Source organism: Carcharodon carcharias, chromosome 19 (assembly GCF_017639515.1).
Source record: "Carcharodon carcharias isolate sCarCar2 chromosome 19, sCarCar2.pri, whole genome shotgun sequence".
Classification (NCBI taxonomy): Eukaryota; Metazoa; Chordata; class Chondrichthyes; order Lamniformes; family Lamnidae; genus Carcharodon; species Carcharodon carcharias.
In genome coordinates, this window is record NC_054485.1 from 89,057,961 (window position 1) to 89,191,682 (window position 133,722).

At 46.3% G+C, this 133,722-nt stretch overlaps 1 protein-coding gene across 4 annotated transcripts; it reads right to left on the reverse strand.

Moving 5' to 3' along the window:
- Nucleotides 1-17,017: 17,017 nt before the first annotated feature.
- On the reverse strand, nucleotides 17,018-119,873 carry LOC121291562 (torsin-4A-B-like). Of its 4 annotated transcripts, none has more exons than XM_041212923.1 (3): nucleotides 119,575-119,873; nucleotides 27,431-27,646; nucleotides 17,018-18,884 (listed from the first exon to the last, which is right to left on the reverse strand). In XM_041212923.1, the coding sequence occupies exon 3, from the start codon at nucleotides 18,818-18,820 to the stop codon at nucleotides 17,591-17,593; it is 1,230 nt and encodes a 409-aa protein (XP_041068857.1). In that variant the 5' UTR covers nucleotides 18,821-18,884; nucleotides 27,431-27,646; nucleotides 119,575-119,873; the 3' UTR covers nucleotides 17,018-17,590. The 4 variants fall into 4 exon arrangements, with proteins under 4 accessions (XP_041068857.1, XP_041068859.1, XP_041068858.1 ...); XM_041212925.1 differs by lacking the exon at nucleotides 119,575-119,873 and adding an exon at nucleotides 89,737-89,754; XM_041212924.1 differs by lacking the exon at nucleotides 119,575-119,873 and adding an exon at nucleotides 39,829-39,847.
- Between the last annotated feature and the right edge of the window lie 13,849 nt (nucleotides 119,874-133,722).

The window sequence follows — 133,722 nt, forward strand, 5'->3', positions numbered from 1 at the left end:
GAGGCTCCTTATCTGGAGTGGAGGAGGAAGAGATGAGAAGGAGGGAGAAGAGGCCAGCTGGGCCGGAGGGAGCATCAATGTGTCTGCCCACAAGCGCAAGCAGCGCACTAAAGGGACTGTGTTTTGGTCTCTTTATTTGAAAAAAAGATATAATTGTTTCAGAAGCTGCTCAGAGAAAGTTCACTCAACTCACTCCTGGAATAAAGGGCTTTCCTTATGAATAAAAGTTGAACATGTTGGGCCTATACCAATTGGAGTTTCAAAGAATGAGAGGTGATCTTAGTGAAACATAGAAGATCCCAAGGGGACTTGATTGGATAGATAGTGGGAGGATGGTCCCACTTGTAGGGAAGGCTAGAACCAGGGTGCACAGGATAAGAGTCTTCCTTTTAAGACGGAGACATGGAGAATTTTTTTCTCTCATCGGGTCGTTACTCTGTGGAGTTCTCTTCCCCAGAAAGCAGTGGAGGCTGAGTCATTGAATATATTCAAGGCTGAGTTAGAAAGATTTTGATCTACAAGGGAGTCAAGGGTTATGCAGGCAGGCAGCCAGGAAAGTGGGGTTGAGACCATAACCAAATCATCCATGATCTTATTGAATGGCGGAACCGGCTCGAAGAGCCAAATGGCCTACTCCTGCTCCTAAGTTCTATGTTCCTATGAAGGTCAGCAAGTCTTGAGAGGCAGAAGGGACCCACTGGAGATGCCACTATCCTGCTGGCAGAATCCACTGAGCAAGATCCAATGGCCTGGACATGACAGAGTTGGAGCGAAGTAGAGAGCTCAGCCTTTTCAGGGATGTGGTCACTTCCGTCTGCAGAATAAGAGGTACTGAAATGGCACCCAACTGTGTTAAGTTGCGGGGTCGGGGGCAGGGGGAGTGGGGATGAGCGAGTGGCCACCCCCCACCTATTGTGTTGAAAGTGACTGTCACGCTAAATTGTTATGCCTCAGTGTCATTCCTGGGTCCTGCAGGGGATCTCTACGGTGTGTCATAGTCTGCTCTACACACCTCCACATAAAGCTCATCACAGACATACTCTTCAGGAGGATGAACACCTTTTTAAAGTTCAGAGCAGAGGAGAGCCAGGTGGAGCATTCAAGAGGATTTGGGGCAATCGCTGGCTTCTCGAAGACTCAAGGCGCCATTGATTGTGCCCATTGATGATCAGAGCACCTCCTCAGTGGGACCCAGGGGCCTTTGTGAATCATTGTCCAGCTAGTTACGATCTTTGGCAGCTGACCCTCAAGGTTTGTATCTTAGGAGGTATCTTGGGAGTTACCATTCTCTAGCACTCCCAGGTGCCAAGGCTTATCAGCCCCTCTTCATGATTGGATGGCTGGCTGGTGGGTCATAAAGGCTGCCCTCTGAAGCAGTGGCTTCTGACTCCAATGAGACATCCTCGAAGAGAGGTACAACGCAAGTCACACCTCTACAAAGGCCACAATCAAGAAGACGACTGGACTGCTCCAGCAGAGGTTTCGGTGCCTTGTCCAGTCTGTAGGCTTGCTTCCAGATCCACTGGACCGGGTGTCCCACATTGTTGCCGTGAGTTGTGCCCTCATAATCTTGCTCTTTTGCATGGAGGGCAGAGAGAGGAGGTAAACTTGGATGGATAGACATAGACCTGGGACAAGGAATCAAACACAGACCCTGAGGGTGAACCTGAACAGCCACATAGCCCTGGTGAGGAGCCAGCAGGGTCACTTTGGGGAGCCAGAGGGACCAGGGAAGCACTCATCCAGAGACACTTCCAATCAGTTGCCATTTAAACCCTCATGCGCTGTCATAATAAAGCAACAGTTGTGTCATTGCCAAGAGCAGAAGAGCCCCTCCTGACACCCTCTAGGGCCTCCACCTCCCAAAACTAACATCTTTAATGCTGAGATTGTGAGATTGAGTTGCAGTCCTCCACTCTTCATGGCCATAAACAACCTGTAGTTTGAAAGATCAATTTAATAAAAGTGTATTGGAACAGCAGAACACTTGAGTTGCATAGCTATATATATCATCCACGACTACCCTGTGCAAACTGTGTTTAGTGTGACTTCTTAAATCATATCCGAGTTCTGCATCTTATTGTTTGTCAATGGCTGGTAGCAGTGCTGAAGGCATGTTGCTGATTCTGATGCCTCGTTGGCCTGGATGACTTCTGATTGCTGGAGGCCCTGTGAGGGCCCCAACAGTAAGGGAGCCTCTTCAGGGACACATTTTCTGCTGGCTGGCTCTTAATTGGAGCCCAGCACATCAGTGCAAAAGATAAGGCAGAAGCATTTGCAACAATCTTCAGCTAGAAGTGCCGAGTGGATGATCCATCTTGGCTTCCTCTGGAGGTCCCCAGCATCACGGATGCCAGTCTTCAGCCAATTTGATTCACTCCACATGATATCAAGAAATGGCTCAAGGCACTGGATACTGCAAAGACTATGGGCCCCGACAATATTCCAGTAATAGTACTGAAGACTTGTGCTTCAGAACTTGCCACGTCCCTAGCCAACCATTGCAACAACAACACTGGCATCTACCCAGCAATGTGGAAAATTGCATAGGTATGTCCTGCCCACAAAAAGCAGGGCAAATCCAACCTGGCCAATTACCGCCCCATCAATCTACTCTCGATTATCAGTAAAATGATGGAAGGGGTCATTAACACTGCTTTCAAGTGGCACTTGCTTAGCAATAACCTGCTCATTGATGCTCATTTAGGGTACCACCAGGGCCACTCAGCTCCTGACCTCATTACAGCCTTGGTTCAAGCATGGACAAAAGAGCTGAACTCCACAGGTGAGGTGGGAGTGACTGCCCTTGACATCAAGGCCGCATTTGAGTGTGGCATTAAGGAGCCCTTACAAAACTGGAGTTAATGGGAATCAGGGGCAAAAGTCTCTGCTGATTGGAGTCATACATAGCATAAAGGAAGATGGTTGTGGTTGTTGGAGGTCAGTCATCTCAGTTCCAGGACATCAATGCAGAGTTCCTCAGGGTAGTGTCCTTGACCCAACCATCTTCAGCTGCTTCATCAATGACTTTCCTTCCATCATGAGATCAGAAGTGGGGATATTCACTGATGATTGCACAATGTTCAGCATCATTCGTGGCTCCTCAGATACTGAAGCAGTCCATGTCAAAAATGCAGCAAGTTCTGGACAATATCCAGGCTTGGGCTGACAAGTGGCAAGTAACATTCAAGAGAACATAACTTGATCTCTTCTCTGGCTGTGAACCCATTAGAGTTAAAGCGTGTAGACATGGGCTGTTGGGGTGGGGAGTTGTAGGGGGAGGAGTGTGTGGGCAGGGGTGGTTGCAACAAATTTCTGCATGACAAACACTCCGAGTCTGAACCTGGCCTGCAGTGTTTACACTGATGTGCTTGCTGATAGTGCTGATTTGATGGGCTGAGGAGCTGGCCCGCACCTTCCTACCCCAGAGAAAAAAGCCAGTTTGACATCCTAGGTAACGTCAATTCACTCAGCACAGTGCGGGGACAAAAAGCTGGGGTTCATTCCCACACTGGTTAAACGCTTGCTGATCCATGGATTTTCCATGCACCTAGCTCCCTGCTGGAGTTTATCGATCAAGGCTGCGAATCAGGGCGGCCCACCAACCCAACCACCTGGGCCCTACTGAACCTTTCTCAATTTCCCTCATCTGCATTCAAGGTGCAAGCACTCCTGATCCCTGCAAGTGGGACCGGTTCAAGAGTGCGAGTGATCGGAGTCCATCGTCTTCATCTGTCATGTGTACATCAGTGGGCCTGGGTCGAAGGAGATTCAGGGCCAGAATACGTTGCGTAAAAGACTTGTGCAATGGTACAACTGACCACCACACTATTCCACCAACAAGACGACATGCATGTTAAATGGCAGAAGCAGAATGACAGAGCGAATCAGTCCCATTCATAACCAATGAGTTGGATTAAAGTTCTGCAATCCCGCCAGCTCCAGTCGTGAAAGGTGGTGGACAATTAAACTACTAACCAAAGGAGGACGCTCCATAAACAAACCCATCCCTTTTAATGGGGGAGCCCAGCAGTGCAAAAGGCAAGGCTGAATATTAGCAACAACCTTCAGCCAGAATTGCCGAGTGGGTGACACAGCTTGGCCTCCTCCTTGGGTGCCCAGAATAGCATTTTCAAGTTTTTAACCAGTTCAGCACACTCCACGTGATATTAAAAAACAGCCTAAAGCACTAGATTAGCAAAGGCCAAGACAACTTTCTGATAATAGTACTGAAGACTTGTGTTCCAGAACTAGCTGCTCCCCTGGCCAAGCTGTTCCAGTACAGCTACAACACTGGCATCTAAACAGCTATATGGAAAATTACCCAGGAATGTCCTGTCCACAAAAAACATGGCAAATCCAACCTGGCCAATTACCATTCCATCAGTCCACTCTCGATCATCAGCAAAGTGATGGAAGCAGTCATTGACAGTGCTATCAGATGGCATTTACAGAGCAATGTTCACTGATGCTCAGTTTGGATTCCACCAGGGAATCCTGGCTCCATTACAGCCTTGGTCCAAACATTGACTAAAGAGCTGAACTCGAGAAGTGAAGTGCGAGTGACTGCCCTTGATGTCAAGACCACACTTGGCCCAGCATGGCATCAAGGAGCCCCAGCAAAACTGAAGTCAACAGGAATCAGAGGGGAAACTCTCTGCTGGCTGGGAAGGTTATGGTTGTTGTAGGCCATTCTTAAATATCCTAATATAGATTGGGATAGTAATAGTGTGAAGAGCAAAGAGGGGCAAGAGGTTTTCAAGAGTATTCAGGGTAATTTTCCAGATCAGTACCCTATTTCAGCCCAACAAGGAAGGAGGCATTCTGGGGAATTGGGTAGGTTAAATGGATCAAGAGCCAATAGGGGAATTTTTGAGAGAACAGTGATCATAACATCATAAGATTTATGTTAGCTAAGGAAAAGGATAAATACAAATCCATGGTAAAATCAGTTAATTGGAGGAGAGCCAACTTCAATGGGGTGAGAATGGATCTGTTCTATGCAGGTATCTTGGAATTCAAGATTGGCAGGCAAAACTGTAATGGAACAATGGGCTGTCTTGAAAGAGGAAATAGTTTTGTTACTGTCAAGGTGCATTCCCATGAGGAGGAAAGGTAAGACAAATAAAACCACAGCCCCTGGATGATGAAAGAAGTTGGGAGTAAGATAAAAGAGAATAAGGGTGCGAAGTACAGATGTCTGGTACATAATACAAATTGAGAATCAGGCTGAATATAAAAAGTTTGGAAAGGAAGAAAGAAATGGAAGAAATGAAGATAAAGTATAGGAGACTGCAACTAACATGAAAAGGTATCCAATTTAGGATTGCACATTGTAAAAGGATCCAGAATTTAGCTTTCAAGCAGTCTCGGCCAGTGCCCTTGTCCAATAGGTACGAGATTCTTGCTCCTGGTGTGGACGAGGGCACAGACTGCAGGGAGGATGAGCAAACTAACCACAGCACCGTGGTACAGAGCGCCATTCAAGTGGGGGACAAAAGAGAAATGTAGTAGTAATAGGGGGTGGCATAGTTAGGGGAATAGATACTGTTGTCTGCGGCAAAGACAGAGTTCTGAAGGCTGTGCTGCCTACCTGGTGCCAAGGTTAAGGACATCTCCTGGGCTGGAGGTGAACTTGGAATGGGAGGGGAAGGATCCAGTTGTCGTGGACCAAGTAGGTACCAACGATATAGGTAGGACTAGGAAAGAGGTTCTGCTGAGGGACTACGAGCAGCTCCAGGCTAAATTAAAAAGCAGAACCACAAAAGTAATAATTTCTGGATTACTACCTGAGCCACATGCAAATTGGCATAGGGTAAATAAAATTTGAGAGGTAAATGTGTGGCTCAAAGACTAGTGTGGGAGAAATGGGTTCTGATTCATGGGGCAATGGCACCACTACTGGGGAAGGTGAGACTTGTTCCTTTGGGACGGACTTCATTTGAACCATGCTGGGACCAGTGTCCTGGTGAATCATATAACTAGGGTTGTAGACAGGGCTTTAAACTATTTCGTCGGGGGGGAGGGTTCAATTGATGGGAAGTTTAGAAAATCAAAAATAAATGAGGGAGCAGAGGTGCATGGTAGTGAAGAGGCGAACGATAATCAAATTGTGACAGGAAGGGGCAGAAAATATAAACAGAAAAGTGCAGTGGAAATTGGAACCAGAATGAGTAATAATGTTAAAAAGTTAAAGCTTAAGGCTCTTTATCTGAATGCATGCAGCATTTGTAACAAGATAGATGAGTTGACGGCACAATTAGAAATAAATGAATATGACTTGATAGCTATTGCAGATAAGTGGTTGCAGGGTGACCAAGGCTGGGAACTTAATATTCAAGGGTATTCGACGTTCCGGAAAAATAGGTAAAAAGGAAAAGGGGGTGGAGTAGCTTTGTTAATGAAGAAAGGTATCGGTGTGGTGGTGAGTAGTGATATAGGTGCAATAGATCATGAGGTGGAATCAGTTTGGGTGGAAATAAGGAATAGCAAAGGGAAGAAGTCATGGGTGGGAGTGGCCTATAGTCCCCTGAAGAGTGGCCTCGCTGTAGGAAAAAGTATAAATCGGGAAATAATTGAAGCATGTAAGAAGGACTCTACAATTGTCATGGGTGATTTTAATCTGTATTGACAGGACAAATCAGATTGGCAGGGGTAACATGGAAGACAAATTTGTAGGGTGCATCAGAGATTGTCCCTTAGAGCAATACATTGCAACGCCTACCTGGGAACAGGCTATTTTAGATCTAGTAATGTGTAATGAGCTAGGATTAATGAGATCTCATAGTTAAGGATCCTCTAGGGAGTAGTGAACACAACATGGTAGAATTTGAAATTCAGTTTGAGGGCGAGCAACACATATCTCAAACCAGTGTCCTCAACTTAAATAAGGACAATTACAGAGGTATGAAGAAAGAGTTGTCTAAAGCGGGCTGGGGAAATAGACTAAGGGGAAGATCAGTGGATGAGCAGTGGCAAACATTAAAGCAGATATTTCATAACGCTCAGCAAAAATTTGCTCCGGTCAAAATGGAGGACTCGGTGAGAAGGATGAACCAACTGTGGTTAACAAAGTGGTCAAGGAGAACATCCAATCAAAAACTAAGGCATACAAAGTGGCAAAAACTACTGGTAGGCCAGAGGATTGGGAATATTTTAGGAACCAACAGTGGATGACTAAAAAGTTAATAAAGAGGGAGAAAATTGATTATGAAAGTAAATTGGCAAGAAATATAAAAACAAATAGCAAGACCCTCTACGAGTATATAAAAAGAAAGAGAGTAGATAAAGTGAGCATGGGACCCTTGGAGGGTGCGACTGGAGAATTGATAACGGGGAACAGGGAAATGGCAGATAATTTAAATCAATATTTTGAATCGGTCTTCATGGTGAAGGACACTATAAACATTCCAAAGATATCAGATGAGCAAGGAGCTAATGGGAAGAAAGATCTTGTCACAGTCTTTATCACGAGGAACAAAGTAATTGGCAAACTAATGGAACTAAAGGCCGACAAGTTGCCAGGACCTGATGGACTGCATCTAAGAGTTTTAAAGGAAGCGGCTGCAGATATACTGGAGGCATTGGTCGAAATATTCCAGAACTCACTGGATTCCGTGAGGGTCCCAGCAGATTGGAAAACCGCTAATGTGATGCCCCTGTTCAAGAAGGGAGGGAAACAAAAAGCAGGAAACCATAGGCCAGTCAGCCTAACACCTGTCGTTGGGAAAATGCGAGAACCCATTATTAAGGAAGAAATAGCAGGGCATTTAGAAAAGCTTAATGCAATCAAACAGAGTCAACATGGTTTTGTGAAAGGGAAATCATGTTTGACAAATTTGCTAGAGTTCCTTGAGGACATAACAAGCAGAGTTGATAAAGGGGAACCAGTAGATGTAGTGTATTTGGATTTACAGAAGGCATTCGATAGGGTGCCACATAAAAGATTATTGCACAAGATAAGAGCTCACACTATTGCGAGTAATGTATTAGCATCGATTGAGGATTGGTTAAAAAACAGAAGACAGAGAGTCAGGATTAATGGGTCTTTTCCAGGTTCGAAAGACATAGCTAGTGGAATGCCACAAGGATCAATACTAGGGCCTCAATTATTTACTCTCTGTATTAATGACTTGGAGGAGGGGCCAGAGTGTAATGATTCCAAATTTGCTGGCGATATAAAAATAGGTGGGTAGCATGTTGTGATGAGGACATAAGGATTTTGCAAGGGGATATAGACAGGTTGAGTGAGTGTGCAAAAAATTTGGCAGATGGAATTTAATGTAGGAAAGTGTGAGGTTGTGCACTTTGGTAGGAAGAATGAAAAGGCAGACTATTATTTAAATGGAGAGACACTCAAAAAAAGTGCAGCAAAGAGGGATCTGGGTGTTCTTGTGCATGAAACACCAAAGGTTAGCATGCAGCTAGTAATTAGGAAGGCAACTGGAATTTTGGCCTGTATTGCTAGGGGGTTGGAGTTTAAAAATAGGGAAGTCTTGTTACAGCTATGCAGGGTGTTGTTGAGGCCACACCTGGAGTACTATGTGCAGTTTTGGTCCCCCTTTTTAAGAAAGGATATACTGGTATTGGAGGCAGTTCAAAAGGGGCTGTCTAGGCTGATTCCTGGAATGAAAGGGTTGACTTATCAAGAACAGCTAAACAGGTTAGGCCTTTATTCATTAGAGTTTAGAAGAATGAGGGGTCATCTTATAGAAACATACAAGATTCTGTCGGAGCTTGACAGGGTAGATGTTGAGAAGATGTTTCCACTAGTGGGGGAATCTCAAACTAGGGGACATAGTTACAGAATAAGGGGACACTCATTTGAAACTGAGATGCGAAGAAATTTCTTCTCTCAGAGGGTAGTGAATGTTTGGAATTCTCTACCTCAGTGAGTTGTGGAAGCTAGATCACTGAAAGTATTTAAAGAGGAGGTCAACAGATTTTTAAAATATTGAGGAGTTGAGGGTTATGAGAATCTGGCATGAAAGAGGAGTTGAGGCCTGGGACAGATCAGTCATCATTTTATTGAATGGCAGGGCAGCTTGAGGGGCCGAATGGCCTACTCCTGCTCCTAGTTGTTATGTTCTTGTGTTCTTACATGGAGGAGTAGGGCCAATTGGTGCCCCAAAAATGGGGATTTACACAAAGGGGCAGGAGTCATTGTTGAAATACTAAATGAGTACTTTGCATCTGTCTTTACCAAGGAAGATGCTGCCACCAAGTCATGGTCATAGAGAAGGTAGTTGAGACAATGAGCTAAGTTTTATGTGCCCCTGGCAGGCATGTTTCCCACGGGATGGACCTCCGGGTTCACCCCCATAGTATGGGAAGCAGATAGGTGCTGGAATCAGCAGCCCACCAGCCATATTTAAATGAATAATTAAGGGTCCATTAGGCTTGTTATGAAGCCTGTTGACCCTGATAATATGCTGCCCATGCCATAAAATGTTTGGCATGGGCAGCAGAGGAGGAGAGAGAAGCCTGATTTTTAAACTGAAATGTTTAAAGGGCGGGAAGGAAGGGTGGGGGGGTCTCTCTTCGGGGGCTGCTCTATGCTGATCATGGGTGCTCCCCTCATAGACTGCAACCCCTCCTTCCTACCTACTCCCTCCCTTAAACCCTCCCACTGCCCCTCTCCCTAACCTTCCCAAACCCTCCCAGCCCAAGACCCCGGGGATCCAAGGCCTTGGGGTCCTGTCTTCAATAGCAGTTCTGTTGGAAGGTATTGGAGTGGCCAGGACTAATGGATCTGCTGGCCAAACAGAATCACCATTATCAACATCCTGGGAGTTACAATTGACCCGAAACTGAACTAGACCAGCCATATAAATGCTATGGCCACAAGAGCAGATCAGAGGCTGGAAATTCTGAAGAAAGTAACTCACCTCGTCACTCCCCAAAATTTGTCGCCCACCTGCAAGGCACAAGTCAGGAATGTGATGGAATACTCTCCACTTCTTTGGATGAGTGCAGCTCCAACAAAACTCAAGAAGCTTGACACCATCCAGGATAAAGCAGCCCGTTTGAATGGCACCCCGTTGGACTTTTGGATGGATTCCAATTGGAATCAACCCAATTCACCGGTAATTCATTTTAACTCTTGGGTTCTGATTGGAAAATGGCAAAACTCCTTTATGCAAAATTAGAGGGAGACAGAAAGCAAGAAACTATAGACCAGTTAGCCTAACATCTGTCATAGGGAAAATGTTAGAAGCTATTATTAAAGATGTTATAATGGGGCACTTAGAAAAATTCAAGGCAATCAGACAGAGTCAACATGGTTTTATAAAAGGGAAATCCTGTTTAACCAATTTATTGGGGTTCTTTGAAAGAGTCACTGTAGATAAAGGGGAACCAGTGAATGTACAGTACTTGGATTTCCAGAAGGCATTTGATAAACTGCCACATCAAAGGTTTTTGCAGAAAGTAAAAGCTCATGGTGTCGGGGATAACATATTGGCAAGGATAGAAGATTGGCTAGCTAACAAGAAGCAGAGAGTTGGTATAAATGGGTCTTCTTCTGGTTGGCAGGATGTGATGAGTGGTGTTTCACAGGGATCAGTGCTAGGACCTCAACTTTTTACAATTTATTTAATTAATGACTTAGATGAAGGGACCAAAGGAATGGTGGCTAAATTTGCTGATGGTACAAAGATAGGTAGGAAAGTAAATTGTGAAGAGGACGAAAGAAGGCCACAAAGTGAAGTAGATGGGTTAAGTGAGTGGGAAAAGATCTGGCAGATGGAGTATAAAATGGGCAAATGTGAAATCATTCATTTTGGCAGGAAGAATAAAAAGGAAGCTTATTATTTAAATGGTGAGAAAATTGCAGAGCTCTGAGATTCAGAGGGATCTGGGTGTCCTAGTGCATGAACCACAAAAGTTTAGTATGCAGATACAACAGGTAATTAGGAAAGCTAATTGAATGTTATCATTTATTGTGAGGGGGATTGATTACAAAAGTAGGAAGGTTAGGCTTCAGCTGTACAGGGCATTGATGAAACCACATCTGGACTATTGTGCACAGTACTGGTCTCCCTATTTAAAGAAACACATAAATCCATTAGAAGCAGTTCAGAGAAGGGTTACTAGACTAATACTAGGAATGGGCAGGTTGTCTAATGAGGAAAGGCTGAACAGGCTAGGCTCACATCTGCTGGAGTTTAGAAGAGTAAAAGTTGACCTAATTGAAATGTTTAAGATCCTGAGGGTCTTGACAGGGTGGATGTGGAGATGATGTTTCCTCTTGTGGGAAAATCTAGAACTAGGGGTCACTGTTTAAAAATAGGGGGCTGATCATTTAAGACAGAGAGGAGGGGAATTTTTTCTCTCAGAGGGTCGTGAGTCTTTGGAATCCCCTTCCTCAAAAGGCAGTGGAAGCAGAGCCTTTGAATATTTTTAAGGCAGAGCTAGACAGCTCTTGATTAGCAAGGGGGTGAAAGGTTATCAGCGGTAGGCAGGAATGTGGGGTTGAGGTTACATTCGGATCAGCCATGATCTTAAAAAATGGTGGAGCAGGCTCGAGGGGCCGAATGGCCTACTTCTGCTCCAAATTCGTATGTTCGTATGTTCTTTCCCTGGCAATTGCCCCACACTGGGAACCATGTGAAAATGTGATTTAAATGGCAAACTTTGGATGGTTCCAACTGGGTTACGCTAATAGTTTCCCAAGAAAAAAGAGAAGGCTTAAAAGGGTAACTATTGTACATACCCAAAGCAGCCCCTCAATGGGAACTTACCCAACAGCCCAACTACCCCAGCACCCCCCCCACAGGACTCTCCCAAGCTCCTGACACCCATGGGTTTCCCCCACCCCTCTGGGTCTCCCCCACCCCTCTGAACCTTCCCAGAGGTCTCTCACTGCAGTCTCCCCACCTCCACTGGTGGGCCCAATTCTTACCCCCACCCCCTTCCCACCCAGCCCGACCAGACCTGACCCAAGGCTTGCCCCCACAATGCGCTGAGGCTCAACAATCCCCCCAAGGCCTGACCCCTCTCCCTCCCCATGGACTGACCACTTCCCCCAGCCCTGACACCCTTCTCCCTTGAGGCGTGACACTCTCCTCTCCCCACATCCCCCCCACAGGCCTGACCCAATGCCTGACACCACTCCCGACCTCCGACCCATAACCTCTGAACCCATGAACCCCCTGACCTCCAAACCCTTGATGTCCCAGATGTCCAAACACCCCCAACTTCTAACACCCCCATCCTTAAGTCCTATCCACTTGCCTTAGACACTTACCTTCTCCCTGATCTGTCAAGGACCTTGAAATTTCACTGGGCATTTAAAATTACCTGGTTTACACCAGCTCGTGCCAAGGCTGAGCAGCCTCCTTCACTTTGACTCTCCTGTACGCTGGGCCCCAGGGGCATGCTGCACAGCCTGGATCTCACAGGCCTGGAGTTGGAAGGTCAGGAAAGGTAGGATCGAAGAGAAATTGAGGTGAGTAATTAGGAATGGAGTGGCAATCCAATGCTGATTGCCACTGCTAGGAAGTTTAGGCCCAAAATCTCTTAGGAACTTACCTAGTGTAAGTTTAAAGACCAACCCTGTGATAAAACTTAGTTATTTAATTATAACTAAAGCTCAATCTTTGTTTCCGGGCTGGCATCTAACTATTCATAAGTTGATGGATCAAGGTCTCAGCTGTCCTTATCTGTTGTTTCCATCATTACATACATTCTAATAGTGCAGATTTGTCTTCTTTGCTTTTTAAACTACAAAAGTAATTCTAGTGAGTTAACCTTAATTTAAATCTAAAGACTAAAAAAAAACACACAGCTAAGTGTAGATGCCTATAAAAGGTGAACTAATAATGCCGTTCTCTTAATGACTAAGGGTTAGCTCTTTAATTGCTATTAAAAGACATACTGCTTGAAATGTTGATGTTACCAGCACACACTTCATTATATTGTTGCACATTGTATCACTGTAAGGTATATGCAGTAATTATGTGGAACCTAACAGAAGTTTTCAATATTGTAGTGTCATGTATTTTGTTAGAATACTTCTTTTCAAAGGGTATTAATCTTAGTCAAGCCTTTTAAGATAACTATTGATTCACCTAATGTCTTCAAAAATTAATTGAGGTTCACTTTTGTTATGATCCTAGCTGATGTTACTACTGGACAAGTCAGGTCCCTGGGTGGAACCTGGCTTGATAGGTCCTAATTATTTATTTTGTGGAATGCAGCTACTGAACAGAGTCACAGGAATCTGCTGATGAATTTCTTTCAAAAGAATAAAACATTTATTAAACAAGAAAAGATTAACTATATTACACAACTTGTTCACTCCAGCTATTCCTTAACAGATATATGCAGATTCGTAAGGATACAAGGTCAAGTTACAAAATTTATCTCATACTCTAATGGTCACAATAAGTATACAGTCCATGTAAATCAATAGGCGACCTGTGGTTGGACACTCCATACTGTGAAACCAAGTGACAGATGCCATCCAAAACAGATGCTATGGATTGCTCGTCAACTCCCCCCAGACACTTGTCACACTGTGAACCAACCGGTCTCACTGAACTCCAACTTTCAGACGAGAGTTTCCAATCTCCACTCTTGAAGAACTCGTTTTGGATTTCTCTCCCAAAAAGCATTTTCACTTGGATGTTTCCAACAGGGATCCACCTCCAAGGATATGAACTCTCCTTCCAATGTTCTCCTCCCCTGGATCTTATTGAAGCTTCATCTTCCCCTCTCTCAAATACTCAGCCACCGGAACACTTACTTCACAGGCCCATAGTAAGGATTCACCAACCTTTGGCTATCTCCTCAAATCTTATGGCTTTTTGCAAGTCTACTTTGCTTTAAGTCTGCTCCCTGCAGCTCTGTCTCTTTAACTTGGAGCCATTTCCTCTGCTCCTTACTTTCAATTCCACTGAACAGGACCTTTTCCAGATTCCTGTTTTTTCCTCTTGAATTCGCTGTCTTCCTGAGACTATCTTCTGCCCAAATCCTTGGTATTTGTGACTTTCTTTTTTCCCTTGGGGGCCTGCTCTCTGCAGTTCCCTTCCTGCCTAACTGGCAGTTTCTGTAGAATTCCCTACCAATTGAAATCAAACTGTTTTTCTGTTTCTCTCTGTCTCTGTGGGGCCCCCTGTTGCTAGGCAACAGCAGTTTCTCCATTTTGTTTTAACTTCTGTAAACCATTTCAAAAGTTGTAAAACTTCATTAAAATGCTGGTACAGAAACAAACCCACAGACTTGCAGGCAACATTTCCCAGAGAAAAACTCTAAATAAAGCTGGACCCAGGTTTCACCCTTTTAACCCACAAATCAAAAACAAATTACACTTAAACTTAAAGCTACAGCTTATTTCTAACACACACAAATATATGTATAACTTACTTAAAACTATCTCTAGTTCCTAACATGATCTTAAAATCATCTGTTGCTGGCTTGTCTAATTCATTGTCAGTATAACTATATATACGGTGATTACTGTTAAAGAATCACGTTACTGCTAAGATGGCTTCCTTTGGTCCTGTTAGCTTATTTAGTACACTTAATCCGAGAATGACTGATTTTTATTAAAAATCACCTTCTAAACTTACCTACACCCCATCTACCATCTTAAACATTCACTTCCTCCACTACTGATGCACAGTGGCAGCAGTGTGTACCATCTAAAAGATGCACTGCAGCAACTCACCAAGGCTCCTTCGACAGTACATTCTAAACCCAGGAGATTACCTGCTTTTGAATAATTTGAATGACCGAAGGAAAAGGTCCAAGGTAAGTCAATAAGCAGTGGCCGGAGGTGGGCTTCTTGCGACTTGGGAACAGCAGCAGCTGCCATGTGAGGAAGCACTGAGAGCAGGACTAAGAGTTACAATATGAGTAACCCTTGCATTGTCTCCAGGTTTCTACTTACTTGATGTTAAACACTGGACCACATTTAACTGAAGTGGTTTAAAGTGTCAGTATGCACTGAATTCAATTTAAATTTTAGGCTCCTTAGACAGCACCTTCCAAACCCACAGCCATTACCATCTAGAAGGACAAGGGCTGCAGATAGGTGGGAACACCACCGCCTGGTTCCCCTCCAAGTTATTCACCATCCTGACTTGGAAATATATCGCCGTTCCTTCACGGGTCGCTGGATCAAAATCATTGAACTCCCCTCCTAACAGCACTCTGGGTGTACCTACACCACATGGACTGCAGTGATTCAAGAAGACAGATCACCACCACCTTCTCAAGGGCAATTAGGCCTGGGCAACAAATGTTGGCCCAGCCAGCGAAGCCCACATCCCCTGAATGAATTTTTTAAAAATTTGGAAATTCATCATGGGCCCATTGTTTGTTCAATAAAAATCAAATAGAATGAAAATTACATCATCATCAGACAAACCAAAAACAACAGTCACAAGTTTCGCGATCATATTCATAAATGCACAGATATCACTAACTCACAAAAGAAATGCTAAAACTGATGAAAAGCTTAAAGAAAGTAAACTGAAGTGATGAGTAATACAAAATCCTGCTTTGCCGCAGTGCAGCACCACCTTAATCACACAATGTTAGACAGGAGGCACACCTTTAAATGTACAGCAAGTGTCCACATTTTAAACATACACTGGGTCCACATCTTAAGCAAACAACAGGTCCACACTGTCAAGCATACAGCAGCTTCACGATATTAAACATTACATCACAACATTAAACATACTCCAGGGCCCCATTTTGAATGTAGAGCAGGCTCACACTGCTCGTCACTGAAGCTCCAAGTTGACTCAGTGGACAGGTTCTCCCCATGAGGCCCATACCATCAAGTTATAAAATTTACCAATAACTGTTCCTAACAAATATTTTTATTAATCTAGCGAATGTTTATGCTATTTGGATTTTACTGATTTATGATTAATAATTATTTCATCCTAATCCATAACACCGAAACAATATTGGGGGTAATATATATATATGTAGCTGAAAAAGATGTTTTGTTAAAGCTTTTCATCTTGTGCTCATCAGGACAATCGCAAGAATACCAATGTCAAGGGAAGCAACAACTTTATAATGTATGAGAAGAGAGTGCTAATTGGTTGGTAATTGGACTCTGATTGGTAGAGGCGTTGCCTTGGAGAATGCACCAGCTAATGGTGACTGACAGTTAACTACTAAGCATTGTTTGAAATTTAATCCAGAGTCCAGGTTAATGCTTTGGGGACGTGGGTTCAAATCCCACCATGAAAGCTACTGGAATTTAAATTCAATTAAGAAACCTGAAATATAAAGCTAGTTTCAGAAATGGTGACCATGACATCTCTCATTATATTTTTGCATCCTGTTCACGAATCTCCTTTAGGAAAGAAATCTGCCATCCTTACCTGATCTAGCTGGCCTACATGTGACTTCAGATCCACATCACTGCAGTTGCCTCTTAACTGCCCTTTGCAATGGGCCAGCAAGCCAGGCAATTAGGGCGGGGCAACAAATGGTGGCCTTGCCCACATCTCATATGAAAGAATTTTTTAAAGGGTGCATTGATGTTGATGTTAGTGTTGCTAAGTCTAACCCACATTGCAGAGAAGAAGAGAAAGGTAAGTGTTGAATGCTAAATGTTCAATATAGAATGGCCTTCTGAACATTTAATACTTCATACCTAAATAGCTGTTGTTAGCACAATTCATTTTATGTGTGTAGCTCTCAGCAGCTCACCAAAGCTTGATAAGTGCTCCTCCAGCCCAATGATTATCCATACCTGAACTAGAAGAACAAGTGCTTGGGAACATCACCACCAGAAAAGTTCCACTCCAAGTCACACACCATCCTGACTTCAAAACATATAGACCATTCCTTCACTGTCACTGGGTCAAAATCCTGGAACTTCCTTCCTAACAGCAATGTGGATGTACTTACACCACATGGACTGCAGCAGTTCAAGAAGATGGCACATTGCCATCTTCTCAAGAGCAATTAAGTGTTGGCATGAATGCTGGACTTGCCCGAGATGCTCATATGAATGAATTAAAAAAGCTACAGTGCACGAAAGACAGAGAATTTGGAAACATCCATTTTATTAAGATATTATTATTAATGCAGTGGATCAGGATGTCCTTTCCCCCACTGGGACTGGATGAGACAGTGGGTCAGACACTGTCCTTTGCTCCACTGGGACTGGGTGGGACAGTGGGTCAGACACTGTCCTTTCCCCCTCTGGAACTGGGTGAGACAGTGGGTCAGACACTGTCCTTTCCCCCTCTGGGACTGGGTGAGGCAGTGGGTCAGACACTGTCCTTTCCCCCCCTGGGGCTGGGTGGGACACTGGGTCAGACACTGTCCTTTCCCCACTCTGGGATCGGGTGGGGCAGAGATTTAGACAACGCCCTTGTAGCAATTTGCAAAATCATAGAGTTGCCCAATAGTTTTCTATTTGATAATAATTCTGGAGTGTATGTGCATGTGTTTTGGGCTGGAACTTCCAAGGCAGTGGTCATCTGAACCATAGAATGTCTCGCAATGTCCAAATGGAGGAAGAAATGAAGGGATGAGGAAGATTGCAAAAGACAATATGATGTCAGCCCTTAGGTGGTTTGTCCTCGAACTGCACTTTGTTGCCAGCCAGAATTCAGTAATGCATTAAGGGGTGGTTGAATATGGAGAGTATCTCCTCTGAATAAACTCCATGATGCTTGTGGCGTTGAAGGACCTTTTCATTTTTTAAGTCCTCCAGTCGCTTTTGCTCTGTAAGCTGCTTCACCATGGAGAGGACCCGTTTGCAGCCCTGCTGAGCGTACAGTTTTTGCTTGGCTCTGTAGTAGTTCATTCTGTTGGCCATCGTCTCCACCTGCCGCTCACGGGGGAAGAGGCCCTCCTGGTCCATCAGCTGGTGGAAGCACTGCACCACATGGGCCCTCTCCAGCGGGCAGAGCGGGATGATTTCCGGCACCTGCCACACGGGGTGCCGCCAGGCAAACAGCTGCGCCAGCTCCCTGCTGAGCTTCGCCACGCGGCGCGTGGCCTTGTGTACTAGGCTGTGACGGAGCGACTGCATGATCCACTCCTGGCCGAGCTTGCTGACGAAGATGTAGACGGCGCTGGTGTGCTCTGAGTGCAGGAGGTCTCTGACGTAGCTCAGGAGCTCTGCCGGCGCCAGCTCCATCTCGTCGAAGAGGAGGACTGGGATCCGCTGGGTCCGAAGGGCTTCGGAAAAGATGGCCGAGATCCTGGCGGCCAGCTCAGAGCGATGATCAGAATGGCCCACCAGCTGCTGGTACCGCACGGAGTGCTGGAGGACAAGCTGAGGCCCGAGTTGGAACTTGAAGTGCTTGGCAATCAGTCTCCCCAAATGGCTCTTGCCAACTCCAGCCGGGCCATTGATGGACAAGAACAAGGGCTTCTCGTGAACAAATGTGGCAAAGTAGTTCCTCAGCAGCTTGGTAAGCTTATTCAGTGCCAGAGTCTGACCTAGAAGCTCCCGGTGCAGAGTCTTCTCGAGCTGGTCAATGTCGTAGATCAGGAGGTTGTCGTCCAGATTCTCATAGGCATTGTAGACTTGGAAACCCACAATCAAGCACAGCAGAAACAGGAGGTATTTGGCTTTCGTCTCCGTGTCAGTCGACCACCACGACTTGCTTCGGAGTGGCAGGGGCTTCTTCTTGCCATGAAGCTTCCTGATGGTGCCCTTTCTCTTCAAGGGAGGGTGGCAATTGGCGGCCGCAAAATAACCTATCGTTGAGCGAGTGGGTGCTGCCTTCCGGTTGCACTTGCCTCGCAGCATCCGGTTGGCCATCCGTATCTTTGCCGTTAAATGAAGCAGCCGATTGTTGGGGGTCGTCTTCATCTTGGGCACCTCCATTTTGGATGCTCCCCTGACGGTGAGGATAAGGCCGAAGTGTCTTCCGCTGAGTCCAGATCTGCGTCTGGGGTTGGCAGGGGAGGTTGGGGGAAGGGAATGGGAAAGAGGAAGGGGGCCGAAGTTGGGGGAAATAAAGAGGAGGAATTAAGGTAAGGTTAACAAGGATGGATTATTTAACTGGACATATAAAGGTGAGGTACGTAGCTGTTACGGCTCTTCAAAAGTTCCCGCCCTGCCCACAATGATGCCCGCCATTGTCGGGGCTGGAAAATCCCACCGTTAGGAGCAGGAGCCAGACATTCAGCCCATGGAGCCTGCTCTCCCAGTCAATAAAACCATTACTGATCTTATACATCAACTCCACTTTCCACCTTCTCCCGGGTCCCTTGGTTCCCCTGGTGCACAAAAATTGTATATATACTTAACGATGGAGCATCCACAACCCTCTGGATTCACAACCCTTTGAATGAAGAAATTTCTCCTCATCTCAGTCCCAAATGGACAACCTCCTGTACTGAGTTTATACCCCCTTGTCCTAGACTCTCCAGCCAGGGGGAAAACAGCCTCTCAGGATCTATCCTGTCAAACCCTGTAAGAATTTTATACATTTCAGTGAGGTCAGCTCTCATTCTTCTAAACTCCAGAGTGGCTAGGCCTTCTACAGAACCTCTCCTCTTAGGATAGCTATGTCATCCCAGGAATCATTCTAGTGAACCTTTGTTGCACCCCGTCTAAATCGAGTATATCATTCCTCAGCAGAGGAGGCACAGTACACCAGGCATGATCTCACCTGTATAACTGCAGCAAGACTTCCTTACTCTTGTACTTCTATTCCCTTGACTACCATACCATTTGCCTTCCTAATTGCTTGCTTGCCTGGACCAGAATTCCCTGAGGCTCCCGTTCTGCCTCCAGAAGTGCAGGGGGGCTTGGGGGTTGGGGGTGGAACATCAGGTTGCCATTCTTAGCCCCATTTAAACACCATTCCCACCATAAGTCCCATGATGGGACATTTGCATAAATGGTACATGTACCCCACTCCTGTAGGACAATCCTTGGGCATCAGTCCCGGGATCAAGGGCTATAATTTGGGGAGAGCACGGAGTAGTTGGAGTGAAGTGAGTGCTGACTGCTTCAACCACGTTTTCCTTTTGGAATGGCAGGAATTTCTATGCTACCCTAATGATTGTTTGCCATCAGCAACCTGGCATCTGGCCTTCATAAGCACATTAGGGATGAGCACTAAATGCTGGCCTAGCCAGTGACACCCACAACCCATGAACAAATAAAAAATAAAACTCACGGTAATGCTATTTGCTTTGTGATTCTTGGCCCTGGTAAAGGTGAAGCTGGTGTGGTTTTTGGCAAGGGGACAACATTCCACTTGTCCCTCCTTTATTATCGGAGCATTATTAAGAACGGTAAGAAGCCATTCAGCCCTTAGATCATTCGATCTGATCATGCCTAAACTGCACCTCGACCTGCTCTAGCTCCGTATTTCTTGATACTCTTCCTGCACACAAGTCTGCTGCTCTTGATTCTGAAAGCTCCAGTAGTCCCCCAGCATCCCCAGCCTGTTTGGTGGGGAGGGTTCCTGATTCCCACTACCCTTTGTGTGAAATTCTGCTTCCTAACATCACCCCCCGAATGACCATTGAAATGGCCTTGCTCTAATTTTAAGATCATGTCCCCTCATTCCTGACTCCCCAATCCACCCCACCCTACCCACCACAGGAATCGAATCCTTGTTATACACTTCAATCAGACCACCCCTCAATCTTCAAAACTCAAGTGGAACTCGTCCTCAAAATTTAACACTTTAAGCCCCGGTATCATTCTGATACAGCAAATTTCCCCAGAAAAGAACAAGGCATGGAGAGTTGGAGGAAGAAAATCCTGCTTCTCATTCCATCCCACCTCCCCGATCTGATTGTGTTCCATATTCTGAATTCCCAAGTCTCGGAATTTTAAAAAGCCAGCTGGCTCCAAACTCGAGAGCCAGGCGGACATGTTGATAATGACAACAGCCAGTGTACACCTGACAATCTAGCTGTCCACTGAGGGTCAGTTGGTCAGCACTTTGGCCCCTGAGTCATTATGTTTGTAGGTTCATATCCCACACCAGAGTTTTGAAAATAAAATTCGGCCTGTGCAGAGAGAGTGTTGCACTATCAGAAGTGTCGTGAGTGAGATGTTAAATCCCCAGGGCCTAATAATCAACATCTCAGTGTACTAAAGGGGGTGGCCATGGAAATACTGGATGCGTTGGATGTCATCTTCCAAAATTCTGCAGATTCTGGAACAATCCCTGAAGGTTGGAGGATGGCAAATGTAACCCCACTATTTGAATAAAGGAGGGAGAAAACAGCTCGCCTGACATCAGTAATAGGGAAAATGCTAGAGTCTATTATATACGATGGTGATAACACAACACGTAGAGAATATCAACAGGATTAGAAATCATGTTTGACAAGCCTACTGGAGGTTTTTAAGGACGTAACTAGCAGAATAGATAAGGGAGAACCAGTGGATGTGGTGTATTTGGATTTTCAGAAAGCTTTTGATAAATTCCCACATAAGAGGTTAGTGTGTAAAATTAAATATATTGGCATGAATTGAGAATTGGTTAGCAGACAGGAAACAGAGTAGAAATAAATGGGTCTTTTTCAGAGTGGCAGGCGGTAAGTAATAGATACTACAGGGATCAGTGCTCGGGCCCCAGCTGTTCACAATATAAATCAATGATTTGGATGAAGAAACCAAATGTAATATTTCTAAGTTTACTGATGACACAAAACTTGGTGGGAATGTGAGCAGTGAGGAGGGTGTTAAGAGGCTTTAAAGCGATTTAGACAGGTTGAGTGAGTGGGCAAATACATATCAGATGCAGTACAACGTGGATAAGTGCAAAGTTATCCACCTCAGTAGGAGAAACAGAATGACAGAGTATAGTTTAAATGGTGATAGATTGGGAAATTTTGATATACAAAAGGACCTGGATGTCCTTGTGCACCAATCACTGGAAGCAAACATGCAAGTGCAGCAAGAAGTTAAGAAGGCAAATGGTATGTTGGCCTTCTTTGTGAGAGGACTTGAGTACAGAAGCAAGGATGCTTACTGCAGCTGTACAGGGCCTTGGTGAGACCTGGAGTATTGTGTGCACTTTTGGTCTCCTTACCGAAGGAAAAACATACTTGCCACAGAGGGAGTACAGTGAAAGTTCACCAGATTGATTCCTAGGATGGCAGGATTGTCATATGAGGGGAGATTGGGCCAACTAGGCCTGTATTCACTGGAGTTTAAAAGGGTGAGAGGAGATCTCATTAAAACATAAAAAATTCTGACAGGGATGGACAGACTGGATGCAGGGATGATGTTTCCTCTGGCTGGGGGGGTCTAGAACAAGGGGTCACAGTCTCAGGATATTTAGGACCGAGATGAGGAGAAACTTCTTCCCTCAGTGGGTGGTGAGCCTGTGTAATTCTCTACTACAGAAGGCTGTGGAGGCCAAGTCACTGAATATATTTAAGAAGGAAATAGATAGGCTTCTGGACTCTAAAAGCATCGAGGGGTATGGAGAGAGTGCAGGAGTGTGGCATTGAGATAGAGGATCAGCCGTTTCTAATTTCTATCTAAAGTCCAGTCTTTCTTTAATTTAGTAATTAACTAAAAGTTGCTGTTTGGGTTGGAAGAAGGTGAGTTTTAGGCCAGCTTTAAAACAGGGTTTATACAGGCTCTGCTTGCAGCTATAACTAGTTAATTAGCTAACTGGCTTAAACAGGTTTTCAGAGGCTAGATTCAGAGAGTATAAAAACGGACCATCTTACACTGCTGCACTGGAGTGCTGCTTTGGGCAGCAGTAGAATGCTTAAGTTGGAGTTCTATGACTGAGTGAGTTCAGTGAGGAGGGAACAAAGTGACCCTTTGAGTGCCATGAGTACAGTCAGGTAAGTTTACTACTACTACTAGTACTTTTATCGCTTATAGTTTTTAAGGTCTCATTTTGTGGTTCATCGTTTGTAAGGGCTATATTCTGTAACAACGAGGAGCAGGGAAGAAGAGCCATAGAGTAATTGATATTATTTGATATTAAGTATCTTCCAAAAGGTTTAATTTAATTTAAAGGGATAAGTCATGGCAGGAGAGCTCAAAGCCGTGGTGCGGGAAGCCAGGAACATTTCCAGTGCCCAGGGCCAGCATGTGTGCAGGGAGTGTCTCCAGCTGCAGCTCCTGGAAGCCCTGGTTTCAGAGCTGGAGCGGCGGCTGGGGACACTGTGGAGCATCCACGAGGCGGAGATTATCGTGGATAGCATGTATGGAGAGGTGGTCATACTGCAGGCTAAGAGTCCACAGGAAGGAAAGGAATGGGTGACCATCAGGCAGAGCAAGAGGACTAGGCAGGCAGTGCAGGAATCTCCTGTGACTATTCCCCAGCAAAATAGATATACCACTTATACTGTTGAGGGGAGTGGCCTCTCAGGGGAAAGCAGCAACAGCCAAATTAGTGGCACCATGGTTGCTCTGCTGCACAGGGGAGGTAGTAAAAAGTGTCAGAATTCAATAGTTATAGGGGATTCAATTGTAAGGGGAATAGATAGGCATTTCTGTGGCCGCAAACGAAACTCCAGAATGGTAAGTTGCCTCCCTGGTGCCAGGGTCAAGGATGTCTCCGATCGGCTACAGGACATTCTGAAGGGGGAGGGTGAGCAGCCAGTGGTTGTGGTACACATTGGTACAAATGACATTGGTAAAAAAAGGGATGAGGTCCTAAAAGCAGAATATAAGGAGTTAGGAAGTAAGTTGAAAAGTAGGACCTCAAAGGTAGTGATCTCAGGATTACTACCACTGCCATGTGCTAGTCAGAGTAGAAATAAAAGGATATATCGGATGAATATATGGCTGAGATGGTGTGAGGGGGAGGGTTTCAGATTCCTGGGGCACTGGGATCGGTTCTGGGAGAGATGGGACCAGTACAAACTGGATGGGTTACATCTGGGCGGGACTAGGACTGATGTCCTAGGGGGAACATTTGCAAGAGTAGTTGGGGAGGATTTAAACCAAAATGGCAGGGGGATGGGAACCTATGCAAGGAATCAGAAGATGGGGGATCAAGGACAAGAACAAAAGACAGAAAGGGGAATAAGATAAGTGATAGTCAGAGAAATCAAAGGCAAGAATCAAACAGAGTCTCAGTGAAAAATAGTGGGAACGGGACAAGTAATGTTAAAAAGACAAGCCTTAAGGCTTTGTGCCTTAATGCCAGGAGCATTCGCAATAAAGTGGATGAATTAAATATGCAAATAGATGTAAACAGGTATGATATAGTCAGGATTATGGAAACATGGCTGCAGGGTGACCAGGGAAGGGAACTGAACATCCAGGGTATTCAGTATTTAGGAAGGACAGACAAAAAGAAAAAGGCAATGGAGTTGAATTGCTGGTTAAAGAGAAAATTAATGCAAGAGTGAGGAAAGATATTAGCTCCGACAATGTGGAATCTGTATGGGTAGAGAAACACTAAGGCAAAAAATGTTGGTCAGGATTGTATATAGACCCGGAAACTGTAGTAGTGATTTTGGGAATGGCATTAAGCAAGAAATTAGAGACGCATACAATAAAGGAACATCTGTAATTATGGGTGACTTTAATCTGCATATAGATTGGGCAAATCAAATTAGTAACAATAGCGTAGAGGAGGAATTCCTGGAGTGTATACGGGATGGTTTTCTGGATCAAGACGTTGAGGAACCAACTAGAGAACAGTCCATCCTAGACTGGTTATTGTGTAATGAGAAAGGAATAATTGGCAACTTAGTTGTGCAGGGCCCCTTGGGAATGAGCGACCATAATATGATAGAATTCTTCATCAAGATGGAGAGTGACATGGTTGATTCTGAGACTTGGGTCCTGAATCTTAATAAAGGAAACTACGATGGTATGAGGTGTGAATTGGTTCTAATGGGAAATGTCACTTAAACGGATGATGGTGGATAGGCAATGGCAAACGTTCAAAGAGCACAAGGGTCAACTGCAACAATTGTTTATTCTTGTCTGGCGCAAAAGTAAAACAGGAAAGGTGGCCAAACTATGGCTTACAAGGGAAATTAGAGGTAGTATTAGGTCCAAGGAAGAGGCATACAAATTGGCCAGAAAAAAACAACAGACCTGAGGATTGGGAGCAGTTTAGAATTCAGCAAAGGAAGACCAAGGGATTGATTAAGAAGGGGAAAATAGAGTACAAGAGTAAGCTTGTGGAGAACATAAAAACTGACTGTAAAAGTTTCTATAGGCACATGAAGAAGAAAAGATTGGTGAAGACAAATGTAGGTCCCTTACAGTCAAAAACAGGGGAATTTATAATGGTGAACAAAGAACTAGCTGATCAACTAAATGCACACTTTGGTTCTGTCTCCACAAAGGAGGACACAAATAACATACCAGATATGTTGGGGAACACAGGGTTTAGTGAGAGGGTTTTAGTAGGGGAATGGTGTTGGGGAAATTGATGGTATTGAAGGCCGATAAATCCGCAGGGCCTGATAATCTACATCCCAGAGTACTTAAGGAAGTGGCCCTAGAAATAGTGGATGCATTGGTGGTCATCTTCTGAGATTCTATAGACTCGAGAACAGTTCCTACAGATTGGAGGGTAGCTAATGTAACCCCACTATTTAAAAAGGGAGGTAGAGAGGAAATAGGGAATTATAGACCAGTCAGCTTGATGTCGGTAGTGGGGAAAATCTTAGAGTCCATTATAAAAGACTTAATAGCTGAGCACTTGGAAAACAGAGACAGAATCGGACAGAGTCAGCATGGATTTACGAAAGGGAAATCATGTTTGACAAATCTACTGGAATCTTTCGAGGATGTAACTCACAGAGTTGATGAGGGGGAGCCAGTGGATGTGGTTTACTTGGACTTTCAGATGGCTTTCGACAAAGTCCCACATAAGAGATTAGCGTGTAAAATTAAAGCGCATGGGATTGGGGGTAGTGTATTGAGATGGATAGGAAACTGGTAGGCAGACAGGAAACAAAGAGTAGGAATAAACAGGTCTTTTTCCGAATGGCAGGCAGTGACTAGTGGGATACCGTAGGGATTGGTGCTGGGACCCCAGCTATTCACGATATATATTAATGATTTTGATGATATCTCCAAATTTGCAGATGACATAAAGCTGGGTGGGAGGGTGAGCTATGAGGAAGATGCAGAGATGCTTCTGTGTGATTTGGACAAGCTGAGTGAGTGGGCAAACGCATGGCAGAAGCAGTATAATGTGGATAAATGTGAGGTTATCCACTTTGGAAGCAAAAACAGGGAGGCAGATTATTATCTGAATGGCTATAAATTGAGAGAGGGGAATGTGCACCGAGACCTGGGTGTCCTCATACATCAGTCACTGAAGGTAAGCATGCAGGTGCAGCAGGCGGTAAAGAAGGCAAATGGTATGTTGGCCTTCATAGCCCAGAGGATTCGAGTACAGGTACAGGGATGTCTTGCTGCAGTTTTACAGGGCTTTGGTGAGACCACACCTGGAATATTGTGTGCAGTTTTGATCTCCTTATCTGAGGAAGGATGTTCTTGCTATAGAGGGAGTGCAGCGAAGGTTTATCTGACTGATTCCTGGGATGACAGGACTGACAAATGAGGAGAGATTGAGTTGGTTAAGATTATATTCGCTGGAGTTCAGAAGAATGAGGGGGGATCTCATAGAAACCTATAAAATTCTTACAGGACTAGAGAGGATAGATGCAGGAAGGATGTTCCTGATGGTGGGGGAGTCCAGAACCAGGGGTCACAGTCTGAGGATATGGGGTAGACCATTTAGGACTGAGATAAGGAGAAATTTCTTCACCCAGAGAGTGGTGAGCCTGAGGAATTAGCAACCACAGAAAGTAGGTGAGGCCAAAACATTGTATGTTTTCACGAAGGAGTTAGATACAGTTCTTGCGGCGAAAGGGATCAAAGGATATGGAGAGAAAACAGGAGCAGGCTATTGAGTTGGACGATCAGCCATGATCATGATGAATGGCAGAGCAAGCTCAAAGGGCCGAATGGCCTATTCCTGCTCCTATTTTCTATGTTTCTGTTTCTACGATCATATTGAATGGCGGAGCAGGTTCGAAGGGCTGAATGACCTACTCCTGCTCCAATTTTCTCTGTTTTTATGTTTCTAAACTGAGGCTCCCGTCTGCCCTTTCTGCTGGATGGAGATGATCCAATGGCCACTATTTCGAAAGAGAGCAGGGGAGTTCACCCCGGTGGCCTGCAGCCAATATTCATTCCTCAGCAAACCTCGCCCTAAAACCAACGATCTGATCACTTTTTCTTTATTCATTCAGGGGACATGGGCTTCGCCAGCTGGGCCAAAATTTATTGCCCATCCCTAGTTGCCCTTGGGGAGGTGTTGGTGAGCCGCCTTCTTGAGCCACCGCTGCACAGCAAGCTCCCCCATTGCTGTCTGAGGGAGCTTGCTGTGTACAAATTGGCTGCTGTGTTTCTTACATTACAATGGCGAATACATTTCAAAAATACTTCATGGCTGTGAAGTGCTTTGAGATATCCTGAGCCCCTGAAAGGGGAAGCATAAACACGAGTTCCAGCTCTCACCTTGACACTTTATGCCGGAGGCCTGTACAGAGCCCCTTCTCACTGCAGCCCGAGCAATAGCTTGTACTCCCAAATGGTGCCTCGTTGTTCCTGCGCTGTCGTGTCTTTCTGGGGTGTCGTTACTCTTCTGTGCTCTTGCTGCTGTCTGGCCCCAACTCTCTGGGGTTTTGTCTTGTATCTGATGCTGTGCCAACTTGTCTAGAGTGCTTCCTTGCCCTAGGAGCGGTGAGATATCATGTCACTGTAAAACTCACTTTTTAAGAGATTTGGCTGTGCTCCTGGTTGCGATCTGTGGTTTCTCAGTTACTGTCTGGAGGAGAAAACAGCTTGCGGATCCAAGCAGAAACTCGGAGTTAAGGTCTAAAGTACAGTCTTGTTCACAGCAGCAAAGCTTCCCTCACTCAGTGATCACCAAGTCGCTAGCTGCTTTTTCAGGAAGTTTATAAGAACAGGGTTTATCTCTTCCCCTTAACAATTAATGCAATTTCCCTTTTTCTCAATCGTGTTTTTTATTCATTCATGGGATGTGGGCGTCGCTAGTTAGGCCAGCATTTATTGCCCATCTCTAATTGCTATTGTTCAAAGTGCATTTAAGAGTCAACCACATTGCTATGGACCTGGAGTCACATGTAGGCCAGAGCAATGGACAGCAGATTTCCTTCCCTAAAGGACATTAGTGAGCCAGGTGGGTTTTTACAACTCACAATCGGCAATCGTTTCATGGTCATCATTAGACTTTTTAAAATTCCGGATGTTCATTAAATGCAAATTTCACCATTTGTGGTGGTGGGATTCAAACCTGGGTCCCCAGAGCATTACCCTGATTCTTTGGATTAACTAGTCCAGTGACAATACCACTAAGCCACCACCTTCACCACCTTGACTAACATGCATGCCCTCAGTTCCCCTGCTAGCCTCTTTTCTCCCAGTTCACTGCCCTTGTAGTTTTTGCTACCTGGTAGGGGGGCACAGCCTTCACTTGGCACCCCAAGTGGTACAGTCTCCGTGTCTGAGTGGAGAAGATAAGGGTCAGCTCCTATTTTTCACTGGGGAGAAGAGATGGGGGAAATGAGACACTGACTACAACAACATGGATCTATATAGCAAATTCAGTGTAGCAAAATGTCCCAAGGCTCTTCACAGGAATGGTCAACACTGAACCACATGGGAAGATATTAGCTGACCAAATGCTTGGTCAAAGGGATAGATTTTAAGGAGGGTCTTAAAGGAAGAAAGTGAGGTTGAGAGGGGGAGATTGTACAGGGAGGGAATTCCAGAGCTTGGGGCCCAGGCAGCTGAAGGCCCAGCCGTTAATGGTGAAGCAATTAAAATTAGGGATGCTCAAGGGGTCAGAATTGAATCTACACAAAGATTGCAGAGGGGCTGAAGGCGGTTACAGAGATAGGGAAGGGTGTAGGGGTTGGAGGAGGTTACAGAGATAGGGAGAGGTGTAGGGGCTGGAGGAGGCTACAGAGATAGGGAGGATTGTCGGGCTGGAGGAGGTTACAGAGATAGGGAAGAGTTTAAGGGCTGGAGGAGGTAAGAGAGATAGGGAGTGTGTAAGGGCTAGAGGAAGTTACAGAGATAGGGTGGAGTGTAGGGATTGGAGGAGGTAACAGAGATAGGGAGGGGTATAGGGGCTAAAGGATGTGAGAGAGATAAGGAGGGGTTTAGGGGCTGGAGGATGTTACAGAGATTGGGAGGAGTATAGGGGCAGGAGGATGTTAGAGAGATAGGGAGTGGTGTATGGGTTGGAGGAGGTCACAGAGATAAAGTGAGTATAGGGGTTGGAGGAGATGATGGGGTAGGGAGAGATGTAGGTCCTGGAGGAAGTAACAGAGATAGGGAGGAGTGTCGAGGCTGGAGGAGGTTACAGAGATAGGGAAGAGTTTAGGGACTGGAGGAGGTTACAGAGATAGGGAGGTGTGTAGTGGCTGGAGGATGCTGCAGAGATAGGGAGGGGTCTAGGGGACTGGAGGAGGTTACAGAGAAAGGGAGGGGTGTAGAGACTGTAGGAGGTTACGGAGATAGGGAGGAGTGTAGGGGCTGGAGGAGGTTACAGAGATAGGGAGGGGTGTAGGGGCTGGTGGAGGTTATGGATACAATGAGGGTAGCTGGGGGCAGTAAAGGAGGCCTTGTGGGGAAGTGGGTACTGTCCCTGCCTCAAAGCTCGAAGCTCCGGGTTGAAGTTCCACTCCAGGATTTGATGGACAAGGAAGCTACTTTCATAACACTACCAAACAAGTGGGGTATCAACTAGTAAATCCTTCCAACACATGTCATTGGCAGATGGTAAGAGCAGGGCAATTCCTGGTCAGCCGTGTGACGGAAAGGAAATTGGAGCCTCTACCATCACTATCCATAGCTCCAGGCTTCAACATGCATGTAAAAGTGTATTTGTTACAGCAACACAGTCTTCTTTGGATGCTGGTTGGCTGCTGTGGATCATATTGGTGTCAACAGCACAGGGTTCAATGCCTGTTCTGGCTGGGATGGACTTGGGACCTGCCTCACTAGAATATCTGTGGTGAATGTCGCAGTAGATTAGATCTATATTTAGGCAGGGAAGTGAAGAAGGAAAAGTAGGCGTAGCATTCTGTAGTGACAATATTCTAATTATGGCTCTTAGCCTAATTAGTTTTTTGGCAAGGGAGTTACGGTGATCACCAACTATGTAAAAAATCTGTGAGAACATCCAGGGAAAATCCAAAATATGTAAGACTCTGACCCAACACACCACCGTGTTCCAGATGAGGAAAGGACAGTGTCTAACCCACTGTCCAACACAGTCCCAGAGTGGGGAAAGTACAGTGTCTGACCCACTGTCCCACTCAGACCCAGAGGAGGAAAGGACAGTGTCCAACCCACTGTCCCACCCAATCCCAGAGGGGGAAAGGATAGTGTCTGACCCACTGTCCCACCCAATCCCAGAGGGGGAAAGACAGTGTCTGACCCACTGTCACACCCAGTCCCAGAAGGGGAAAGGACAGTGTCTGATCCACTGTCCCACACAATCCTAGAGGGGGAAAGGATAGTGTCTGACCCACTGTCCCACCCAATCCCAGAGGGGGGAAAGGACAGTGTCTGACCCACTGTCCCACCCAGTCCCAGAGGGGGAAAGGACAGTGTCTGACCCACTGTCCCACCCAGTCCCAGAGGGGGAAAGGACAGTGTCTGACCCACTGTCCCACCCAGTCCCAGAGGGGGAAAGGACAGTGTCTGACCCACTGTCCCACCCAATCCCAGAGGGGGAAAGACAGTGTCTGACCCACTGTCCCACCCAGTCCCAGAGGGGGAAAGGACAGTGTCTGGCCCACTGTCCCACCCAGCCCCAGGGGGGAAAAGACAGTGTCTGACCCACTGTCCCACACAATCCTAGAGGGGGAAAGGACAGTGTCCGACCCACTGTCCCACTCAATCCCAGAGAGGGAAAGGACAGTGTCTGACCCACTGTCCCACACAATCCCAGAGGGGGAAAGGACAGTGTCTGACCCACTGTCCCACACAATCCCAGAGAGGGAAAGAACAGTGTCCGACCCACTGTCCCACACAATCCCAATGGGGGAAAGGACAGTGTCTGACCCACTGTCCCACCCAGTCCCAGAGGGGGAAAAGACAGTGTCTGATCCACTGTCCCACACAATCCCAGAGGGGGAAAGGACAGTGTCTGACCCACTGTCCCACACAATCCCAGAGGGGGAAAGGACAGTGTCCGACCCACTGTCCCGCCCAATCCCAGAGGGGGAAAGGACAGTGTCTGACCCACTCACTAGAACAAGGGAGGAAGGAAGTTTAGGCAAAAAGTGGAAGGATTCAAAATTTGTTCAGATGCTATTCCCAGGAACTAAACCTTACCTCTACCTGTTGACAAATTCAGCGTATCGGCCTGAGTTATGTTCCTTCTGTCGGGTCGCTTTGCTCAGTGAACACGGTTACACATCCATCTACTAGTGAGTGAGTTGGTAAGCAAGATGTTGCAGATGCAGAGACCAATGTAAGCTGAAGCACAAAACAAAAATACCTGGAAAATCTCAGCAGGTCTGGCAGCATCTGCAGAGAGGAGCACAGTCAACAGAAGGGTCATTCGGACTCGAAACATTAACTGTGCTCTTCTCCGCAGATGCTGCCAGATCTGCTGAGTTTTTCCAGGTATTTTTGTTTTTGTTTTGGATTTCCAGCATCTGCAGCTTTTTGCTTTTATCTAAGTTGAAGCACATGCTGTTTATTAACACAAGTAACAGAGCACTGACACGTGTGCTTCTCCAACCAGACCCTATTCTAAACTACTGATTAATATTGTTTCCCACACTACATAGCAATTGGGTAATACAGTCATGTGGTCAATCTGCTCACATTCTCTTAAAAGTGTATTGCACCTCAGATTACCATCCCTCCCTTTACTTGAAAGTACAACTTACAATCTTTACAAAATATCAACTATTTACATAAATAATCTATTTACAAATTCAGTCTCTCTGGAGGCTTCTTTAAACATCACAGTTCTATGACTGGATGGTTTGTCTGAGCCTTCTCTCTCAGGGGTCACCTGTCCACTAGGCTCTCACGTAGAAACCTGTAGGTTTATCTTTTCGACTCTCTAAGGCTCAACGGATCCTACATGCATTTCCAAACCAAGTGGAGTTACTTCCACAGTTGGTGTTGGCTCCAATGAGAATGTTTGGCACATCCTTTCCTGTAGATCTGTTTCCCTTTTCCTGAGGTGATCTACATATCTCCTAATTATCCAACCTTTGACCGATATGTAATAGGAAAGGGGTCCTGTCACAACACTGAATTCATTTGATAGCCATTTGGGTCCATCTTTCCAAAAACTGTGTCTCCAACAGTGAAGTTTCTTTCATGACTGTGGTAATTGTGTCCCTTTTCCCGGGTCTCCTGACTTCTCTCAACTCACCCCCCCTAAATTTGGCCTTATGAGACACAAGCGTGTCCTGAGGCGTCTCTTCATCAATAAGTCTGCGGGGGAAATACCGGTCGTTTGTGGCATAATTCTATAGCTGAGTAAGAAACGTGATAAGCTAGTTGCAATAGAGTCTCCATCCAGTTTTTTCATTCCGGGCTTGAAAGTCTGGACTGCCCTCTCGGCCAAACTATTGGACGCAGGGTGGTACAGTGAGGTTCTCAACATATGTTATGCCATTTAGGCTTGTAAATCTTTGGAATTCCCCATTGGTGAATGCCATTCCATTAACAGACACTATTATCTCTGGTAGCCTGTGTATCGCAAAATTCTGACGCATGTTTCTACGGTGGCAGCAGATGTGGGCGATCTCACCTTGTATGCATCCATCCACTTCGAGTGAGCATCTATAATCAAGAGGAACATTGTGCCCAAAAAAGGCCCTGCGTAGTCAACATGGAGGTGGACCCATGGCCATTCCCAAGGACACAATGGAGCAGAAGGGGGCAATTTCTGTACATGTCGGCACTGTAGGCAGCTCTTGACTAAGTTTTCAATTTCTTGTCCATCCCTGCCACTATAAGTAGCTGCGCACCAACATTTTCATTCCAGAGATGCCAGGGTGAGCACTATGCAATTCAGTCAATATTGGCTGTCGTCTGCTCAAAGGCACAATGACTTTTGCTCCCCACAGCGAGATGCCATCCTGGCAGGTGAGCTTGTATCTCCTATTAAAATAAGGCTTAATTTCATTGGACTTTGGCTTGTTAGACCACCCTTATAAGACTTGCTGGTGAGTGTGTCTAGTTTCATATATGATGCTCCCCCTGCCAGCTTGCAGGACAATTCATCAATTATCAAGTCTGGCCACTTTGTTAACGGTCAACTTGTAGCCCCCGCATATTCGCGCACTCTGGTCAGGCTTTTGTACTGGAACTACGGGTGCCACCCATTCAAAAAATCGTACAGGTTGTAAGACTCCCAACCTTTCCAGCCTATCTAATTTGACATCAACTTTTTCTCATAATGCATAGAGGGCTGGCCTCGCCTTCAAGAATCTAGGACCCACGTGGATTTTAGTTTGCAGCCCCTAAATCTTCCCAAGCTCTTCCCTGAAAATGACTGCATATTTCTGTAATAACTCTTGTAGATCTTTCATCCTGAGTTGAAAAATCTCGGTCCACTCCAATTTTATTTCCTTAAGACAGTTCCCACCAAGTCGAGCTGGACCCTCCCTTACTACCACAATCAGGAGTAAATTAACAGACTGATTTCCATACTGCACTGGAACCTTGTATATTTCTCTTACTCGTATGTATTCAGCCATATACGTCCTTAATTTAGCATCTGAATTTTCCATATTTAATGAGTGGTCTCCTCCATTCAGATATTTGAACATATGTTACCCTATAACTGTCGTGGATTCCACCTCCATTTGGATGGGTTTCTCGTTGACTTTTACTGTCACATAGTTTGGATCTGTTTTACCCATTTTTAAGTTGTGTAGTGAGTAAATATCTGACTCTGTTTGTTTCTTCTGGTTCCTCTATTATGTGGATTTCACAATTTCTACCTTTTCGCTTAAAGTTTTGTCTTTATCTGTCTTTACAACATCGCATAATGTGCCCATTATGATGGCAATAGAAGCACTCGATTCTTTTAAGTTGTCGTTCGCTTGCAGGCTGCCTGGTTGCATTTCTGTTGTTCTTATTGTGGGTTTTCCCTGCTAAACCATTGCTTTTTGCTGGTCTGTTAATGATGGCTGTTTCCCGCCTTTCCGCGGAGCCCTACGCTACTGCAGCATTCCTAACTGGTGCTTCACTCCCGATGCAAAAGGCAGCACCATTTTGTGCTCCCTTGATTGCTTCTGAATCCCTGGCTGCGCTCTCCATTGCGCCAACTCCAGCACCTTCCTGAAGTCTAAATTCGTTTCTGACAACAACCTTTTTTGAATGACATCTTCATTAATCCCACATCCTAATCGGTCTCTTAACATGTCATTAATCGATGTCCTGAGCTCACAGTGCTCTGTTTTAAGGCTGCTATATAGCAAGCGACTCTCTCTCCAGGGGCGCGACACCGCGAATTAAATTTAAACTGCTGCGTTGTTACTGAGGGTTTCAGCTGAAAGTGGCTTCTCATGAGATTTACCAACTCATCAAAACTCTTGGAATCCGGGGCATTGGGTGCCGTTAGGCTACGAATTAGGCCGTATGTTTTACTGCCGCACATTGACAAGAGGATCGCCCGCTTCTTCTCCTCCCCCGATATGTCATTAGCCAAAATGAAGAACGCAAGGCATTCAATATAATGTGACCAGTCATCGGTGGTCTGATCAAACAGCTCGATATGGCCAAACTGTGGCATACTGGAGGGAGGTAACTTCAACGACTATGATGAAGGCTGTACCTACAATCGCCTTGCAAGGTACAGCTGATTTACTTCTCTTTAATTTCCATGGCTTTCCTTGGTGCTGTCGACTGGTCAAATTTTACTTCGCCGCCAGTTGTAATGTTCCTTCTGTTGCGTTTCTTTGCTCAGTGAACACGGTTGCAGGTCTATCTACTGGTGAGCGAGTTGGTAAACAAGATACTGCAGACACAGAGATCAATGTAAGATGAAGCACATGCTGTTTATTAACACAAGTAACAGAGCACTAACACATGTGTGCTTCTCCAACCAGACCCTGTTCTAAGTTACTGATTAACATTAAAGCCCGCACGACACAGCAATTGGGTCATACAGTCATGCGGTCAATCTGCTCATATTCCCTTAAAGATGTATTGCACCTCAGATTACCTCAGCCTGGGTCAAGTCCAAAGGAGCAGCTGTGCATGCAATGGAAAGCTGCTTCATGGCCTTGGTTTCAGGTTCATTGCTCATTTGATGCAGCAAATGGCCTGTGTGTGAACAGTACTTGGCCCGAGTTAAGATCAACCCTGAGGGAACAGGCCCAATATAAGCTGTACATCCCAATCTTGCTTTGCTCTGATGAAGGGTCATACGGACTCGAAACGTTAACTGTGTTCCTCTCCGCAGATGCTGTCAGACCTGCTGAGTTTTTCCTGGTATTTTTGATTTTGTTTTGCTTTCCTATTCTGTTAGGTTATGACCAGTGTTTGTTGGAACTAGGCCTTTAAGCACAAAGGCTCTCAAGGGCTCTTATGCATAAGGAACCAGTTTGATCAGTTAAAAGCAAAATACTGCGGATGCTGGAAATCTGAAACAAAAACAAAAATAGCTGGGGGAAAAAACAAAAATAGCTAAGTTTCTCCAGCTATTTCAGTTTGATCAGTTGCCTGCACGACACTAGAGGAATAGGTGGTGAATGGAGGTAGGGCAGTAGTTGGGGACTGTTAATATGTTACAGGGATGTTCATGGCATCTGTTTGGTTCTGTGGGGAGGGGGGCACTTAATGGGCTGGGATGGTGGTGGGTAGGGCACCCTACCACCTTCCTGCCTCTGCGCCAGTTAAGTCCCTGGCAGGAAGGTTCATAGACGGCCTTCATGCCCCACTGTCAATTGAGGCCCTTAAGTGGGTAATTAATCTAAGGGCCTCGCGCTGCTCTTGCTGGTATTTAAGCAATAGCAATTGGGAGCTCTCCAACGCTGATTGCCCGAAAAGCAGGCCCTGTCATTCAAAGATACTCAGTGGATGATCAAGGGTCCCGGCATGGGGAAGGGGGAGATTGCCGCTGAGATTCACCTCCTTGCCTTTCTGCTGACACCCCACCAAGCAACCCTCATCCCGTCATCACTGACCTGCGGCCTGGATCCCTGCCAATCCTGGACCTTGGGTGGGGGCATTGCCTACAGCACTCAGGGGGAGCGAGATTTCTGCACCCTCCATGCCACCAGGGGCCCTTGATCTTAAGGAAGGCCCGCCGCTGCCCATTTAGATGCCCGATTGGCATATAACTTGTCGGATCTTCCCAAAAGGAGGCGACACGGTGTGCTTGATGGCTCTGCAGCCTGCGGGCGAGATCCCTTTGACCGCCATTAAATATGCCCATAAAGTACCATACAGATCAGTTTCTTTCAATACAGTATGAGGTGTCTCACTACACTTGCCTTTACAGGTTATATATACAATGTACATTTTCATTTCATGCCAAACATTCTCTGGTGTATACAGCCCAACTATTCCAATCCACTCCTGGCTGGTCTCCCATATTTTACCCTCTGTAAACTTGAGGTCATTCAAAACTATGCTGGCCATGTCTTAACTCACAGCAGTTCCTGTTCCCCAGCCATGCCACGCTCGTTAACCTCCATGAGCTCCCGGCCAAACAACGTTTTGATTTTAAAATACCTGCCCTTGTTTTTAAATCTCCCCATGGCCCTGGACCTTCCCTACCTCTGCAATTTCCTCCAGGTTTCAGAATCAGATGTCACATGGATGGGAATCTGTTGAATCTGAGATGACTCTAGGCAAAGGCCAAAGCCTTTGAGCTCAAAATTTGCCATTTCCTGTTTACTGATGACAGCGCACTTATTGCCGTTCAGAGCTGGGCTTGCAACGTAGCATGGGCTTGTTCTCCAATTTCAGCCTTACAACCAGCTTGAAGAAAACAGAAGTAACGTATCAGCTTGCTTCAGGAAAGCCCTATCTCGAGCCCAAGGTTTCAGCCCAAGGCCAGAACCTGCCAGCAGTGGATAAGTTCATTTATCTCGGCAGCACACACTCTCGGGCTGTCTGCATCGATGACAAGATGCAAGAATTGCCAAAGCAAGCCTTCGAGCATTTGTGTTGGAACAAGGAGGAGTTAGTCTGCCTACCAAACTGAAAGTCTATACAGCAATAGTCCTACCCACTCTACTCTACGCATGCGAGACTTAGAATGTGTACCAGCATCATGCCAAGGAACTCAACCACTTTCATTTGAGCTGCCTTCGGAAGATCCTGAAGATCGGATGGCTGGTCAAAATACCAGACACTGAGGTTCTCACCTGAGCGGGCATGCCAAGCATCTGCATCATATCGAGACAGTCACAACTGAGTTGGGCTTGTCATGGAGCCAGAATGTCTGACAATCACGTGTCCAAGCAAATTTTCTATGGAGAGTTTAAGTCAAGGGTGCGCTCTCATGGGGGTTAAAGGAAGTGTCAATTAATAAAAAAATTTGGAAAGCTGGTCTCACCAAACCATCATTGTGTCACATGTAGGCCAGACCAGGTAAGCATAGCAGATTTCCTTCCCTAAAGGACATTAGTGAACCAGATGGGTTTTTACAAAAACAAATGGCCATTATCATGATCACCATTATTGAGAGTAGCTTTCAAAGGGCAGGTTTATTAACTGAATTTAAATTCCACCAGCTGCTATGGTGGGATTTGAACCCATATCCCCAAAGTATTGGCCTGTACTAGTCCGGCGATATTACCACTATCTCCTCCTCAATTGACACACATCAGGTGGCGGCCTCTGGAGTGTTTGGAATGTGTGGTACAAGGTGAATATTACAGCACCTTCAAACAGCGGCAGCAGGAGATGGAGGCAGCAGTCACTGTGGACAGCCTACAGCGGAGGATAGAGGGCAGCTTCAGCCATGCTTACCCAACCAGGAATGCAGAGCCTGGGGAGCGGACGTATTCAGAGTGGGTGCTAGTGGAGTAACAAAGAGAGACAGCTAGCGGAATTTCTTGATCTTGAAGCAGTGGTGACCCTTGTGATGAAAATGGAGGAGTCCATCCATGACATGAGCACCGCCATGTCTCAGGTATATGAGCACATGAGCTTCTCCACTAAAAGACTGGTCGACCTCATAGGGAGGCAGTCCACAGAGAGAGTGCAGGAGCAGTGAACTGGCATTCTGTAACATTGGCCGCTCTGTCCCAGTGATGGCACATGGATGCGCGTACTCCCAATCGGGTGCTCTCCCTCTTATTCTGATGAAAGTGGATGTGCTTCTGGGCCATTGGGGGGCGGAGGGATGAAGGGATGATGTGGATGGGGCCCCCACCCAAGGGACCCCACCTTCTGAAGCTGTCCCTCCAACTACAACACACGTTAAGCCTCACGCCCCCCCATGGCTGCCGCTGTCCCTGCACGAGGACAGCTGGCACAGCCTGTCATGGTACCAGTGCGTGTGCCTCGACCTGAGGGAGAACATCATGAGCATCTCAGCCTTCCCTCCACAGGCCCTCTAGCTACAGGGGAGGGGCTCTCACAGGAATTGGGAGGAGGAGGGGGATGTGCGGAGGGCAGAGAAACAGTGTTAACATCACAACCGTTTCCCCGTCTCCTCTTACTGAAAACTCAGGCCTGATACAACGGGGCCCTGATAGCCACATGGGAGCAGTCAATCATTGCCCTCTCCCTGAGGGGACCCTGTCATGGAAGCAAAGCCCGCCCCACCCCCACCCCCACCCCCCACCACTGACTGGCTACATCTGTTGCAAGGAGACAAAATTCGATGCCCTCAGGAAAGTGCATCCATTACCTGAGATATGCAGCTGTGGGCTCCCCATTGCGAGATCACACGTAAAGAGCCTAGAAAGAGGGGAGAACTTTCAGAGTCACAGTCAGCTTGACAGCTACTGGCGCTGGCTGTGCCCCAGAGCCTTGAGCCATGAGGTCATCCTCCAGGAGTGTGCCCGACTCAAACACCAGCTGCCTTGATAGGTGACGCCATCAGTGGCATTGCTACTCTGCCCTCCATTGTGCTCAGGAAGCTGAATCTCTTGCAGTAAATTAAATTCTCCTGCCCCTCAACCAGCACCTCTGCATCCACACATGCCATGTGACTGAGTTTGTTGGTGGGGTTGGTACCCCTCCCCACTTCTGAGTAGGTGACCACCCCCCCTGCCAATATCAGAGTCAGGCACTGGGACTTCAGCTGACAACCTTTCCTTGTACCTTTGGAATGAATAATTTCTCAAAGGCCCTCTCTCCATCACCAATCGCAATGGTTCAGCTTTGCTTTTAAGAATGGCAGTGTTGTATATTTTAGATCTCAGATCCATGCAGAGATGGCATTAGTTTCTAAGTGTGTTCCAGATGTAAATTACAGTGCTTTAAAATGTCTTTGCGGTCACAAAATGCCTGCACTCATGCTTATAGCTCAGTTTCCAGTAGCTTCTGTGGTGTCAGTTTATTTTGGTCTGAGTCAACATCCAGGCTTAATCAATCAAACAGAGTGAGCATAGATCAGTTATCAAACTCACACAGTCAAACACAGAACAATTGAACAGGTTAATGGACATGCAAGAATCTCTGATCACTTCCAATATTTTTACACAATGCTACATATGCCTGTCACTTCAAGCAAGGGCTTCCGGTGACACAACATGGAGCCATGCACCTCTGGTAAATATTTGCTGCTGTACTTAATTGACTGTCCACTGTGTCCTCAATGACTTTAATTGCCCCAATGATTAAACACCTTAATTAATGAAAGCGGCAGCTTCACATTGCGCAACTGGCATGCCACGCCTGCAGCGCAAATTTGCTGACTCGCCAGACTCCTAACTCACCTTCACCTCCATGGCAAAATCCAGCCTTACGTTTCAGGTCGGTAATCTTCCATCAGAACTGGAAAAGGTCAGAGATGTTCCAGACCTTAAGCTAATACAGAGATAGGGAAAGGGGTGTGGGGAGGCAGGGGAGTAAAGGACAAAAGGGAATGTCTGTGATATGGTTAAAAGGGATGATGTTAGAAAGCAAAAAGTGATAGTCAAGGGACAACTAATGAAATGAAAGACAGATCTAGAGGAAGTGTAAACGGCGATTGCGGAATCATCACCAATAACTGTCATCCGAAAAATGGGGGATGGGGGAAAGAGATTATGATCTGAAATAAGTGAACTCAATGTTGAGTCTGGCAGGCTGTAAAGTGCATAATTGAAAGAGGAGGTACTGTTCCTCGAGCTTTCTGTGGAGCGTCACTGAAACGATGCAGCAGACTGAGGACAGAGAGGTCAGTGTGGGAGCAGGACAGAGATTTAAAACTGTGGGCAAACAGAAGCTCCGGGTCAGGCTAGTGGACTGAGTGGAGGTGTTCCGCAAAGCAGTCACCCAGTCTGCATTTGGTTTCCCCAGTTTGAGGAGACCGCACTGTGAGCAGCGAATATAAAAACAGCGAATCAAAAAAACAGTACAAGCAAATTGCTGTTTCACTTGGAAGGAGTGTTTGGGGTTTTAAACAGGGAGAAGGACAGGTTTTGCATCTCTTGAGGTTGCAGGGAAAGATGCCATACAAAAGGGAGGGAGTGTTGGGGGTGATTAAGGAATGGGCCAGGGTGTTGCAATGAGAACGGTTCCTTCAGAATGCTGAAAGGTGAGGGGAAGGTAAGATGTGTTTGGTGGTGGTGTCACACTGGTGGTGGCAGAGATGGTGGAGGTTGGTCTGTTGGCTGGTGGGTTGGAAAGTGAGGAAAAAGGGAAACTCATGGTTCTGGGAGGGAAGGGAAGAGGTGAGACCACGGAAATTGGATGGCCATGGTTGAGGGTCCTGCCAACCAAGGTGGAGGGGAATCTTCAGTTGAGGAAATGGAGACATATTGGGAGCACAGTTGTGACAGAGCTGGAGAAAATGAGAGACAAGAAAGAATCTAACTATCTCACCATGATACTTAACAGCATTACCATCACTGAATCTCCCACCATCAACATCCTGGAGGTTACCATTGACTGAAAGCCAAACATGTTTTTAATTCATTCATGGGATGTGGGCTTCGCTGGCTGGGCCAGCATTTATTGCCCATCCCTAACTGCCCTTGAGAAGGTGTTGGTGAGCTGCCTTCTTGAACCGCTGCAGTCCATGTGATGTAGGTTCACCCACAGTGCTGTTAGGGAGGGAGTTCCAGGATTTTGACTCATCGACAGTGAAGGAACGACGATATATTTCCAAGTCAGGATGGTGAGTGACTTTGGAGGGGAACTTCTAGGTGGTGGTGTTCCCATGTGTCTACTCCCCTTGTCCTTCTATATGGTAGTGGTTCTAAATTTGGGAGGTCCTGTCGAAGGAGGCTTGATGAATTCTTGCAGTGCATCCTGTAGATGGCACACACTGCTGCCACTGTGTGTCGATGGTGGAGGGAGGGAATGTTTGTGGATGGGGTGCCAATCAAGCGGGATGCTTTATCCTGGATGGTGTTGCACTTCTTGAGTTTGCTGGAGCTGCACTCATCCAGGCAAGTGGAGAGTATTCCAGCATACTGCTGACTTGTGCTTTGTAGGTGGTGGACAGGCTTTGGAGAGTTAGGAGGTAAGTGACTTGCTGCAGGATTCCTAGCCTCTGACCTGCTCTTGCAGCCACAGTATTTATATGGCTAGCCCAGTTCAGTTTCTGGTCAATGGTAACCCCCAGGATGTTGATAATGGGGGATTCAGTGATAGTACTGCCATTGAACATCACGTGATGGTTAGATTCTCTCTTGCTGGAGATGGTCATTGCCTAGCACTTGTGTGGCGTGATTGTTACTTGCCGCTTGTCAGCTCAAGCTTGGATATTGTCCAAGTCTTGCTATATTTGGACATGGACTGCTTCGGTATCTGAGGAGTCGCGAATGGTGTTGAACATTGTGCAATCATCAGCGAACATCCCCACTTCTGACCTTATGATGGAAGGAAGGTCATTGATGAAGCAGTTGAAAATGGTTGGGCCTAGGACGCTACCCTGAGGAACTCCTGCAGTGATGTCCTGGAACTGAGATGAGTGACCTCCAACAATCACCACTATCTTCCTTTGTGCTAAGTATGACTTCAACCAATTGAGAGTCCAACCTGTTTCCCAGTGACTTCAGTTTTGCTAGGGGCCAGCCATATAAATACTGTGGTTACAAGAGCAGGTCAGAAACCGGGAATTCTGTGGTGAGTAACTCACCTCCTGACTCCCCAAGACCTGTCCAGCATCTACAAGGCAGAAGTCAGAGTGAGATGAAATATTCTCCACTTGCCTGGATGAGTGCAGCTCAAGAAGGTTGACAACATCAAGACAAAGCAACCCACTTGTTCAGTACCCCATCCACCAACTTAAACGTTGACTCCCTCTGCCACACAATGGTAGCAGTGTGCACCATCTACAAGGTGCACTGCAGGAACTCACCAAGGCTCCTTCGACAGCACCTTCCAAACCTGCAACCCCTTTCAACTAGAATGACAAGGGCTGCAGATGCGTGGGAACACCACCAGTTGCAAGTTCCCCTGCAAACCACACGCCATTCTGATTTGGAAATATATAGCTGTTCCTTCACCATCGTTGGGGCAACATCCTGGAACTCCCTCCCTAACAGCACTGTGGCTGGACCTACACCACATAGACTGCAGTGATTCAAGAAGGCAGCTCACCACCACCTTCCCAAGGCCTTGCCAGCAACCTGCTCATCCCAAGAGCAAATTAAAAAAATGTCCATCCCCATAGATGGAGATAAGGAGTGATTGAAAACGGGAAGAAGCAGTTAAAGTTGGACCATATGAAGGTGAGGGAAGGGTGGAAATTACAAGCAATATTGATGAAACCTTACAGTCCAGGGAAAACCAAGAGCAACACTGATACAGTCACCAATGTATTGGAAAAACAAATGAAGGAGGGAGCCTGCGTAGGACTGGAGCAACATATTCTACAGCTCTGAAGAAAAGTCATACGGACTTGAAACGTTAACTCTGTTTTTCTCTCCACAGATGCTGTTAGACCTGCTGAGATTTTCCAGCATTTTCTGTTTTTGTTCCAGTATTTTGCTTTTATATTCTACAGAAAGGCAGGCATAGTCAGGCCCCAAATGTCTTCTCGTATGTTTATTTGGAGATAGTGACTGGAGTCAAAGGAGAACTTTTTGAAGGTGGGAGCAAGTTCATACTCCCCCTGTCTGAACTGTGGACTGAAGACCTGTGCTTCCTCTAATGGACAGTTTGCAGAAAGGCATCTTCCGCTGTCCTTCACTGTCAAACAACCAAGTGTCTATATAATTATAAAGCATTCCACAATTGTGTACAGTGTAGGAGCAAGCCATTAATTCTGTGTCATGCTTAAATTCCACCCAGTCCTCTCTCTTTTCTTCATCTAAGTCTATCAGCAAAACCATCTGTTCTTTTCTCTCATGCGCTTATCTAGCTTCCCCTTGGATGCAACAATGCTATCTCAACCACTCCCTGTAGTAGCGAGTTCCACATTCTCACCACTCTCTGGACAAAGGCATTTCTCCATAATTCCCTACTGATTAATGTATATTTTTTCCTATACCCTATATTCACGGCTCCTGGTCTCCATCGACCCGACAAGTGGAAACATTTTTTTTGACACTCAACCTAGCAAATCCCTTCACAATTTTAAAGATCCCTGTCAGGTTACCCGTCAGTCTTCTTATTTCCAAAGGAAAGAGCCCCAGCATGTTCAGCCTTTCCTGATAAGTGTAATTTCTTAGTTCTTGCATCATCCTTATAAATCACTTTTGGCACCTTCCCCAGTGCCTCAATAACCTCCGTATACATGATGAAAGGAACTGTGCACAGTGCTCCAATTGTAGTTTAACCAATTTCTGTGTAAGTGTTTGATGGTGCCTTTAACATGGAAGGTTAAAAGCTTCACAGGAGCTAAACTGAACACTCAGTCACATAAGGAAACTTGAGGATGGATAACCAAAAACTGGTGTAAGAGGTAGGTTTTAAGGAGCACATTAAAAGTTAAGACCATGAGGTAGACAGGTGGAGAGGTTTTGGGAGGGTATTCCAGAGTTTAGGACGCAGGCAGCTGAAGGTGCAGCCACCAGTGATGGGTTGAACTGATTCCAGACTTTACACTGTTACGGCCGGTCCCCGGGTCAGGTCCCCCAAATTTGTTACCTTCCTGAACGGGACCCCAATTTTGCTATACTCCAGAGTGAGGAGGAATGGGCTGGCCACCCCTCTTTACTCAACCCCGTCAGTTGGTCACAACAAGGTAAATTTAAAGGGGATCCCTTTCCCCATGGATACCTTCTCCCAGTGTGCGCTCCTGCAGCGAGCATGTCCAATTTGTTGGACAGCACACTTGGGCAGGAAATATTCACCCGCTTCCTGTCCATTTGTATCAAGACCAGCAACAGGCAGGAAGATCAGGAAAGGTGGTGAGAATGTGGCACTTGCTGCCTGGAATGGTGGAGTCAAGTAGCGTGGATGCCTCTAAGGGAATACTAGATAAATTCAGTATGAGAGGAAAAGGAATAAAAGGATGGGGTCAGAGGTGAATAAAAGGAAGTCAGCCGTTGATAAGGCACCTTTAACGACTTCAAGGCATCCCAAAGCACTTTACAGCTAATGAAGGGGGAGATGGTGGTGTAGTGCAAATGTCACTGCATTAGTGATCCTGAGGCCCAGGCTAATGCCCTGGGGATATGGTTTCAAATCCCACCAGGGCAGCTAGTGGAACTTAAATTCTTTCAATAAAATCTGGAATTGAAAGTTAGCCTCAGTAATGGTGGCCATGAAATTATCATCAATTGTTGCAAAAACCCATCTGGTTCACTAATGTCCTTCAGGGAAGGAAATCTGCCATCCTTAGTAGGTCTGGCCTACATGTGACTCCAGGTGTGGAGCAATGTGATTGACTCTTAAATGACCTAGCAAGCCATTCATGTTCAGGGCCAATTCAGGTTGGGTGACAAATGTTGCCCTTGCCAGTGATGCCTACAACCCATGAAAGAATATATTTTAAAAAGTACATTTGAGGTGTACTCTCTGTTGTTTTATAGAAAACGCAACAAACACTTTTCACACAGCAAACTCCCACAAACAGCAATGTGATAAATAACCAGATCGCCTGTTACCTATGTTCTAAATTATGTTGATTGACGGGGCAGGACACCAAGGGAAGACTCATCAGCTCTTCAAAATAGCAGTACAAGATATCTGACCTCTACATATGAGAGCAGAAAAAGCCTCAGTTTAAGGTTTCTACTCTTAAGCACCTCAGACGGTGCAGCACTCCCACAGAATGGCACTGGAAGTGTCAGCCCAGATTTTGTACTCAAAGTTTCTGGAGTGGGACATGAATCCATGACCTTCTGACTCAGGGCCAAGAGCACTACCTAGCGAACCACAGCTGATAGATCAGCATCTGCCCTATCAATCCGGCTTCTATTCCTTATATTCTTTGGTTGGTCAAGGAGGTAGGTTTTAAGGTGCATGTCAAAGGAGAGAGAGAGAGAGGGGCAGAGGGAATTCCAGGCCTTGGGACTTCAGAAGCTGAAGGCACGGCTGCCAATGGTGGAGTGATGGAAATTAGGGATGCTCAAGAGGCCAGAATTGGAGGAGCACAATTGAATTGGTTTAGGTGGCGCTGAATATGGCGCCAAACTCATTGTGGAATTAACAGGGCTAAGAATGAAACCTTTAGAAAAGAGCCAGAGCATGTGGATCTGGAATCAGCAACTTCGGGGGAGGAGGAGAGCAAATTGGTGGGCTGGTGGTGGAGGCGGGGGTGGGAAATTATAAATAGAAAACAAAATAATCATTCCTACCCTCATTCCAAAAAGTATGTATAAAACAAAGAAAGATTGGGAATATTGCTTGTGGGGTATTATTCTTAAAGTACTTACACAGAACCAACAAGTGAAAAACTGCTTGTGATAAATTCCACACACTGACCAACTGTGAACAAGGGCAGAAGAGTCACCTTCATCCTGTCTGAACAATGAGCTGAAGGATGGGCCATTCTCTAGAGGACACTTATGCACAACTGGCATCCTCCTCAGCCTTTCACTGTCCCAACAACAAGTTGCATTCAGGACTGGGCTAGGTGAGAGTTCATCATCCTGAAGAACTCTTTTTTTTCCCTAAAAGCACTGCCAGGTCAGCTGAGAATTTCCATTTTCCATGTATGTTTCAACACAGACACAGCCGATGTCTCTTTGTCAGATTCTGGTGATGAGTTCAGACTTGCCTCCCTCGTAAGATAAATCAGCACTTGACGTCAGGGAATCTGATGAACATGTAAAAGAGAAATGTTTCAGCTGTATTGGGAAATAGCAGTGGGAGCTAGAGTAGGACCAGTTGGATAGCAATTTCTAAGAGATAGCCCAGAGATACAATGGACTAAATGTTATTCTATCCTACCTCTGTAACCTGAAACATAAGAACACAAGAATTAGGAGCAGGAGTATGCCATTCAATAAGGTCATGGCTAAAACAAAAACAGAATTACCTGGAAAAACTCAGCAGGTCTGGCAGCAATGGCGGAGAAGAAAAGAGTTGACGTTTCGAGTCCTCATGGCCCTTCAACAGAACTGATTTTTCTTTACAACGAGAGGGGTGAAATAAAAGCTGCTTATATTTCACCCATCTCGTTGTAAAGAAAAATCAGTTCTGTTGAAGGGTCATGAGGACTCGAAAAGTCAACTCTTTTCTCCTCTGCCGATGCTGCCAGACCTGCTGAGCTTTTCCAGTTAATTCTGTTTTTGTTTTGGATTTCCAGCATCCGCAGTTTTTTGTTTTTAGATCATGGCTGATCTGACTGAGGCCTCAACTCCACTTTCCTATTCCCCATAACCCTTCACTGCCTTGTCAATCACTAATCTATCCAACTCAACCTTAAAAATATTAAATGAACCATGCAGCCTTCACTCCTCTCTGTGGAAGAGAATTCCCTGGACTAACAACCCTCTGAGAGAAAAAAAATTCTTCTCATCTCAGTTTTAAATGGGAGACCCCTAATTTTTAAATTGTGTTCCCTAGTTCTTGACTCTCCCACTGGGGGAAACATCCTGTCAGCATCAACCCTGTCAAGTCCCCTCAGAATTTTATATGTTTCAATAAAATCGACTCTCAAGCTTCTAAACTCCGATGGGCATAGGCCCAGCCTTCACAAACTTTCTTCATAACTCCTACATCCTAGGAATCAGTCGAGTGAACCTGCTCTGAACTGCTTTGAATGCATTTTTTCTTAAGTAAGGAGACCAAAACTGTGCACAGTACCCCAGATGCGGTCTAACCAAGGCCTTACACGGCTTTTTTTTATTCTTTCATAGGATGCAGGCATTGCTGACATGGCCGGCATTTATTGCCCATTCTTATTCGCCATTGAACTGAGTAGCTTGCTGGGCTATTTCAGAAGGCAGTTTAGAGTCAATCACGTTGTTGTGGTTTCTGGAGTCACATGCAAGACGGACCAGGTAAGGATAGCAGATTTCCTTAACCAGGTGGGTTTTTAGAACAAGTTGTCATGGTAACCATTACAATTCCAGATTTTTATTAATTGGTTTTAAATTCCACCAGCTGCCACAGAGCCCATGCCCCCAGAGCATTAACCTGGGCCTCTGGATTGCTAGTCCAGTGATATTGCCACTATGTCACCATCTTACCCTATTGCTGTAACAACACTTCCCTCATGCGTACTCGATTCCCCTTGCAATAAACACCAACATTCCTTTCGATTTTTAATTACTTCCTGCACCTGCATCCCAACCTTTTGTGATTCATGTACCAGGCACCTAGATGCCTCTGGAAAAACTCAGCAGGTCTGGCAGCATCGGTGGAGAAGAAAAGAGTTGACCTTTCGAGTCCTCAAGACCCTTCAACAGAACTAGGTGAATCCAAGGAGAGGGGTGAAATATTAGCTGGTTTAAGGTAGGGATGGGGGTGGTGGGGGGGCGGGGGTGGCGGGTGGGGGGGGGTGCGGGTGGGAGTTGGGTGTGGGGGAGAGAAGTGGAGGGCGATGGTGTGGTTGTAGGGACAAGCAAGCAGTGATTGGACCAGATAATCAAAAGATGTCACAGACGAAAGAACAAAAGAACACAGAGGTGTTGAAGGTGGTGATATTATCTAAATGAATGTGTTAATTAAGAATGGATGGTAAGGCACTCAAGGTACAGCTCTAGTGGGGGTGGGGTGGAAAGATCAGCAGGGCATAAAAGATTTAAAAATAATGGAAATAGGTGGGAAAAGAAAAATCTATATAAATTATTAGAAAAAACAAAAGGAAGGGGGAAGAAACGGATAGGGGGTGGGGATGGAGGAGGGAGTTCAAGATCTAAAGTTGTTGAATTCAATATTCAGTCCAGAAGGCTGTAAAGTGCCTAGTCGGAAGATGAGGTGCTGTTCCTCCAGTTTGCGTTGGGCTTCACTGGAACAATGCAGCAGGCCAAGGATAGATATGTGGGCAAGAGAGCAGGGTGGAGAGTTAAAATGGCAAGCGACAGGGAGGTTTGGGTCATTCTTGCGGACATTCTTTGCAGGTGTTCTGCAAAGCAGTCGCCCAGTTTATGTTTTCTCTCTCCAATGTAGAGGAGACCACATTGGGAGCAACAAATGCAGTAGACTAAGTCTACTCTCGTCGGGACTTTATTAATTTTGCTTCCAATCTCCACCCCTCCATCATTTTCACGTGGTCCATCTCTGACACTTCCCTTCCCTTCTTGGACCTCTCTGTCTCAATCTCTGGTGATAGACTGCCCACCAATATCCATTACAAGCCTACCGACTCCCACAGCTACCTCGACTACAGCTTCTCACACCCCGCTTCCTGTAAGGACTCCATCCCATTCTCTCAGTTCCTTCACCTCCATCGCATCTGTTCTGATGATGCTACCTTCAAAAACAGTTCCTCTGACATGTCCTCCTTCTTCCTTAACCGAGGTTTTCCACCCACGGTCGTTGACAGGGCCCTCAACCATGTCCAGCCCATCTCCCGTGCATCCGCCCTCACGCCATCTCCTCCCTCCCAGAAACATGATAGGGTCCCCCTTGTCCTCACTTATCACCCCACCAGCCTCCGCATTCAAAGGATCATCCTCCGCCATTTCCGCCAACTCCAGCATGATGCCACCACCAAACACATCTTCCCTTCACCCCCACTGTCGGCATTCCGTAGGGATCGTTCCCTCCGTGACACCCTGGTCCACTCCTCCATCACCCCCTACACCTCAACCCCCACCTATGGCACCTTCCCATGCCCACGCAAAGGATGCAACACCTGCCCCTTCACTTCCTCTCTCCTCACCGTCCAAGGGCCCAAACACTCCTTTCAAGTGAAGCAGCATTTCACTTGCATTTCCCCCAACTTAGTCTACTGCATTTGTTGCTCCCAATGCAGTCTCTTCTACATTGGAGAGACCAAATGTAAACTGGGCGACCGCTTTGCAGAACACCTGCGGTCTGTCCGCAAGAGTGACCCAAACCTCCCTGTCGCTTGCCATTTTAACACTCCACCCTGCTCTCTTGCCCACATGTCTGTCTTTGGCCTGCTGCATTGTTCCAGTGAAGCCCAATGCAAACTGGAGGAACAGCACCTCATCTTCCGACTAGGCACTTTACAGCCTTCCGGACTGAATACTGAATTCAACAACTTTAGATCTCGAACTCCCTCGTCCATCCCCACCCCCTTTCCGTTTCTTCCCCCTTCCTTTTGTTTTTTTCCAATAATTTATATAGATTTTTCTTTTCCCACCTAATTCCATTATTTTTAAATCTTTTATGCCCTGCTAGCCTTTCCATCCCACCGCCATTAGAGCTGTATCTTGAGTGCCCTACCATCCATTCTTAATTAGCACATTTGTTTAGATAATATCACCAACTTCAACGCCTCTGTGTTTTTTTGTTCTTTTGTCTCTGACATCCTTTGATTATCTGCTCCTTTCACAGCTTGCTTGACCCTACAACCACACCAACCCCCTCCACTTCTCTCCCCCCACCCAACCCCCCCAGCACCCCCCCCCCCCCCTCCCCCCCACCAACACCCACCCTTCCCAACTTAAACCAGCTTATATTTCACCCCTCTCCTTGGGTTCATCTAGTTCTGTTGAATGGCCAAGAGGACTCGAAACGTCAACTCTTTTCTTCTCCGCCGATGCTGCCAGACCTGCTGAATTTTTCCAGGTAATTCTGTCTTTGTTTTGGATTTCCAGCATCTGCAGTTTTTTGTTTTTACCTAGATGCCTCTGGTCTGTAGCGTTTTGCAGTGTCTCTCCATTCAAGTAATATCCTGCTATTTGGGAGTGTTCGATGGCACAGAGTAGAGGGAGCTTTTCTCTGTATCTAACCCCATGCTGTACCTGTCCTGGGAGTGTTTGATGGACAGTGTAGAGGGAGCTTTACTCTGTACCTAACCCATGCTGTACTTGTCCTGGGAGTGTTTGATGGGACAGTGTAGAGGGAACTTTACTTCCTATGTAATCCCGTCCTTTACCCGCCCTGGGAGCAGGGCCATCCTTAGTGGGGCGAAGGGCCCGGAGCAAATCTCGCTGTCTGGGCCCCCATAACATTTTTAGGCAAGTTTCCCCTGACGGCTGACCCCTGAGCATGTGTGTCAAAAGGAGTAGCAGCTGCGACCCAGCTACTGAGCACTTGGCTACAAGCACATACTGCACTGTTGACTGTGATACTGTGTCACATGTAAAACTGCACCTCACTTCCAAGGTTGAACGTAATTGTTGGCTCTCCTTTTGTTAAGGACAAATCCATGACCTCTATGGGGTTCTGCTGTAACATTTTTATGAACGCACCCCACACCCCAACTGGAGAAAATGTTAAGGCCGGAATTTTCCAGGCCCTCACGCGGGCGGGATCTTTAGGTCCCACTGATGTGAACGGAGATTTCACTGGCTCTCTGGCCCTGCCACAGGGGGGAACCCACCATGGGGTGGGGGGGAGGGGGGGGCGGGGTGGCTGCTGGAAAATTCCGGCCTAAATGTCGGAGTGAGGACATTCACTAATTTCAACATTTTTTTTTGAATGACCAACACAATACAATAAATAATTTGACTTTTAAAAAAAATGACTGCTTTTCTTCCAATGTTAAGCAAATGTTAGTTGCAAATGCATACTGGTAGAAATATTAAATAAGAAGCGGAGGGTTTCAATTGCCCGGGACCAAAAAATAAACACAGCAAGTGAGTGACTTCCCTCGCAGGTCGGACTCTATGCATTATATGCTTGCTTTAAAGATGTCAACTAGGTTGGAATTGTTCATCTTGCCCTTCTGCGGTGGATGAGTGTTGGAATAAAAGCCGCTTGGCTGCTGCCACTGAGGGTGATGGACGCACTGCGCTCCCAGTCTCCTGGCCCACTTTCCTGGCAGGGATTTATCCCGGTTCACATGATATTAATCTGCTTTCCCCTCTACCCTTTTATGAGCTTTGCTCATTCATTTATATCCACCAGTAAACACTCATTTTGAGCTTCGAGGGCGAGAGACAGCGAATCAGCTGATATGTACTACAGGCTGTATTATATTTGTGAAGATCAGGGTCCCCCCCAAAAGCACAGGGATATGCCAGGCCATGAGGTTACAGGTTGTGCTTACAGATTGTGGTTGAGTACGATTCTGCTGTAACTGCCAGGGCGGTTACAGCATTGGGTTAGACACAGCGGCGTTTGCCCCGATTCACCATAGCCTAGGGATGGCTCTGCCTGGGAGTGTTTGATGGGACAGTGTAGAGGGAGCTTTATCTAACCCATCCTGTACCTGTCTGGGAAGTGTTTGATGGGGACAGTGTAGAGGGAGCCTTATTCTTTATCTAACCCTGTGATGTACCTGCCCTGGGAGTGTTTGATGGGACAGTGTAGAGGGAGCTTTATTGTTTATCTAACCCATGCTGTACCTGTCCAGGAAGTGTTTGATGGGGATAGTGTAGAGGGAGATTTACTCGGTATCTAACCTGTGCTATACCTGTCATCGGAGTGTTTGATGGGGACAGTGTAGAGGGAACTTTACTCAGTATGTGCTCAGTATCTAACCCCATGCTATACCTGTCTTGGGAGTGTTTGCTGCAGACTGTGTAAGGGAACTTTACTCTGTGTCTAACCCCATGCTGTAACCTCCCTGGCAGTCACAGCAAAATTGTACTCAACCACAATCTGTAAACACAATCTGTAACCTCATGGCCCAGCATATCCCCCACTCTACCATTACCACCAAGCCAGGAAATCAACCCTGGTTCAATAAAGAGTGCAGGAGGGCATTCCAGGAGCAGCACCAGGCATAACTAAAATTGAGGTGTCAATACGGTGAAGCTACAACAGAGTTGCCTGCAAAACAGCATAAGCCGCAAATGATAGATAGGGCTAAGTAATTCCAATGGATCAGATCTAAGCTCCGCAATCCTACCACATACAGTCTGAATGGTGGTGGACAATTAAACAACTCACTGGAGGAGGAGGCTCCACAAATATCTCCATCTTCAATGATGGAGGAGCACAGCACATCAGTGCAAAAGATAAGGCTGAAGCATTCGCAACAATCTTGAAGTGCCGAGTGGATGATCCATCTCAGCCTCCTCCGGAGGTCCCCAGCATCACGGATGCCAGTCTTCAGCCAATTCGATTCACTCCACAAGATATCAAGAAACAGCTGAAGACACTGGATACCGCAAAGGCTATGGGCCCTGACAATATTCTGGTGATACTACTGAAGACTTGTGTTTCAGAACTTGCTGCACCCATAGCCAAGCTGTTCCAGTACAGTTACAACACTGGCATCTACATGGCAATATGGAAATTGCCCAGGTATGTCCTGTACACAAAAAGCAGGACAAATCCAACCTGGCCAATTACTGTCCCATCGGTCTACTCTGAATCATCAATAAAGTTATGTAAGGGGTCATCAACAGTGCTATCAAGCGCCACTTGCTTCGCAATAACTTTCTTACTGGCGCTCAGTTTGGGTTCTGCCAAGGTCACTCAGCTTCTGTCCCCATTACAGCTTTTGTTCAAACATGGACAAAAGAGCTGAACTCCAGAGGTGAGGTGAGAGTGACCATAAGATGTGGGAGAAGAAGGAGGCCATTTGGCCCTCTGAATCTGCTCAATTATTCAGTGAGATCATGGCTGATCTTACAATCCTCAAGTCCATTTTCCTGCCTTTTCTCCATAACCCTTGATTCCCTTACTGAATAAAAATCTGTCTATCTCAGCCTTAAATATAGTTATGACCCAGCCTCCACAGCCCTCTGCAGTAAAGGGAAGGAAGGGTAAAACTCCAAGAGGCATGACTAATGGGAAACAAAGCAGCAGGTTAGTGTGTGGGGGGCTGGATTCAACTTCATGGAAAATTATGAAAAAACTGAAAAGAAAGGAGAGCCCAGGAGAGGCTATTAAAGTCTCCAGAACACAAAATAGGACAGAGTGTTTGGAAAGGGCTAGGAATCTAACTTCAAGCACATCAGATAAAGGGACAACAATGAGAAAGGGGACGGAAATACAGGACTGAAAGTGTTGTATCTGAATGCACGCAGTATACGAAATAAGGTAAATGAGCTTGTGGCGCAGATTGAAATTGGCAGGTATGATGTGGTGGGCATCACGGAGACATGGCTGCAGGGGGATCAGGACTGGGAGCTAAATATCCAAGAATATAAATCATATCAAAAAGATAGGCAGGTAGGCAGAGGAGGTAGGGTTGCTTTGTTAGTAAGAAATGAAATTAAATCGATAGCAAGAAATGATGTAGGGTCAGATGATGTAGAATCTGTGTGGGTAGAGTTGAGGAACTGCAAAGGTAAAAAAACCATAATGGGAGTTACGTACAGGCCTCCGAACAGTAGTCAGGATGTGGGGCACAAGATACATCAGGAGCTAGAAAAGGTGTGTAAGAAAGGCAAGGTTACAGTGATCATGGGGAATTTCAATATGCAGGTAGACTGGGAAAATCAGGTTGGTAGTGGATCCCAAGAAAAGGAATTTGTGGAATGTCTACGAGATGGCTTTGGAGCAGCTTGTGGTGGAATCCACTAGGGACCAGGCAATTCTAGATTTAGTGATGTGTAATGAGGCAAATTTGATAAGCGAATTTAAGGTGAAGGAACCCTTAGGAGGAAGTGACCATAATATGATAGAATTTACCCTGCAATTTGAGAGGAAAAAGCTGGAATCAGATATAACAGTATTACAGTTGAATAAAGGCAACTACAGAGGCATGAGGGAGGAGCTGGCCAGAATTGACTGGGAGATGAGCCTAGCAGGAAAGACAGTGGAAAAGCAATGGCAGGAGTTTCTGGGAGTAATTTGGGAGATCCAGCAAAAATTCGTTCCTAGGAAGAAGAAGCATACTAAAGGGAGGACGAGGCAACCATGGCTGACAAGCGAAGTCAGGGACAGCATAAAAGCTAAAGAGAAAGCATACAATGCGGCGAAGAGCAGTGGGAAGCCAGGGGATTGGGAAGCCTACAAAGACCAAAAGAGAACAATTAAAAAAGAAATAAGGAGGGAGAAGATTAAATATGAGGGTAAACTAGCCAGTAATATAAAAGAAGATTGCAAGAGTTTTTTTAGATATATAATGGGTAAGAGAAAGGCAAAAGTAGACATTGGGCCACTGGAAAATGACGATGGAGAAGTAGTAGTGGGGAACAAAGAAATGGCGGAGGAACTGAATAGGTACTTTGCGTCAGTCTTCACAGTGGAAGACACGAGTGACATCCCCAAACTTCAAGAGAGTCGGGGGGGGGCAGAGGTGAGTATAGTGGCCATTACCAAGGATAAGGTGCTAAGAAAACTGAAAGGTCTGAAGGTGGATAAATCACCTGGACCAGATGGATTACACCCCAGAGTTCTGAAGGAGATAGCTGAAGAGATAGTGGAGGCATTAGTGGTGATCTTTCAGGAATCACTGGAGTCAGGGAGGGTCCCAGAGGACTGGAAAATTGCTAATATAATCCCCCTGTTTAAGAAGGGAGTGAGGCAAAAGACGGGAAATTACAGGCCGATTAGCCTGACCTTGGTCGTTGGTAAGATTTTAGAGTCCATTACTAAGGATGAGATTTCAGAATACTTGGAAGTGCATGGTAAAATCGGGAAAAGTCAGCATGGTTTCATCAAGGGGAGGTCATGCCTGACAAATCTGTTAGAAATCTTTGAGGAGTTAACAAGTAGGTTAGACAAAGGAAAGCCAGTGGATGTTATCTACTTGGATTTCCAGAAGACCTTTGACAAGGTGCCGCACAGGAGGCTGCTCAGTAAGATAAGAGCCCATGGTGTTAGAGGCAAGGTACTAGCATGGATAGAAGATTGGCTGTCTGGCAGGAGGCAGAGAGTGGGGATAAGGGGGTCCTTCTCAGGATGGTGGCCGGTGACTAGTGGAGTTCCGCAGGGGTCAGTGTTGGGACCACAACTTTTCACTTTATACATTAATGATCTAGATGAAGGAACTGAGGGCATCCTGGCTAAGTTTGCAGATGATACAGATAGGTGGAGGGACAGGTAGTATTGAGGAGGCGGGGAGGCTGCAGAAGGATTTGGACAGGTTAGGAGAATGGGCAAAGAAGTGGCAGATGGAATACAACGCGGGGAACTATGAGGTCATGCACTTTGGTAGGAAGAATAGAGGCATAGACTATTTTCCAAATGGGGAGAGAATTCAGAAATCTGGAGTGCAAAGGGACTTGGGAGTCCTAGTCCAGGATTCTCTTAAAGTTAACTTTAGTTAGGAAGGCAAATGCAATGTTGGCATTTATTTCAAGAGGACTAGAATATAAAAGCAGGAATGTGCTGCTGAGGCTTTATAAGGCTCTGGTCAGACCACATTTAGAATATTGTGAGCAATTTTGGGCCCCGTATCTCAGGAAGGATGTGCTGGCCCTGGAGAGGGTCCAGAGGAGGTTCACGAGAATGATCCCAGGAATGAAAGGCTTAACATATGAGGAATGTTTGAGGACTCTGGGTCTATACTCAATGGAGTTTAGAAGGATGAGGGGGGATCTGATTGAAACTTACAGAATACTGAGGGGTCTGGATAGAGTGGACGTGGGGAAGATGTTTCCATTAGTAGGAGAGACTAGGACCCGAGGGCACAGCCTCAGAGTAAAGGGAAGACCTTTTAGAACAGAGATGAGGAGAAACTTCTTTAGCCAGAGAGTGGTGAATCTATGGAATTCATTGCCACAGAAGGCTGTGGAGGCCAAGTCACTGAATGTATTTAAGACCAAGATAGTTAGGTTCTTGATTGGTAAGGGGATCAAAGGTTACGGGGAGAAGGCGGGAGAATGGGGTTGAGAAACTTATCAGCCATGATTGAATGGCAGAGCAGACTTGATGGGCCGAATGGCCTAATTTCTGCTCCTATGTCTTATGGTCTTATGGTAAAGAATTTTACAGATTCATTACCCTCTGAGAGAAGAAATTCCTCCTCATCTCTGCCTTAAATGGGCGGCCAACCCCTTACTCTGAGATTATGCCCTCTGGCCCTAGATGCTCCCACAGGAGGAAACAACCTCTCAGCATCTATTCTGTCTAGCCCCCTAAGAATCTTTTATGTTTCAAAGTGACAGTGACTGCCCTTGACATCAAGGCAACATTTAACCAAGTGTGGCATCAAAGAGTCCTAGCAAAACTGGAGACAATGGGAATCGGGGGAAAACTTTTCACTGGTTGGAGTCATACCGAGCACAAAGGAAGATGGTAACAGTTGTTGGAGGTCAATCATCTCAGCTCCAGGACATCACTGCAGGAGTTCCTCAGGGTAGCATTCTAGGCCCAACCATCTTCAGGTGCTTCATCAATGACCTTCCTTCCATCATAAAGTCAGAAGTGAGGATGCTCACTGATGATTGCACAGTGTTCAGTACCATTCACAAGTCCTCAGATAGTGAAGCAGTCTATGTCTGAATGCAACAAGACCTGGACAATATCTGGGCTTGAGCTGACAAGTGGCAAGTAACATTCGGACCATACAAGTGCCAGGCAATGACCATCTCCAACAAGGGAGAATCTAACCATTGTCCCTTGATGTTCAATGGCCTTACCATTGTGGAAACCCCCGCTATCAACATACTGTGGGGTTACCATTGACCAGAAACTGAACTGGATTAGCCATGTAAATACTGTGGCTACAAGAGCAGATCAGATGCTAGGAATCCTGCAGCAAGTAGCTCACCTCCTGACTCCCCAAAGCCTGCCCACCATACAAGGCACAAAATGAGCATTTAGTTTCTTTCTCATCTTTTTCTGGCTGGCACAGACATGATGGGCTGAATGGCCTCTTTCTGTACCGTAACTTTTCTATGGTTCTAAGTCAGGAGTGTGATGGAATACTCTCCACTTTCCTGGATGAGTGCAGCTCCAACAACGTTCAAGAAGCTTGACACCCTCCAGGACAAAACAGCCCGCTTGATTGGCACCACATCCACAAACATTCACTCCCTCCACCACCGATGCACAGTAGCAGCAGGGTGTGCCAACCACAAAATACACCGCAGAAACTCACCAAGCCTCCTTAGGCACCACCTTCTAAACCCATGGCCACTACCATCTAGAAGGACAAGGGCAGAGGATACATGGGAACACCATCACCTGAAAGTTCCCCTCCAAGCCACTCACCATCCTGACTTGCAAATATATCGCCATTCCTACATCGTCACTGGGTCAAAATCCTGGAATTCCCTCCCTAACAGCGCTGTACCTACACCACAGGGACTGCAGCAGTTGAAGACGGTAGCTCACCATCACTTTCTCAAGGGCAATTAGGGATAGGCAATAAATGCTGGCCTGGCCAGCAACATCCCATGAGTGAATGAAAAAGAAATTGATGGGACAGTCGAGAGGGAGTTTCACTCTGTACCCAACTCTGTGGTGTACCTACCCTGCAGTGTTTGATGGGACAAAGAAGGTTAATCAGTGCATCAAGATGTTTTACTGCTAACTTGCCAAATCAATTGAGGGTGATTAGAAGCCCATTAATAAATCATTGCCCACTCTTGTGCTAAATTGGGGTGATATTGCACCAGAAGTGACTCAGCAACCAAACTGGACAGATTGTATTTACAAAAGATCCATTACTCGAGTGCCTCGTCATCATAAGCATGATTAGCCAATAGATTTTGTGGTATTTATGCCACTATTGAAAACTTTTCTCTGACATTTAATGATGATGGTCTTTTGGACTATTTGATTCAACCACCCAGGAAGATTTAAATGTGCCCTTTTGTCACATTCAATTGGATCTTAAATGGTTCCAAAGATTTTGCTTATGTTGTCCAGTTGAGAGTTGTATTCACTGGAGTTTAGAAGAGTAAGACTTGATTGAAACATATAAGATCCTGAGGAGTCTTGACAGGGTAGATGTGGAGAGGATGTTTCCTCTTGTGGGAGAATCTAGAACGAGGGGCCACTGTTTGAAAATAAGGGGGTGCTCATTCAAGACAAAGGTGAGGAGAAATTTTCTCGGAGGGTCGTGAGTCTTTGTAATTCTCTTCCTGAAAAGGCAGTGGAAGCAGAGTCTTTGAATATTTTTCAGGCAGAGCTAGATAGATTCTTTATTAACAAGGGAGAAGGTTATTGGGAGTAGGTGGGAATGTGGAGTTGAGGTTACAATCAGATCAGCCATCGAGGGGCCGAGTGGCCTTCTCCTGCTCCTAATTCATATGTTCGGATGAATTATTCACCCATTTTGATGAATCCTTGTTGCAAGGAAAGATTTTGGATATTTATCCTAAAATGACCCTTCTTCAGTTTGAGTATGTGGCCTGTCATTTTATTTCAAATAATATTCCGGATTAGTTTTTCCACAGCACTATAACTTGTATTTGAACCACCGAAACCTGTTACTATTAACAAGGGCTGAAAGCTGGTCCCAAGCCCGCGCGGGTGGACAATATTTGTGATTTCACTGGCCGTGGGAAATGAAGCGGGCACCCCCAGGTACCACTGCCCATGAATGAGGCTGCCTGCCTCTGAGAACTGACAGCCCAGTCAGAATGTAACCACTTCAGGTTACAAAACAAAGCGTTTTGAAGACCACGAAGGCCAAGCATTTTTTTTACGCTGAGCAGGGGTCAGGTAGGCAGGCTACGATTGGAGGGATGACTCCCTACAGCAGTGGTGTTGGAGCCAGGGGTGGGGGGGGAGCCCCTCCGAGAGCCATGGAGCCATCAGCCCAGCATTTCATTTTATTCTTTCTGCATTTCACCCCTTTCCCTGAATCTTGCAGCATTGCCCTCAGGTTTGATTGGTCTTTGTGTTTGGTTTATTTCAGGTAATGTAAAGACTAACCTGAAAAATCTGACAGAAATGCCGCTTAATGTCTCATAAGAGATAACGCGGCAAATTCACGACTTATTATTTCTCAATTCTTCTCATTTTTCACTATATAAAACGTGAAATAATATAACAGAATGTACAGGCAGAAACTATTTGTTCATATTGCGCATTGTCCAGTTTCTGTAACACTGACAGTAAATGTGATTTTGAGCCGCTCTGTTACATTTCTCATGTGCTGTCAGTAGATGTCCCCACACTCCAGAATAATTAAATTTACAGATTAGCAAGGACACAACACACCATAATTGTTCACATTATTTCGGACATGGGCGATTTTAAAAATGTGTCAGGTTTATCCTGCATTTTAGGGCCCCTGTTGCTTGAGGGCCTAGTGCCACGGCACGGTGTGTTTCGTGGTAAATCGTCATTGTTATTGTATCCCCTTACCCACCTGACACCCTGAACCACTGTACTCCCAACCCACCCTACCACTTACTCACTTACCTTACTCCTTGTATACACTTACCTGCCTTATGCCCATACCAACTGTGCCTATCCTACCCCTTACACACTTATTATACACACCGTACACCCTTACCCACCCTATCCCCTACCCACCTTATCCCCTTATCCACTGTACCCCCTTACCCACTCACCTTATTCACATTACACCCTTACCCACCCTATTCCCTTCCCTACCTTATTCCCTTACCCACCTTATCCCCTTACCCACAGTACCCCCTTACCCACCCACCTTATTCACATTACACCCCTACCCTCCTTATCCCCTAACCCACTGTACCCCCTTATCCACCCTATTCCTTACACACTTACCATACTCACTGTACACTCTTACCCACCCTATCCCCTTACCCACCTTATCCCCTCAACCACCGTACCCCCTTACTGACCTACCTTACTCACATTACACCCTTACCCACCCTATCCCCTTACCCTCCTTATCCCTTAACCCACTGTACCCCCTTATCCACTCTACTCCTTACACACTTACCATACTCACTGTACACCCTTACCCACCTTATCCCCTTACCCAACTTATCCCCTCACCCACTGTACCCCCTTACTGACCTACCTTACTCACATTACACCCTTACCCACATTAACCCCTCACCCTCCTTATCCCCTTACCCACTGTACCCCCTTACACATCATACCCCCCTACCAACCTACCTTTCTCACATTACACCCTTACCCACCCTATCCCCTTACCCTCCTTGTCCCCTAACCCAGTGTACCCTGTTGCCCACCGTACCCCCCTACCTTACTTACATTACACCCTTACCCGCCCTAGCCCCTTATTCACCCTATCTCCTTATTCACCGTATCCCCTGACCCACTGTACCCCTTTACTCACCCTACCTCTTACAAACTTAACTTCTCTCTGTAGCTTTTCAAAGGAGCTTTGAGGCATTTAAACTCTCAACCGGAATGCCATAAAAAGGGAGCGTGGCTTCTGCACCAATTCTCTCCACTACTCCTGCCAAGGTTTGCTGCACTGAGGCGGTTCTGAAGGATCTGACATCGGAAGATTGGTCAGAAAAATCTGAGGGCGGCAAGCGTCTATGTTTTTGTCTGATCAGGTTCTGAAATGAGGATTCCAACCTTGATCAGAAGTTCTGGGCTCCAGGTCCCTCTGTATCACAGCATCTTGCAATCTGTCTCCATTTGAATAATATCCTGCTTTTTTTAATTCATCCCAGCAAGGTGGACAATCTCACATTTTCCCCACATTATCCCCCATTTGCAAAATTTTTGCCCACTCATTTAACCTATCTACATCCCTTTGTAGACTCTTTGCATCCTCCTCACAACTTGCTTCCCTACCTATCTTTGTATCATCAGCAAATTTGGTTATAATACAAAACAGTCCCTTCATCCAAGTCATTAAAATAAGTTAAGCTTCCAGTATCCCATTAGTTAAGAAAGAGGAGGGCAGCCAGGCAATTAGTAAACTGCCCCCACTCCCCACCCCCACCCCCACCCCCACTCCAGCCCACTCAGGAGAGAATGTGAGAACAATATTGACAGAAGAAAGGGTTAATCCCTTTCGATGAGCCTGCAGAATTGATTGGGTAACCACACACGAGGAGTTGAGGTGGAGGTGGGGATCAGCTGGTGGTCAGAGGCAGCGTTTGGTGACATTGACACCATAGCTATGGGTTCTTGCACAAGTTCCTTGATTTTCTGGGGCTTTCCTGGCTATTGGTGAACTAATATCCGGCCAGATAGTCACTTTCTGAGACTCAGGCTGAAGATGGAAGTGAAACCTCACAGATTTTTCCAACCGGCTCCTGTTGCTCCACTCGTTTGTGAGGTTTTTTTTTAACTGGCTTCATAAGGGATGTATTATATATATTATACTCACAAGGCATTTGATAAGCTGTCACCTGAAGGGTTGCGATGCAAGGTAAGGACACGTGTATTGGAGAGAATACATTAACCTATTTAAAGGGTTTGTGAAAGGGCAGAAGGCAGAGAGTAGGGATAAACAGGTCATTTTCAAGTTGGCAGGCTGGCATTTTTATGAGGCACAGCAAGGATCAGTGCTGGAGCCTCAGCTATTTACAATCTATATTAATGACTTAGATAAAGGGACCTAGTACATTGTATCCAAGTTACCTGTCAATGTGAAGGTAGGTGGGAAAGTAAGCTGTGAGGGAGTCACAAAGGTTGGGATTTTCTAGACAGTAGTGGGGAGGGGGGGAAATTAAGGAGGCAATCTTCCCAAAAGCAGCGAATTAAGAGACTGCTGCTGATCCCGCTGCTGATCCCGCTGCCTATTGGTCGACTCTCCAAACTGTGGGGCCCAATCAGAAAGCCGGCAGCTCTGCAGCCTCGGTAGCGCCATCGAGAGAGCTGGCCGCTATTGAGCCTGCTGGAAGAGCAAGGGGCTGCCTCCATTTGGAGGGGCCCTTGCAGGGGAGATCGAAAGTCCTTTTTCTGGCCAGGCAGGCAGGCATCTTCCCAGCAATAGGAGGGTTAAAGCCTCTGATGGTGGTGTTCAGGTCGCAAGTGCTACCTTTGCCACTCGGTGCCCTCTCCTTGGGCCATGGAGTCTCCGGATGAGATGGGCATTCCCCTCTTCATCCAGAAAAGTTACTAGTAGGTTACCTCCATGTAGCTGCTGATCTCCCAGATGGCAGAGGGTCAGGGTGGTGGGGGTGAGTGGGGGCGGGGGGGGGTGGGGGGGGGGGGTGGAATGGTGTTACGGGTTAGGTCCAACAATGGCAAAATGCCAGTGGCCAAAGAAAATCACTGTCAAAGTTTTGCAGTTAATTAAACCTGAAGCAGTGCAAATTGACTGCCATGTCACAGCACTGACTAAACCCCGCTGGCATTTGTGGGTTATAAAGCACTCTGGAATGCCCTGGAGTCAAGAAAGGCTCCGTACAAATGCAAGTGCTTCTTTCTTCTGCGTTTAAGGGTGATGAAAGAGGTGGCAAGACAGGAGGGTTTTTAGAGAGTGAATTCCAGGAGCCAGGCAGTGGAGGAATGGTGAAACAATGAATGGAATCATGAAACACAAGGCCCCATGGCAAAATTCTGGAAAATCCTTTAATCCAGATAAGGAAAATTGCATTTGATTTCCTCACATATTATAAAACAGTGGCTGATAAACTCTAAAGTGGAATTATTGCACAAGAACAACAGTGGAAAAATACCACATTAGTCACAAAGGCTCCACCCATAGCTTGAATAGCAAAAAAACCTCAAAGGAAAATTATTTCAATTAATTCATTTCCTAGCCCCACAAGTTATTCGTTGACCTTCTGCATGTGATGACGGATTCACCGCAGTTTTCTTAAGCAAGTGTGTCACAGGTTTTCTCCACTCTGCCCAGAGGTGGAAGGAGGTCCATTTCACTGTTGCTGGGTCAAAATCCTGGAACTCCCTCCCTAACAGCACTATGGATGTACCTACACCACATGGGCTGCAGCAGCTCAAGAAGGCAGCTCACCACCACTTTCTAGGGCAATGAGGGATGGGCAATAAATGCTGGCCCAGCCAGTGATGCTCACATCCTGCGAATTAGTAAATAAATAAATAATTCGCCAGGCTCTTCTTGGTGAAGTTCCAGTTCCCTCAGTCCGCTTCACAGTCCGACCTCAATTTGGAAGGGCAGTTGCTGCAGGTGCATGTGGACGGACGATCTGTCTCCTGCTGGAGAAGTGGGGGAAGGGTCTGCCTCCTGCTGGAGGAGCAGGGGAGGATCTGTCTCCCGCTGGACTAGCGCGGGAGGGGGTCTGTCACCTGGGGAGTAGTGGGGAGGGGGTCTGTCCCCTGCTGGACTAGTGTGCAAGGGGGTCACTCCCCTGCTGGAGCAGTGGGAGAGTGTCTGTATCCTGGAGTAGTGCAGGAGTGGCCTGTCTCCTGCTGGAGCAGTAGGGGAGTGTCTGTCTCCTCCTGGAGTAGTGGGGGAGTGTCTGTCTGCTGTTGGAGAAGTGGGGAAGGCATGTGACTCCTGCTGGACTATTGGGGGGGAGTCTGTCTCCTGCCAGAGTAGTGGGGGAGGGGGTCTGTCTCCTGCCGGAGTAGTGGGGGAGGGTGTCTGCTCCTGCTGGAGAAGTGGGGAATGCATGTGACTCCTGCTGGACTATTGGGGGGAGTCTGTCTCCTGCCAGAATAGTGGAGGAGGGGATTTGTCTCCTGCCAGAGTAGTGAGGGAGGGGGTTTGTCTCCTGCCGGAGTAGTGGGGGAGGGTGTCTGTCTCCTGCTGGAGAAGTGGGGAATGCATGGGACTCCTGCTGGACTATTGGGGGGAGTCTGTCTCCTGCCAGAATAGTGGAGGAGGGGGTTTGTCTCCTGCCAGAGTAGTGGGGGAGGGGTTCTGTCTCCTGCTGGAGAAGTGGGGAATGCATGGGACTCCTGCAGGATTATTGGGAGTCTGTATCCTGCCAGAGTAGTGGGGGAGGGGGTCTGTCGCCTGCTGAAGTAGTGGGGAAGGGATCTGTCTCCTACTGAAGTAGTGAGGAAAGCATGTGATTCCTGTTGGAGTAGTGGGTGGGTCTGTCTCCTGCTGTAGAAGTGGGGGAGGCCTGTCTTCTACTGGAGGAATGGCAGAGGCATTGTCTCCTGCTGGAGTAATAGGGGTGGGGATCTCCCTCTCTCCTGCTGGAGCAGTGGGAGAGGGGCCTGTCTCCCGCTGGAGTAGTCGGGGAGGGTCTGTCGTCTTCTGGAGCAGTGAGGGAGGGTGTCTCTCTCTCTCTCTCTCTCCTGCTGCAGCAGTGGGGAAGAGGGTCTTCCTCCTACTAGAGTAATTGGGAGTGGGTCAGAATCTTAGTAGAGGAGCAGGCCACTTTCTTCACTTTCTTGTCTGTTCCCCACCCTCCCCCATAACCCTTGACTCCCTTGTTGATCAAATATCTGTCTAACTCACCTTGAGAATATCCAATGACCCAGTCTCCACTGCTCTGAGAATTCTAAAGACTAATAACCCTCCAAGAGAAGAAATTTCTCCTCATCTTCAGTAGGAGACCCCTTATTTTTCAACTGTGCCCTCTAGTTCTAGAGACCCACACAAGGGGAAACATTCTCTCAGCAGCTATCCTGTTGCGCCCCCTCAGAATCTTATATGTTTCAAGAAGTTCACCTCTTATTCTTCTAAACCCCAATGAGTATCGGCTCAATCTGAGTAACCTTTATTCACAAAGCAACCCCTTCATCCCAGGAATCAATCAAATGAACCTGCCCTAAGTTCCTCCCAAATCAAGTGTGTCCCTCCTTAAATGAGGAGGTCAGAACCGCACACAACACTTTAAGCAGGTCTGGCAGCATCTGCGGAGAGGAACACAGTTAACGTTGCGAGTCCATAAGACTCTTCAACAGAACTAAGTTAAAAATAGAAAAGAGGTGAAATATAAGCTGGTTTAAGGCCGGGGTGGGGGTGGTGGGGGGGGGGGTGCGGAGGCGGGGGGAAGGGGGGCGGGTGGCTGGTGGGACAGACAGAGCTAGATAGAGGGCCAGTGATAGGTGGAGATAGCCAAAAGATGTCATAGACAAAAGGACAAAGGCGTGTTGAAGGTGGTGATATTATCTAAGGAATGTGCTAATTAAGGGTAGAAAGCAGGACGAGCAAGGTACAGATAGCCCTAGTGGGGGTGGGGTGGGGTGAAGGGAAGGGATCAAAATAGGTTAAAATTTTGTTTATGATATCTTTTGGCTATCTCCACCTATCACTGGCTCTCTATCCAGCTTTACCTGTCCCACCCACCCCCCCACCCTTAAACCAGCTTATATTTCACCTTAGTTCTGTTGAAGAGTCATACGGACTCGAAACGTTAACTGTGTTCCTCTCCACAGATGCTGCCAGACCTGCTGAGTTTTTCCAGGTATTTTTATTTTTGTTTTGGATTTCCAGCATCCGCAGTTTTTTTGCTTTTATCACAACACTCTAAGTGTCATCTCACCAATGACCCGTGCAGTTGGAGCAAGATTTTCCTACCTTTATATTACATCCCCATTAGAATAAAGGCCAATATATCATTTGCCTTCCTAATTACTTGCTGTACCCATATGCTAACATTTTTGTGATTCATTTACAAGGGTATCTGAATCCCTCTGTACCGCAGCATTCTGCAGTCTATCTCCATTTGAATAATATTCTGCTTTTCAGTTCTTTCTGCCAATGTGAACAACCTCACATATTCCCATATTATATTCCATCTGACAATTTTTTGCCCACTCACTTAATCTTTCCATCTATATCTCTTTGCAGATTCCTTGTATTCCCCTCATAACTAGCTTTCAAATTTGTCTACAAAACCTTTGAGGACTGGCCACCCCTATTTGTATCAAACAATGCTTTAATAGCAACAAACTGGCAAAAGCGCCTTTGATTACAAATTAAGGACTGTTGATGGTGAGGGGGGATAAAGATAAATAAAGTCTGGGAATGTGAAGCAAACCAGCTAGTGCAATAGAATGCAATGCATTGACATAAAACGAAATGACAGCATCCTGTTGTGCAAGATTAACTCTAAGACTCAGACGGTGACCCGAAGTTCAATAACAGGCCAGGCATTTGTAAGCTGTACCAAAGTCATTCACACCCAACTCCAGTTATAGTCTGATCCACATGATACCCTTTTAATGCTAGTTCTCCACAATCCTACTGTACCCTATGACTGTTACAATACACTACGGCAAAAACACAACATTAACCCATAAACACTCCATAAAACAAACCAATATAAATCACATGACACTCACTAAACAGAATACACTATCCTATATCATAAACACTGTCACAAACCATAAACACAACACCACCAAATAAACATGACCCAGAAAGTATCCAATAACACTACCCCATAATCACTGTCCTATAAACACCATCCAATAACCTCTACCCAGTAAACACTATCCCACAATCACTCCCCCATAAACACTCCCCCATAAACACTACGCAATAAACACTACCACATAAACACTACCCCATAAACACTGTCGCGCCCAATAACCTCGACACTACTCCATGAATTCTACACCATAAACAGCTAACTACTCCATAATCACTGCACTGCCCTGCTATCCAAGCACTTCTTTCCCCGCACACCCAGCACACCCTCACCCCACCCACCCCCACCCCCACCCTGCACCCTTGCTGCAGCCTTCACCCAACGAAAATGCCAGTGAAGCTGGAATGTTGATGATCCCCCAGCTGCGTAATGGGGTAGTGTTTATGGTGAAGTGTTTATGGGGCAATAACTGGAATTTGGGATTGATCTGCACTGCCGGTGTCTGATGCCCCTTCTGTCACACCACATCTCCTGCTTTGAGGCCCCACACCAATTTTTTTATTTGCCTTTCATTTTTTTTGCAGATTTTTCTGAGGACATTTGGGAGCCTGATAGCTCAGTCCTCGTGCAAAGATTCATAGCAAGAAATTATTGGCACATGGGTCACACAGGGCTTCGGCTATGTTTAGTGAAAAAATGAAATAAATCCTAGCTGGCATTTTTGGAACACATTCACGCCCATGCCTGTCCATGTTTTGAACACTTTCTCAGAATCGTGCAGGCTTGAATCTGGGTGGCTTGGCAGTCTTTTCAGAAGGCTTTTGCCCATTAGTCAGATTGATGGGGGATTGGAGACGTAGATAGGCCAGACTACATCAGCACTGCATGTTTCCTTTTGAGGGAGCTTCATGAACACGCTGGGCTATTAACGTGGAAATTTATACCGAACTCGCATTTCCGGATATTTGGAAACAAGATTCACATTCTCAAATTGCCTCGTTGGAATTGATAAAACATCATGGATACTCCTTGAAGGAAGCCATTCTGCCCATCATACCTGTGCAAGATCTTTGAAAGAGCTACCTGACTCTGGAGTTAACATTTCAGGTCACTGACCTGTCATCAGAAGTGCTTTTGAAGTGTAGCCATTGGTGTTATGTCATAGAACAGCCAATTTGCACGCAGCAAGCTCCCACAATCAGCAATGCAATGAAGACCTGATAATTTGAGGAGTGGGGACTTGAACCAGTGCCTTTCCTGAGTTGGAGACAAGAGTATGACCTGCTGAGCAACGTCCAACCCAATCCCAACATCTGACACTTGCTAAGACAAGGTCGATGGACAATTCAATATGGCTCTGGAACAAGGGCTCTTCACTTAGCTTGGTTCAAAAAGACAACCATTTCATGCTGACCATTTTGATGAGGGGGGCTGAGTTCTATTTTAACTCGTGTCATTTTAATGCACTATACCAGATAAAGACAGGTTCCTACATGTCCTTCTAATTGGAACTGGCCTAGCTCTTGGCTGAAATCCACTAATGCCACACAGGCAGAGAGTGGGAGCTGGAATCTCCTGGGTATTTCTTCCTTTGTTTGCAGGATGTGAGTATCACTGGCAAGGCTGACGGCCATTGCCCATTCTCAATCGCCCCTTGAGAAGGTGGTGGTCAGCTACCTTCTTGAACCTCTGCTGTCCATGTGGTGTCTACCCATGGCAGATGCATCTGTGCCTGACAGTCCTTGCTGGAGTGACCGCCACAAAGTCCTTATGGAGGCTTCACATTGAGGACACACACTTCATCGTACTGTGTGACACAACCAGTGTGCTAAATGGAACACTTTAACTGCACTGTGCATTTATTTATCATATTGGCTGCAGCGGTTCAAGATCGCCCCTCATCACTACGCTCTCAATTGCAATTAGGAATGGGCAATAAATGTGATGCCCACATCCCCTGAACAAATAAATAAAAGATACACCCACAGTGTTGTCGGGTAATGAGTTCCAGAATTGCAATATAGTTCCAAGTCAGGATGTTGTGTGACTTGAAAGGGAACTTGCAGATGGTGGTGTTCCCGTGCTTCTGCTAACCTTGTCCTTATAGGTGCTAGCAGTCACGGGTTTAGAAGGTGCTGTCAAAGGAGGCTTGGGCAATTCCTGAAATGCGTCTTGAAAAGGTACACACTGCTGCCACTGTAGATCAGTGATGGAGACGCTCAATATTTATGGTGGTGGTGAGGTGCCAATCAAATCTACTTAGCCCTTAATCGTGTCAAGCCTCTTGAGTGTTGTTGGAGCCGGCAAATCCAGGCAAATGTTTAGTATTCCATTACACTCCTGATTTGTGCCTGATTGTGGGAGCTTGCTGTGTACAAATTGGCTGTTCTACGACATAACAACAGTGATTACACTTCAAAAGCATTTCTGTTGACAGATCAGTGACCTGAAATGTTAACTCCCTAGTCAGATGGCTCTTTCAAAGAGCTTGCACAGGTATGATGGGCAGAATGGCCTCCTTAAAGAAGCGTCCATGGTGTTTTATCAATTCCAATGTGGCAATTTGAGAATGTGAATCTTGTTTCCAAATATCTGGAAATACGAGTTTGGTATTAATTTTCACGTTAAAAGCCCAGCGTGTTCACAAAGCTCCCTTAAAAGGAAGCCTTTTAGATGATGGATAAGCTTTGGGGAGTCAGGAGGTGAGCTACTTGCCACAGAATTCCCAGGCACTGACTTTGTACTTGTCTCCGTACTTCAGTTGCCTGGACCCCAAGCTCTGGCATTCCATCTTAAAACCTCTCCACCACTCTCGTTCCCTGTCCTCCTTTAAGACACTCCTTAAAACCATCCCCTTTGAGCAAGCTTTTGGTCATCTGCCCTAATCCCTCCTTGTGTGCCCTGGTATCAAATTTTGCTTTACACCACTCCTGTGAAGCACCTTGGGATGTTTTATTGCATTAACAGTACTAATTAAATATTATTAATAGGATCCAAGCCAAAACCAAGACAAAGAGCTTTTCTGTATTGACAGGGTTTATTGACTTATTTAGTCTCACAGCTCTCCTCTCACTCCACCCAGTGTCCCAGATATCCCCTATTTATATGTGCTCAAAGACAATACCATCGCCTGTTTTTCTTAACCTTAACAATATAACTAACAAGACATTAACAAATTTAAGTTGTTGTTGTATGATTTAAGACAATTGGCAAAGAAAAGAAGAGTGATGAAGAGAGATTTTTTTAAAACGCAGCTAGTTGTTACAATCTAGACTGTGATGTCCTTAAGGATGGTAGGAGAAAATTCATTATTAACTTTCACAAAGGAATTGGATAAAATACTTGAAAGGAAAAATTTACAGTTCTGTGGGGAAAGAGCAGGGGAGTGGGCTTAATTGACTAACTTGTTCAAAGACTGGTATAAGAACAATGGGGCGAATGGAGTTCCTCAGTGTTGTAAGATTCTGTGATTCCAGCAGAGACTGACAATGAATATCGCTGTTCAAGCAGGTTTCCTGCCACCCACATCGGAATACTAGCAATTCCAACTCGGGAAATCTCTAAAAATAATTCCAGGTAGTTTACTCTGACACTCTGATGATAAATCATCTTCTGCATTTGCCTCAATGGAAATGTGAAACCTGTCAGCACATGAAGTAGTTGAAGTTAGTCATAGTTCAGGGAAGACTAGAAAACATATGAGTGAGAAACGACTAGAAGGATACGCTGGTAGGGTGAAATAAAATAAGAAAGTAAGTATTACCTGCATTTGCATAGTGCCTTTCGTAACCTCAGGATGTTAGAGCCAATGATGTACTTTTCAAATGTAGTTACTGTTGTACTGTGGAAGGAAACTGGTGTGAAGTGTAAATACCGGTGAAGACCATTTGGGCTGAATGGCCTGTTTATGCGCCACAAATTTACCATAATTCCATTTTTTTGTTGGTCTGCCACTTCTTGGAAAGCTATGTTTGAAGTTGTACACTCTGGATCTCTCCCCCTGTTGCTGCTGCTCCCTCACCAACCATTTAGACTAGAGAGATGGTGATATATATTTATAGAGAGAGAGAGAGGGGGGAAAACAGTGAGTTAAAGGAATTAAAGAGTGAGAGACAGAGATATAGATACAGAGAGAAGTAGAGAGAGAGACAGAGACAGAGAGTGAGAGAGAGAGACTTGCCTGAAATTTTGTTTCCAGGACAGGAGCGCAGATATTGGACAATTCCCAGCTCCGCAAACCTGACCTGGGCAAAAGTGGCTTGGAGGTTCGGATAATTCTGCAGGGGCAGGGCTTCAGAACCATAGAACCAAAGAAAAATTATGCTGCAGAAAGAGGCCATTCAGCCCATCGTGTTTGTGCTGGTCAAAAAAGAGATTTAAAAAAAACTAGTTGCTTATTTTAATCCCACTTTCCAGCACCTGATCCATAGTCTTGCAGGTTACAGCTCTTCAGGTGCAGATCCAGGTACCTTTTCAATGAGTCAAGTGTTTCATCTTCAACCACCCACTCAGGCAGCGAATTCCAGACATCCACCACCCTCTCGGTGAAAAAGATTTTCCTCATGTCCTCTCTAATCCTTCCATCAATCACCTCAAATCTATGCCCCCTGGTAATTGACTCCTCAGCTAGAGGAAACAAGTCTTGCCAGTCTACCCTGTCTAGGCCCCTCAATTAGTTCGCCCACTCAGCCTCCTCTGTTCTAGGGAAAACAACCCTCGCCTGTCCAATCTTTCTTCAGCTGCAATTTTCAAGCCCTGACAGCATTCTCGTAAACCTCCTCTGTACTCTCTCCAGAACAATTATGTCCTACCTAAAAAGTGGTGGCCAGAACTGTACACAAAATTCTAGCTGTGGCCTAACCAGTGTTTTATACAGTTCCAGCATTACATACCTGCTTTTGTATTCAATATCTCATCCAATAAAGGAAAGCATTCCATATTCTTTCTCTACCACCTTATCCACCAGTCCTGCTACCTTCAGGGATGTGGACATGCACACCAATTTCTCTCATTTCCTCAACCCGTCTCAGTATCCTTCAGTTTATTGAGTATTCCCTTGCTTTGTTTGCCCTCCCCAGATGCAGTATCTTACTCTTCTCTGGATGGATTTCCATTTGCCACTTCTCCACCCACTCAACCAAACCAATGATATCATTCTGGAGTTGATAGCTACCCTCTTCACTTTCAATTACATTGTCTGTTTGGCCACTTCTCTATGCCAAAGGGATATATGGGGCAAAGGCAGGTACACGGACTTGGGGCATAGATCAGCCATGATATTATTGGACTGCAGGGGAACAAGCTAAACTGGGCCCTAACTCCTTGTACCTGCCTTTTCCCCTTAATACCTTTGGTTAACTAAAAATTTATCAATCTCAGATTTAAAATTAACAATTGATCCAGCATCAGTTGCTGCTTGTGGAAGAGAGTTTCAAACTTCAACCACCCTTTATGTGTAGAAGTGTTTCCTAATTCCACTCCTGAAAGGTCTGGCTCGAGAGACAATGCCCCAGTGTCCTTGACACCTCAACTCGCTGAAATAATTCCTCCCAAACTACCCTACCTCTTACCCTTAATATCTTGAAAACTGCAATCAAATCTTCCCTTAATCTTCAAAATTCCAGCAAGTACAACCCCAGTTTGTTTACTCTCTCTCCTTGTAATTTAACCTTTGAAGTCCAGGAATCATTCTGGTGAATATACACTGCACTCACTCCAAGGCCAACACATCCTTCCTAAATAATTACTTGCAGTAATCTGAATAGTTCAGGGGGTGAAGATGGAGTCAATCAGAGAGGTACAGGCGTAAGGTCATTTCCATGCAAACTGGAGAGTGATCGAATGAAACAACTTGCATTCTTTAAGCACCCTTTATGGCCTTGGGATGCCCCAAAGTGTTTTACAGTCAAGGAAGTGTAGATAATGTAGAAAGTACGACAGTGTTACAATGTACAGCAAGATTCCAAAAGCAGCAAAAAGATAAAGACCAGATAATCTGTTTCAGGGATGATCATAACAACCAGGAGCAAGAGTAGGCCATTTGGCCCCTCGGGCCTGTTCTGCCATTCAATAAGATCGTGTCTGATCTGATTGTGGCCTTACTACATTTTTCTGCTTGCCTTCCATAATTCTTGACTCCCTCGATGATCAGAAATCTATCTAAATCAGCCTTGAATGTATTCAATGACCGATCAGCCTCCACTCCTCATTGGGGAAGAGAATCCCAAACACAAATGATCATCTGAGAGAAGAAATTCCTCCTCATCTCCGCCTCAAATGAGAGACCCCTTATATTTAAATTGTGCCCCCCTAGTACTAGATTCCCTCAACAAGAGGATGTTGGTTGAGGGGTAAATATTGCCTGAGATCAGAGAAAACTTCCCCAAAACAACATCCTCGGGTCATTTACACTCACTTACATGCCTACAGTTTAATGCCTCATCTCACAGAAAGATGCCAGCCCAGGTTTTGAGTTCGGGGGGGAAACTTCTGCCCCCTACAGGAGGCTGGAGGGACTGAAGGTTAGGTGGGACAGATACCCGATGCCTTGCCGCCTCCACTGGAAGTAAGTTCTGGATAGGGAGGCCCACATGGTCGACCTGCCCAACCGCCTCCGCTTCAGATCCTTCAGTGGCCAATTTACAAGCACTTAAGGGCCTCTTCCTACCTCCGCTGCTATCCTCCCAGCTCCAGGGGGATCTGACGACTTGTGGCCTTGCATGGCTGGTAAAACTGTGCGAGCTGTACACCAGCTAGAGGTGGGCTGCGGGGAGGGCGGGATAGGGGATGTGCCTCAATCTGTGCATGATCGAGGGCATGGACATGGGCAGAGTGTGGCTGCTGACAGCCACCCCCCTGCCCTTGCTTCCAACCTCCCTGCTCCCCCTCTCCCCACGACCCCCACCCCCCCACCCCACCCCGAGGAAACTCCCAGGCCCCCACCCCAATTACTTATCTTTCTCCTGGGTTTTGAGACTCCTGCGGGTGAAGGTGGGGGGTGCGTGGTGGAGGGGGTGCTGTTCCAACAGCAGCTACAGCCGTCTCCCTGGCGCTGTCGATCACATGAGCTGCCAGCCTCTGATTGGCCAGCTGCTCTTGGTGGGCAGGATGTGCAGCTCCAGGGGCATGATTCTGGAGGTAGGCCTGCTGATGCCCCCTGGTCTGCCTGATTGGCGTATGAGCCGACAGGGCTTGCAAAGAAGAGGCAGCACGGGTCTCTCACCAGCTCTCCAACTGGCAGGCGAGCCCCTCACTGCCAACAGAAGATTTCACTCCAGGTCTCAAGAGTGAGACTCGAACCCACAGCCTTCTGACTCGGAGGCAAGAGTATCACTTACTGATCCACAGCTGACACCGGTTTCACAGCTTCCCATACTGAGAGCAAGCCCGGCAAATGCCTCTGGGGATTTTAGCAGATGAACTCTTAGCCTCTTGGAATGTTCTCTCTGCTCTCTGCCATTTCAGTGAGAGAACCAGATTCACACCCTGAAATGGTACTCAAAGGGGGTTGGGGGGTGAGGGAGTATCATAATGACCTGAATGAATAGCAACAATCATCAGGTTCCCCTGCTCCTCTTCCAAGGGCTATTGGGTCACTTGGTTGCAGCCAATGCAGGAAAATTAGTTGGGGAGAAGGATGTACCTCTAGGAGACCACCCAGAGATGCATTCACCCGTTGAAATGGATATTATCTCAGGCCATGGCTCCCTTATAAACACTCCCTCCTTCCCGTCCAATCGACCATTTATTCAAAGTGGGTAAGGAGCTCCAGAGTCATAATAAAGCAAATTGAGTCACTTTGCTCTCCCTTATTCTCTCTCTCTCTCTCTCTATTTTTCTTGCTTTCTCTCTTTCTCACTATTTTTCTGTTCTCCTGTCTCTATCTCGCCTATCCCATCTTTTTCCTCTTTTTTTCCACATTATAACAATGACTACATTTCAAAAGTACTCGTGGGCAGTTGAGATGTCCTGAGGTCGTGGAAAGCAAAACAAAAGTTCGAGTCTTTATTTCTCTCTTTCCTTTCTCTCTCTTGCCCCACTCTTCTTTATTTCTCTCTTCCTCTCTCTCTTGTTCCGTTTCCTTCCAGTGGAAACAGTTTCCCGCTATTTACTCTATCAAATTCTCATTTCAAACCTCCATTAAATCTTTCATAACATTCTCAGCTCCAAGGATCAATCTCTCCATGTTAACTGAAGTCCCTCATCCCTGGTATCATTCTAGTAAATCTTCTCTGTACCTGCTCCTCTGTACCCTCTCTAAAGCATCTTTCCTAATGAGTCGTGCTCAAAACTGGACATACTCTGAGGCCTATATCAGTGACTTATAAAGATTCAGTGAAACTTTCTTTTGTACTCTGTGGGCAGAATTTTGCCCTCGGCAAGCAGAGATCGGGGCCTGCTTGCCAACGCACAAAATGACACGGGATGACATCGGGCGGAACCCCTGACGTCACCCCGCCCCATTTAAATTTTTAGGAAGGTGGGGGCGCAGCAAAACCAATTAAAGGACGTGGCCGTCCAACCTTAAGGTTAATGGGCAGGCCAGGAGCCCCGGCGGCAAATAGGGAAAACATGAAACCTCATCTAGCGGGAGGATGAGGTTTCCTACATACAGGGTTTTAATAATTTTAATACAGTTGTTCTGCAAATTATGAACATGTCCCAACTCATGTGACATTGCCACATGAGGGGACATGTCAGGGATTTTTCTTTTCTCTACTTTTAATAGTTTTAAAAGTCGAAGCGATCTCCCTGAGGCTGCACTTAGCCTCAGGGAAACGTGCGTTCTTTCGTGCACATGCGCAAAAGAGCGCACTCTCGCTTTTGGGGAATCCCCCCCCCACCCGCACAGGAAGCGTACAGCACTTCCTGCCGGATGTCATGCTGGGCAGGCCTTAATTTGCCCGCCCACATAAAATGGCGGTGCGGCCGACTTCACTGGCGGTGATTGTTTCCCCGCCCGCCCAACAGGCAGGCCGAAAATTCTGCCCTATGTCTCTAATAATTAATCCGAGGATTCGGTATGCTTTGTTGACAGCCTTCTAAACTTGCCAAGCCACCTTTGAAGATTTGTGTACATAAAGCCCAGGTCTCTCTGCTCCTGCATGCTATTTAAAACTTTCTTGTGTAATTGCTATTGAGCAGAATTTTACACCCCTCCCCCCCCAACCCCACCAGCAAGTTTTTCTGGTCCTTCCGAAGTCAATGGATTTTTGAACGGCTCACTGCTTTTTCTGGACCTGCCCCCGCTGCAATAGGGCCATAAAGTTCCACCAATTGTCTCTCCTGATTCCATTTTCCAAAATATTTAGCTATATAGGGTTACATTGCATTACAGCACAGAAACGAGCCTATTGCAGGGCTGCCAACTCTGATTAAAAGTATTCCCTGAGGTTTCATCACATGACTTGCCCCACGTTCCAGCCATTAGTTGGCTGACACATCATCCTCATGTCATATTGCCTTCCTAACACCAACTTACAAGCAAAAAGACTCATTCCCCAGTTAGATGATGCTTGACTGTCGGCCAAACAGCCCTTTTTTGTCCCCATTTTTAATATTCTGGTAAAGAGAAATGTTCAAAGAAATGACCAAAATAAAAAACAACCTTTTTAAACGACCTGATGATTTTTTTTTTCTCCAGGATTGTACATAGCAGTGTCCTGGAGACTCCAGTCCAATCCTGGAGGGTTGGCAACTATATCCTTTTGGCCTGTATGTTGATGTGTATGAGAAGAGCCATACTTTATTTGACCATCGACATGTCTTTCCCTTTCTCCTTCATGTACTTATTAAACTTCCCCTTAATGGTTGTTGCAAATGAAAATTAGACTGTTTCTATAACGACTGATTGACCTGCAATACCTAAGTGCCAAATGTGGAAATTTACCCCAATTTAAAATTTTAAGTAAGGTTTGTTCACCAGGATCATTTTGTTTCCCCTGTTTTAAGCTTGATGCGCTGTGGTTTCCGCTTCTGCCAGTGATTGCAATGACAGCCACTGGTGAATCATGCTTGTGGGTTTGCAGTATGTGAGTGTGCAAAGACACTCTGCTTCACAAGGATGACACGCACAGGTGAGTAATCTCTGGACTGGGCCAGTCAGAAGTTCCGGGCCTCTGAAATGCTACCTTGTGGTCAATGTAGGACTGATTAATGCTGTAGTATTATGGGTTGCCCCATGGGGCTCTGGGAATAACATAGGCAACTGCAGTGCATGATGGGAAAATGTGGATCCACCCACCCACTATTAGGTTATCAGACCCCGGAGCATAATGGGATTTATATAACCTGCCCATAGCATTGTGGAAGGGTGGCAAAGAGTAAGCACATTCCGTAAGGTATATTCCGGTTGTGTTCGTTAGTTATTGCGAAACTTGCCTTTTCCTTAGTTTGATGTAGAAGTTGCCTGTTAATTAATGTTTGATCTATGTTGGTTTTAGTTTGTTTGCCACAGTAAAAGCATTAAAAAGTCTTTGTCCTTCGGTTATTTCCTTCGGCATTATGGGGATTCCTGTCTTTTGAATGAGTCTCTACAAGGATTGCAGCGCTATCCAAGCCCAGCTCGGTGCCATGCAGGCTCAGACTGCAGATCATGGCTGCAGATGTCAGTGCTCAAAGGGGTTTGCAGGCTCACAGCAGTCCAGCAATCTGTGCTCCAGCAGATGACTAGGATTGCTGGGGTGAGACCCCAGACCTTCAAAGTCCTTTGATCTCCATACAAAAATCCAGATACAATCCATGCTGACCCCAACACCGCCTCAGAGCTCCTCCAACTACACGATGCACAGAACATCCACTCACTCTGCAGCAGCAAAGGAAAAAGTCAAAAACACCTCACCTGAAAGTCCCAGACTGATGTCTTTAAATAGCGCCACTGCGAGTCGGGCTGGCAGGGTTGGGGTGAGGGGTCCTTCATGTAGCCAAATGACTGTTCAGCTGGGAGTCTTTAATGGACACTGTTAACAAGACCTGTGAGTTCCAGGATACCTGATTTGGGTACCAAATCAGTGTTTGTCACTGAGTGTTGGCACAACACAAAAACAGAATTACCTGGAAAAACTCAGCAGGTCTGGCAGCATCGGCGGAGAAGAAAAGAGTTATATTTCAGCTCTTTCCTGGACTCGAACTCAAGTTCTGTCGAAAGGTCATGAGGACTCCAAACGTCAACTCTTTTCTTCTCCGCCGATGCTGCCAGACCTGCTGAGTTTTTCCAGGTAATTCTGTTTTTGTTTTGGATTTCCAGCATCTGCAGTTTTTTTGTTTTTATCTGAGTGTTGGCACAGCCTGCCCACTCTGGACCTTTCCGTGCACACACAGCACTGGCACACGTACAAGGAAAACACGCTGTGTGAGCTACAGTGGAAGTGGCTGGATGTGGTGCAGCTGCCGTCGTCACCTCTCTGGCTCCCATACCACCAATGCCAACGCAGTGCAAACTTTACCCTTTCACAGGAACAGGGAACAGCATAGCCCAGTGTGAGGCCATTTGTCCCAAAGAGCCCTGCTGGCTATTTCATTAAAAAAAATTCCAGTTGGTCCGTCTCCACCGGTCTATCTCCTAAATTTATCCAATTGCCTTGTGAAAGCGACTATTGAATCTATATCCACCACCCTACCAGGCAATGCATTCCCAATCCTAACCATTCATTGCATTAAAAAGCTTCTCCTTTTGTTGCCTTTGTGCAAGTATTTATCCAATTCTCTTTGGAATGTTATGATTGAAGATGATTTCACTGTTCTTTCAGGCAATGTGTTCCAGATCACAACTCATTGCATAAAAAAATAAATTCTCATCTCCATCTCTAATTCTTTTAGCAATTAACTTAAATCTCAGGTTACCAACTCTCCATGAAAACAGTTTCATGTCAGATACTGAAGCAGTCCCCGTGCCCACATGCAGCAAGACCATAACAGCATTCAGGCTTGGGCTGATATGTAGCAAGTACAACACAAACGCCAGGCAATAACCATCTCTGACCAGAGAGATTCTAACCATCTCCCCATGACATCCAACAGCATTACCATCACTGAATCCCCCATTATCAAGCTCCTGGGGAAGTTACCATTGACCAGAAACTGAACTGGACTAGCCATTTAAATACTGTGGCTACAAGAGCAGTTCAGAGGCTGGGAATTCTGCGGTGAGTAACTCACCTCTTGACTCCCCAAAGCCTGTCCACCATCTACAAGGCACAAGTCAGGAGTCTGATGGAATACTCCCCACTTGTATGGATGACAATACAACACAACACTCAAGAAGCTCGACACCATCCAGGACAAAGCATCCCATTTAATTGGCACCCCATCTATCACCTTAAGCGTCCACTCCCTCCAACACCAATGCACAGTGGCAGCAGTATGTACCATCTACAAGATGCACTGCAGCAACTCACCAAGGGTCCTTCAACAGCACTTTCCAAACCTGCAACCTCTACTACCTCGAAGAACAAGGGCAGCAGATGCATGGAAACACCAACACCTGCAAGTTCCCCTTAAGCTGTACATCATCCTGACTTGTAACTATATCACTATTCCTTCACTGTCGCTGGATCAAAATCCTGGAACTACCCCCCTTAACAGCACTGTGGGTGTACCTACTCCACATGGGCTGCAACAGTTCAACAAGGCAGCTCACCACCACCTTCTCAAGGGCAATCAGGGATGGGCAATAAATGCTGGCCCGGCCAGTGCTGCTCACATCCCATGAATGGATAAGTAAGAAAAAAAGAACCCTTCGTAGTTTTGAACAGCTCCATTTTAAATTTGGAGCTGCTAGGATCTTTTGAATCTGCAGGGCTTTTAATTGTGGAATAAATTCATGGGACAGTGTGTGCATGTGCGGATTAAATGGCAGTGAAAAGGTTAACTACTGATCCGTTCTGCCAATCTTTTCCGCATGAACTCCACACACTGGAATTAATAGGCTGTTACATTGAAAGGAGAACTCATCCAAGGGTATTCCTGGAACCTGCACACTTCCCGCCGTCTCGGCATCACTTGCTATTTCCTGTTGACCAGATCCCTCTCTCTCCCTCGAGATCCCCCCTCCTTTACAATCAGGCCAATCCCTTCGTTCAGCAGATTGCCTCTGGGCTAATCCACTTGAAAAACAGCACTAAGGCGCCGAAAGACTTTGCTGACGTCTTCGCACCCCTAAGCCTCTGTTATTCACTATCACCTCATTGCAGCTGTTTCTTTCATTTTACTTTTCTTTTGTCGTTGTTGCTTTCTTTTTTTAAAAAAACTTTCCTTCCTGCGAAGTTAAAACTGCACCAGCTCCCTTTGTGAAGCATGGATCTGCTTCGCTCTAGCAGATTATTTTTATCCTTTTTTGTTTCTCCTCCCACTGCCCCTCCCCCGCTTTCTTTTGTTTGACTTTCTGGAGGCCCTTCAGTCTTCTGATATTTTAGTTTTATTCTCCACATGACACCATCCACCCTCCACATTCTACTGACTGAGTTTGGTATCTGAGGAATTGAGCAATATAGGCCACTTAATCTGGCATCAGTAGTAAGAGAAAATGTTAGAGTCTATTACTGCAGGATAGTTAGCTCAAATGGTTAGTGTGGGACGCTGGACTGAGTGAGTTCAAACCCTGTACCAGCTGTGGTCCATGGTAGCCGGCCTCTTTGCCTTACCCCACACTTGTGATGTGATCTCCCTCAAGCTGTAGATGACCAAATGCCCCCCCCCCCCCGCCCCAACTAATAAAGGGGGATACCTATGGGCACTACTTCAAATCTGTTATTGGAGAACGTGCTACCAGAAAACCATAATATGTTTAGGTATAGTAAACAAAGGTTAATGAAAGGGGGGCTTTCTGTGATCAGTATATTAGAGTTTTTTGAGGGTGTTATGAGCAGGGTACATAAAGGGGAACCAGTGGATGTAGCATGTTTAGGTTTTCAAAGTGCATTCAATAAGGTGCCTCACAGAATGAGGACTCGTGGCATTGGGGCTAATATGTTAGCATGGATTAAAGATTGGTTAATGGGCAGAAAACAGAGACTACAAACTGGGCATTTTTGGGTTTCTAGGCTGTAGCTAGTTGGGTGCCACAAGGATCAATGCTTGCACCTCAGCTATTTACAATCCATATTAATGGTTTAGATGAAGGGACTGAGTGTAATGTGTCAAAGTCCGTTGACAACGCAAAGCTAGGTGGGAAAGTCAGCTGTGAGAATGATGCAAAGAGGCTGCAGAGGGATACGGACAGGCTAAAGTGTGTAAAGTGTGGGATGGATGGAGTATAAGTGTAGTGTGGAAATTATCCACAGTGGTAATTGAAAAATAGAAATGCAAAATGCTTTTTAAAAGGTAAGAGACTGGGACATGTATTAAGAAGAATTTGGGGGTCCTTGTACATGAATTGCAGAAAGTTACCATGCAGGTACAGTAAGCAGTTAGGAAAGTTAAAAGTATGTTCATCTTTATTGCAAGGGGAATGGGGGATACGAGTAAGGAAGACTTAATGCAACGACATAAAACTTTGGTAACCCAGACCTGGAGTACTATGTACAGTTTTGGTCTCCTTACCTAAGGAGCACGCATGAAGGGATCAAAAAAGCAAAAGGCCTATCAGCAAAGCAAATTACTCCATTGAAAACAAAGGCAAGGCAATGTCATCACCAACAGTTGGAGAGTTGGGTGGAACCCTGCCTTGAGTTGTTCTCTAGGGAGAACACTGTCACCAAGGAAGCTCTAGATGCCATAGAAAGTCTGCCTGACATGGCAAAGCTGGATATTGAATCCATAGTAGAGGAGCTTAGCAAATCTATTGACTTGCCATGGGCAGGTGCTGGTGCCATACATCCTGAACTCATAAAGAATGGGGAACTGGTAACGCTACAGCATCTGCATGAACTCCTCTGTCTCTGTTGGAGGGAGAGAGCAGTGCACCAGGATGTGTGTGATGCAAAGGTTGTGACCCTGTACAAGAAAAAAGACAACTGCAGAGATTGCAACAACTGTTGAAGCATCTCCTGCTGGCCTTTGCGGGAAAAGTATTTGCCCATGTTGCCCCTTATCAGCCTGTAGATCTTGGCTAAACTATTTGATCTCGAATCCCAGTGTGGCTTCAGACCTGGAAGATCCACAATTGATGTGATCATCTCAGTCCGGCTGCTGCAAGAGAGATGCCGTGAACAAAGGAAACCCCTAATATATATAAGAGAGATGCCGTGAACAAAGGAGACCCCCAATATATATTGCCTTCGTTGATCTCACCAAGGCATTCGAGTATGTGAGTAGAGGTGGTCTGTTTAAGCAGCTGTAGAAGGCTGGCTGCCTACCAAAACTGATCATTGTGATCTCCTCTTTCTATGACAAGATGATGGGTAAGGTCAGCTATGATGGGGTAACATCGGAACCCTTTGTGATCCTCAGTGAGGTCAAATTTGGTTGTGTTCTGTCACCAACACTATTTGGTATTTTCTTCTCTGTGCTGCTATCATATGCCTTCAGGTCTTCTACAGAGGATATTTACTTACATACCAGGGCTGACGGAGAGCTGTTCAACATTGCTCGCCTGAGGTCCAAGACAAAGGTGCGCCAAGTCCTCGTCAAAGAGTTGCTCTACATTGACAATGTGTACTAACATTCCACACTGAGGAACACCTGCAGTGGCAGACGGACAGAATCTCCCATGCCTGTAAGGAGCTTGGCTTGACCAACAGCATTAGAAAGACAAATGTCATGGTCATGTTGCCAAACTGCCATCTATCATTATTAACAATGTGACACTGGAGGTTGTTGATAGCTTCATATATCTGTATGCTACAATCACCAGCAATCTGTCACTTGACAATGAAATCAACACAGCAACCTGACTAAAAACGCGACACCGCAAGTCGATTAAGCTTGTGTCCTCAGTTCAGTCCGCTACAGTGGTGAGACTTGGACAACATATGCTTGGCAAGAATAAAGACTGAACAGTTTCCATCTTCACTGTCTCAGACACAAACTCAGCAAGACAAGGCCACCAACTCATAGGTCCTGGAGTGTGCTAATTGCATCAGCATACACTCAAAGCTAAGCCAACGATAACTGTCTTGGCTCATCCACATTCATCTGATAGATGACGGCCATATACCCAAAGATATTCTGTACTGGTCTGCGACCTCATGGGCATCCAAGTCTCCACCACAAGGACACCTGCAAGCAAAGTATAATCTCAAATGTTTCAAGTTCACACCTGTGCAAAGGTGAAATCTTTCAGTTGCCCATGCCAATATATATTCATTCATTCATGTGTACTCTGCCCAAAGTTCCTTGGCCATTGTCTGCTGATACTTTTTTTCATTCACAGGATTTGGGCTTTGCTTGCTGGGCCAGCATTTATTGCCCACCCCTAGTTGCCCTTGAGAAGGTGATGGTGAGCTGCCTTCTTGAACTGCTGTAGTCCATGTAGTATAGGTACACCCACAATGCGGTTAAGGAGGGAGTTCCAGGACTTTGACCCAGCGACAGTGAAGGAACAGCAATATATTTCCAAGTCAGGATGGTGAGTGACTTGGAGGGGAACTTCTAGGTGGTGCTGTTCCCATCTATCTGCTGCCCTTGTCCTGGGTTTGGAAGGTGCTGTCGAGGGAGCCTCGCTGAATTCCTGCAGTGCATCTTGTAGATGGTACACACTGCTGCCACTGTGCGTCGGTGGTGGAGGGAGTGAATGTTCGTAGATGCGGTGCCAATCAGGCAGGCTGCTTTGTCCTGGATGGTGTCAAGTTTTTGAGTGTTGTGGGAGCTGCACTCATCCGGGCAAGTGGGGTGTATTCCATCAAACTCCTGACTTGTGCCTTGTGGACAGGCTTTGGGGAGTTAGGAGGTGAGTTACTCACTGCAGGATTCCTGGCCTCTGACCTGCCTTTGTAGCCACAGTATTTATATGTCCAGTTCAGTTCCTGGTCAAATGTAACCCCCAGGATGTTGATGGTGGAGGATTCAGCAACGGTAATGTCATTGATTAGCAGAGGGGCAATGGTTGGATTCTCTCTTGTTGGAGATGGTCATTGCCTGGCGCTTGTGTGGCACAAATGTTATTTGCCCCTTGTCAGCCCAGGCCTGAATATTGTCCAGGTCCTGCTGCATTTGGACATGGACTGCCTCAGTAGCTGAGGAGTCACGAATGGTGCTGAACATTGCGCAATCATCAACGAACACCCCACTTCTGACCTTATGATGGAAGGAAGGTCGTTGATGAAGCAGAGGAAGATGGTTGGGCCGAGGACACTACCCTGAGGAACTCCTGCAGTGATGTCCTGGAGCTGAGATGAATGATCTCCAACAACCACAACTATCTTCCATTGTGCTAGGTAAGACTCCAACCAGCAGAGAGTTTTCCCCTTGTACCCCATTGACTCCAGTTTTGCTAGGGCTCCTTGATGCTATACTTAGTCAAATGTTGCCTTGATGTCAAGGGCAGTCACTCTCACCTCACCTCGGGAGTTCAGCTCTTTTGTCCATGTTTAATCCAAGGCTGTAATGAGGTCAGGAGCTGAGTGGTCCTAGAGGAACCCAAACTGGGCATCATTGAGCAGGTTATTGCTAAGCAAGTGCTGTTCGATAGCACTGTTGATGATGCTTTCCATTGGTTTACCGATGATCAAGAATTGGCTGATGGGGCAGTAATTGGCCGGGTTGGATTTGTCCTGCTTTTTGCATACAGGACATACCTGGGCATTTTTCTATGCAGCTGGGTAGATGCCAGTGTTGTAGCTGTACTGGAACAGTTTGGCTAGGGGTGCGGTAAGTTCTGGAGCACAGGTCTTAGTACTATTGCTGGAATATTGCCAGGGCCCATAGCCTTTGCAGTATCCAATGCCTTCAGCCATTTCTTGATATCATGTGGAGTGAATCTAACTGGCTGAAGACTGGCATCTATAATGCTGGGGACCTCCGGAGGAGGACGAGATGGATCATCCACTCAGCACTTCTGGCTGAAGATTGTAGCAAATGCATCAGCCTTATCTTTTGCACTGATATGCTGGGCTCCGCCATCACTGATGATGGCGATATTTGTAGAGCTCCTCCTCCAGTGAGTTGTTTAATTATCCACCACTATTCACGAATGGATGTTGCAGGACTGCAGAGCTAGATTTAATCCATTGGTTGTGGGATCACTTAGCTCTGTCTATCACTTGCTGTTTATGCTGTTTGGCAGGCAAGTAGTCCTGTGTCGAAGCTTCACCAGGTTGACACCTCATTTTTAGGTATGCCTGGTGCTGCTCCTGGCATGCTCTCCTGCACTCTTCATTGAACAAGGGTTGATCCTGTGGCTTGATGGTAATGGTAGAGTAGGGTATATGCCAGGCCATGCGGTTACAGATTGTGTTTGTGTACAATTCTGCTGCTGCTGATGACCCACAGCACCTCATGGATGCCTAGTCTTGAGTTGCTAGATCTGTTTGAAATCTATCCCATTTAGTGCAGTGGTAGTGCCACTCAACACGATGGAAGAGATCCTCAATGTGAAGGCAGGACTTCGTCTCCACAGCAACTGTGTGGTGGTCACCCCTACCGATACTGTCATGGACAGATGCATCTGTGGCAGGCAGGTTGGTGAGGATGAGGTCAATTATGTTTTTCCCGCTTGTTGGTTCCCTCACCACCTGCTGCAGACCCAGTCTAGCAGCTATGTCATTTAAGACTTGGGCGCAGTGGTGTTACCAAGCCGCTCTTGGTGGTGGACATTGAAGTCCCTCACCCGGAGTACATTTTGCATCCTTGCCACCCTCAGTGCTTCCTCCAAGTGGTGTTCAACATGGAGGAGCACTGATTCATCAGCTGAGGGAGGGTGGTATGTGGTAATCAGCAGGAGGTTTCCATGTTTGACCTGATGCCATGAGACTTCATGGGTTCCAGAATCAATGTTGAGGGCTCCCAGGGCAACTCCCTCCCGACTGTATATCACTGTGCCGCCACCTCTGCTGGGACAGTCCTGCCAGTGGGACAGGACATTCCCAGGGGATGGTGATGGTGGTATCTGGGACATGATCTGTAAGGTATGATTCTGTGAGGATGACTATGTCAAGCTGTTGCTTTCCCAATTTTGGCACTAACCCCCAGCTGTTCGTAAGGAGGACTTTGCAGGGTCTACAGGCTGCAATTACTGTTGTCGTTTCCAGTGCCTAAGTCGATGCCGGGTGGTCCATCCGGTTTCATTCCTTTTTTTGTGATTTTTGGGCATTTAAGAGTCACTGCATCACTGTGGGTCTGGAGTCACATGGTAAGGGATGGCAGAGTTCCTTCCTTAAAAGGGTTAGTGGACCAGATGGCTTTTTGCAAAAATCAACAATTAAACTTTTAATTCCAGATTTTTTTTACTGAGTTCAAATTCCATCATCTGTTATGACTGGGATTTGAACGCAGATCCTCAGAGCATTACTAGTTTAACAACAATACCACTACACTATCACTTCCCCTTCAGCCTGAGCTGTATCTTTGGCAGTTTTAGTTAGTGTTTTTTCCACTCTCAGGGGCAGGGAAAGGAGGCAGGTCCCAAGTCTGATTCAGCCAGGATAGGAATTAAACACACTCTGTTGATTTTAATTTGAACTACACACTAGCCATCTAACAAACTGAGCTAACCACACTCCTACAGATGTATGTGTTTATGATATAAAAGATTCTGTTATCTAGCAGTTGAGCATGAAGCCCTGGTGAGGGTGCCAGACCTTCGGATGATTGACGTTACTGTTAGCCTCGCCTAAGTTCTCATTCTCCCTGAGGGATTCTACACAGTTAAGGCTCAATTGTAACTGGCCAGATTTGGGTCAAATGCCTATTTTATGATGCTTGAATGCTGGAGTGGGGCATCTTGTGGTGTGCTCCACTAGTTGGCTTTAACCTGCACACCTTCAGCCCAAAAAATGTTTTGCCCTGTAACTTGCTGAAAGTGCGAGCCAATAGCAGTGTAGTGGGGGTAATGGGGCAAATGGGACCTCAGTGAACATTGGGTCTAACAGTCTAGCCAATGAGAGCTAAGGATGGAGAAAAATGGGGCACAACGCGAAAGGGAATAGAGCGAGTGAGAGTCAAAGCAGAAAGAGAAACAGGGAGAGATAAAGAACGTTTGAACTGAGAGAGAGAAAAGAGACAGAATGGAAAAGTAATTTAAAAAAAGCATTTAAAATTTTATATTTTTAATTCTCAAACAACAATTGACAGCGTGCAGGAATTAGATTGAATAGTATAAATATTTCCCTTTCTGGGCCAGAGGAGTTTGTAGGCACTTCATTAACAATTACCACATTGATAAAAAAAGTACTTATACACTTAATGACCAGACATAACTTTGCAGGGCGAGTTTAGTGGGAAAATAATGTGTAAATCCAGCACTCCCATAATAGGGAGGTTGAGCGTGAGGTGCTGGTTGCGCAAATCAAACAGCAAAGCATTGTAAATCATCCAGAAAGTTCTGGAAGTTATCAACTCACGGTGTATCTGTTCATCCTCTGAACTCGCTGGCCCAATGACACCAAAGTTTTCAGATAATTTCTTAATTAAGTTAAATATCTTTTGTGTCCAAGTGAAGGCCATAGGTATTTATTTTATTTTAAAAGAGTCATAATAACATCTTAATTTTATCCACTGAACTCACTTCTGGATCTTTATCGATTCACCAAAGATTTTTGTTCAAGTCTCTGCAAAAAAGCTTGAGCTTAGATTTAATATTATTGTCCAGAACAGGTGACCCAGTTAGCTGAAGGCACGTCCTGCAATCATAACGGAAGTGGGACAGATTCCAGAGTGTTAAGTTTTGCCCAAGAGTGCTTCCTTACCACACTGCACTCTCATCCTGCTCTCTTGTGTGTTCCTGATTTTAATTGCCCCTCCGCTGCTGGCCATGCATTCAGCTGCTTAGGCCCTAAGCTCTGAAATTCTCCCCCTAAACCTGCCTGCCTCTCTTCCCTCCTTTGAGAATCTCCCTAAAGCTTATATCTTTCACCAAGTTTTCAGCCACCTGTCCTAATCTTTCTTTTTATTCTTTCATGGGATGTGAGCATCACTGGCAAGCCCAGCATTTGCTACCCATCCCAAATTGTCCTTATCTCCTTATGTGGCTTGGTATCAAATTTTATTTGGTGGTCGCTCCTGTGAATAGCCTTCGAACCTTTTAAAGGCACTATATACATGCAGATTGTTGAGTGAACAGCCCCTGAAAATAGGCATGGTTGCTTAGAGGAATGGGAGGGGATTCCCGATTGCCCAGTGTGTCGAGCTCAGTCATCCAGACCAGAAAGATGCTGAGGCCTGGTGAGCCAGCTGACCACAGCCAGAGCAGTTAACGATTCCAGTATAGGCCTCAGGGCTAGGCGAGGCTTCCTGCCAAGGAAAGATGGAGGTGCCAGGGTGAGAATATGACTTCCAATGCACATGCCTGCACCACCAGCTGAGCCCTGTGCCCGCTCTCCCACTATACAGCCCACCTCTGCCTCTATGGTGCTGAGCCTCATTCATTGGGAGCACATAATGGGCATGGTACACCTTTGCTGCTATTCCATTATTTTTATTTATTCTTTCATGGGATGTGGGTGCCATTGGCAAGACCAGCAGTGGTTGCCCATCCAGAATTGCTCATGAACTGAGTGCTTTGCTAGGCCATTGGAGAGGGCAGCTATGAGGATAAGTTGGACAGGCTGGGCTTGTTTTCACTGGAGTTCAGAAGAAGGAAGGGTGATTGAAGTATATAAGATCCTGAATAGTCTTGACAAGGTGGACATGGAAAGAATGTTTCCTCTTGCGCGTTAGTCCAGGACTAAGGGGCACTGTTTTTAAATTAGGCATCGCCCTTTTAGGACAGAGATGAGGAGAATTTTTTTCTTTCAGAGAGTTGTGCAACTTTGGCACTCACTGCCTCGGAAGATAGATAGATTCTTGTTAGGCAAGGGAATGGAAGGTTATCGGGAGTAGATGGAAATGTAGAACTCAAAACACAAACAGATCATCTTATTAAATGGCAGAGCAGGCTTGAGGGGCTGAATAGCCTACTTCTGCTTCTACTTTGTATGTTCGTAAGAGTCAACCACATTGCTGTGGGTCTGGAGTCACATGTAGGCCAGACCAGGTAAGCACGGCAGATTTCCTTCCCTCAAGGACATTTGTGAACCTGATGGGCTTTTACAACAACTGATGATAATTTCAACGTCAATGCTGGGTTATGAGGAGCAGGACCTATTGGATAACTCTTTCAAAGAGCCGGCACAGCACAGTGGGCCAAATGGCCTCCTTCTGTGCTGTCTGATTTAAAGAGAGATAAAATCAGGTGGGGTATATCCTATACAGTGGGTTAAAGTTGCTCCTCCCCTTCCTCCCTCACCAAATTCCTGTCAGATTTTCAGAAATCAGTGATCCCGAAGGAAAGGGTTAAAAATTCTTCACATCTGGTAATGTTCAAAGTTCATGTTGCTTAGTCATGGTGTCTGTTCATATTGAGGAGATTATACAGGAAATGCTCAGCACGCAAGGCAGGGCCAGCTCACAACAGATCTCTGCTGTGTTAGCAATGCCGGGGTTAACTCTGTGGTTTCAAACGGTCATGAAGCTCTCCCTTGGGCCCAAGAAATCACGACTCCAACATGTGATACAGACGTGACGAGCGTAACTGAGCACGCAAAGCCACAGCTGCCCTTGACTGGAAAAATACTGGCTCAGTAAAGAGACTTTCAATTTAAACCAAAACAAAAATATTGAGGGTGCTTGGGACCGGAATTTTTTTAAAAAACACAGAAAATTGGAACTGCTTAGCAGTTCTGGCACAGAGAGCTAACGCTTCAAAACAATGAAAGGATTAAGAGTTTTAACAGCTTTAAAGCAAGCGCTGGGATAGGAGGAAAGAACGAAAAGTGAATCTCTGTGATGGCTGGAGGGCAGGAGAGGTTAAATGGTGAACGGGGTGATCGGGCAAGGCAAAGGGATATGGTAATGGGATGAGTTTAGAAATAAAAGAGCGGCCTAGAGGAGATGTGAGCAGAAAGATTACCAGCAGCTGCAGTCAGAAAAAAAGTTGGAGCAGTGGTTACAATCTGAAGTTGTTGAATTCAGTGTTGAGCCTGGAAGACTGTAAAGTGTCTAATTGAAAGGTGCGGGGTTGTTCCTTGAAATTACATTGAGCTTCATTGGAACAATGCCAAAGGCAGAGGACAGAGGTCAGATTGGGAAGGGGATGGGGAATTAAAATGGCAGCTGCTTGAAAGCTCGGGATCATACTTGCGGACTGAACGGGGTTGCAAATCTTAAATTTACCTTGGAGCTCTGGTCGTTACCCTGAAGAGTTCACGTCTCTCTCCTTCAGAAGCTCTTTTATTTGTTCATGGGATGTGAATGTTGCTGGCTAAGCCAATATTTAATTCCCCCTGGGCTTGAGAAAGTGATAGTGAGTTGTAAGTTATGGGAAGCAATTTTTTTTTGAGAGCTTGCACTTACAGGCAGGAGTTCTGATATAGAAGTAGGCTGGGGTGGGTGGGGTGCTGAGAGATCAAACATATTTTTGTAGGTGGCTCCCAATTGCTCTTGCATTGTCCTGGAATTGCAAGGGCTGGAAAGTGAACCTTTTGAGCATTGCTGTGAGACAACACCCAGGCAGAAAACTCATAGAGGCATTAAAAATAAGTTGTCTTCATTTCCAGTGAACACTTTCACTCTTTCTTTAGAAAAAGTATTGGTGACTGGATGGAGGTGGGATGTCATATGCCCCTCCCAGAACCATGATAGGATTCCCATTGTCCTCACTTTCCACTCTACCATCCTCCCTGAGTATGGACATATGTAGCTTCTAGCAAGTGTAAGTGAGCCACGTTGTGAGCCTGACTGATAATCTTAAATTGGTTGGTAATGTAACTATTAGCACACTCAGGATTGTTCAACAAGTGCTGCCCAATCTCATGTAAATCCAATGTTAGACATTACGTTCTGAGTTTTGCAAGCACAGGTTGTTTGAGTCCGGCCAGTACTCTGCCTGTTGTGATCTGCCGAAGTGTTCGTGATGATCTGCCAATTATTGGGACACACAGCCTCCGTACCTGGCATTACACCGGCACTGAAATTCGCATTCACGTTACTCAATCTTGCGCGTGGCAGAACTTCATTTTGGTTTGCCGGCAGAGTCCTGTTTGCGGAAAAGTAACACTCATGTTGCTTCCGCATAGGGGCCCAGAAAACCCATAGTGGGTGGAGGGGTCATTTGTGCCAGCTGCTACATTACAAATTGCGCCCACCACTCTAACCCTCACCAAAGTTCATGGAGGTTGTGGGTTCAAGTCTGGGACTTCGGCATGAGGTCCACTCTGATAGTCCTAATGCAGCATAGTACCGAGGGAGGTAAAAACCAGTGGGAAGTAAGTTTGCCAACTCTGGTTGGACCTATTCTGGAGATGAAGGTTTCACCAGGGGGCTGCCAAATACCCCGCCAAGCCAAACGACCTTTTATCCCATCTCCAATATTACTGATCACTAATATGGAAATATACTCAAAGAAAGCAGGCAGAATTTGTTTCCAATGCTCCAGTGTGACTTTCTTCCGTGGTGCTTGCTTGCAGCAACGGTCGATCTGGAGATTAATCTTCCATTCCTGGAATCTCCAGGGCAATCCTTAGAGGCTTGGATAACCTCCAGTAGTAAGCTACAGGGTAATCTGATTCACTCTCCAGGGTGACCGACCATCCCTTATTTGAGGGGATCGTCTCATAATTGAGCCAGCTGCCCTGTGCCCCAGGTTACATGCATCCAGCCCACCTTTAAATCTCACGGGTGCAGAGTCACTGTTCTCCTCCTGTTTTTGTGCTTCAACAGCCCTGACAGCACTGCCACCCCCTGCCCCACCACCCCCTCCACTGCCCTGCTCTATCAGATCCCCATGGCAGAGTGTCCTTTATTTATCTCTGCCAGACTTGGTCCCCTTGTTTGAAGTAGACAGTATGTGGAATAGACTCCAGCCTCAAATATTCTAATTACTAGTGGACTCATCTGAAACTATTGACACTACTGTAATAGCAGCTGATATCAGACAGGCTGGTGATATACTCCTGCCATGAAGAGATTAATGTCTATAAGGTTATTGGAATTTTTTTTATAATTGGAATTGTAATAGGGCCTGTGTCTATGTGTGTATCTGTGTGTGTGTCTCTTAATTGTATTAAAGCCAGCTAGCCTGGATGCTTAGATGTATGATAGTTTGAGATGTCAATTAGATAAACATTAAGTTAAAAGGTAAAGCCAATTTGCATTTGTTGATAAACCATTCAAAAGAATAGGTAAAATCTTGCACCTAGCTGGAAGACACCAAGCAATGTGTTTACATTGCAAATAAAATTGGTAGAATGAAATGATTATTGTTAGGAAAGATAAAATTTAAAAACCTAGTAACACAACAGAAAATTTACATTCAAAGGGGAAGTTAGGTATAAATCGAAAGGAGCTAGTGTGTGTGGGGTAGAGGCTTATAAAATCTAACCAGCCTATAAGCCAACAGCTGTTTTTGCAAATTGGAAAGAACCTCATTTTGAATTTGTAAGGTCAAATGTACTTTGCCTGGGGTCTGTTTGAAGGCTATGGGTTATTGTTGCCTTGGTGAAGATTTACCTGGGAGTGATTAATTTGGGGATTTGTTTAAAAGTTATTATGGTAGTCATTTGAAGACATGTGTATGTGTTTAAATTTGTTGTTAAATTAACAAATATTTAATTTAATTTTATTTAAAAAACCTCTTGAGGCTTGGTGGTTTTATTTTTGAATTCAGAGCTACATCTCAAACATATCATTTGAAAATATAGGTTATGACAGTTGTTCAAGTTCCCCTCTGAGATTTAAACAACTCAGCCTTTACCAACTGTTGCGTCATAACAACTCCCCTCCCAATTTTACTTCCTATTTTAAACAAAAAGTTACAATTTTAAAGAGAGGGAGGCCTTGTAGCTCTGAGCCAGAAGCTCCGGGTTCAAATGTCACCCCAGGACTTGATGGCCAAGGAAGGCGCATTCATAACACAGCTAAACAGGTTGAGTATCAACCTGAAAATCCTTTCAACTCACACCATTGGCAGGCAGGCTGAGCGGGAGTGATTCCTGGTCAGCCATGTGATGGAAAGAACTTTGGAGCCTCCACCATCACAAGCCGTAGCTCCAGGCTACCACATGCATGTAAAAATGTATGTTGCCACAGCAACATGGGCTCCCTGAGTGAACTGTAACACACCACTACCACAGGCATAGGGAACCCTGGATGTGGACATGGACAAACCTTTGAAGGTGACAGGACAAATTGAGGACAACAACTTATATTTATATAGCACCTTCAGCTTAATTAAACTTTCCAAGGTGTCTCACAGGATCGTTATAAAGTAAAATATAACACCGAGCCATATAAGGTGATATCAGAGCAAAGAACCTGCAGCTTTGAGGAAGAGGTAGGTTTCAAGGAGTGTCTTAAATGATGAGTGAGAGAAGTAGGAAAACAGAAGGGTTTAAGGAGGGAATTTCAGAGATTAAGGTCTTGGTAGTTGAAGGCACCATCACCAATTACAGATTAAAATCAGCAATGCTCAAGAGGCCAGAATTAGAGGCGCGCAGACACCTTGGAGGGTTGTGGGGCTGGAGGAGATTGCAGAGATAGGGTGGGCTGAGCCCATGGAGGGATTTGTAAAAAAGGCTGAGGAATGTTTTTACCCAGTGAGTTGTCATTTTTGTGTATTTTATATTAGTTATGCAGAGGTGACATGGGTTTCTATGTGTGTTGCAGGTTTTATTCACAGTGCTTTAAAATGTCTACTCCATACTTCTTGCTCTGGCTACCAGCTCTTTCTACTGCTTTGTTGACTTTTCTCTGAGTCCACACCTAGACTTAACCAATCAGGCATGGTGAGCATCAATAGTAAACAGACTCACATAATTAAACACAGAACAACTGAACACTGCGGTTATGATTGGCAATGTGCCACCTGAAAGGAAGGCTGAGGTAGGTTGTGAAGTAACTTCCAATAAGGATAAATACTTGAAGAGGAAGAATTTACAGGGCTATGGGAGATTGGGGAGGCAGGGGTTGGAAACAACAGGGGAGTGGAACTAATTCAATAGCCTTTTCAAATGGTATGGTTGGGCTGAAAGGCCTCCTTTCTGTGCTGTACCATTTCTGTGATTCTAGTCAATATGTGAGATAGTCTCCAACCCCCAGCAACTACTTGGGGATTCATTTAAACTCTCAACAAAGGCGATATCAAACGGGCTAGCTGTCCATTATATGCCTGATTTTTGTTCAGATCTTTTATCTCTTCCACATCTCCTTGTGTATTAATCAATTCCTTTCACTGTGGAGTCGGTCACAAAGCAGCCTGAAGGTCATGAGAAGATTAACTGTTAAATCACGCAATAGTCTGTGGGTAGGAGTGGTTCATTGTGCTGTCAGCTCATGGGGATTTCTTTATCTGCAGAACGCAGCCAGTCAGTACTGGATAACATTAACTGCATCATTCCGCAGACAGCCTGAGACATGAGGAAATTTCAGATGCTTCACCTCCCAGCGGTTGGCCCTGTGGGCCCTAATATTCTTGTCGGTTAAATCATGACAATCGACAGCAGCTTAACATTGAACACAAGAGAGTCTTGGTTTTGGGAGCAGATTAAAGCACTTATGGAGGGATGCAGCACATAAAGAAAACATTGGGCCCATAATGCTGTGATGGATCTTGGGCAGAGCTATCCAATTAGTCCTACTCCCACAGCTCTTTCCAGTACTCCTAGAAATTTTTCCTTTTAAATATTTATCCAATTTTTGTTTTTGAATGACGTTATTGACTCTTGCTTATGGCACATTCCAGATCATAACAACTTACTCTGTAAAATGCCTTTCTCCATTCTAGTTCTTTTGGTAATTATCTTAAATCTGCGTCCATTAGTTCCCGACAGTCCAGCCAGTGGAAATAGTTTCTCCTAATTTATTTCGCCACATCTTATCATCATTTTGAACACCTCTATCGAATCTCCCCAAAGGGGCTGCTTTGTAATGAACTGCTGCGCTTTATATGCAAATGCAGCAGCCATTATGTGCACAGTGAGATCCCACGCCAGAATCTGAGATGCCGGTGTTATTGTGAATCTGTAATAGTATCCAAGGCTGAATAGAACATCCCCTGATCTCCGTTGGGCTTCAGTTGGACTTCTGCTTAAGGAGCCATTGAAAGCCTGTTTGTTAACAATAGAAAGAAAGACTTGGGCCAGGACTTTACAGGTCCGCAGCGGCATGTCTCCCCTCAGCTCCCCCCCCCACCCCCCTCCCTCCTCATCCCAGGCAGATGTGGCAAGCCATTTACATCTCCATTCAGTTTGGCAGGACTGTAATATCCCGCCAGGCAGGAAGGCCTGTCAAATCCTGACCTTGGGTTTATACATTTTTTGTGACCTCAGATCATCCAGTGAAGTACTTTTGAAGTGTAGTCACTGCTATAATACAGGGAACGCAGTAGCCAAATGTTGCATAGCAAAATCCCACACAGACCAATGTGCTAATGAAGCAAATAACTGTCTTTCTAGTTAGTGGAGGGATAAATCTTTGGCAAGAAACCAAGGAGAACTCATCTGCTCTTTCTCAAAATAGCAGCCATGGCACCTCATATGCCCACCTGAGAGGGCAGATGGAGCACACACATTCCTCATCTGAATGGCAGCACTTCTGACAGTGCAGCACTCCCTCAGTACAGCAGTGGGAGTGTCCACCTGGATTTTGTGGACAAGTCTCTATGGGACTGGAACCCACAAGCTTTTGTTTGAGAGAGCAGTGTGTTAGCCACTTGGCCACAACCATTCAACACTTCAGATTATTTATTTAGTGAATGCAAATCTCCGAAGCCATGCAATAGCCTCCACATTTTCTGAGTCCACTACTTGGTCCGTAGCTAGGACACTCCTCAGTAACGTGCAGCATTGTTTATATCTTTCCACAAGTGCATAAGAGGTTTGTACTGAGTGCCCAGCAGTGGAGGATGGCTGCACAGGGGTCTCGGACTGTCCTGAATCTGGGTAACTCTCATCGTGTTGGTTCAGAGCCTGCCATTCGACAGATGGGGTTTGTCACAAAGAGCTTGTTGGTGACTACCCTGTGTTGCCCATTCCTTGGTCCAAAGGATATGTAGATCTTGCTGAGGAAGGGTGCTCCATAAGGGGCAGCGAGATGGAAGGTGGGCAGTAGGTGGGTTGAACAGGTCATCGTGGAGAGGCAGGTGAGGTGCAGCATGGATGGCTACAACCAGCTTGTGAGTTTTCATCAGTCAGTGGACGTGTAGGGGTGTGATGTTCATGAGGACAGGAAGCCACGGGAGGGGTGTTGAGTGGAGAGTTCCAGCTATGATGCCCATTGTTGCTTTCAATTGAGTGTCAACCAGATGTGTGTGTGAGGACCTTCACCAGACGCGTAACACTTTGGATGATGAGCTTTGAGGGGCTACTTTTTACTGATTGATGGAAAAGTTTTAAGTGGAGGTGCTAAGCCCATGTTGAAGGCAGAGAAAGGCAGGGGGATAATTGTGTTAAATCAAGAAACACGAAATTCGGGTTTTACCTGAAAATTGTAGGAGGAAGGATAGATGGATAAAGAGAGTTTTGAGCTTCTGGGAAAGAATGAATGAGACTGGGATGCAGTGTGGAAAGCCTTGATCTCATCAGAGTGAGACAATTGCAGAGAAAGAGAGTCTCTGCCTTCCCTTACCATACTTCACTGCAGTGGTAGCCCCAGTAGGGAGCAGTGCTTATGGTGAGTGTTTCTGGGGCAAGTCCCAGATTAAGCATGAGCCAATTGTCCCCAAATCCATTCCATAAAGTGGAGTGCTGGATCATACAATCACAGGAACACAGGAGCAGAGGAAGCTAGGAACCTGGGAACAACATGGTAACAAAAGAATGGGAAGAAACCATTCAGCCCCTCAAGCCCGTTTCTAAATTCAGTTAGGTCAGAGCTGATTTATATATCTTTTCTCCGTCTTTGGCTCCGTAACCATTAATCACCCTACCTCATAAATATCTCCCAATCACAATTCTGACCTTTCAAGTTCACCTCCCCAGCCTCAACAGTTATCTGGAGGGGAGACAGTTGCAGGTTTCCGCTACTCTTGAGTCATCCCTCATGTATCCTCAGTATGGAAGCCATCAGGATAAGAAAAAAAGGATTTGCATTTCTATAGTGCCTTTCTTGACCTCAGGATGCCCCAAAGCACTTCACTGAAGTACTTTTTTTGAATGGTTTTCACTGGAAATTTGGGGAAATGTGGCCTCCTTCTTTGCTATGAGGTCAGGGAACTACTTTAACCTAATATTTCTCTGTGTGGCTCAGTGTCAAATATTGTTTGAGAATCGTTCCTGTGGAGCATCTTACTATGTACAGTAGGCACTATATTAAAGCAAGTTGTTGTTGTCATGAGTGTAACACCTCCATTCCACCTGATACCTTGCGAGATACTTTAAAATTACCCCTGAGGACATGATTCTACAATCAGCCCCGCATAGCACTCCACTCTCTCGGGGTTAGATTGTAGTGAGTCACAGAATGGTTACAGCACCGAAGGAGGGCATTCAGCCCATCGAGCTGGTGCCGGTCCTCCGCCGGAACAATTTAGTTGGTTCCACAATCCCCTGATTACACCAACAGGTTTCGCGTGGGAATAACGTTGGTGCTGGCCATGGCTAACTGTGCAATCACAGAAAGTATGTTGTCTAACCCGGGGACCATTAGGAGGGCAATGCCTGTCACGTTAGTGTTAAGCAAATCTCACTGATGAATCAACTGCTTTTGTTTCTACGAGAATTCCAGAGGATTCAGCCGAACCAGTGAACTGAAAAAACCTTTCAAAATTTCCAAAGCAGTCATTATCCTGCAGATTTCATAGCCTGTTTAATCCCTGGGAAATAAATAATTGGGAAGGTTGAATTTCATAACCAGCAAGTTACTGCCAACTGGAGATGCCTTGCATATAATGTTCAGTGCATAAGGACAAAGGGAGGCCATTTAGCCCCTTGAACCCTTTCATCCATCACGTCTGATTTGTACCTTAACTTAATCCACCAGCCTTGGCTCGTGAACCCCTCATTTCTTTGTTATGTTAAAATCACCAATAGATTCTGCTAATCAATGACATTACCATTGCTGAACTCTCCACCATCAACATCCCAGGGGTTACCAATGACCACAAACTGAACTGGACTAGCCATATATTAATACCGTGGCTACAAGAGCAGGTCAGAGGCTGGGAATTCTATAGAGATTAGCTCACTTTCTGACTCTCCAAAGCCTGTCCACCATCTGCAAGACACAGGTCAGTAACCTGATGCAATAATCTCCACTTACCTGGCTGAGTGCAGTTCCACCAGCACTCAGGAAGCTCAGCACCATCGAGAACAAAGCAACATGATCGGCACCTGAGCCACCACCTTAAGCATTCACTCCCTCCAACACCGCACACAGTGCAGCAGTGTGTACCATCTACAAGATGCACTGCAACAACTCACCAGGCCTTCTTCGACAGCACCTTCCATACCCGCAACCTCTACCACCCAGGAAAACAAAGGGCAGCAGATGCATGGAAATACCACCGCCTGCAAGTTCCACTCCATGAAGCACACCATCCTGATTTGGAATTATATCGCCATTCCTTCATTGGATCAAAATCCTGGAATTCCCTCCCTAGCAGACCTGTGTCTGTATCTACACCACATGGACTGCAGCAGTTGGGGATGGGCAATAAATTGTGGCCTTGCCAGCGATGCCAACATCCCAAGAACAAATAAATGTAAAGATATAAACACGAGTTAGAACTCCTGACTTAAACTTGGTGGGAGAACAAATGAAGGAGCATCAGAGGAAAGTAAATAGAAAGACCTAGGTTAATATAGCAATTTTCTTGTAGTGCCATCAGCAGCTCAGGCCCTAAGCTCTGGAATTCCCTCCCAAGATCTTTCTGACCCTCTGCCTCCCTCTCTCCTCCTTTTGGACATTCCACTTTGACCAAGCTTTTGCTCCACTGTCCTAATACGTCTTAGTGTGGCTCAGCGTCAAATTTTATTTGTTGGAGTAACGCCTTAATTGGGATGTTTTGTTATGTTAAAGGCACTATATAAATGCAATTGTTGCTGTGTGTCTGTTGGAAACATCCCAAGGCATGCACATCTACAATGAGTTACTCTGAAATGCCACAAAGGGGGTTATGTTAGCGAGTGCGACAGCCATGTTTTTATAGAGTCATAGAGGTCTACAACACATTGTACACAGCCCAGTCAGACAGCAATGGGATGAACACCTGCTCGCCTTTAATCCCCAACTCAGAATCATTCACAAAATGCCTGAACCACAATGAGAAATGAACGAGGCTTCAAATTAAAGTCTCATCACAATGAAGGCACATTTGCCAGTGCAGCACTCCCACAGTCCTGCACTGGCATATCAGCCGAGAATCAGATCCTAAAATGGACCCTGAGACCAAGACCTTCAAAATCAGAGGTCAAAATTTTACTAACTGGGCCCAGCTGACTCTTTTTTCTCTTTTCTCCTCATGCTTCCTGATTTTCTGTCTCTCCCTACCTTCTAGCACACTGACCTGAAAATGACTGCATGCCACTCATGGCAATGTTACCAGTTCTTAAGAGGGTGAATTCTCCTCGTGGAGTGTCAGGCCTAACTTTGGAGATCCACTTCATGAGCATCATCATGGTTTCTGCCAAAATTACAGCACTGCATTGAGATCATCCCCCAGAGAATTCCTAGGCTAAGAGTCTTGGAGAAAATTACGTAAAACTATACGTAGAACAAGACAGTTGTCTCAAGTGATTTAGGCCCATGTTTACGCTCCACACAAGCCTCCTCTGACACTCTTTATTTCACTCCACATGTATATATATTTTTTTCTTCCTTTTCAGGCTTCCCCTGATGCTACTAATCTCAGCTATTCTTTGTGGTAGCGAGTTCCACATTCTCACCACTCTCTGGGTAAAGATGTTTTTCCTGAATTCCCAATTGGATTCATTAGTGACTGTTTATGGCCCCCCTACTTTTGCCCTTCCTCCATAAGTGGCATCACCTTCTCTACATTTACTCTATTCACTCTTTCATAAATTTAAAGACCTCGATCAGGTCACCCCTCCCTCCTCTCTTTCCTAGAGAAAGGAGCCCCCGCCTGTTCAATCTTTCCCAATGGCTCTTGCCTCTCAGTCCTGGAAGCATCAGGGCCAATATTTTCAGTAACTGCGGGATTTCTCTTGCATACAGTACCAGAGCTAATCCAAAAGGAGTAGCTCTGAATTGCTGTTAGAAAGGCCACGTAAGTTGATGGCTCCTCAGATTTTCTGCAGATTGGGCATTGCTGGCTTCAGTAAAGTGATTTTGAATAGTCTGCAGCCCCTTATTTGCTTTGCAGGTACTCAAGGAAACACAGTCATACTGAGGGAATGTTGCACTGTCGGAGTTGCCATCTTCCAGATGAGACATTAAACCGAGGCCCCTGTCTGGCCTTCACCGTAGATATACAAGATCCCACATCAGTATATCAAAGAAGAACAAGGGAGTTCCTCCCAAGCATCCTCCAATCCTTCAATATTTATCCTTCAATCAACATGGCGTAAAAAAAATATTTTCCAATCATCTTCACACTCCTGTTAGTGGGAGCTGGCCGTCAGGCCCCAACAAGTTGTGGGGGAAGGGGGTGACAGGATGTGTGGGGCCAGGTTTGAGACGCCAGGGTGGGAGGGTTAAAAGGCAGGCAAAATCCTGGAACTCCCTCCCTAGCAGCACTATGGGTGCACCTACACCTCAGGGACTGCAACGTCTCAAAATGCAGCTCACCACCACTTTCTCAAGGGCAGTTAGGGATGGGCAACAAATGCTGGCCTAGCCAGTGATGCCCACATCCCATAAATTAATTTTAAAAAGACTTGGGGTGAAGAAGGGTTGATGGCTGTTATATGTTGGTTGTGATTGGCTAAGGAGCAGGTTAAGACATCTGAACAATAGTTGGTTTATTATAAGAACATAGTTATTTCCAGTTGTACAAGACTATAGATATTACTCAGTATAAGCCATGAGCTTTCTTCAAATAGACTCCTGGGCATGGGACTCTCCCTTACAGCATGTGGGCAGTACTGTTTCTCCAGTCCCACACCTTAACTCTTTCAGATCTGTACACCCAAATATTACAATGCGGAGTTCCTCTCATGGGCACAAGCAAGATACCCCCACTTGCCCGACACCAGCTCTTCCAGTAAAAGCTGCCTGCTTACCCACTTGGCCTGGGCCTCCCTCTGCCATGGGTAAAATAGCGGCAGGAGTGGGATGAGGCACTTTAATGGCCACCAACTGGCCACTTACAGGCCTTACAAGGCCCTCGGGCAGCCTGGCAGACTGACGCCTCCACCGCCACCTGTAAAATAGGAGAGAGGTCGGTGGCGGGCAGGGATAGAGCGGGCAGACCACGGGCTGCATTTTATGAGCACCACTGCCGGTGTTGTGGGGGAGGGGTGGGGGGGGGGCCATAATATGCAGCCCCAGGGCTCCAAGGGCAGAATTTTATGGCCCTATTTCAGTGGGGACAGGGCCTTAAAATGCGGCGAGCCATTATAAACCCCACTGACTTCAGCGGGAACGAAAAATCCCGCTGTCATAAAATTCTGCCCCAAGGGTTCGATGACGAGGTGAGATTCTATAAATCAGGTTTGTATTGCCTGGGTTGTAGAGGGTTAAGGGATGATTTGATTGAGGGTTTAGGATTTTCAAAGGAAGGGATTGAGAGGATAGAAAAATTCTCCACTAGTGGAGATGGGGGGTTGGGAGTGAGGCCAGGACATAGGGACATAAACTTGAATCAAATCAGAGCCAGGACAGTCAGTAGAGAAGTTGGGAAACACCCCGTCGTTCAAAGAGAGATAGAGAAGTGTCAAACTGACTCCCACAAAAGCAAACCAGCGGATTCTACCTCCGTTGATTTCAATCTGAGATCAATTGCTTTTTGATGGGTTAAGGTTGTTAAGGAAATTGGAGCCAAGGCAGATGGATAGAATTAGCATGCAGATCAGTCTTGATCTTAGTAATTAAGGGGCAGAATGGACTGCTCCTGTTCCTAAGCACACAGCAAGATCCCAGAAAAGAGTAATGAGATAAATGACCTGCTCTATTTTTAGGGGATGTTAGTCGGGGAATAAAGAATGACCCAGGACACTGGGGAGGAGGGGAAAGGTGGGGATCTCCCCTTCTCTTCTTCAAAATAGCGCAGTGGGATCTTTCACATCTGCCTAAGCAGGCAGATGGGGATAGGGGCCGGGGTGGGAGGCCTGGGTTTTACAGTACTTTTCCAATCTTGGAAAGAAAGGGAGAGTGGAAACAAAGAGGGAAGAAAGTGCAAGGGAAAAAGTATTTACTGTAACCGAGATTTGCATTCAGCTGAGCATTGGCACACTCTGATGTGGTGAAACTTGCACAAGAGTTTATGTAACACAACAGGAAAAACAGCCAACAGGAACAAGAATGAGGCAATCTATTATCATGCTTAAACCGAAAGCATGATGTATTGCAAGGCATCAAAGTCAATGTTGGAGCAAGCAGGAAATTCAACTATTGCAGGGCCCCTGAAGGATCTTACCAAATACACTTAGCAATCACGCTGTATCCCAAGGCACTGTGGAAAATCCAAACCTTTAACCTAGAGAGCTTGCTGAATGCAATGATTCAGTTCAGCCTCTAGCTGCTCCTGTGTTCAACAGAGACTGTAAGGGAAATGAATCTCCTCATATCAAGTGTTTCATCGTGGTTAATCACGGTTAAAAATCGACATTTAATTATCAGGGGATGTCTGGATTGATTCAAAGACTCAACAGTGGATGTTAGCTGAGGTGTTTAAGATGATGAAAGGAGTTGATAGGGCAGATAGAGAGAAACTGTTAGCTCTGCTAGGGCAAGTCCAGAGCAAGGAGGTGCGAGCTTAAAATTAGAAGCAAAATATTGCAGGTGCTGGGAATCTGAAACAAAAACTGAAAATTCTGGAATGACTCAGCAGGTCTGACAGCACCTGTGGCGAGAGAAACGGAGTTAATGTTTCATCTCCAATATGACTCTTCTTTGGAACTTCCTCCGCCATTCCGAAATCTGGGGTGGAATTTTATGACCCCGCCACGGCAGGGGTAAAATGCGGCGAGCCATTCAAAAGTCCATTGAACTCAGCAGGACCTTAAAATCCCACCAGCGTAAAATTCCATACCTGGAACTGGAAACCTGCAACCCTCTCCTTCAGAAAAAGCTGTCAGGGAATCAATAGAATACTTCAATTCTGAGCTTGGGCTGACAATTGGCAAGTGGCATTAGCACCACACAAGTGCCAGGCAATGAACATCTCCAACAAGAGAGTATCTAACCATCACCCCTTGACGTTCAATGGCATTACCATCACTGAATCCCCCACTATTAACATCCTGGAGGTGACCATTGATCTGAAATGGAACTGGATAGCCATATAAATCCTGAGGCTAAGAATCCTGCTGCGAGTAACTCACCTCCTGATTCCCCAAAGCCTGTCCACCATCTACAAGGCACAATTCAGGAGTTTGATGGAATACTCCCCACTTGCCTGGATGAGTGCAGCCCCCACAACACTCAAGAAGCTTGACACCATCCAGGGCAAAGCAGCCTATTTGATTGGCACCCCATCCACAAACATTCACTCCTTCCACCAGCGAATAGTGGCAGCAGTGTGCACCATCTACAAAATGCACTGCAGAAACTCACCAAGGTTCCTGAGGCAGCACCTTCCAAACCCACGACCACTACCAGCTAGAAGGACAAGGGCAGCAGATACATGGGAACAGCACCACCTGGAAGTTTCCCTCCAAGTAACTCACCATCCTGACTTGGAAATGTATCGCCATTCCTTCACTGTCGTTGGGTCAAAATCCTAGAAGTCCCTGCCTAACAGCACTGTGGGTGTACCTACACCACATGGGCTGCAGTGGTTCAAGAAGGCAAACTCACCACCACCTTCTCAAGGGCAAATAAGGATGCGCAATAAATGCTGGCCTGGCCAGTGAAGCCCAACATCCCATGAATGAATTAACAAAAAACCTTGGTAGATTTTTGTTAGCCGAGGTGATTAGGAGCTATGGAATCAAAGCAAATCGATGGAGTTAAGACAGCGATGAGGCATGATCTACTTGAATGGCAGCACTGGTTCTTGGAATTAAATGGACTTTGTCTGTTCCTATGAGCGTATTGTCCATTGCCGCTGGTGTTGGGCGTGCTCAGCGGCATGAGTGGACAATATGGCGAGAAGGCCGTGAAACCAGTTTGCGATTGTCTGCCAGCCCATCGATGGTGGGCTGGATTCCCCGCAACCTCATTGTAATGATTACATGCCGGTGCAGATCACGTCTTGACGAGTGTGATGTGCTGAAGCTGGGACTTACCACCAGGGCCTTGCTCACATCGTGGACATCAGAGGAGCAGAAGATACTGGAGCCTGACACCAGCAGCAAACTGGAGAAACAACCACGGCATGCTGGGTGGATTCTCAAGGACACGGGAGTTGGAAAGTCACCACTGAGGGTCTGCTCACGATGGATGATGCTCAAGGGGGTGGAGGGGAAGTCCAGCTGCTTTTGGGAGTGGAAGATGTACCAGTGGGTGAGGGGGTGCGGGAGGGGTTGGTGGGGAGTGTGGGGGAAGGTCTAGGATTGATTGGAAGAGGAAAAGTTGTCGGGATGGGGTGAGGTTGGGAGGCAGGGGAATGAAGGTGTCAGGACAGGAGGTTGGGAGGAGGAGGGAGTAACAGGGGAGAGGACGACAACTGGGGAGGTCATTGTAAGAGGGGGTGGAAGTTGTAAGGGAAGGGGTTCGGAAGACGGGGGGAGTGCAGAGAGGGGCGGAAGTATGAAGGGAAGAAGGAATGTGGAGAGGGGAGGGAGTCCGTGGGGAGGAAGGACTGTGGAGAGGGGAGGGAGGGAGGGTGTAAGGTTGGAGGGAAAAAGTAAGGGTGGAGGAAGGAGTCGGGAAGTGGGAAGGACTAAGGGTGGAGGAAGAAGTAAGTCTGGAAGAAGAAGTAAGTCTGGAGGAAAGAGGGGGGACGGGGGAGGACTAAGGGTGGCGGAAGAAGTAAAGGCATCTGAGGGAGTCAGGAAGGGGGAAGGACTAAGCAGGGTGGAGTCCAGCAGTGGGGAGGACCAAAGGGGGTGGGGTGAAGTCCAGGAAGAGAAGGTGTTCCAAGGAGGGAAGGGGTTTCAAGGGGGGAAGGGATTCCAAGGGGTAGGGGGGGAAGGAGTCCAGAGGGGAAAGGTGTCCGGGGGAGAGCGGGGATGTCCAGATGAACATGTAATGGACAGCTCTGATGAGCCCATGACTGCCTCCTAGGGAGCAAACGGAAGGTGGTCGTGGAACAAGAGAATGGTGAGAATGACCGAGGCAGTAGGGTGGGAGGGTCAGGGTGGTTGGTGATGACTCGGAGGCAGACACAGACCCTGGGGTGGGAAGGAGGAGATCACGGAGGTGATAGTGGATAGGGCTGGGATTTTCGGGATGGAAGGAAACGTGCACATTCACCTGGACATCCCCAAAGGAAAAGGGTTGTGGCTGGTAGGTCACGGCGGGGAGGTGGAAGGTGATGCCAGGGGGTAAGAAAATGGGTGACTGGGGGAGGGGAAAAGATTGGAGTGCTTACGAAAAAGTGAATCCAGACCATTCTGTCCAAATCGAAAGTGAAACGAAAGTCATGTTGGGTGGGAATAGGCGCTGCATGGGAGTGTGATCAGTGGGTGGGCGGAGTTGCAGGTCAGCTCAGATGGACAACTGAAAGCAAAACCCAGGAGGCAGCATTCAAAATGCCTTGGACATTGAGGTGAGTGTGATACATGAAGGACCGGCGTGTGTGGGAGAGTGCTCGCACGAGACTCCAAAAGGCCCTGCCACACACACACAATTTTCCCTCCAGAATCACTTGTTGGCCAGCTGCACCACTCCCCCACCCCCCCCAACACCATCCCCTCCCCCCCCCCCCCCCCCCCCCCCCCCCCCCCGCAACCCCACTCCCGCCCAACTCCCCCCCCACCTTGGATAACAGAGGACGAGGTTGAAGGACTGACAGGCAAAGGGGGGGCTCGGAGGGAGAGGACAGCCTCTAAGATTCCTGAGTGGGTGACCAGCTGCCACTCCTTCCCCCTTCTGGTGCCCGGGGCACCGGCCTGACTCCTTGAGAGGAAGGAGCTGCTGGAGGGAGGTCGAGGTGCCCCATTTCCCTCTCACGTCGCCACTGCAGGAACCCACTCGTGGCTCCCGCGATGAAGCGCGGGTCTGCACATATCTCCGCACTCTGCTGGACCAGAGTCCCCGTGGCATCCACCATCCTCCACATGAAGACCCCCATACATGTACACGTGGGCACCACTTCACCAGAGGGCAAGCGGATGCACTCCTCCGACTCACGTGCCATCTGTTAAGGGCTTCCAACACCTCTGCCTCATGTTCCCATGCCTTCTGTTAACTCTCCAGGATGAGTTAGAAGGGCAAATCCAGAGGCTCGTCACCTGACTCAGATTTTCCAGATGGCTCTTCCCGGCAGTCCTCCAAGTGCTGCGGAGCTCGGCCGAACCTTCCTCCTCCTGCTGTGGACACGTGTCCATGTGGTGACCACCAGACTGTGAACCCGAGCATGTTGCAGACCTAGGCCCCAATGAGGTATCTGTCTCTGCGCTGGTGGAGGGTGTGGGTAAGCGCGGTGAGGGGTCTTCCAGGCTTCTTACTTCGAGCTTCTTCAAGGGAGGAGGCGCCCACTTGGCTGGAGGTGAGGACCTGGATGTGAGCAGGCTTCTCCTGATTGAAAACAGACGGGGAGGGTCTGAGCGGGACACAAGGCACTGTGTGGAATGTTTGCGTGGTGAGCGGAGCCATGGACAGGATGAGGAAGTGAACTCAAGAGGCATGAGCCTGATGGAGATGTGAGGGTGTGTGTGAGAGATAGTGATGTTGTCCCTTGGGGTGTGAGATCCCTGTGGATGCGCGATGGATTTGTGAGTGTGTGAGTTGAAAGTGATGAGAACAGTGAGTTACCCTGGAACGAGGAACGGGTGAGAACATTCATTCTGTAGCGGCACTGGGTAGCTGTCCTCTTTTGCGGGCATTGGCGCTGGCCATCGCTGCCACCGCTACACATGCTGGATTGGCAATGCAGCTGCCCACCCTGCAGCCAGAGCAGGGGCAGAGGGCATCACGGCGGGCCCCCATGGCATTCAAAAGGCGCTTGAGGGACGTGTCACTGAAGTGGGGGAGCTGCAGTCTTTTTGCCTTTCAGAGCTGTCCTATCACCCACGCAGCAGTCCTGGACTGGGAGCACTGAGAGGTGTGCGCACAGCTGCACTTTAAATGTGGCACTGGCAAGATGAAGCACAAGGTGATGGTGAATGAGACCTCACCTGCCATGGAAATGATGTGTTTCCCAGGAATGCCTAATTAATGCCGCGGAATTGGGGCAATACAGTGTGAAAAGCCACCATTGCGGCCGGCAGGCAAACCTGGGATGATACCTTGAGTGCCCTACCATCCATTCTTAATTAGCACATTCGTTTAGATAATATCACCAACTTTAACTTTAACACCTATGTGTTCTATTGTACTATTGTCGTTGACATCTTTTGATGATCTGCTTCTATCACTGCTTGTTTGTCCCTACAACCACACCACCCCCCCCCACCTCTCTGTCTCTCTATCTCTCCGCCCCCCCACACACACACTTTAAACCAGCTTATATTTCAACTCTTTCTTGGACTCGAACTCAAGTTCTGTCGAAGGGTCATGAGGACTCGAAACGTCAACTCTTTTCTTCTCCGCCGATGCTGCCAGACCTGCTGAGTTTTTCCAGGTAATTCTGTTTTTGTTTTGGATTTCCAGCATCCGCAGTTTTTTTGTTTTTATCTCTGGGATGATTCCGCCCTATTTTCCTCTACTCCTCTTTCTATGTAACAATGCAAGTAAAGGGACATGTGCAAGAACTGACACTGAGACATAAGACATAAAGGACCTGCCCAGTACTGGATGGAGCAAAGTGTTTGCTTTTACCTCCAGGCACCTGCTCAGCAACAGGCAAGAGCAAATTGTTTCCTATCATACGGTGTGTGCTTTATACATACACAGGAGGTGAACCTGTACCACCCAAGTTGTGAAGTACCAGATTAATCACAGAATCACAGTGCAGAAGAGGTCCTTTGGCCCATCGAGTCTGCATCGACACATGAGAATCACCTGACCTACCTACCTAATCCCATTTACCAGCACTTGGCCCATAGCCTTGAATGTTATGATATGCCAAGTGCTCATCCAGGTACTTTTTAAAGGATGTGAGGCAACCCGCCTCCACCACCCTCCCAGGCAGCGCATTCCACACCGTCACCACCCTCTGGGTAAAGAAGGTTTTCCTCACATCCCCCCTAAACTTCCTGCCCCTCACCTTGAACTTATGCCCCCTTGCGACTGACCCTTCAACTAAGCTGCTCCCTATCCACCCTGTCTATGCCCCTCATAATCTTCTACACCTCGATCAGGTCACCCCTCAGTCTTCTCTGCTCCAATGAAAACAACCCAAGTCTATCCAACCTCTCCTCATAACTTCAGCGTTTCATCCCAGGCAACATCCTGGTGAATCCTCTCTGCACCCCCTCCAGTGCAATCACATCCTTCCTATAATGTGGTGACCAGAACTGCACACAGTACTCCAGCTGTGGCCTCACCAAGTTTCTATACAACTCCAACATGATCTCCCTACTTTTGTAATCTATGCCTTAATTGATAAAGGCAAGTGTCCCATATAAGGAGGGTGCAAATGTTTATGCATGGTGGATGGGGCGCTTATGAAATGTACTGCTTTGTCCTGGGTGGCATTGAACTTCTTGAGTGTTTTTTTGGGCTGCACTCATCCAGGCAAGTGGACAGTTTTCCATCACACTCCTGACTTGTGCCTTGTAGAAGATGGACATCTTTTGAGGAGTCATCTCAGCTTTCCCAGCCTCTGACCTGTTCTTGTAGCCACATTATTTATATGGCTGGTCCAGTTCAGTTCCTGGCCAATGGTAACCCCCAAGATGTTGATAGTGGGGGATTCTGTAATGGTAATGCCATTGAATATCAAGGGGAGATGATTGGATTCTCTCTTGTTGGAGATGGTCATTGCCTGGCACTTGTTTGGCGTAAATGTTAATTGCCACTTGTCAGCCCAAGCCTGGATATTGTCCAGGTCTTGTTGCATTTGGACATGGACTGCTTCAGTATCTGAGGAGTCACGAATGATGCTGAATGTCTCATTTCTGACCTTATAATGGAGGGAAAGTCATTGATGCAGTGGAAGATGGTTGGGCCTAGGACACTACTCTGATGAACTCCTTCAGTGTTTTCCTGAAACTGAGATGATTGACCTCCAACAACCACAACCATCTTCCTTTGCACTAGGTATGACTCCAACAGCAGAAAGTTTTCCCCCTGATTCCCATTGACTCTAGTTTTGCTTGGGCTTTTTGATACATCACTTGGTCAACTGCTGCCTTGATGTCAAGGGAATTCACTCTCACCTTATTTCTTGAGTTCAGTTCTTTTGACAATGTTTGTACCAAGGCTCTAATGAGGTCAGGAGCTGAGTGGCCTTGGCAGAACCCAAACTGAACCTCAGTGAGCAGGTCATTGCTTTGTAAGTGCCACTTGATAGCACTGCCAATGACACCTTCCTTCATTTTGCTGATGTTCAAGAAAAACTAATGGGGCAGTAATTGGCCAAGTTGGATTTGTCCTGCTTTTTGTGGGCAGGACATACCTGGGCAATTTTCCACATTGTCAGTGTTTTAGCTGTAATGTAACAGCTTGACAAGGGGTGTGCCTAGCTCTGGAGCACAAGTCTTCAGTACTATTGCTGGAATGTTATCCGCTCCCATAGCCTTTACAGTATCCAGTGCCTACAGCCATTTCTTGATATCAAGGGATTGAATCTCATTGGCTGAAGATTGGCATCTATGACCCTGGAGGCCTCAGAGGAGGCCAAGTTGTATCATCTCTGGCTGAAGATGGTTGCAAATGCCTCAGCCTTGTCTATTGCACTGATGTGGTCCCCCGTCACTGAGGATGGGGATGTGCGGTGGTGGTGAGCTGCTTTTTTGAACCCCTACAGACCATATGGTGCAGGTACACCCACAGTGCTGTTAGGGCGGAACTTCCAGGATTTTGACCCAGCAACAGTGAAAGAACGGTGATATATTTCCAATTCAGAATGGTGTGTGGCTTGGAGGGGAACTTCCAGGCGGTGGTGTTCCCATATATTTGCTGCCCTTGTCCTTCTAGGTGACAGAGTTCGTCAGTTTGGAAGGTGCTGTCTAAAGAGCCTTTGTGTGTTTCTGTAGTGCATCTTGTAGATGATACACACTGCTGCCACAGTGTGTCGGTGGCGGAGGGGGGAAACATTTGTGGAAGGGGTGCCAATCAATTGGACTGCTTTGTCCTGGATGCTCTCAAGCTTCTTGAGTGTTGTTGGAGCTGCACTCATCCAGGGAAGTGGAGGGAATTTCATCATACTCCTGACTTGTGCCTTGTAGATGGTGGGCAGGTTTGGGGACTCAGGAGGTGAGTTACTCATTGCAGGATTCCAAGCCTGTGACCTGCCCTTGTAGCCATTGTAGTATTTATATGGCAGGTCCAGTTCAGATTCTGGTCAATGGTAGCCCCCAGGATGTTGATAGTGGGAGATTCAGTGGTGATAATGCCATTGAATGTCAAGGGGAGATGATTGGATTCTCTCTAGATATGGCTGGACTTCAGAGCTTAGATCTGATCTGTTGGTTGTGTGATTATTTAGCTCTTTCTATCGCATGTAGCTTCTGCTGTTTGGCATGTTAATGTCAATGTTGTAGCTTCACCAGGTTAACACCTCATTTTTAGGTAAAGCTGGTGCTGGTCCTGGCATGCCCTCCTGCACTTTTCAATGAACCAGGGTTGATCCCCGGTAATGATGGTAATGGTAGAGTGGGGAAAATGCTGGGTCATGCGGTTACAGATTGTGGTTGTGTACAATTCTGCTGCTGCTGATGGCCCATTGCGCCTCATGGATGCCCAGTTTTGAGTTGCTATATCTGTTTGAAATCTATCCCATTTAGCACGGTGGTAGTGCCACACAACACGATGGAGGGTATCCTCAATGTGAAGACTGGACTTCACCTCCACAAGGACTGTGCGTTGGTCATCCTTACTGACACTGTCATAGGCTAATGCATCTGTGACAGGTGATGCGGAATAGGTAGGAACAGGTTTGACAATTGCTCGAGGAAGGCACTGTTAATTTAGTTTTGAGATTTATGAAATTTATGGGAGTAGGTTTTCTGTTTGAATGAAAATGGTGTTCTGTCTGATCCTGTTGATATCCCTGTGGATGGGTTAAGTTACAATTGCCCATTTACACCGTTTGGCGAAGAGTTGCCAATCCCCAGGATTGGCCTGCATTCTCCATGATTAACCTATTTTTACTGGGCGAGGATATTATAGGTTACCGATTCCAGTTAAATCAGTGAAGGTACAGGTTCGTCATGATCTATTGGAATAGTGGAACAGCTTCAAGGGGTCAACATAGAAAATAGGAGCAGGAGTAGGCCATTCAGCCCTTCGAGCCTGCTCCGCCATTCATTATGATCATAGCTGATCATCCAACGCAATAGTCTGCTCTCGCTTTCTCCCCTTTTGCCCCAAGAGCTATAACTAACTCCTTCTTGAAAACATACAATATTTTGGCCTCAACGACTTTCTGTGGTAACGAATTCCACAGGCTCACCACTCTCTGGGTGAAGAAATTTCTCTTCATCTCAGTCTGAAATGGTCTACCCCATATCCTCAGACTCTGACCCCTTTTTCTGGACTCCCCCACCATCAGAAATATCCTTCCTGCATCTATGCTGTCTAGTCCTGTTAGAATTTTATAGGTTTCTATGAGGTTCCCCCCTCATTCTTCTGGACTCCAGCGAATATAATCCTACCCGACTCAATCTCTCCTCATATGTCAGTCCCGCCATCACAGGAATCAGTCTGGTAAACCTTTGCTGCACTCCCTCTATAGCAAGAATACCCTTTCTCAGATAAGGAGACCAAAACTGCATACAATATTGTAGGTGTGGCCTCACCAAGGACCTGTATAATTGCAGCAAGACATCCCTGCTCCTGTACTTGAATCCTCTGGCTATGGAGGCCAACAAACCATTTGCCTTCTTTACTGCCGACTGCACCTGCATGCTTACCTTCAGTGACTGGTGTACGAGGACACCCAGGTCTCGTATCACATTTTTTTTTTTTGCAAAAATATACTTTATTCATAAATCTTCAAAAACATTTCGAACCATTTCAAATCACCATTACAAAAATACAAACAGGTTCAACTTTTACAACATGAAACACAAGGTGTATCAGAAAAAACAATGAATATTTCAATCATTGGCAGACATACATTTTAATCTGTACAGCCTGAGGGGCTCTTTACAGTTCCCAGCCCCCCAGTGCACTGTGGCAGAAAGGTCTTAGACAGCGACCTTTCCCCATTGCGCCTTTGCGGCGGCCGCCCCAAGCTTAACTGTGTCCCTCAGCACGTAGTCCTGGACCTTGGAATGTGCCAGTCTGCAACACTCGGTCGGGGACAACTCTTTGCGCTGGAAAACCAACAAGTTTCGGGCAGACCAAAGAGTGTCTTTCACCGAGTTGATGATCCTCCAGCTGCAGTTGATGTTTGTCTCAGTGTGTGTCCCTGGGAACAGCCCGTAGAGCACAGAGTCCTCTGTTACAGAACTGCTCGGAATGAACCTCGACCAAAACCACTGCATCTCTCTCCAGACCTTCTTTGCAAAGACACAATCTACAAGGAGGTGAATAATGGTCTCTTCCCCACCACAGCTACCTCGAGGGCAACGTGCAGAGGGGGTGAGACTCCTGGCGTGTAGGAAGGATCTTACAGGGAGGACCTTTCTCACCACCAGCCAAGCTACATCTTGGTGTTTGTTGGAAAGTTCTGGCGATGAGGCATTCTGCCAAATGACTTTGTCAGTCTGCTCGGGGAACCATCCCACAGGATCCACCCTCTCCTTTTCCCTCAGGGCCTTTAAGACGTTACGTGCCGACCACTGCCTGACGGACTTGTGGTCGAAGGTGTTTCTCTGCATAAATTTTCCCACGAGGGACAGGTGGTACGGCACGGTCCAACTACTTGGAGTGTTCCACGGCAGCGTGGCCAGACCCATCCTTCGCAACACCGGGGACAGGTAGAACCTCAGCATGTAGTGACACTTGGTGTTTGCATACTGAGGGTCTACGCACCGCTTGATGCACTCGCACACAAAGGTGGCCATCAGTATGAGGGCGATGTTGGGCACGTTTTTTCCCCCCTTTATCTAGAGGCTTGTACATCGCGTCCCTGCAGACACGGTCCATTTTCGACCTCCAGATAAAGTGGAAGATGGCTCGGGTGATCGCCACCACACAGGAGTGTGGAATGGGCCAGACCTGCGCCAATTACAGCAACAGCGAGAGTGCCTCACACCTGATGACCAGGTTCTTACCCACAATGGAGAGGGAACGTCGCTCCCACATGCCCAGTTTTCTCTGCACCATAGACACTCGCTCCTTCCAGTTTCTAACGCGTGCCCTGGTCCCTCCGAACCATATCCCCAGCACCTTCAGGCTGTCAGCCCTGACAGTGAAGGGGACAAAGGATCGGTCAGCCCATTTCCCAAAGAACATGGCTTCGCTCTTCCCACGATTTACCTTGGCTCCCGAGGCCAGTTCGAAACGGTCGCAGATGTGGATAAGTCTGTGCACCGACAGCGGATCCGAGCAGAAGATGGCGACATCGTCCATGTACAGGGAGACTTTGATCTGAGTGCCTCCACTACCTGGGATCATCACTCCTCTTATGCCCGGATCCTTCCTGATGGACTCAGCAAAGGGTTCTATGCAACACACAAAAAGAACAGGCGAGAGAGGGCAGCCCTGCCTGACTCCAGATTTAATAGGAAAGCTATCTGATTCCCATCCATTGATTGAGACTGCACTACTGATGTTAGTGTAGAGCAGTTGGATCCAATTGCGAATTCCCTCCCCAAACCCCATTTTGGAGAGCACATCCACCATGTAGGTGTGTGATATTCTGTCAAAGGCCTGCTCCTGATCCAGGCTGATGAGGCAGGTATCCACACCCCTGTCCTGCACATAGGCAATCGTATCCCTGAGCAGCGCGAGGCTGTCAGAGATCTTCCTGCCCGGCACAGTGCAGGTCTGGTCAGGGTGGATCACCAATTCCAGAGCGGATTTGATCCGATTGGCGATGACATTGGACAGAAGTTTATAGTCCGCATTCAACAGTGAAATGGGTCGCCAATTTCTAATTTCCTCCCTTTCCCCCTTGTGCTTGTAGATGAGGGTAATAATGCCTTTCCTCATGGATTCTGACATACTGCCGGCCAGGAGCATACTCTCGTACACTTCTAGCAGGTCTGGGCCGATCCAGTCCCACAGAGCCAAAAACAAATCCGCCGGCAAGCCATCACTTCCGGGAGTTTTACTCTTCTCGAAGGACTCAAGGGCCTCAGTCAGTTCGTCAGGAGTTAGCGTTTTGTCCAGACTCTCCCGTGTACTGTCATCTAAGACCTCCGTGATAGAGGACAGGAAGGACTGGGAGGCCGTGCTGTCTGTGGGCTTCACGTCATATAATCCGGCATAAAAGGATTTGCTGATCCTCAAAATGTCAGACTGCGATGACTTTACTGAGCCGTCTTCTTCCTTCAGGCTGCTGATCACAGAGCTCTCTGTGTGTACCTTTTGGAAGATGAAGCGTAAGCACGTCTCATCCTGCTCCACGGACCAGACTCTGGAACAGAAGATGATCTTGGAGGCCTCCAAGGCAAAGAGCGAGGCTTGCTGGCTCTTCACCTCTTGGAGTTCCTCCTTGATATCGACCCCCATCGACCGCAGCCAGAGCAGGTTCTGCATGTTTTTCTGGAGTCGGGACATTTCCTCTGTTCGTTTCTAGCTTTCTGGGTGCCTTTGAGGATGAAAAACCTCTTGATGTTTCCCTTGATCAACTCCCACCAGTGTGTCAGTGACTCAAAGTGGGGTTTCATGGTTCTCCAACCTTTGTAATCCCTCTTGAGCTCCTCAATGTTCTCTGGGGTCAGCAGTTGCACTTTTAGCTTCCATGCCCCCCTGCCAACCCCCTGGTCCTTCTCTAAGTGACAGTCAGCCAGTAGGAGGCAGTGGTCAGAGAAGAACACCGGCTTGACGTCGGTGGATCTGACTGCGAACGCACGGGACACAGTCAGGAAGTCTATCCTGGAACAGACGGACCCGTCTGGCCGCGACCAGGTGTATCTATGCTGCGCTCTATCTGCAGGGTTGCTGAAGACGTCGTGCAGCTTGGCATCCTTTACTGTTTCCATCAGGGATCTGGATGTAGCGTCCAATCTGCTGTCGGCCCTGCCGGATCATCCAGCCGCAACGATGATGCAGTTGAAGTCACCGCCCAGAATGACCGGCCTGGAGGTCGCCAGCAGCAGTGGGAGCTGCTGAAAAACCTCCAGCCGCTCAGCCCCTTGTAACGGGGCGTAAACGTTAATTAACCGGAGTGGAGCATTCTTATACATTACGTCTGCTACGAGGAGGCGCCCGCCCACCACCACCTTAACCTGGGAGACGGTGAAGCTGCCTCCCCGCAGCAGAATCCCCAGGCCGGAGGAACGAGAGTCGTTTCCTCTCGACCAGATCGATGGCCCATGGGACCACCATCGTGACCATTGCCTGTAGGAGCTGAGGTGCGGTATCGCACACTCCTGTAGAAACAACAGTTCAGCTTTGACCTTGGCAAGGTAGTCCAAGGTCACAACACATCGCCTAGTAGATTTAATGCTACGCACATTTATGGATACAATCTTTACACCCATTTTAAAGCAGTTAGTCGCTTACCAAACCTGTTGTCTCTGAGAGTTCCTTCATGCCCGTGGTGTGCTCAAATTGCTTCACTTGGGATGGGCTGAGGAAAGCGTCCTGAACCTCCCCATTGGACATGTTCTGCTCGGGTGGCATCTGGGGGTCCGTGCAGAGAGCGGGGTTTGAAATGTCCTCTGTTGGAGAAGCTTCTCCAATCCTCTCCCCCTCTGGGGCGTTGCTGCTCCCGGCTTCCCGGATCTGGGGTGCGCTGAGCGCCTCACTGCTCCCAGATTCCTGGGGTTGTGGTGCACTGGCCTCTTTGGGTTGTGGGCCAAGTTGGGGTGCGCTGGTCTCCTCATTGTCTCCAATGTTCTGGAACTCGGGTGTCTCATCCTCCAACTCCCTAGCGTTTTGCCGCTTCTTCTGTTGGCGCCGCCCTGGCACTTCTTCATCTGAAGAGCTGCTGCTCTTGTTATCCATGTCAGATAGGAGACGCCTCTTGAATCTTGTCTGGGAAGTGGCTTGGTTTCTTTTTCGCCCCTTCTTCCTTTTGGCTCTCTTCACCAGCTGCCACTCCCCCTGCTGCTTTCCCACTGCTGCCTCCTCCTCCTCTGTTGATTCGCTCTCCTGAGGAGTGGGAGGATCAGGGGGCAGTGCTGTTGATTGGCTGTCTGTTGCCCCAATCTTTTCCTCCACCTTGTCTCTCTCTGTGTCCTCCTTTGTCCCGTTGTTCTCCCTGGGGGCCTTGGTGGTTGGAGTGACACGAGGCATTTCGTCTGCTTCCCCCTCGTTGGCTTTAGCTGCCTGTGCGTAAGTACGGCAACGTTTGGGGCAGGTCTTATAGAGGTGACTTGCCTCGCCACACAGGTTGCAGCACTTAGCCTGTTTACAATCTTTTGTCTGGTGCCCTTCCTTTTTGCAATTCTTGCAGAGGACGGCACTGCAGTTGGCCGCCACGTGACCAGACTTGCCGCATGAGCGACAAAGTTTGGGTTGCCCAACAAAGACAAGGTAGCCACTGCTTCCCCCGATAACGAATCTGGAAGGGGGGTGGAAAATGGCTCCCTTACCATCGGTCTTGAGCGTTACCTTAACTGGCGTTTACATGTCCAGATCCCCAAATTATCTTTAACCTCAGTGCAGCTCCCAACCTTATCGAAGTACCTGGTAAGGAAGGTGAGCACGTCAGCGACAGGGATGTAGGGGTTGTACAGATGCACCGTCGCAACCCGTTCATGATGCAACGGTAGAACAAACAGCGGCTCCGCCGTCAGGATCTTCATTTCTGGCAGGTCTTTCTTTTCCTCAAACACCTTCAGGAGTTTGACACAAGCTGCCACTTGCTTGAAGGTCACATCAAAGAAACCAGCGCTGGGGAAATCTCGTATCACATTCCCCTCTCTCAATTTATAGCCATTCAGATAATAATCTGCCTTCCTGTTTTTGCTACCGAAGTGGATAACCTCACATTTATCCACATTATACTGCATCTGCCATGCATTTGCCCACTCAGTCAGCTTGTCTAAATCACACTGAAGCATCTCTGCATCTTCCTCAGAGCTTACCCTCACACCCAGTTTTGTGTCATCTACAAATTTGGAGATTTTACATTTAGTTCCCTCATCTAAATCATGAATATATATTGTGAATAGCTGGGACCCCAGCCCCAATCCCACTGTCACTGCCTGCCATTCGGAAAAAGACCTGTTTTCTATCCATTTCAATGCACTACCCCCAATCCCATGAACTTTAATTTTACATGCTAATCTCTTGTGTGAGACTTTGTCGAAAGTCTTCCGAAAGTCCAAATACTTCACTGGTTCCTCCCCATCAACTGTACTAGTTACATTCTTGAAAAATTCCAGTAGATTTGTCAAGCATGATTTCCCTTTCGTAAATCCATGCTGACCCTGTCCAATCCTGCCACTGTTTTCCAAGTGCTCAGCTATTAAATCTGTTATCATGGACTCTAGAACTTTCCCCACCACCGATGTCAGGCTGACTGGTCTATAATTCCCTGTTTCCTCTCTATCTCCCTTTTTAAATAGTGAGATTACATTAACTACCCTCCAATCTGTAGGAACTGTTCCAGAGTCTATAGAATCTTGGAAGATGACCACAAATGCATCCACTATTTCTAGGGCCACTTTCTTAAGTACTCTGGGATGTAGATTTGCCCCAGGGATTTATCGGCCTTCAATCCCATCAATTTCTCCAACATCATTTCCCTACTAATACCGAGTTCTTTCAGTTCCTCCCTCTCACTAAACCCTGTGTTCCCCAACATTTCAGGTATATTATTTGTGTCCTCCTTTATGAAGACAGAACCAAAGTATGTATTTAGTTGGTCAGCCATTTCTTTGTTCCCCATTATATATTCCCCTGTTTCTGACTGTAAGGGACCTACATTTGTCTTCACCAATCTTCGTCTCTTCACATACCTATAGAAACTTTTACAGTCAGTTTTTATGTTCTCCGCAAGCTTACTCTCATACTCTATCTTCCCCTTCTTAGTCAATCCCTTGGTCTTCCTTTGCTGAATTCTAAACTGCTCCCAATCCTCAGGTCTGTTGTTTTTTCTGGTGAATTTGTATGCCTCTACCTTGGATCTAATACTACCTCTAATTTCCCTTGTAAGCCATGGTTTGGCCACCTTTCCTGTTTTACTTTTGCGCCAGACAAGAATAAACAATTGTTGCAGTTCACCCCTGCGCTCTTTGAACGTTTGCCATTGCCTATCCACCGTCATCCCTTTAAGTAATGTTTCCCAATCCATCATAGCCAACTCAGGCCTCATACCGTCGTAGTTTCCTTTATTAAGATTCAGGACCCTAGTCTCAGAGTCAACTACATCACTCTCCATCTTGATGAAGAATTCTATCATATTATAGTCGCTCATCCCCAAGGGGCCTCACACAACTAGATTGCCAATTATCCCTTTCTCATTACACAATACCCAGTCTAGGATAATAATTAGTTCCTCAACATATTGGTCCAGAAAACCATGCTGTATACACTCCAGGAATTCCTCCTCTATGGTATTGTTAATAATTTGATTTGCCCAATCTATACGCAGATTAAAGTCACCCATAATTACAGATGTTACTTTATTGCATGCATCTCTAATTTCCTGTTTAATGCCATTCCCAATGTCACCACTACAGTTTGGGGGTTTATATACAACCCCCAGTAACGTTTTTGCCCCTTAGTGTTTCTCAGCTCTACCCATACAGATTCCACATCGTCAGAGCTAATATCTTTCCTCACTCTTGCGTTAACTTCCTCTTTAACCTGCAGTTCAACTCCACCGCCTTTTCCTTTTTGTCTGTCCTTCCTAAATACTGAATACCCCTGGATGTTCAGTTCCTATCTCTGGTCACCCTGCAGCCGTGTCCACAAAGCCTTAAGGCTTGTCTTTTTAACATTACTTGTCCCCTTCCCACTATTTTTCACTGAGGCCCTGTTTGATTCTTGCCCTTGATTTCTAAGCCTATCACTTTTCTTATTCCCTTTTCCTTCTTTTGTTCTTAATTCCCCTTCCTCTGACTCCTTGCACAGGTTCCCATCCCCTGCCATTTTAGTTTAAACCCTCCCAACCACTCTAGCAAATGCTCCCTCTAGGACATGAGTCCCGTTCCTGCCCAGGTCAAATTCAATTCTTGAACACTGCTGTGAGCAACCCAGGAGAAAAATCATGGTGGAATTTAAAAAAATAAGAACCTTCCTTATTTCATTTTCATAAAAAAATTTTGGTTTATTAGTCAGACAAAAAAATCTTGGAGGTGAAATAAAAGGCTGCTTGACTGCACTGTGTTGAAGACAGGCGGGCATATGTTTGAATCTTGACCAGCTAGACTCTGCAGCTTTAATTCTCACCACATTTCTGTTCTGAGCTGGGCCACGCAGATTGACATGATTGCAAACCCGAGGATGAACCAGGGCTGCCGGGGTTATCATTTCAGATGTAGGTGGAAAGCATTTTACTGCTGAGGTACGCAAGCAGCCTATCGACGCATCATGGCAGGGCTGTGTGGGAGCGACAGTCAGCAATTTACTCTTCACAGTGGGAGATAACCCTCCGCCCATTTTACGCAACTCATGATCGCAGCAATGGGGCAGGGCACACTCAGTGCTGACAACAACAAGAAAGCGATCTAGACTTACGTCTGCTGGGTTATCATCGGCCTCTCTGACTAGCTGGCGAGACGTCGCATAGCTAGGTAACATGCTGCCTCAGCAGGTTCTGTTCTCTTTCCCAGGTTGGGTTGAGGTGGGAGGGAAAGGTGTCTAGGCCTCTCGGGAGGGTCCACATACATTGAACAATCCTGGATGGGAGCATTCTCACTCACTCTCTCTCTCTCTTGTTCTCTGTAGAAGGGGTGGAGCAATGGATTCCTTTGGCCCTGCAGCTGGTGTATGTTTACAGATAGAGAAGACCAGCAAGAATGTGTGGATTCCTGCAAACACAAATCCTCGCACTAGCTGCTCTCTAGGCTGCGCATTGTTCAGGAAGTTAACTTGCTCATTTCCCTCCTATTCTTGGGACTATCAGATTTCATTGTGTCAACGCCTGGGAGTTCTGCTGGTTCTTCACAGCAAAACATCCTAGGGAGAAAGTTTTTCCAGTCCTGTGTGTTAGAGGCATCGTAGGGAAAACGATTTGCATTTACTTAGCACCTTCAATAAAGTAAAACATCCCAATGCACTTCATGGAAGTGAATATGAAACACGATTAGGATAGATGACACAATGTTTAGTCAAGAGTTAGGTTTTAAGAAGCAGCTTAAAAGAGGTGGGAGATGGAAAGGTTTTAAGATGGATTTCCAGAGCTTGGGGCCTAAGCTACTGAACACAGGCGGTTGGAGTGATTAAAATCAGGCATGCTCAAGAGGCCACAATTGGATGGGCACAGAGATCTCGGAGGATAAATGTCGAACATACGAATGTACAAATTAGGAACAGGAGTAGGCCACTTGACACCTCGAGCCTGCTCTGCCATTCAATAAGATTGCGGCTGATCTGATAATAATCTCAACCTCACATTCCAGCATACACCCGATAACCTTTCACCCCCTTGCTTATCAAGCATCTATCCAGTTCTACCTTAAAAATATTCAAAGACTCTGCTTCCACCTCCTTTTCAGGAAGAGAGTTCCAAAGACTCACCACTCTCTGAGAGAAAACATTTCTCCTCATCTCTGTCCCCTTATTTTTAAACAGTGACCCCTAGTTCTAGATTCTCCCACAAGAGAAAATATCTCTTCCGTATCCAACTTTCCCAAACACCTTCAGGACCTTATATGTTTCAATCAAATTGCCTCTTACTCATGTAAACTCCAGCGGATGCAAGCCCAGCCTGTCCAACCTAGCCTCATAAGACAACCTGCCCATTCCAGGTGTTGGTCTAATAAACCTGCTCTGAACTGCTTCCAATGACTTTACATCCTTTCAGTTCCCAAGGGTAATTAGGGGTGCACAATAAATGCTGGCCCAGCCAGTGACGCCCGCATCCCATGAACGAATAAAAGAAAATCCTTCCTTTCATATGGAGACCAATATTGTACACAGTACTCCAGATGAGGTCTCACCAATGCCCTCTATAACTGAAGCATAACCTCCCTACTTTTGTATTCAATTCCCCTCGCAATAAATGATAACATTTTATTTGCTTTCCTAATTACTTGCTGTACTTGCCTACTAACCTTTTGTGACTCATGCACTAGGACACCAAGATCCCTCTGCATCTCAGAACTCTGCAATCTCTCAATATTTAGATAATAACATTGCCTGAACACTATTAGTATCAACACTGTGAAAATGTTGTGAAAGAACAAGTTAGGAATTTTGGTTTTGAAAGCTTTCCTGTTAACATCTCTGGCTAAACTGAGTATGGTTTAATAACCTGCCCCTTCTAAACCTGCAGAGACACACTGTCCTGTCCTGTTGTTTAAGCTACACCATTTCAGCCATATCCTTTCACATTTACACACACTCACATAATACAGGCATATGTGTTCCACTTGTGTACATTCACTTACATGCATCTAACAGCTTCCCCCCACCCTTAAACCATGAAAACTGATGCAGGAGGAGCAAATGACTTTGTTCTGAGACTGGTCACATCAAACACAATGTGGGGAGACAGTGGCATGGTGGTAATGTCACTGACCTGGTAATCAAAAGGCCTAGCCCTATATTCTGGGGGTGTGGGTTTAAATCCCACCACAACAGTTGGTGGAATTTGAACATAGTTAATAATCTGGAATTATAAAGTTAGCCTCAGTAATTGTGACTATGAAATTGTCATAACAACACATCTAATTCACTAATGTCCTTGAAGGAAGGAAATCTACTGCCATTATTTGGTCAGGCCTACATGTAACTCCTGATCACAATAATGTGGTTGACTCTTAACAGCTTGCTGAAATAGCCTAACAAGCCACTCAGTTCCAGGGCAATTACTGAATGGCCACAAATGCTGGCCTTCCAATGAAAGAATAAACACTCATGGCAACTCCCTTGACCTTGCCATCACACTGGTATTGAAAATCCCATTGCATCAATCACAGATCAGGTCATCTCTGATCAATTCCTTATATTATCCCCCTTTCACACCCCAATTCTACCTCAGAATCACAGAATCATACAGTGCAGAAGAGGCCCTTCGGCGCGTCGAATCTGCACCGACATGTGACAAACACCTGACCTACCTACCTAGTCCCATTTACCAGCACTTGGCCCATATCCTTGAATGTTATGACATGCCAAGTGCTCATCCAGGTACTTATTAAAGGATGTAAGGCAACCCGCCTCCACCACCCTCCCAGGCAGCGCTTTCCAGACCATCACCACCCTCTGGGTAAAAAAGTATTTTCCTCATATCCCCCCTAAACCTCCTGCCCCTCATCTTGAACTTATGTCCCCTCGTGACTGACCCTTCAACTAAGGGGAGCAGCTGCTCCCTATCCATCCTGTCCATGTCCCTCATAATCTTCTACACCTCAATCAGGTCACCCCTCAGTCTTCTCTGCTCCAACAAAAACAACCCAAGTCTACCAACCTCTCTTCACAACTTAAATGTTTCATCCCAGGCAACATCCTGGTGAATCTCCTCTGCAACCCCTCCAGAGCAATCACATCCTTCCTATAATGTGGCGACCAGAACTGCACACAGTACTCCAGCAATGGCCTCACCAAGGTTCTAGACAACTCCAACATGACCTCCCTACTCTTGTAATCTATGCCTCAATTAATAAAGGCAAGTGTCCCATATGCCTTTTTCACTACCCTATTAACATGCCCCTCTGCCTTCAGAGATCTATGGACACACACTCCAAGGTCCCTTTGTTCCTCAGAACTTCCTAGTGTCATGCCGTTCATTGAATATTTCCTTGTCAAATTACTCCTTCCAAAGTGTATCACCTCACACTTTTCAGGTTAAATTCGATCTGCCACTTATCTGTCCATTTGACCATCTATATCTTCCTGTAGCCCAAGACACTCAACCACACTGTTAACCATCTGGCCAATCTTTGTGTCATCCGCAAACAAACTAATCCTACCCCCCACATAATCATCTATGTCGTTTATATAAATGACGAATAATAGGGGACCCAGCACAGATCCCTGTGCTATGCCAATGGACACTGGCTTCCAGTCACTAAAGCATCCTTCTGTCATCACCCTCTGTCTCCTACAACTAAGCCAATTTTGAATCCACCTTATCAAAATACCCGTGTATCCCATGTGCATTTGCCTTCTTTATAAGTCTCCCATGTGACCTTGTCAAAGGCTTTGCTGAAATCCATATAAACTACATCAACTGCACTACCCTCATCTACACACCTGGTCACCTCCTCAAAAAATTCAATCAAATTTGTTAGGCATGACCTCCCTCTGACAAAGCTATGCTGACTATCCCTGATCAAACCTTGCCTCTCCAAGTGGAGATAGATTCTCCCCTTCAGAATTTTCTCCAATAGTTTCCCTACCACTGACGTGAGACTCACTGGCCTGTAGTTCCCTGGCTTAACTCTACAACCCTTCTTAAACAGCGGAACCACATTAGCTGTTCTCCAGTCCTCCGGCACCTCCCCCGTATCCAGAGAGGAATTAAAAATTTGGGTCAGAGCCCCTGTGATCTCCTCCCTTGCCTCCCTCAGCAGTCTGGGACACAAATCATGCGGACCTGGAAATTTGTCCACTTTTAAGCCTGTCAACACCTCCAATACCTTGTCACTCCCTATATCAATTTGCTCAAGAACCTTGCAGTCTCTCTCCCCGAGTTCCATACCTTCATCCTCGTTCTCTTGGGTGAAGACTGATGTGAAGTATTCATTCAACACTCTCCCGATGTCCTCTGGCTCCACCCATAGATTGCCCCCTTAGTCCCTAATGGTCCCTACTCTTTCCCTGGTTATCCTCTCCCCATTGATATACTTATAGAATATTTTGGGATTTTCCCTATTTTTACCAGCCAGAGCTTTCTCATAATTGCTTTCTTAAGTTCCACCCTGCACTTTCTGTTCACCACTAATGCCTCCGCTGATTTGCTTCCCTTGTAGCTGCTAAAAGCCTCTCTTTTCCTTCTCATCGTATCCTGAATATCTCTGGTCATCCATCTGGGCTTGTTCCAACTTCCTATCCCCCTAGAGGGAACATGTTGAGCCTGTACTCTCCCCATTTCCTTTTTGAATGCCCCCCCTCCCCCCACCACTGCTCCTCTGTAGATTTCCCCACAAGTAGCTGTTCCCAGTCTACTTTGGGCAGATCCTGCCTTATCTTACTTAAATCCGCTCTCCCCCAAGCCAAAACATTTTTTTGCAACTTGTCTATTTCTTTGTCCATAACAAGCTTAAATTGTACCATGTTGTGGTCGCTATCACTAAAATGCTCCCCCACCACCACCTCAGCCACCTGGCCAGCTTCATTCCCCAAAATTAGGTCCAGCAATGTGCTGTCCTTTGTTGGACCCTCTACATATTGACCTAAAAAGTTCTCCTGTACACTTTTCAAGAAATTCACTCCATCCAAGCCCTTAACACTATGTTTATCCCAATTAATGTTGGGAAAGTTGAAATCACTTGATATAATTACCCTATTGTTATTGTTTGTACACACCTCCGCAAATTGTGCATATATTTGCTCCTCAATTTCCTGCTGACTATCTGGGGGTCTATAATAAACTGGGTGAAAATTTAATCCATCATAACTTATTCACTTAGAGTTAAAACTGGGCTCAAAAAATAGGTCCACTAAGACACTGAGATTTTGATTTTACCTTTGGCTATTGCAACACAATTCAGAGTATGTGTGGTGTAAACTTTCCTTCTTGTGTGTAATACATTACACTGGTATTAACTATCATCTCTCATTGTTCTGCCCACGTACCTATCATTTCCAACTCATTTACTGTGTATCAAGTTTCTCATCCCAGGATATTAATGCAAATTCAAATCAATACTGGCACTGAGCCCTGAGGTAACACCCACTCAGTATTTTCCATTCCTCAACCCATCCGTTGCTGAAGTTCTCATCCATACCTCCACTACCTCCAGACCTGACCACTCCAATGCTCTCCTGGGTAACCCCGCACCACCAAGTCCCATTCACCCATCACCCACCATGACCCTTCCCCAATTTGACATAATTCCTCTAACAACTACCCATTGGGCAGAATTTTATGTTCTCCCGCCAGTGGGATTGTAGGTGGGGGCTGAGCGTAAAATGTGTCAGATGGCCTTCCCAACAGGTTCCTGCCCGCTCCGACCTTTCTGCAATTTTACGCTGGGACAGGAGAGGCCCTGCATCACTTGGGGCCCTGAGGTGACCAATTATTGAACACTTTCGGGCTGTTTTCCACCCAGCCTCAGTTTTCGGGATAACGGGAGGAGTTCAGCGACAAGGCGAGAGCCCGAAAATTTACCCTGTTCAGACAATGAGCTCAAATCGGTCGGGGGGTGGGGAGAGGGCTGGGTGCCTCCATCAGCAGCATCCATTTAACATTGAGCGTCCCACCCCAAAAAGTCTGAACCCTGCTTGGGCTCCTCCCCCACCCGCCCAGCCTCTCGACTGACACCAAATCTTCCCTCTGTGCACCTCCCCAGGCGTCACCTTCCCTTCCTGTCCTGAGGCCATCAAAACTTCCCTGGTCTTGGATTCCCGGCCTCTTAGGCTCTTGGGACTGCTCGCACTCCCAGTCCTGCCCACTGCAGCCTCTGGCATCCTTTCTGTTTGCATTCCTAATTCACTTACAATCGCACTTTCAGAATCTCAATTATCGTTTAGCCATCTGCTCTCGCCTCAATATTTCTGCAGCTCTTGATTAAGTCAGTCACACACTCCTCTCCACCTTTGATGTCCTAGGCCCCTGTAAAACCATTACTCCCCCTCACTCTGGTTGTTCCCCTAGTATGGTCCCCCATCTCCGCTCCCTTAAGTCTCAGGGATGCTGACTTGAAATGATATGGTGGCCCACTGGTTTAGTCCACTCACCGCCAGACTTGGCTGGGCCTCTGGAAACACAATTGGGTCCCTGCTCTCAGCTACTAAAACTGCTCACTATTCCAGGATCACCCTGGGATGCAAAGATACACTGTAACTCTTGCCAACGCAAGATAGCCTGCAACATGCGCGGACCACCAATGATGTCATTCCCCTGCGCCCAGCCTGGCAGTACACCTCCGCGCAAGCGTGAGGAGCTTTTATATCTGTATGGACACACTGCCTGCAATGAATAAGGTTGGAAGTTTAGGTTTAGCCTGAAGAATAATAAAGCTATCTGATGATTAATTAGGGACGAGGGATAGGTATCTTTCCAAATTCCAATGTTGAGCCAGCCAAACTCAGTAACAACAGAGTGCCCTGGTATACGATGTATACCTCCGACTCCTGCATTAAAGTGTTGAGTCTGCCAGAGAGGATAGGCTGAACCCTAATCTCCCATGGTTAAAATTCATCCCTAAGGAGATCCTGCTTACACAGAAATTTGCTTGAAATCGCAAGAACACAAATCAAGAAATAATAACACGTAGAGGACTTTGAAGATTGTTTAGCTGGCTGGCAGGATCTTCCAGTCCTTTTGAATGGCCCCTCACATTTTCCAGCTCCTCCCTTACCATGACGGGGCTGGAAAATTCTGCCCTTTGCGTGAACATCCCTTATTTCATGACTGGACTTCAAGCCTATTATTAAATTTTGCACTTGCCTTACACTTTCAGCAAATGATGTGCCTAGTTTAAAAATAAAATACTAAAACAAAAGTAGCTGGCTTTTTTCTGACCACTTTACTGGTCTGCTGCTAACTCAGATATGAGAAATTGCAAATACATTGAAATAAAGCCAAAATATTGAAAGCACATAGTAAATCTGCTGGTATCTGAAAAGCGAAGGCCAATTTCCTGATGTAGAATCTTGTCAGACTAGCAGCCGAACAGAAACCTGTAGATCATTGGAATAAGTGAGTTTGGAAAATAGCATCACAGTATTGTACTGATATTCAGTTGCAGCTTGCATGGACTATGGTTCTGCAAGTTACAGCCAGTATATTTAGTTCGTGTATGTACACATCTGATAGCGCCCCCCCAAATTCAGACTCCATAGGCTGTCATTAAAAGAGATTGAAACAACATTTTAAGTTGTCTAGATAAACCATTGGACGTGTTTGGTATGTTAAATATTGATGCCAAATTAAAACAAAGAGGAGACAGTTTAAGGTTTCTGCCTTTCTTCTTAAAAAGATATCGTTGAAGTCATTACTCAAAAAGGTAATTAATTCAGATTCAGAACAGAGAATCTTAAAAAGGGGGATGGCTGTGACTGTTGCTTATACAGGGGATAAAACACAACGGTGATTATTTGAGTGCTGCCTTTTTTGGTCCTGGCTGCTGCTGACACCATCACTCGCGATGACGTTAGAAAGCAACAGAACTGACTCTGCATGCCCTGCGTTGGCTGTGGCGTTGGCAGCAAACGCAGCTGCAGAGATAACCCTCGACTCCTTTCCTCTACTGCAATCTTCTGAAGTCCATCTCACCGTCTCCTCCACCCTCACCTCCAACAATAAGCATGAGAAGCTCATGGACTTCTTTGTCACTAATATTGAAAGCATATGATCAGCTGCCTCTGGCCCATCCTTCCCTTCCACTGGCCCACCTGTACAAACCAGCATCCCCACCCTAGCCCTTAACTCACATCATTTTCTAGTTTCCCCCCTCATAAATCTCCTCTGCATCCTCTCACGGACCTTTGACTTCCCCAAGCCAAATGGTGGCTAAATATGCTGTCATCATCCCTCTCAAAAAAGCCAACCCTTGACACCACCCTTCTTGAAAACTATTGTCCCATCTCCAACCTCCCTTTCCTCTACAACACTAAAAATCCAACCCCATAACATTGCCCGACATCCCCCCCATGTCTCAGCTAATCTGCTGCTGAAACCCTCATTACCACTGGGCTCAACAATTCCAACGCACTCCAGGTTGGTCCCTGTGTCCCAACATGCACCGAGTCCCGTTCACCTGTCACCGATGCCCTGGCCATTGACCACCTGGTCAAGCAACATTTTGATTTTAAAATTCTCAACATTGTTTTCAAATCCCTTCCATGGCTTCACCCCTCACTATCTCTGCAACCTCCTCCAGGCCTACAACCCACCCAGATCTCTGCACTCCTCTAATTCTGGCCTCTTGCGCATACTTACTTTCATTGTCCTACCATTGGCGGCCACACCTCCAAATGCCTGGGCCCTAAGCCCTGGAATTCCCTTCTTAAACCCCTCTGCCTCTCCACCTTACATAAGATACTCGTAAGACTTTGACCAAGCTTTTGGTCATTTACTCTACCATCTCATAGTGTATATGTTATATTTTATTCGATAATGCATCTGTGAAGTGTCTTGATACGTTTTATTACTTTACAGACACTGTATAAATATATAAGTTGTGTGTCAGGTTGTCTGATCATGCTCCTGTGTAGTGAATTGGGACATTTTACTGTGTTTAAGGTGATATGTAAATGCAAGTTGTTGTTGTTGTCAATTACCAAGGAAGTGAAGTATTCAATGGTCAAGGGTCACAGCCACATTTCCCTCCTATCATTTTACCAACAATGTTCAAATGTGGATGTGCGCATATCATGCAGATGCGAGTGTTGAGATCACATTGACAGCCATAGTCGATTACTTATTATTTGCTAATCATAAATACATATGACTAACGTATTGGACAACACACCTGTAATGACACCCTGTCCTGTGTTCGTCCTGTTTTGATATTCCATTCTGTTTTCGGACTGACCTCATACTCCGTGCTGTTCTAGTATGGTTTCTGTTCTGGTACCAAAAAGGTATTTTGATTTGTTCTGATACCAGAGGAAATATAATGTTCTGTTCTGGCCACAGAACAGTGGAACAAAGAGCAAAAGCAGAAAACGTGGCACAGTGTTGTGTGGGTGCATCCATGTATATTATGTGTGTGCCTGCATATATTCTTGCATGCGTGTGATCTGTTTTTGTTCTTTCGTGAAATGTGAACATCGTTGGCAAGACCTGCATTTACTGCCCATCCCTCATTGCCCTTGAGAAGGTAGTGGTGAACAACCACTGCAGTCCAACTGGTACTGTTAGGAAGGGAGGGAGTTCCAGGATTTTGACCCAGCAACAAATAAGGAAGGGCGATTTGATTCCAAGACAGGATGGTGTGTGAATTGAAGGAAACTGTTTCTGTAATAATGCGTATCTTTGAAATCTTAGTAGGGATAGAGTGGTGTAGTGGTAATGTCACTGGGTTAGTAATGCTCTGGGGCCATGGGTTCAAGTCCCACCATGGTAATGGGTAATATTCATTAGCTATGAGGAGAGGTTGGAGAAACTCAGATTGCTCTCACTAGAGCAATGGAGATTGAGGGGCAACAGAATTATGAGTGGCATGGACAGAGTAGATAGTCAGAAGCTTTTTCCCAGGGTGGAAGAGTCAATTACTAGGGGACATAGATTTAAGGTGAGAGGAGAAAACTATAAAGGTGATGTGTGGGGCAAGTTTTTTACGCAAAGGGTAGTGAGTGTCTGGAATTCGCTGCCAGAGGAAGTGGTGGAAGCAGGTACAATAGTGGTGTTTAAGAGGCAGCTTGACAAATACATGAATAGGATGGGAATAGAGGGATACGGACCCCGGAAATGCAAAATGTTTTAGTTGACGGGCAATATGATCAGCACAGGCTTGGAGGGCCGAAGGGCCTGTTCCTGTGCTGTACTTTTCTTTGTTCTTTGAAAGTGGGTGTGTATACATATCGTTGTGTGTGTGTATATGTATTATTGCACGTGTTTTTTTGTATGTATGTATAACTTTATGTATGTGTGTGTCTCTTTGTATATGTACGTATCTTTACGTATGTGTCTGTTTATCTATGTATCTTATCTTTGCGTGCATGTGCACATCTTAATACATGTATATATCTCTTTATATAGATGTGTGAGTGTATATGTGTGTGAACTTTTATGTGTGTGTGTGTGTGTGTATCTTGCCCTGTGTGTCTTGATATATGCTTGTGCACCTTTACATATATCATTATATAAATGTGTACCCTTGTGTGTGTGTGTATCTTTATATATGCATATCTGTGTATTTTTCCATGTATCTTTATATATATATCCATGTGTTTATCTTTATGTGTGCATGTTTAGGTTTCTTTAACTGTGTGTTTGTGTGCGAATCTGTATGTGCATGTGTGCATTGTGTAAGTGTGTATTTTTATGTGTGTATCTTCATATATGTGTGTTGGTGTGTGTCTCTCTACTTGTGTATGTGGGCCTAGTTTTGTCTGTGTGAGAATTTTAAAATCCAATGTCGTCAATTTAAAGGAGGCCACAGGGGCAGGAGAGTGGAAAGAGGATCAGCTTGCATATACAGCAAAGGGTTGTACTGTGCCCCAGTCAGCAGTAAGAACCCTGGCTAATTAAATTTCTTTCCCTAGGTGGGGTCAATGGAGGCTGACCACAGCTTTTCCAGCGGACCTGTCTCTGAGCAACTTACTTTCGGACTGAGTTCCAAAGTGTTGATGAAGCACCCTGACATGTTTGCAAGAGCAGTTACATCACGGTGGCTGGGTGTCTTCCGATTTTTGTTGCGTGTGGAGCTTGAGGAAAAAGCTCCGGAGGCCTTCAAGGGGTGTGTTTTCCTCGCTCAGACATGTTTTGTTTCAACTCCCGGCTGCTGGAACTTGATACAGTCTCACAGAATTGGAACAGATTTCCAGGAGCTTTGAGAACAGAGAATGGAAAGGGAAATCTATCATGAATCATGTTACCAACCTTGCAGCAATACCAAAGAGAGTTGGCAAATGTAGCTGGAGTTGGGTGAGGGCGTGGGCAGTGGAGGAGGGGTGGGGGAGGCACGCTCCTGCAGGATCTGATAAATTTACCTTCCATTAATTTCAATGCAACAAATTCTCTTGTAACCTCGCGATCATCTCCACCCTAAACAGAATTGCACCTCTGTACTCAGCCAGGTAAAACACACAGGCGATTAAACAAATCCATCTCATCATCTCCAACAAGAGAGAATCTAACCATTGACCCCTGACATTCAATGGGAGTACCAACGCTGAACCCCCACTATCAACATCCTGGGGGGTTACCATTGGCCAGAAACTGAACTGGACTAGCCATATAAATACTGTGGCTACAAAACCAGATCAGAGGCTGGGAATCATGCGGCAAGTAATTCACCTCCTGGCTCCCCAAAGCCTGTCCACCATCTATAAGGCACAAGTCAGGATTGTGATGGAACACTCTCCAATTGCCTGGATGAGCGCAGCTCCAACAATGCTCAAGAAGCTTCACACCATCCAGGACAAAGTAGCCCGCTTGATTGGCACCCCTTCCACAAACATTCATCCCTTCCACCACTGACAAACAGTAGCAGCAGTGTGTACCATCTACAAGATGCACTGCAGTAACTCACCGAGACTCCTCCGACAACACTTTCCAAACCCATGATTGCTTCCACCTAGAAGGTCAAAGACAGCAACATGGGAACACCATCACCTGGAAGTTCCCCTCACCATCCTGACTTGGAAATATTTTGCCGCTCCTTCACTGCTGCTGGGTCAAAATCCTGGAACTCCCTCCCTAACAGCACTGTGGGTGTACCTACACCACATGGACTGCAGCGGTTCAAGAAGGCAGCTCACCGCCACCTTCTCAAGGGCAATTAGGGTTGGGCAATAAATGCTGGCCTAGCCAGAAACGCCCACATCCCATGAATGAATAAAAAAAACTTACACAGATGAAATGTTGACCTTTATCTCAAGGTTGGGGGGGACGGGGGGGCGACGCTACTAAAGGCATCTCCTTCTTAGGCAGCTCCTCAGGATCGAGGATGACTTGCTTCCACTCTGCTTCAATGTGCTCTGAAATGGTTGGTAAGTTCAATGCATGATCTGCAGACCTTGCCATACGTGGTTCAGGTGATTAAGGGGTTGGGTGGGTGAGTTGATTGGAGGTTTGTGCGCTCTGCCTGATGCCTCGGCTTCACCTCTGTATGCTCCCGATGGAGTTTCTCAAGCATTCCCTGGTGGTCCAGTGGTTAGGATTCAACACTCTCACCGCTGCAGTCCAGCTTTGAATCCCAGTCAGGAAATGCGTTTGTTCACTCCACTGATTCCTGATTCCTGGAATGAGGGGGTTATCCTATGAAGAAAGGTTCCACAGGTTGGGCCTCTATCCATTGGAATTTAGAAGATTGAGAGGCAACCTTATTGAAGCATACAGGATCCTGAGGGCACTTGACAAGGTGGATGCTGAAAGGATGTTCCCCTTTGTGGGTGAGATGAGAACTTGGGGACATAGTTTAAAAATAAGAGATGTCCCATTTAAGGCTGAGGTGAGGAGAATTTTTTTCTTGCAGAGGGTTGTGAGCCTATGGAAGGAAATCTCTTCCCCAAAGAGTGGTGGAGGCAGGGTTATTGAATATTTTTAAGACTGAATTAGTTAGATCCTTGATTGAAAAGGGAGTCAAAGGTTATAGTAGGTAGGAAGGAAAGCGGAATTGAGGCCACAATCAGATAAGCCATGATCTTATTGAATAGTGGAGCAGGCTCAAGGGGCTGAATGGCCTACTCCTGCTACTCACTTGCATGTCCATATATCCTCAGTGCCCTCCTGAATGATCCTTCTCCATTTTAGTCAGTCATAAGCTAGGATCACCCATGAGACAGCAGGGATGTTTGACCTCTTCAGGGGCGCTTTGAGGACATCTCTAAAGTGTTTCTGCTGTCGCCTTGGGAATCTGCTGACTTGATCAAGCTCCAAGAAGAGCAATTACATTATGGAACTGGTGTCAGGCATACAAACAGCATGTCCAGCCCAGGAGAGCTGGTTTTGATTGATTAGAGCCTCAATGCTGGGCAAGTTAGACTGGGAGATGAGGCTACTGTTGGACCACCTTCCTTGCCACTGGATTTGGAGGATCTTGTGAAGGCACTGCTGGTGGTCCTTCTCCAGTGCTTTGAGGTGCCTGCTATAGCTTGTCCCAAGTCTTCAAAGCATATAGGAGTGTGGGATTCACTGTTACCTGGTTAACCATGAGGGTTTGAGATCCTGATTGTCAAATACTCTTTTCCTAAGATGAGATGGAAGGGAAGGAAGTTGTACAGAGCTGGACAGAGCTCTGGTTAGACCCCATCTGGAGTAATTGTGCTCACCACACCACAGGGAGGATAGATCTGCCTTGCAGGGAGTGCAGCGCAGATTCACCAAAATGATACTGTGTTTACTAGGGTTAAATTATGAGGACAGGCCAAATGTTCAAGGCTTGTATTCGCAAGTAAAAATGGATGATCTACTGAAGCTGTTTAAGATGGTTAAAAGATTCGATAGGATAGATAGAACCATTTCCTCTGGTAGGGGGAAATCCGGAACATGGGGGCATGACTGTAAAATGAGAACGAGGCCGTTCAGGGGTGCTCTCAGGAAATACTTCTTCTCACAGAGGAAAGGCTGGAATGTTGTCACTCAAAAAATTGTTGAGGACAGAGTAAATTGAAAATTTCCAAACTGAGATTGACAGATTTTTATTAGGGATGGACTCCATTAAGGGATATGAAACCAAGGCGAATAGATGGCGTTGAGGCACAAATCAGCCCCAATCCGATTTGAAAGATGAGTCAGGTTTGAAGGGCTGATTGGTCTATTCCGGATCCTATGTCCCTATTTCAAGGAATAATTGACAGGTGAGCACTGCGAAAAGCACAACAACAACAGCAAAGACTCACTTCAATATAGCACCTTTGACGTGGTTAAAGATTGTCTCAAGG

Excerpts from the sequence above, each read along its gene's own strand:
- LOC121291562 (XM_041212923.1), bottom strand. The coding sequence starts at position 18,820 with ATGGAGGTGCCCAAGATGAAGACGACCCCCAACAATCGGCTGCTTCAT.